Source organism: Quercus robur, chromosome 12 (assembly GCF_932294415.1).
Source record: "Quercus robur chromosome 12, dhQueRobu3.1, whole genome shotgun sequence".
Lineage (NCBI taxonomy): Eukaryota > Viridiplantae > Streptophyta > Magnoliopsida > Fagales > Fagaceae > Quercus > Quercus robur.
The window spans coordinates 5,234,272-5,378,450 of record NC_065545.1 but is presented as its reverse complement, the minus strand read 5'-3'; the positions used below and the strand labels follow the sequence as shown (position 1 = coordinate 5,378,450).

Here is a 144,179-nt window from a genome sequence, read left to right as displayed (position 1 = left end):
TAACGAGAGCAAACAAAAAAAAGCTCATCATTAAAGAGACGTGGTCCATTGAAGAAGAGAGTCCTCAATTCCAACTGATACGATGGACACCCATTTTCACACACACACATTCACACAAATAGAAGAGAGAGAGAGAGACAGATAGGCCATGAATAATGATCATTGAAGATACTAAGGCCCAAGGCCAGCCAATGCCTCACTTTTTCCTACTTCAGCTATTGCCAGCTTAGCTAACAACAAACTTTGGGTGGGTAAAATTTGCAAAAATGAAACTATGTAAAGCTCATTATAGACTCGAAAACAGACAATTTGTTTGATGGAAGAAACCAAAAGCTTGAGTTTCATTTTCCACCTAAAGGGACCGAAAGCAGTGCCCACCACCCTTGATAGCTACCCACTAAGAATTTGATCCATACATGTAAAAAACACTGGTGAAATAATTGAATTTCTTTTGGCGGTTTTTCCTTTGAAAATCTATAATTCTAAATAGAAGAGGTTGCCACCCTCAGAATTAGCACCCATATCTTGGAAAAGGACTTTGGATTTCAAGAAACGGACAAGACCTCAACCTCCGTGTCCTGTCAACTTCCTTTTGGGTACATTTTTAACTTTTGAAAATTAAATAACAGCGATTCCTAAAGTAGAATTCGAAGTGAATATGATATTTATATGAATTGAAGACGCATAACCATGATGATTGGTACACATGGCAAATAGTACAGAGGAAGAAGATATGAGAACGATATTTAGGACCATGTTCCACGCAACTTTGCACCAGTTTACCCTTCCTATACCAATAATTCTAGATAATCAGCCTGATCTAATTTGTACCATATTATGTCCAAAAAAACGAAAGGTTTAAAATCAAGACCACAACTAGCAATTTACACTGATTTGTGTTTTTTCATTTAGCTCATGATATACTTCATTCCTGCTTGTTTGGTGCTCTGCCATGCAGTCAATACCTCATTCCACCATTACGAGATATTGGCATGGCAATCTCTTCCATAGACGACAAACAACTACAGCATTTGCAGTGACTAAATTGAGGAAAAAGATGAAATGTTGAAAACGGAAAACCCCAAAACTCCATCATTGGATATACGAAAAGTTTTCCAGTGAAAACTCGCAGGCAATGTAAGAAAACAATGCGCAACCAGAAATTTGATTGTTCTCTTTGTAAATTATAACGTCAAGTGGCCCTTACAGGTCCACAACTGCAGGTTTGGATGCCAAAAAAAGACAAAAAAACACAGCTTCCCAAGCAGGGATCACAAATAAATACTTGCGGAGAACACCTCCAAAAAAATACAAAGGAGATGGTGGGGGCTGCAAAAACAGAGCCTCGTTGGCAAACGCGCTGCTCACAGGTACTAAAGTGCATAATTCTTATCCATAACAAGCTCAGGTGGAAATAAACATTGCATCGTGGTGAAATGAACATTCAAAGATCTTTACAAGGGTTAACTTACAATCAACTATGAACCACAAAAGAGAAAAAGTTTTTTTTTTTTTTTTGGTATCAATGTAAGTCAGAATAACAGACTTCAATGCTGAAAATAAACATACAAATCAACAAATCAATGACAAGAAGAATCTTGTAAATGAAAATGAATTACTGAGACTAAAAATTACTATTTTAACAGGTTAATAAGAATTATTCAAGGCATACAATACAAAACCTGCTTTAGACCCCCAACACCAAGGAGAAAAGCAGCGGTTGCCACATTTGAATCCCCCCTCAAAGGACGTAAACAAAACTCTTTTGAAAAGCAAATTATGTCCCAAATACATGTCTGTGAACAGGCGCAGCATCCAATGTTTTAACCACTTCCATCCATGGTTTGTCTAGGATCAACAGGGAGTTTTTCGAAAGGTGTCCAATAAATAAAACAGGATTTCTGAAAGAAAAAAACTCAAAATTTTTTCTACTGTTGAGTTTGGTCTCTGTCTGACCATCTCTGAATATACGTTTCAGTCTCCCTTTGATAGGAGTATTCTGTAAATTCCTCAATGCTGTATCCTGACCATTTACCAACTCAATTTCATCTTCTCGCTCTACTGGCTTCCCAAAGTCAATCAAGCACATAGCCCTAAAGCATAAACAAAACTACAATGTAAGGCATATCACTAAAAATTAGAGCATCAAAATTATGGACTGTTGAATTAAGTGTCCTACACAATGCCAGTTACATGGAAAAATGGGTCCTTTCCAAGGTATGATGATGATCTCAAAATCCAAAACAAACTGCTTTTACCAGAAAGAACTAAAAACAGGTGCGGCCAATTCTCAAAAGTAACATCAGGAAGGAAAATTTCCTTGCCTAACCACCAAATTTCAGCAGCAATGTGCTGAAGCTAGTTTGCACAATCTCCTAAGAATCTTAACAAAAGCCTTCTATATATCTAAAATAAAACAATACAATAGCTTCCATCAGAATAATTATGCTGTCCCTGCCTAGCACAATCTCCTATAAAGTGAAAATTGAACCTACCAGTAAAAGACCTATGATTATAAAGTCTGCCTGTTAAATAAATGCTAGCATGTTCTAATGATTTTGAGGCGTAGTATTCCAACCAAGTAGAAAATCAAGACATCCATCATTGCATGATCTTATCAGGTAACCAGTTTACAGATGCAACCAACAAATTGCATGTTTTTTCAAGCAATTCCATAAACATATAATTGCAATATCAATAAAAACCTCATAGAATAAATTATTTTAAATTATTTGCCACACAACGAAGGGTAACTTAAATTTTCTCACTCCTAAGTATAGGGTGTCCCTTATCAACTTTAAATTTGAGTGATCAACCCCTAAACTATGTGATCAGTAGCAATTACCCCAATGTTATTATCCAAAAAAAGAAAAGAAAAACAAAGACCCCAATGTTAAATTTCCCTAATTTCCATTACATTTAAACAAAATTTTTAAATGCTAGTCACATGATTACAAATAACAATAATAATATAAGAATGATTTTTTATAAGTAATAATAAAAATAATAATATACGTGCGTGATCAAGTGATAATGTGAGAAGAGCATGAATTATATAATGGTAATTAAAATAACTCTTATGATAGGGAGACATTAAAAGTGACACCATATTTTCATCCAGTAATTCCCTAAATTAAAAGTATTGGAGGGAGATTGCAATTGAACTTTTAGTACAAGGGTGGGAAAACATATGGTAAATATAGGCTTTGCCAATTTGTGAAAAGCACAGTATGTGTAAAACTTATCAAAAAATAGTTTCTAATGTATTGACGCACGCTATAAATGTGCAGTCAAAACATTCATTCTCAAGGAAGATTAGATAAGCAAATGCACATTTGTCAATACACAAATCCTATTGCATATTTTAGGACAATTTGGGAATATTGAACCAAATGAGGTGTCATTCTCAATGCACACAGCAAACATCTGACCTTAAAGCAGTATCTTACTATATTCTGGAGTCTCCCGGAAAAATCAGAAAGAGTATTGCAGCTTCTTAGGAGAATCAACCATAATTATATTTCTGGGTATTACTTTTGGAAATGCAAAAGAAGTGCTATTTTGTATACCATTATAGGAAATAAATATAGCATAAAGTTTTTTTTTTTTTTTGACAACATAGGGAACCTTTCCAAAGAGCTAGGCAGTTTACACCCATGCCCAGGAGCACCATAATTTTTTTTTTAATCAGGACATAAGTCAATATTTAATATTTACCGATATATATTAAAGTGTTTAGTTACTTTAATTTTTGCCAAGTAGAGTTCTCGTATCTTCTTTGGTCATTTTAGCATTTTTGCATGTTTTAAGCCCCTAATAAAACCACATCTCAGGCAAATATACAAGAAGAGAGGAGCACCTGGCACTGTAAACGATAACAGATGTTGAATTCGATGAGGGCAAGAAAGAAAGCCCTATGACTTCCCCAGGAAATTCTTGATATCTCTTTGGCAGAACAAATGTATGTTGTATTGACCATTCTCCTAATTGCCTGGCCTCTACGTCAAAGGCATAGACCTGATTTGAAGAGGTTGTAAGTATAAGCACATTGTTGCTCCTTGGAGGAAAACCACCAGCTGTAACAGCAGCACCATCCAATCTTGAAATGAACCAGTGCTGCCTGTTCCACAGAACCAAAAGGAGTTCATAACAAAGAAAGGTCAAGGCATAAAGGTGACCTAGAGGACCATAGTCTGATTAAATAATAATTAATTTGTGATTCAGCAAAATGAGAACTTCAATACTACACTGCCTTAGGCCCAATTAAACAGGATCCTCCCCACAAGCATTCAGCCATGGCCATAACCATCAAGATAATGACCGATTCATAATACCAATTAGAGTCCCACCATTAACATATGAAGCAAAAGTAATCTTTACTTGCACTCAGCAAACAAAATCATAATCAGTACATTCTCAAACAATTTAGCGATTGATCTGAGGATCTCCCTAGGTGCCTATTGTGCTAAAGCATGAATAATGATGTCTGAATCTCATGAATAGGTAACAAGAAAAAGTAAAATAAGTAAATGCTTGACATTGTGTGGTTCCAAACCTTAAAATCTCCAGATTAAATATATACACATCTCCAAAGCAGTTAACAGCAGCTAGCCACTGTCCATCAGAACTTGTAAACATTCTTGTGATAGGAGGCTCACTAGGTGGTAATTGCTCATCACGCAATTCACGGCATGGTGTGAAGGTATGGACTAATTGTGAGCTGCCAACATCCACAACCTGTAGTATCCAGAAGGAAAAAGGTCAAGAAACATAAACTAAATAGTGGTAGATAAATCAAACTAAATTTTCCATCCATCTGCACTAATGCGTGGCTAATAAAGACTTAACAGAAACTACATGCACATGCTAAGGTTTGGCCAGATGTTCCCACAATCCAATTAGTGCAGTTCATTGCAACCATGTCTCAGAGCCATATGCATCTTAGTCATTCTTATGAGGTTTAAAACTTCCCACCGGTTTATTCACATGGGGATCAAATGCATTGAAAAGTTAATCCTAGGGGATTTGTGTCAGACTACATGTAAGAGCTTACTCTTAAGTAGTCTTAGGGTGTACCTTTTTTCTCATTAGATAAAGAACTGGGTCTTAAGGTATATCTCATAAAACCATTAAAAAAATAGTGATAGTGTGACAAAAGCCATGTATACATCACATGATTAAATCTGTTAGCCTTAACAGAAAATACTGACAGAAGGTTTGCGTGTCACATACCCAATGTCTAGAGACTTAATCGTTCAAATTGAAAGTCCAAGTACCAATTTGACTTTCACATCACAGTCCAGGGGGAATATTTGTAAAAACCCCTAAATTAACAATGGAAAGTTCTGTTCAAAAGTTAGTACATTATAAAAGACAGCTGACACATAAACCCTCAGAAATTATGAATGATAATTTTACCATAAACGTCCATATTGAAAGCTTAAAACCTAAATTCAGTACAAGTGCTTGACATAGGTGTAAGACAAGCCACAAGCCATGAGGTACACTCTCGGTGAACCTCACACAAGTCACTGAAAATATTTCAGCCTAGTTTAAACTTAAACCCTAAGGAGTCCAACCACAAGGAGCATTCCTTCTGAAATACAAACTAGGAAAATACGACACCAAAAAAAAAAAGTGAAAATATTAAAATCAAAACAAAATAGATGGACAGCTTACATATATCCTTCTATCATGACCAGCTATCATCAAACGAGAGGAATCAAAACTAAAAACCATTGAATGGCCAAACGGTATTCCTGGAGGAAGTTGCTTTTTTTTAACAGTCCATGTACTTTTTCCAACTTCATGCATCTTCAATTCAAATAGGCTGGGTCTCACATGATCAGAATATGCAAAAAAAGCCCCTGAATTAGAAATAGAACTGCAAATAATCTTCCGAGATGCCTTTGTTTTAACTCGAGCTAGCAGATCTGTCATTGCAAGGCCCCCAGAAGGTCCACAAGCCATGTCAGGAAAGGCAACACATTTTGTGCGTACACAGGAAATATCTAACCAATGGGAATTCTGGACCAGAAGCAGTGGTTTTTTATTGAAAACCGTATCATGCACCAGTTGAATGGGTACCCTCTGAGGTGCAGGGCAGATATCATGAGGAGAGAAGTTGGTGAACTCATTCACAGAGTATGCAAAAAGCTTTGTGTCATCACCCGCTGAGATAAGCATAGGAACTCCCAAGTGGGCCCACTTATGGTAACTAAATTCAATTGGCTTCTCACTATGACGAATTCTTTTTATCTTTTCATCCGGCAATGGATCTGCCAATTAAAATAATGTAATTAAAAAATGAGAAACAGCCCAAAAGTATGACAAGAACTATAAATAACTAAAGGCTATATTCATCCATGCACATACATGCACCTAGAATGTGTATGTATGCATGAGAAAAGTAAATATATAACAATAAAAAGAATATCAATGTTAAATCCCCCATAGACAGACCTTCCCTGCTGATTGGAACAGCTACAGTCATAGCCCTGACATCATGTGTATGAGCTCTTACATAACCAATGTAGTTCCATTTCTTCATCACTATAGAGGAAGCCTTGTCATCACTAGGTCCAACTTTCTGGCTGGAGAGCTTATACAGAATAACCTACAAACAAACAAACAAACAACATTAGTAAAGGGCAGCTTTTTTTTTATTTTATAATTCAACTGTTACAATAAGTGGGGAGGGGGGATTTGAACCTTGGTTCTCCATATAAAAGAGAAGAAGCAATGCCACTGAGAAGGCAGCACATATAAAGAAAATAAAAATCATTAATACAAATTTTCTAGGGAATAATAAGATGATGAAACTGGTTCAGAAACCAGCACAGAATCTGTCACATGCTCATAAACAAAAATAGGAATAATAAGAGAACACAAACAATATATATATATATATATATAATTCAATAGTTCCAACGGGGAGGGGGGGAACTGAACCCTAGATGTCATAAACACACTAGGAGGTGCCAACTAGTTGCACTCAAAGGCTCTTGATGAGAACACAATTTTTTTTTAAAATATAATAGGGAAACAATTAGGGATGTCTCATTATGTTTGAAATTTGCAGAATTCCTATTACATAAACAGAAGATTGTCAAAGGGTAGACCTCCACTTTGATTAATTTCTATGGATATCTTAATCCCCAAAAGCTTCCAACATAATCAAGGAAGAGAAGCAATGTGGGAGCAAGGAAGATAGAGGATTTAAAAAAACCAAAACAGCATTTTTTTAATACATCTAAAATTGGGATTTGAACCCTAGATGTAAACACTAGGAGATGCTAACCAGTTGAACAACAAGGCTCTTGGCATTTTTACCATTAATAAGCTGGGAAAATATTTCTTTATTTGTTCATAATTGGGAAGAAGGTTAACAGCTTTCTTATTTCCCACTGAAGAAACAATACATGGAATGGAGCTAACCGAGCTAGTTTACCAATCCGTTATTCAAGTTCTGGGTTAAAGTACTCCTAGAGAGCTAGCAAGAAGTTCTGGATCATGAACATCCCAGCACATTCAACTTCCCACCATAACCTAAAATCACCATAGAGCTTAGGCTGACCAGAAACCGAGCCCCTATTACTACTCTTTCATCTATATAATCTAACAATAGGTAATAGAACTAAAGTTTTAGACTACCAGACTAGAGTACCAATATTGTTGGGTCAGCAAGGCTTAGCAAAGCTTGAGCCTTTCTAACAAACCAGATAAATGTAAGCCAAGCTCAATATAGCCAAATAGAAATAATGAAGCACAAAAAGTAAAATTTGAAAGCTCCTAACTGTCTCATAAAATTTTCTTTAAATGTTTCCCGGTCTAGCTTTTTCCTAACCATCTTCACTTTTTCATATTCTAGCAACAATTATATAACTCGCATGAATATTCGGCGCAACATCACTGTCAGTGTCAGTGTAAGACAACCTTGCCAACAGGCCTCTCTCATCATTCAAATCAGTCACTGAAATGCTTTCATTTTTATTTTCTTGCAGTCACACAATCCAGTCCCTATTAACATCAAAAAAACTAAAATATTTGGTCTGAATTTTCAAAAATTGACATTTATGTGAAACTAGCCACAACAATTTGTAGAGAAATATCACATAACAATACAATGCTGAATACTGTTTGCTACCTGAAAAACGATTTTATTCACTAATACCTTCAAATAGAAGATGATGATTTAGAAAGTAAGTGTTAATACCACATGTCAAGTTGATTGCAGATGAATAAACCAGAAAATTTATAATTGACATCTTTAAATTGGACCAGCATCCTGTTGTATACCTGACCATCGGAACCCGCTGAGAACACCCTGTTATGGCTGGGAGCCGCTGCCAGAGCATTCACATCACCTTTGTGAAGTGAATGCGCCTGCAAAAGCGTCCCATGCTGACTGTCCCAAAACTGGACACTACCAGTACTATCTGCACTAACAAGGGTCCCACACCTAAAATGAACAATCGCTCAATATCAGCAATGTATGGCAGTGCCTTAGCAACAAACAAAATGAAGCATACAACCATAAACTAATGAAAAAAAAAATATGCATCTGTGCTATACCTCAATGATAGTAATGACCATACACACAGTTCTGGTCCACTACCTGAACCTCCAAGTCCAACTGTAATCCTGTAGATCTCACGACCATAGTTGGCATCCCAGCATCTTATAAACCTGAGAAAGGGAGGAAGAAACTTTGTTGCATGATTTATTATTTTAATCACAATAACTGCAGTAATCAAAGATTTATCCAAGTTCAGTGAAATTGCAAGCATGATAGGTGAAGCATGTGCTGGAACTTTAGTAGTCAGACATACAAAAGCTCACATACATACCCATCACTACTCCCTGAATATATCATTTTTGCATCAGGACTCCACGTCACGCTTAAAACACGTCCTGGAGAATAATAATACAACATTATGATCTCTACTATTAGAACTCAAAACTAAAGGAATCTATGAGATAGCAAGCATATACAGTGAGGAGAAGGTATCTCACCACTGACCCTGGGCAATGATTTAGTGTATACCAATTCATCCGAATCAGAGATACTGTATATTCGCACAGAACCATCATCACAAGCAATTGCTAGACGAGGAAGCTCAATGACAGGTTGCTCTTGAAGCTCATCCGAGTCAGAATCATCTTCACTATCACTGGTTTCATCATCATCATCATCATCCCCCTTGTCCTTTAAAAACCCATTTACCAAATGCTCAGGCTTGAGCTTTGTATCAACTACACCCTCAATATAGGGCGCCACGGCCATCTGCCAAATCGAGACCCCAATTGAACCTAATACAGTCTGCAAACAAACACGAGTTTAGAAACACTTTCTAAACAAAAATGAACCACAGAATTTCTTTCCAAACCAAAAAAAACGCATATTCAATGTGCCAAATATTGCAAAACTAAGCAAATGTGAGTTTATAATGATAACAAAACCGCGTGCAATGACTATCTATATTTCACAACCACTGTAGAGTATGTCACTACATTTCCATGGATAAAAGGTATAGTTCAAAAATGTAATTTACAAATTAAGCCAATGCATACCTTCTGCTTTAAGTCGAAAAGATCCCACTCGGAAACCGAACCATCGATACTAGACGAGAACAACCGACCACAAGGCAAGCCTTTAGAACCAGCTCGACACCACACAAGCGAAGAAATCCTCGAGTTAGGGTCTCCATGAATCGTCTGAGCAATAAATCACATAAAAAAAAAACCACAATTTTATGAATATGATATGAACCAGAGAGGAAAATCAAAGAGAAGCGAGAGATTTGAAGGTACCAGCTGACAGTGCCAACCGACGGAGCCGGGAGAGACGAGCCAAATCTCGAGGGAGCCGTCTTCGCGAGCTGCGGCGACTTGGGAGTCGTCGGCGCTGGTGGCTAGGGCTACTACAGGAGATGGCTTCCAATCGATTGAGCTGTTCTTGTAGGCTTCGAGCATTTTTTTCGTTTTTGTGGATTTTTTCAAACCCAAACACTTCGAAGAAATCGACGCTATATAGGCTGTTGTTGTTGTTTATGCGTCTGTGAGTGAAGTGTGGGGAAAGAGAGACAAACGAAAGAGAACATGACAGAGAATTTAGGTTTTGAGCTTGAGGGTTTAAGGTCATACTCATATGTATTATATGACCCGGATGTTTGTGGGCCGGGTTTGGAAGATCCATTTTATTCATGTGGGCCTAACTTTGAATTTTGAATAGATATGAAGTCTGAACGATCCATTTTATTCATGTGGGCCTAACTTTGAATTTTGAATAGATATTAAGTCCGGTTAATAGTGGTTCCTATATTTGGTTTTTACTACGTTTTAGGGTAGGTAATGATGAAACTCTAGGGCCTGTTTAGATTGAGAGGGAAATTGAGTAAAGATTCTAAAGAAGAGTAGACCATAAATCCAAATAGACTATAAATCTCTTATTCGACGACAATAAACTTTACTAATTGAGTTAATTAAAATCCACAACTATCGAACATACCTGGTTGTATAATAGTCTTATCAAATTTTCTCTCTCTTATTATGTATTATACTATCACACAACACTCTTAACACACTTTTTCACTTCATCCACTATGCTTCTATCCCATGATTCACATCATCTTAAATCTCTTAATTTTTATGAAATATTGATCAAATATATCGAAAACTTTCGCTTCGTAGTATTTCATAACTATCGAGTCTTACCGCCCCTTAGTCTTTGTATCTATTTTTATTAAGTTTATATTCTACGTACTGTGTTTTAGTCCTACTTAATCAAAAGTTTTTAGATTTTAGAGCATCTCGCCAACTTTCTAATTTGTCATTAACCCGTTTATAACTTCATTCACTATAATTATATAATCTTCAAAAAGTATACTTCCAAGTATCTCGTCACAATTATTAGGTTTTTGAGCTAAGGGTTTAAGGTGTATGTGTTACATGACCCAAATGTTCACAGGCCGGGTTTGGACTTGTCTTTAACAGTAGCAATTTGGGATAATCCATTTTATTCATGTGGACCTATACTTTGAATTTTGAATATATATATATATATATATATATTGGGTTTAGTTAAAGGTGGTCTTACCGTATTTGTTAACTATTCATTTTATAAAAGTATTGATACAATTTTTATAAGAAATAAATTTAAAAATTTGTCAAAAAATTAGTTCTTTTTTTATATTTTACCATAACAAATTTCTAAAAACATTTCCTAAATCAATACCTTTATGACATTCATTAATTTTTTTTCCATATATTTTCATACTAATTCATCATGATCAAACAAATTTAAGTGACTCCTTCTCATTTTTCATTAAAAAAATATCTCTATTTTAAAGCGAATTTTCACATTTCAAATCTTATATTTCTGTTTATTTTCACTTATATATCTTAACATTATGTGTATATATATATATATATATATTTTGTTTATACAAAGTTAGTAATGGACTCTACATATTCATTGTATTACATAAATGACTTATAAATTTGAATTATTTATAGTTACACAAAAAATGGCTTATAAAAATAAAATCATTCAAACTCTATCTTATTTTAATTTAATATATAGAGTTAGATATATGATTAGGTTTTTGATGTTTTGTTTATATTGAACTTCTCATTTTTTATACTGAATTAACTCATTTAGTACAAAAATTTAAAATTTTAGATAAAATATGTGGCACAAAATTATACTATAATTAAAGACTAAACTCTAAGTTAATAGTTTTTTTTTTTTTTTCCTTTTTGAGAAGGTCCTAAGTTAATAGTTGATTGTCACATTTAATTTGCAATGAATGAAAATTTGACAAAGAAATAAAGGAAAGAGAGCATGACAAAGAACTTTGAAGAGGTTGGAAAGGTTTTTGAGCTAACGGTTTAAGTTGTACATGTTATATGACCTGGATGTTCACAAGCGGGGTTTGGACTTGTCTTTAATAGTAGTGATTCAGGATGATCCATTTTATTTGTGTGGGACTATAGTTTGAATTTTGAATATATATAGGGTCTGGTTAAAAGTAGTCTTACAGTATTTGTTAATTGATATTTTTATAAAAAAATTTATATCATTTTTATAAGAAATAAATATAAAAAGCTGTCAAAAAAATTAGTTATTTTTTTATTTTCCCATCAAAAGTTTCTTAAAATATTTCATAAATCAATACTCTTATGGCATTCATTAATTTTTTTGAATATATACTTTCATACTAATGCATCATGATCAAACAATTTTAAGGGACAATTTTAAGGGACGACTCCTTCTGATATTTTCATTAATAAAAAGCTATCTCCATTTTAAAGCAAATTTTTACATTTCGAATCCTATCTTGTATATTTCCACTTATACACCTTAGCATTCTCATTTCAGTTATACTAGTTTTATGAAAAAATGTTAAATTCTATAAAGATGTGGTGTAAAACCCAAGTTTTACATTTTCCAATCCTAACATGCTACATCATCTTATTACATATTAAATAATAAGCACAATCACACTTCATCATTATAATACCCATTTGTAAAATTTACTAAATTGGAAATTTATTAAGATGTTATTTGATGTGGTAGGATATATTGGATTTCAAGTAAAAAAACTAATATGACAGTCTTTTATTGGATGGTGTAAAACATGAGTTTTAACACTCAATTCTTACCAAATTTGGACTCTTTTATGAATATGTTTATTCATAACATCCCGACATTTGGAACCTTCAAGCATACCTTATTTTGTTTTTTAGAGGGAGAGTTTCAACCTATGGCATATGTTCATGATAATTGTCATTTATCATCAAACCAAAACACTAGTTGGTTTTTTTGTATAGGCAGAAATAGAACCCTAAATCTTTTATTCAACGATAATAAACTTTACCGGTTGAGTTAAATTGGAACCCACAACCATCGAGCATACCTAATTGTATAATAGGCTTGGCACCAAAATTTAAAATTTTAGATAGGGTATGTGGCATAGAATTATAATCTAATTTGAAATCTAATTGAATTTTCTCAACTTTGGATGTATATATAGACTAACATGTAACTCATACAAACACATGAATGCATTTAAAATTAAATGCAATTTTTATAATAAAAATATAAATAATTAGTCAAATTATTAAAAAACAAATAGCATGCAACACGTGCATACATATAGATACATTTAAAATTAAACACAAATTTTATCATAAAAAATATAAATAATTAGTCAATTTTTTTTTAAATAAACGTAATTAGTCACATATTAAAATTCTTACCTAAATTTGATATTAACTATGATCATTTTTTCTTCTTCTAATTTTTAATAAGATAGAACATGTGGTAATCTTTGTTGTACGGTGATTTTTATTGAGTATATGTGATTGAGTTTTTTTTTTTTTTTTAATTAATATAATTTATTAATTTTAGATTCTTAGTGTAGGAGGACAAATTGATCTGCAGCTCAAAAGATTTGAACAATGGCCCAACAAGCCCACAACAACAAACTTGTTAGAGAATGGGTTAATATTGAACGTTTAACAAGTCAAATGTGAATCACAACAGGTTAGTTTGGTGTAGGAATGATTGAGAAGAACAACTTGAAAAAAAAAAAAAAAAAAAAAAAAAAAAAACACTTCTCTGTCAAATCCAAGGATGGTAGGTTCTTGTATATATCTCCCACAATTCTACAAATGTTCAAGTTCTTGGTTATATAGTGCCTTTTTTTCTTTTTCTTGATCCCCCCCTCTCTTGTAATGGAACCCTTTCCCTTTTATACTCCTTCACCTTCCCCCATCTCAGCCTTTCACTTGTTGATCAAGCAACTAGTCTTTTTGATACTTGTCCCATTAGAACCTTCTTGAAGTCCTTATGTGTAGCTGTAAAACTAGAAGTCACTGTTCATGTATCACCTCCACATTAATGCGGTCAGTTGGTTAGGTGCAGAGCATTCAATGCGGTGATAGCAGCTTTCTTCCTAGATATTTCTCAACTCTTTATTGACTCACCCCTCTAAAGCTTATCCTTTCAAGCATGGTTGCCTACTACCCAATACTCGCTGGGTTGTCGGACATCAGACTTCCATTCTGTTTGTCCGAGGAAGTTTGGCTCCTTGGACAACATCACCTACTTGCTATTATAAGCCCTCAACCTCGACCCAGTAACCCACTTGCCCTTATTAATATTTGATTGTCCTCGAGCTCTTTGGCATCCTTGGGCGTGGCCTACAACCCAATACCCCTATCTGAATCTCTTATCCCCACACTTAGTATTTTGCACCCATTGACTCACTTGACCAAAAAATAAAGTTAAGTGGACACATGACACAAATTTAAGTGGATAATTCTAATGTGATCCTCACATAAATTTAGACATATAGCGCAAAATTGGATTCTATTTACAAATTACAATTGAATTTTCTTTAAACTTTATCTATATGTGTGTGTGTTGTGGGCGGGGGGGGGGGGGGGGGTCAAGAACTAACTAAAGACAAAACACTAAGTTTATAGTTTATCGTCACATTTAATTTGTAATGAATGGGAATTGGACAATTCATGATGGGAGACTTGAACAAGAGTATAAACTAAACTAGCCTCTAGGCACGTGCTCATGCATGTGTTCAGAGGCTCTTCTATTTTTTGGGTAAAAAGTTAAATAATTTGCATCTATTATAATTTGAGATTATTACATTTTCTAATCACAAAAAAACCTAGGGATGTAATGAAAAATTATTTCACCTGCTAACACATAATACTCATCACACCCCTAGGTTTTTTTTATGATTGAAAGATGTAGTAATTCCAAATTATAATAGATGCAAATTATTAATTTTTTTCAAAAATAAAATAAAAGAGCTTCTGAGCATGCGCTCAAGCAATCCTATGGTAGTCCCAAAAAAAAAAAAAAAAAAAAAAAAAAAAAAACAACAACAACAACACTGTCCTAAGACTCCTAATAGAGAATAAATATAGAGCAAAAGTAACATACCAATATTCCCTTGGATAACTTTGAAATTTGACATCACAGTGAATTAAAGTTAAAAAACTACTGTTCTTGGAAAACTCGGTTGGAAATCTTCTCCTAACATCGTTGGAGCAAAACCATAGAAAAACACATGAAAGAAAAACTTAAAGGCAAACCTTTGGGTATTGCAGTTTTGCTGAAGGAAGTGTACTGGTTGAAAGAGAGGTAGAAAGAACCTTTGCCCATGATAAGTTTATAACTCATGGGTTTGTTTAATTTGGCCAAAATGGCCAACTGGCCCTAAAATCGTAACTATCTAGTTAGTAGGCTCTCTTTAGAAACATATTCCGTTTATAGTATCTCGAGCCTTTAAGCCTCGGTTTGCTATTGTGATGTGGCCTGTACGGGGTGGAATTGTCCAGATGGAAATCGAGTCTTTAAGACTCAATTTTTTAGTACAGTTACTCTCTTGTTTTAATCGTGTCTGGTCATGTCTGGTCATGTCTTGGTCCCACAATTCAGCTGGTTTTGTCTGGTCTGGGGTTTCTCAGGAGTCAGCCTTTGCAGTTTGCACATGCTCTCACTCATTGTAGGTATACATTCAGTTGTCTGGCTTATAGGTACACACATGCTAGCACCCACATCTCACTCATTTTCATTTCAGCATAAAATTCATTATCTGGCTGTGCTCTTTTACTCTCATACAAAACTCACCCCATTACAAACTTCAAATCAAACTCACCCCACATCCTCATGTCAAGTAAGGTTTCTCAATCTCTTTAGTTGTTAGTTACATATATAAATATAATACAAATATATATATATATATATATATTTATATGTGTATTGTTAGGTTTTTTTATGGGTATGTGTATCATGACTAATTTTTTTGTTTGGTTTGATATTGTTTTTTATATTTTTGATAGAATGATTTGAAGGTTTGTAATGGGGTGAGTTGTGTGTTTAGTTTTTTTTTTTTTGTTAGTATAATTAATGATTTTTTTTATTTTGAAAACAAATGATAATGATTGGGTGTGTTTGTATGTGAATATGCAAATGTGGGGTTTGTAAGAAGTTATATTTGGTAGTGTATATATTTGCTAGGATTTTATACAAAGTAAAAAATATATTTAGGTATATATTTGTATTGTTAGGCTTTTATCATGACTATTTTTGCAAGTTAGTGTATATAATTTGCTAGGATTTTATACAAAGTAAAAAATATTGTAGATATATATTTGTATTGTTAGGCTTTTATCATGACTATTTTTGCAAGTTAGTGTATATATATTTGCTAGGATTTTATAACAAGTAAAAAATATTGTAGATATATATTTGTATTGCTAGGCTTTTATCATGGCTATTTTTCTTGTTGTTTGGTTTGATATTTTTATTTATATTAGTTAGAGCTGAGTTGAAATTTTGTAGTGGGGGTAAGTTTTGTTTTTAGTTTTTTTATTTGTTTGAGTACGAAATGATAATGATTGAGTGTGTTTGTATGTGATGTAGGGTGAGTATATGCAATTGTGGGGTGAGAATTTGTGATTTTTGTACTTTGAGTAGATAGAAAAGGTTTTGTAATTGATGTTAAATGAAAGAAAAAAATATGTCGCTAACATATTATACTTGACTCTCTAATAGGTTCACAACATCTGAAGAATATTGATATAAATGTATACTACGGTGGACCCCTTAACAATCCTGGGGGGATTGAGGGATTTCCATTTACAGGGCCGGGTATCCAATGCTACCCCATGATGATACGTCGTAAGTTGAAGACGTTGAATGATTTGAAGTTGAAAATAATGGACGAATTGAATTTGAACTCTGCTTGGTATGACATCAAGATTATTTATCATTGCCTACAAGAAGTCCTACATGAACGGATAAATTACGAGTATATGGCGATTAAAGAAGACAAACATGTGAAGATGATGTTTAATAGGATCCAGAAAATGCCCCAAGTAAATGCTGTTGAGTTGTACATAAGTTCAGAGCCGCTTGCGGAAGTTGATACTGAGATGGTGCAACAAACAACTACGTCTTTACAATTTACAGCCCTTGATGATGGATGCACTGCAATGGGAGGGTATACAATGGGAGATTATATGCTCCCATCTCAAGATCATGTTGTAAATACTGGTGAAACCCTCCATTGTCAAGAGACACATTTAGAGGAGGATGACGAAGACGAAGACTATGTTGAAGACGAAGACGAAGACGAAGACGAAGATCATGCTACGAATGATGGTGAAAGTATTGATGGTGTGGATGAGTACGAAGAGAGGATTGAACGAGGCGACCTTGAGAACGATGTGGATGACCATGAAGTCGTTCCCCATTTTGAAGAGGAAAATATGGAGTTCCATGATGAAGGTGATGCAGACGATGATATTGGCATCCAGCGTGATACAAATACGACCACTGGCTACAAACCTCCTGCCGACTCATTCTACGCAAATACTTGGGAAAATATGTTTGATCCTTCACGTCTATTAGAACCATTTGTTTGTACTTGGCAAGATGGGATGCATTTTTGTAAAGGGTTGATTTTTGCAAATAAATCGGCGGTGAAACGTGCATTGACAATATACGCAGCAAATGATAATAGAAATTTTATAACCCGGAGGTCGAGCACCACAAAATTATGCGTCGCATGCGTTGATGACAACTGCAAGTGGTACATTGGGGCATTCATGAAGAATAAACTTAATGGTCTGTGGGTGGTCACGTCTTATGTGGGTCCACACACTTGTATACCCTTTGGCCTGCAAAGAGATGGTAGAATGATGAATTCTAATTTTGTTGCATCAGAAATTGTGGAAAAATTGCGACAAAATCACACTGCTCGTATTGATGAGCTCTGAGAGATCATACGTACTAAGTATAATCATGAGCTTTCTTACTGTAAAGTATGGGACGCAAAACAAAAGGCAATTCCTAAGATATTTGGGAATTGGGAGGAGTCTTACCAAAGGTTGCGGAAATTGTTGTTGGCATACTTGGATCAGGACTCAAGTACCAAGTACAGCTATCACACCATACCTAGGCCATACGAAGGTATTGCGGTACTTCGCTATGTATATTGGGCATTCACTCCATGCATTGCTGCATTCAAATATTGCAGGCCAGTGATCAGTATTGATAGGACTCATTTGTATGGTAAATACAAAGGGGTGTTGATGATTGCAATGACAACTAATGCTAACCAAAAGGTTTTGCCTCTCGCCTTTGCTGTTGTAGACAGGGAGTCAGGGCCTAGTTGGGGTTGGTTTTTAGAGTGTCTTAGGACTTCCATAAAGCATGTCATACCTAAGGATGACATTTGCATTATTTCTGACCGACATAAAAGTATCAGATGCGCCATTCGAGAGTGGCCTAGAGGTGAGGACGGAAGAGAACAGGTATATCATCGATATTGCCTTCGACATGTTGCTAGCAACTTCAACACAAAATTTAAGGACCCGACTTTAAAGGCATTGGCCTTGAAAGCTGGATATGCGACTCATGAAGCAAAATTCACGTCCATAATGCAAACCATTAAGGAGGCCGAGATTAATTTACTGAGGGGTGTAGACCCTACTGATCGCCACATCCTACGCTATATGTCATACACATATCTAATGAGTGAGGATGTTGACAAATGGACCCAGTCACAGGATGGTGAAAGACGTTACGGGGTAATGACAACTAATATCTCTGAGTGTTTTAATGGGATACTTAAAGGTGCCCGCGGTTTGCCCATTGCTGCAATGGTTGAGTTCACATGGTCCAAACTTGTTGCATATTTCTACGATCGACATGAAAAAATTCTTTCTGATCTCTCTCAAGATAAGGTGTGGAGTGATTATGCAATGGAGATCTATAACAAAAATGAGCAAAAAACTGCTGGACATACTCTGAGGAATTTTAATCATGAAATTGGTGTATATCAAGTGGTTACCCCGTATAATGACCATAGAGGTGGAGGGGGAAACCACAGTCATGAAGTGCACGTAATTGAGCAAACATGTGGTTGTGGAAAGTGGCAAAACTTGAAGATCCCTTGTTCACATGCAATTAAAGTTCTTAAAGGTCTGCACCTCGATGCGACCAGCTATATTGACCCATGTTACAGTTTGAACAACGCTATTCAGACATATTCACATCATTTTGTGATGCCAAAATCAGAGTCATTGTGGAGGGATATTTGCGGACCACGGTAGGTGCCTGACCCACAGCTGTTGCGGGGCAAAGGTCGTCCTGTGAAGTCAAGATTAAGGAATGAAATGGATGGGATACAACGAGAACGGGGAAGCCGGAGGGAAGATCTGGACTTGAGGGAGATTCAACCAAGGCAACGATGTAGAGTGTGTCATCAAGAGGGGCATAACCGCAGATGCTGTCCCAATTCCAATGGGGCTTCGACAAGTGGTAGTGCTGCAAACTAGGCAAGTGTTGTCACTGTTTTTATATAATATGCTCAAAATGTCATTTAGTTGTTGTTCTTCACATTTGGAAACTAACAACTGTACCTTCATGGTTGTCAGGTGAGCGGAGACTGGATTTTTGAATGGCATTGTACGTGGGACTTGTGGTTACGTTCGGTATGGACAAGTGCAGCAAATTCTATGTAGACTATGTTGTATCAGTATGGAAAAGTTATAGGTGACTATGTAGAGTATGTTGTATCAGTATGGACAAGTGTTAGACGACTATGTAGACTATGTTGTATTGACTTAGTTTTTATTTTGTTTATTGCTAAATATTGTGCTAATTGAACATTTGCTATCCATCGTACTCGTTACATTAATTGCGTTGTGCAGCTTTTGCCTGTAATGCAATGATATGGCATTGGCAATGTAGCTACTACTTTGCCAACTTCAACCACAGCGGCCTTGTTTGAACCGATGATAATGTATTGACTGTTTTTGTGTGCTAAGGGCAACTAAAATGCCCATGAATAGTAACTATTTGAATCCGATTGTTTGCATCTGATGTACTCTCTCCTTGATTGGTGATTATGTTTGTATCTACTTCTTTACCGCTGACCATGTGATGTGTTCTGGATCTCTTTTACTATTGTAGGGGAAGGGACAAAAGTAATTCTGGTTTACACCTACCCAAAACTCGATTTCCACTGGGAAGTTTTTTTTTTTTTTTTTTTTTTTTTTTTTTTTTTTTCGTTTGTTTTGCATTCCTGTAGGTGTAAACCAGAAACTCGATTCAAGGGTTGTATTTGGTAATCACCTATCTAGACTAGTTCTAAGAGCATCAAATTTCAAAGGCACGTGAATGTAGTACATTAAAAACAAAATGTATTGCATTTTGAAATTATTAATATAACATTATTATAAAATACACCAAGAGCATTACTGTCCAACTTTGTAAATGTAGATCCCGCAATCTCATAATATAAATCTTGTAATACAAATTTCTACAGAGCAAACCTTTCCAGTAATACAAATCTCATAATATAAACCTTGTCATACAATCTCGCTCCTTGCCAGTAAATTTCCTTGCAATTGGAATAATTACCCTATCATACATGGGGACCCAAAAAATAAAACTGATGACATCAAAGGATGAGAGAGAGGCTGCGGGAATGGTGAAAGAACCAATGCTTGTGTCCATCATCATTCCTTACTCCACAAACATTGTACACATCTGGGGCATAAACAGCAGAAAAGACAATTCCAGTAGCCCAGATTGGAAACATGCGGATCAAAATCTTCAATTCTTCCACCTGTGTTACAGTGCAAAGCCTCCATGGATTGGAGAATTCCTCACTTTTGCTCTCAGCATCTGACACTACAGCGGCTTTATCAAGGCACCTGTGCAACAAAAATAAATTAACAGTGAATTTTTTTCCTGGGGCAGAATTTGTTATGCAGTTGACAAAGTTGGGAAAAATGTCAAACTTTCATGCAGGTACATACAGTGAAATGATCTCATGTCATCAGTACAATTCTACACAAAGATAAGTAATTTGTGTTGAACAAAGCAAGTTCTTTATAGTGAACAAAGCATGAATATGACTAGATCTATCATTATAGTGACAATACTTCAATAACAACTACTATGTAGTGTCATTGCACATTAAATACTAAACAAAATTACCAAGACTTGTCTACATGAGTTCCATCCAGATCAGCACCACTAACACAACTTTCATTTCAGCTAAAAAATTAAGCAAATAGATTTCATGTCTAACACCACCAAATTCTCACATGGTGGTTTAATGATGTCTTCACAAAAGAATCACAACAACCTTACAACATTTCTTTCCATTTGGTCTCACCAGAGTGTACCAAACTCAGTTGACACAAATAATCAGATCACATTAATTTTGATGAACTGCAGATTGGAAAAACTGGATGCAACATGTCTTTGGTCTTCCTTTTACAGCAGGCAACATCCATGTATATAAGGCTTGATAAAGGCTTCCATTTACCTTATTGTGTATCCTTTAGATTCATGGCCACAACACAATTGCATAACCCATATATATTCAATTGCAAGATGCTTCCATCAGATTTCACAGTGAAATTGCCTCTTAGAGTAAGATATTTTCATAATATGTAAATTTCTAAATTAATAAAGCCTGCACTTGCTTGTACCAGCACAAGCTGCACACTCGTCAGCATCTCCTACTACATGGTTTAAACAGTGTTTGATCCTATCATTAACAACATCCTGCAATATTTGACCATCAGATTTAAGAAGGATACATATGCCTCTCCATCTAAATATTAGTAAAATCTTAAAGCAGGGGTTACTCGGTTACTCCAGATTGGCCCCAAATGGGGTCTAGTTTTAATTTAATAAATCAAGAGTATTATATAATAGTACCACTTGTGAAGAAAGGGAAAAGCATTTTTCGGCTGGAGTGGCCAATAGACCTGTAGTTCAATGGCATTTCCTAGATCTCTCCATGGAGAGAACTTGAGTTCAAATTAATAAGTTCCCCACAAAGAGCAATAATGAGGAACATTTTGCAAAATATAAATGGTGTGAAGATTAAAAAACTAGCAAGCACTATAAAATTAGAGCACATAGCCCAATCAGAAAGTTAAGCATAATTTAAACTTTTGGCAAAGCTTTAGAGACATTCATTCGGATGTTGGCCCAATAGAAGGAAAAGGATAAAATTTTATACCACAAGTAGATCATGCAGACCAAGAGGTGCAGTAACGATATATGACACATCAGGGTGTTCTTTTGCAGCTTCAGCAGCTAACGAAGGAATATCCTGTAAAGTGACACAAAGCATTTTTATTAAAAAAAAAAAAAAAATCAATCTAGTCACCAATTCTGTACAGTATATCTATAATCAATGCACCAGAGGAAAGTAAGCCGAGCTACCTGATGCCAGTGTCATCCAGGGAAGAGAAAAAATGGGCTTACAATCACACGATCTGCACCTTGTTGAATGCAAGAAACAAATGCATCTCTTATTGATGGTTCTGCCAGCTCCTACCCATATCAAAGATATTTCAATAAATGAGAAGCCGTTTGCGCAGAAATAAAACCATGACAAAAGCAACATAGTATAATGTCCACCCAAAAAGGCAAGAAAACCAAGCAGCAACGCTACATGCACTAAAAACTAACCTAAATCATCAAGGCAATACTGATCAACACAAGGTTTGATCCCACCAGTCCCCAAAGCAACCAGATAGAGCCCGAAGAAGAAGACCATGTACTGAGCTGGAGTAGTTGACGGGCATACAGTCCCCATTTGGTCCACTTATCGATTGAATACACCTACCCGACTTCTTATGATACACCTCCATTTTCGTGGACCTCAGAGGTAGGGTCCAAGGAAACTGATGAAAAGGCTGACGAGGTTCTAAAGTTGGATATCTTGGACTGTTGGACTCCAGAAAATCATTATAGATGGTCTAAATCTAGAAGTGTTTAACACTTAGATTCAGTCCATCCATAGTGATTTTCTGGCGTCCAACAGTCCAAGATATCCAACTTTAGAACCTCGTAGCCTTTTCATCAGTTTCCTTGGACCCTACGTACAGAGCAAAGTTCAAAAATAGATACGGTCTTGATAAACAACATAATCATACAACACATTTTCAAACTCCCCAACTTCATGAGGCTTAGCCCCTCTAAATGTTGTTAAGAAGCAATATGTTTATAAAATAAGTGTAATTGAAATGAGAATGTTAAGATGAATAAATGAAAAAAAATAAGATAGAATATGAAATGAGGAAATTCGCTTAAAAATTGGATGGCCTTTATTAATAAAAAGATGGGAGGGAGTCATGTGAAATGGTTTGGTCATATGCCAAGTAGAGCAATTAATGCACCAATAAAAAAGAGAGTTTGATTCTAGTCAATGGAACGAAAAAGGTAGAGGAAGTCCTAAAATAATACTAATAAAATTAGCAAAACAGCACTTGTCAATTAAAGATGTAACAAAAACTATGATTTCGGATATAATAGAATGAAAGAATACGTTTTGAACTTGATTAATATGTCGAGTTTCCATAACCAACCCCAAATATTTGGAGCTAAGTGTTGGTTCTTATTGCTGTCATCGTCCAATAATATTTGAATAACCCGCATGTGCACTAGCCAGAAAACATAACATGCAAGACTATTACACTCTTATCAGAAAACATAACATGCAAGACTATTACACTCTTATCTGCTATACCTGTCTTGCTTTCTGACTTATGGCATTTCACTTCAGTTTCCTCCTGGAATGAGAATTCTTCTACTTTGCTGGCAGAATTTGTGGAGGGTTATTGTTGATAGATGCAACTATTGGACCTTCATGTGAAAAACTAAAATCTTGGAGACCAAGTCTCGCTCTTCCAAATAATGTCACTTTTTTGCTTGGAGGGGACAATTTTATAAGTCCTTTTAGGCCAGTAGATACTTTTACTGGTTCAAATTGAGGTTGAGCATAAGTTTGGGTGTGCTCTTCAACCATAGGAGAACCACTAACACCTTTGATGGATACATCCAAATCTGGAGAACCTTCTGTGGAAATATCAAGAAGCTTCCAGATAGGGTCATTTGGAGCTACTTGATTGCCAAAGCAGTGTTTCTTAACAAAATCTAGCTTCATGGCCCTGCAACTGGGGGTTGTTGAAACAACCCATTTCGGCACAAGAAGTTGCAGGGCCCATTCTAATTCTTCCTTGGATGAGTGAATGGAGTAACAAACATGCCAAACACCAAATTGGTCCCTTACTACCTCATTCATTCTCAGTTTTCTTTGACTTTCATTCTCCAAGAACTCTTCCTCACATGCATACCACTGTGCTGATGGGCGGATTATGAGAGGGGCAGGCTGGCAGTGAGCTTAGGCCTCCAAAAGCTTTGCTTTTGCTCTTTCATATAGTTTAGGAAATCCATCTAATACCTGGAAGTGGGACGAGGAATCTTCAGAGATAATGTCAGGAAATGTTAGGGTTAGAGCTTGGAAACACTCTGGATTAGAGGCTTTATCAACATAGATCTTGGACCCAAATGTTTGGGACACATTTGCCAGAATTTCTTCCTGGCCGAGAAGGTCACAGGTCAGATAAACCACAGGGGCATCAGGATGCTTCCATATACAATTAATAACCTATTTCATGGAAACGTAGTTTGAAATGTAAGAAGCAGATTGAGGTTATATTGATACAATGACATAAGAAATGTGCTTAACATTTAAGATAGAACTGTAGAGAAAAACAATCACATGCCCACACACGCACTCACTCCAACGAGAGAGAGAGAGAGAGAGAGAGAGAGAGAGAGAGAGAGAGTCATAAACTGCTAAGAAATATAATAATAAAACATAAACATGAAACTTTTTTATTACGCAAACAATTGTCAAGATTATGACAAGGAGAATAAAAGGTCATCTATTTTAAAATAATTTGAATGGAATTTCTTTCACAATTGGATGCCCTTATTGATTACTATTACTGATATATAATAATGCTAGTAAAAATTCCCAAAGCCTGCTTAAGTGCCTTACTTATGGACACTAAGATAATGATACGCATAACAAGAATGAACTGTGAATTAACAGTATCCATTTATGATATATACCTAAACCAGAACTCATATTAACCTTGAGGTTAGATGCAGCAATAAAAAAAATGTGTAGAGGAAAATAAAGTATCCTAGTTTAAAATTAGGCCTACATAAGGGCTCATTTATAATTACACATCAAATATGAATGCCTGCTAAATGAATTAACCATTGATGAGGTTTGAAATCAGGTTTCTAAGGATATGCTATCTACAGAAAAATTTTCATGATCCATAAATTAAAGATGCAGAATATTGTTTCCACAAATTTTCAAAAGATTACCTTAATGTAAAACAAACTAAAACTACAAAGGAGCAAGCAAGATAGATACTATCAATGGTAATAGCCATGAAAATAGATTTTGATTAAACCAAATACAAGTATATAAAGACAGCTGTATTATATTTGCAAGTTCTGCACATTTCAATCTAACATGAGGAAAAAAAAAAAAAAGTATGTAGGGCTTACAGTAAGGTCATAATATACACATCGCAGCATGTTTGAGACCACCGATCACTTCATAAATTATAAAAGAAACATGAATAGAATGAAGACCGTGGGTACCTGTTGGATTGCTTTTTTTTTTTCCTTCCAATCACACCTTGTCTCATCATAGTTGTGATAAATAAATTGTGAAATAGATTGTCATGCTAACTTTTTTTTCAACTGAAATCCAAAAAGATATGAAAAAGAACCACATAAAAAGATATGAGATTCGGCATTTTGAGCCTGTGAGGTTAGGTTTTTTTAAAAAAAAATATTTTTTATTATTATTATTTTAATGGGAAATGAAAATTACTTCATTCAATATTGAAATTATTGAAGTACAATAGAGGATTAGAAACAATTAGCTACAATCTACTTGGATAAGCTCTGACAACATACAAATAGTAAACAAGAACAACTAGTTTTCATTCTAAAAACAATTTTTTTCCATTTCAGTTAATATTTTATACACTAACAGATGCGTAGTGAAAGTCCTAAAGGAATTTTTTATTTTGCTTCACCAATGGAGTACCCAAATCCAAACGGTCTTTTTTCTTTTTTTTTTTTTTTGCTAGAGTAATATGTGGTGTCGGTGATGATCTCTCTCTCTCTCTCTTTTATATCTCATTTAAACCTATTTTCAATTGACGTAGAGTCAACACAAAAACCTTTACACTCATGGCACTGGATAAGGGGTTTCTCTTATATGCCATGCATGATATGCTCAAAAGAAAAAAATATGCAAAGAAAATTAAAAGAAAAAAAAAATAAAATATTTTTAAATATGGTTGCAAACGTATTTCTAGGAGATGTGGGAGTTATAAGATGTACCTCGAAGGTGATAGTCCCCATCAAACAGTTATGATTGTATGTGAGTTAAATTGATTTTCTCATATCTCAAATCATCATAATATGAGACACTTATGCACTCTTGCGATGTTTTCACACAACACGCAAATTCTTTGCTACTTTGATACATGTGCAGATAAAATGTGATTTGGCCATCACAAGGGATATATGTGTTAATGTATGCTCACTAAACTGTCTTAACTTATTTTTGAAATATAAGATTGGTTAGATTTGTTTAATGCGTGTGTGTGTTTTGGATCTATGAATGCTTTGCTTTTTCTTGTTGAGAGATGTTTTTGAAAACTTAAAATGTTGATTGGATCTATGATTGAGTAACTTATTTGTTGCATTCATTTCTATATGTTTTTCCTCTCTTTGAAAAACTGCTTTTCTTCAAGTTAGACAGCTTCTCGATAGATCCTCGACAGCTTTCTATCTATCGAGCCTTTTAAACTTCTTTTCTCAACAAAAGTTAATGCAATTTCGATCCATTGAGATTTTTGGAGTTCTTCTCAACAGAATCTCGACAGCTTCTTCGATCCATCGAGAAACTTTCTGTCTGGCCGATAGATCCTCGACAGATTCTCGATCCATCAAGGTTGGCTTCTACTTGATAGCAGCTCGATAGATTCTCGATCTGTTGGGAACCTCTTGCATGCATTTTTTTTTTCCACATGTTTTGCATCTTTCTATTATCTTGTCATCCATAGCATCTTGTTTCATTACATTCATGCATTTATTTGGATTCCTTGTGCCCCTTGATCATCTTTATGTTTCTCAGGTGAAGCTTTATAGCTTTTTGTACCCTTTGTCAATCATGACAAAAGGGGGAGAAAATGTAGTTTCTTTTTAAGATTCTACATATTAAGTGGAGAAATACATGCCTTTGTAAGGGGGATTTGTGTTTCATCTTATTTGGATTCCTTGTGCCCCTTGATCATCTTTATGTTTCTCAGGTGAAGCTTTATAGCTTTTTGTACCCTTTGTCAATCATGACAAAAGGGGGAGAAAATGTAGTTTCTTTTTAAGATTCTACATATTAAGTGGAGAAATACATGCCTTTGTAAGGGGGATTTGTGTTTCATCTTGTTAGGGGAAGTGTTTACCTCCTTGTTGTTTTTGGAGCTCCTTTTAGCTTCATATATACCGGTCTTGTGAACTTTTTTACATACATTGTATTTATTTTCACACACACACACACACATATATATTTATGATGATGTATGTTGTTCTTCACCTATCTCTCCATGTGTTGTTTCTTTTCTATCTTTATACACATTTTTCTTTATGTATGCAATCTTTATTTCTATTTCACATTAAGATGCCTAGATGAGTTTTGTTTAAGTGTTTCAAAAAGACAAGTTGTGAAAATCTATTATGCCATGAACTCTCTTCTTACAAAGTTTTTCAAAAGTTTGTGTTAGGGTTAGATTTGTTTGTAATTCAACAAGTGTTATGAGTTTAGTGATTTAAAACTTCTCTCATGATTCATTTGTTTGTTGTGGTTTTGTCACGGATTGTCAAAGAGGGAGGTTGTTAGGACATGTGTGAGATTGTTAGAGACATATGTTATGTAAATTGGCAAATCCTTTGAAAAAACGCACTTTATTGTAATTGGGTAGATCTAGTATGGGTTTAGTACTTCAAGAAACATGTTGTTCAAGCCAAGTATTAAAGCCATGAAGATTGGACCAAGAAACAAGTGAAGAAAAGTTGTTCATTAAAACTGGACAGAAGTTGGATAGAAGTTGGACGAAATTCTCGACAGAAGCTCGACAGAAAATCTATTGAGATCTATTAAAGTTCGACAAAAATTGGACAGAAGCTGGATAGAATCTCGATAGAAGCTCGATAAAAAATCTATCGAGATCTACGAAATCAGAATTTCCAGATCTGATTTTCGACTCATGCTGATATGTATGTGTAAGGTTTCTTTTCTCACAACCCTAGACATATATAAGGCTTATTTTAGAGACCATCACATAAGAGAATACAAGGAGAACACATGCAAAAAGTGACCGAGTGCCTTATTCTCTTTGAAAGAAGTTACAACATCTTTTGCGCCTTAGGGTTTGTAACCAAGTGCTTCTTGATCTTCATTGTTGATGAAGTGAAGAACTTTGCAACCAACAACATCTTCAGGTTGCTGGAGTTAGTCACATACTAGGAATTGTGCATCATTGATTAGTCACATACTGGGATTCGTGCAAAATGGTGACATTCATATATTGAAGAGCTCAGAGGTTCTGAAGCAGTAGAAGGTTTTTACTATAAGTTCACCTACATGGATTGTAGAGTCTAGGAACAAAGGTTTTTTAATAGATCTGAAACTTCTCTTTATTGTAGTGAATTGCTTTTTCGGGAAGGTTTCCTCCTAGGTTTTTTACTATGAAACTAGTTTGTTTCATTAATTTTCCTAGATCATCATATCTTGTCTTATTTACTTTTCCGCTGTGCATGATATTGATGTTAGTTTGTTTTAACAAGGTTTATTCGTAATAAATCTAATTAACAACTTAGGTCTAAAAATTGTTAATTCTATTAACCGGGATCTAAATTTCCCAACAAATTTTTCTTTAAAATAAAAAATAAAAAATTACGCGCAGTTTTTTTTCCCTTTTTTTTTTTTAACCTATCTACTCATGTATTCACAACTGCCTAATACACGTTCTCAAATTACTTGCCACTTGCCTTTCAGTTTTTTCCCCCCTATCAGAAACATCTTCAGTTTGGGTTATTTCACAAAAACTTTTCCTTCTTTATTCATCACTCCCCTATTCTGCAATCTTTATTCCTTCTTTTCCTCATTCGATGGCCACTGAGAGTCTTAACTACGTGCGCTATTGACTGAGGAAATTTGAAGATATGCTTAAATTTTAAGTTATTACCTGACCTCTATTATTACCACATATTTTGTGATTGTTTTGATCGAACCAAATCAAAACAAAACCCAAGAAATGGAGCAAATATTGTTGATTGGAATGAAAGCCCAGTACTAAGTGTAGCAATAAAAAGTTATTCAAGAATGGATACATCAAAGGCTGAAATACCTGTATTTAATGCCAATTTCTCTTGAAGGATTGATGACATTTTTTTTTTTTTGTCTTTCAATCCACATTTACTCTTCTTCTTTTCTTTTTTTTTTGGTTTGATTGAGTGGATAGATATTGCTATAAAAATCAAACTATTCATGCTTAAAACATTTGACTAGATTAATCAACGGTAGGCATCTATTAGTTCGTCTTCAATAGGTGAGCATCCATCTTTCTTTCTTCTTCTTTGTTTATTTACATATATTTTATTTTAATTGGTGAGCATTAAATCAGACATAGAAAGTTGTACTTTGTTATTAGTAGTTAGTATTATTAGTGTACCACTGCCAATTGAATGTAATTTTAGATTTGGAAGTATTTATTATAAAATGTTTTTTTCTTTTTCTTTTTCTTTTTCAAAAATAAAATGAAATAAATGGTGTTGAAACCATCTTCATCTATAGACCTGACAATAATCTATTTTGAAACTAAAGTCTAAGACATTAAATATTTTCGTATATATTAAATTTTGATTGTGACTTGATGTAATTTTCATTTATATTACCAATTATTTTGGGACTTCAATGGCTGAAGGCATATACCCAAACTGTGTTGAATTGATACTTGGCACAAAGTTTGTGTCTTGAGAAAACATTTTAAAATTTTTTATGTTATTACTACTTCACTGTAGTCATATTAATTTGTGGTGTAAGGATCCTTCACCTAAGGCTATATATGATTTGTAGGAATTGACTTACCTATGATGGGCGTCCACAAAGGAATTTACCATGTGTGTAAGTTTTAATGAATTTATTTATTTCAATAAATTCACTAGCCTATCCTATATCTGATTTATTTTTCCACTTAAGTAATGTTTTATTATATATTCTTTTATTTAATAACACTACTGTGGTTCTTTTTCCCCAGTATTATGGTGGTGAGGGAGATTCGATGTAGATGGAGGTGGTAGTGCCAGCAAATATAAAATTTGATGCAGGTTCGGCTATAAAGATTTTGAGGCATGGAATGCTAATGTTTTAATTTAGGTAGAGAGTGTGTTGCTCTAGAAGATAGATATGTCAAGTTTAAAATGGGAAAAAAAAAAAAAAATCAAACACAAAGAACATTATGACTGGTAGATTATAAAGTGGAACACAAGATATTGTACAAAAGATTGTATCCATTCATGTAATCCGTATATTGTAGTTGTAGTTTTTTCTCTTTTGTAGTGTTTGGCCCTTTTTAGATGGGTAAGCTTTACAGGAGAAACTTATGCTTTCAATTGGGGTTGATGGGTCTTTTCATGGAATAATTTATGAAAAATTTTTAGGTTGTTACTTTGACAGAAATGTTTTTACTTTAAAATGTACAATACCCAATTTCAAATAAGTGAAATGGGATATGATAAGATTTATATAAGAAAAAATTATTTAACTCACATAAATCTTATCACATATCTACGTATTTTTGTGATTTGAAAAATGTAATAGCCTTGAATTATGATTAATGGAAGGTGTTGAACTTAAAAAAAACAAAATGCTATGTTCATAACATTTTCACAACATTTTAAATTATTATCCTTATCTCATCATAAAAAAAAAAAAAAAATATATATATATATATATATATATAAATATATCTTTTGCAACATTTCCTTTTTTTTTTTTCTCCCTATCCTTCACGTTAAGTTGTTGTTTTTTTTTTTTTTTTAAACCTTACTTTTTTTTTAATCGGAAAAAACCCTTATCCTTATCCCCTTTTTTTATAATTATTATCTTTATCCCATCATCTCATGTAATTTTTATTTTTTATTTTAATGAGATTATTCAATGTAGTTGAAAGAATATTCAATCATCCACCAACATATCTCACTTATCTAAGTATAAAAAATAAAAATAAAATTTATATCAAATCCCTCGTTCATCCATTTTTCTAAAATTTAGCATACCTCTTCAAAATTTAAAATTTAAAATACTCACAACTTTTAAAATCTTTTCTTTTTACAATTTGTTTACTAGAGGATTCTAAACCACAACTTCTTCTAAACTCAAATTACGGTTTTTATTTGAGTTTGTACTTAGCTGTAAAGGTTGTAATTATCTTTTAGTTGTAACTCATGTATATTTTCATCAAGTGTATATTTTGAATATAAAACATTGCCTAAAAATATGGGTCACTCTCCTGTTGATTTTCGAATTTATTTATTTATTTATAAATTAGATTCTCAAAATAAAAATTATATGTATAAAATAAAAAAACATAGATTTTTTTTTCTACTACCACTAAAAAAAAAAATCTCATTGCACACGTGAAGCGCATGTGATGAGGCTAGTTTGAATAAAATCATCACAAACTTATTTATGGAAGTAATTTGTTAAGGTGATGAGACTAGTTTGAATAAAAGAGAAATGATGTGTTCATAATATTTTCACAACATTTTTACAACAAATCCTAAGTGGCAGATTATTACTAGTTGTTATTATTGGGGCAAAAAGTAATCTTAGTGTTAAGTTCAAATTTAAACCTATAACAGCTAACCACCTATGATTTGTTATGAAAATATTGTGGACAGAGCCTCTCTCTGGAATAAAATCATCGGAAACTTATTTATGGAATTAATTTGTTGAGTCAAGGATTTATTGTCTAACAGGTAGCTAGTCTTTTGCATATGCCGTTCCTAAAATGGATATGCAGTTTTTTTTTTTTGATGAATAAATGGATATGCAGTTCCTAATATTTAGGACTTTTCTTGTATAAATGGAGGAGTAGTTTTATGCAGAGCAATCTGTCGGGGTCCCATACCCAGATCCAGACCCAGACTTCGTTTCTTACTTCACTTCATCAAAGCCCAAAAAAAGCAAAGGTAGCTTGTTCATCACGTACACTCGGCGCCTCAACCCGATTTCTGAAATGGAAACATCATCAAGAAAGATGTGGTACCAGGAGAAAGTGATGTCTTACTGGAAAAATCAAAACGATTGCATGGAAAAGGCTCGCGGTGCAATAATGGTGCTTGCCGTTTATACATTAATCATTTTCCCACGAATGGCTGAAAATTTCAAGAGGAAGGTTGAAGATAGAACGTTGGATTCTTCGGAAGAACTGGCATACTTCTACTTCAACATGTCCACTTCTTTCACTTTCATTGCATCTCTCCTTATGACCCTCTTGCTTCTTACTGGATTCCTGGTCAAGAGTAGGTTTTGTACGGGTCTGTTGAGTATAGTTTATCTTGTTACTCTTTTATCCATGATTCCTGGATACTCTTCCTCTCTGTACTTGGTGACCCCGTCCCAACTGCACGAGCGGTTGTATTTGTCACACTGTGCTCTGCTCATTACGGCTGCTGCGGGTGCTTTGCTCTGTGTGTTTCAGACGATCTGTTTTCTCACTTGGCTGAGTGTACGCGAAAAAATGGAGTGAACCAGTCACTGACGTTTGAGCCACTCTCCACCCCTTTTACTGTTTTACCAATCGTTTAATTAAACATTTCGCCATTACTATGTGCAAAATGTTTAATTTTATGGTACTATGTAATTTGTTTTCTGTTCCTTAGTAACGTGTTCTGAGTGCAAAAAAAAAAAAAGGTGACAAAAGATATATATATATATGTCTCCAGTCACCTACAACTGTAAGATATGAACTAAATCATATGATGGGTTTCAGTCTACATTTGCAAGACATCTAACTTGTTAAATAAGCCAATAAGTTACTGCTCAAATGGCACACCTAGTAAGGGCAATGTGATGGGAGAGATCATAGATTCAAAACCAACCGACATGTGTGCTATTTCCAATTAAAAAAACTTTGTAAAAACAAGTAAGCCTCCATTTGGGAAGTGCGTTTTGTGTTTCCCAGCAGTGTTTTTTTTTAGTGAATTTCGTGTACTGTTCACAGGACCCGCAAATTACTTTTTTTTTTAAAAAAAAACTTTAAAATTATGTCTCATAGCACTATTCATACATTTAAAAATTATTTTGCTACAGTATTTTTAATTTTCAGTAATAAGTAATATCCAAACAAATCCTAAGTCATCTTTGAAAAGATAATTTGAATTTGCATACCTCCATTTAAAACTTTTCCTTTAAGGCTGTGTTTGAATTGGGTGAAAACCGTTTCCAGAAATCATTTTCCGTAAAACCCACGTGTTTGGCTGTCACGGAAAATGATATTTTTCGGAAAATGACTTTCGGTTGACCAATATTTTCACCTTTGACCCGGAAATGATTTTCTCCCCTCATTTTCACTTCAAAGTATTTCCGGAAAAAGAGAGAGAGAGAGAGAGAGAGAGAGAGAGAGAGCGCACGCGCGCGAGAGGAGAAGACCGAGCATCAGTCCGACGATCGCCGGCGTACTCCGAGCTCCAGTCCGCGCCGATCTCGCGAGCTCCAGTCCGACGACCGCGATCGACGCTTCGCAAGATCGCGCCGGATCGAGATCGCGATCGACGGCGCGATCTCACGAACACAAGATCGCGCCGTTGCGAGATCGCGACGTTGATCGCGATCTCGATTCACGATCGTTGATGATTTTTTTCTGGGTTGTGGCTTGTGTTTTCTGGATTTGTGTTTTCCTTCTTCTTTTCCAAACACCAGAAAATTTTTTCCGGAAAATTTTTTGAAATGCAACCAAACACTTGGAAACATTTTCCTTTTCCGGAAAATAAGTATTTTCCGAAAAACGTTTTACAGCAACCAAACACAGTCTAAAACTTTTCCACAACAGTATGTCATAATCACATTGGCAGCATTCAACTAAAACAACTCATTCATTGAACTGAAAGGCCGAAATTGATGAGAATAAAAAATCTAAAATTTGATCATACAAAATCTGAAACGGTGTAACGGAGAGGTGCAAGGTTCAAATTCCCTCTCCCCTATTGCAACTATTGAAATCTCAAAAATAAAATAAATACATTATCATCACATCTCAAAACTATCCAACAAAGTACACGCAATAATTCCATTTCATGCATTATTGAAGATCTTGAATAGCTTCCAATTCCATGCTTAAGTCTTGAAAATCTATTATTGGTAGAGTAGTCGGCTGGGAATCTGGGATGCACGGACGCGGCGCCAGAGGAGCCGCACCCGCGTCCGACGCGGCACGACGCGGCGACGCGCGAGGGACGCCGCTGACCGCGTGTCGGTGCCGCGTCCTGCCGAAACGCCGAAATTCAAAAAAAAAAGTGCAAAATCTTCTTCTCTTTCTCTCTCTGTCTTGTTTTCCTGCCTCTACTCAGTCTAGATGTTGCGTAAACTAGTTTAAGAAAACTAAAGAAGGGTTAAAAAAAGAAAAGGTATGAACTAGGAAGGGGAGTGACGGAAGAAACAAAGGTTAAGGTAGAAGACGAAAGAGGAAAAAATATGTAGAAGTGATAGGCTGACTTGGTGTAGAGATTTTTTTTTTAAAATGTGTGGTGTAGATTAAGCTTTGGAAAATGGAAGCCTTGGAGAAATAAAAAAAAAAATAAAAAAAAAAGGTAAAGTTGATATTCTGATGAGACCGTGACTTGGTGGCACTGGAGTGGCAGGTGAATGGAGAGAATAAAAAAAAAAAGATTAATCTTGTGGGTTTTATTTAATTTATGAAAATCATGTTTTAGTTATTATCTATTATTACTCTTAAATTTGGTATATGTGTAAATAATGTGAAAAAATATGCCTAGTAATATATTAAAAATATAAATAGAAATATTTTTATTAATTTTTTAATCGCCGAGTCCTGCCGCACCCGCACCCATCTTTTCCAAAAATTGCCGAGTCTCGCACCCGCACCCGCATCCGCACCCGAGTCCCGAAACGCACCCGTGCTTCATAGGTAGTCGGTGCCCTTGTGCCAGTCTAAGCTTCACATACTTGGGCTGGAATTTGGGAAAACTGAGATACTAATATCGTAATATCTCTTCACCTGAACTCCAGATGTCTAAAATTTCCTTCAAGGAGCTGAGAAACCAATACACCTGGGGTGATGATCTGCTGAGTAACAGATATTCCTCTAGCACTATAAAAATTATAGAGCAAAAACATCAGCATCATCCTTCACAACTGTTGTGACAGCAAAGAGCCTCAAAACTGCTAGTTAATCAAGTATATAATTCTAACAAAGTAAGTAATTTAACTGTCCATGAAATGTGTTACCATGTATCTGAGAACCTAAGAATACATGATTTTTTATTAGATTTCTCTGATTTTATGCACAAGAAAAAAATAGCTTAAATCTGAAATTGCATTTGAGAAATCAAACTTACCAAAACTATAATAATTTTCATGGTCTAGTACAACTTCAAGAGGCAAGTTCATATGCCTGAGCCTCATTTGTTTGTTTTTCAGACTCCAATCCTGGAAATTGTCCAATATCATGTCCTCCAAGTGGTTGAAACTCATTCATTAAACCAACAGCAAACTCTTCAGGACGGGCTCCACCACCTTGGAAATAATCTGCCATCTGCATGGAAAAGACCAACTCTGGTGTGAATATTAAATATTTTGTTGATATTGTGTTTTACTTTAAACTATTTAGACCTTCAATGAAAACAAAACCACAACTTTTACAGTTTTATAGACTTTTTAGTTCAGCTACAGAAAGATAGTGTTTACTGGATTAGGAGAATATGGGCTGACACCATGATCAACTTTTTCGAGTTTGTAGTTATATAAGCAACTACAAACCAATAACCAATATAAAACAAATCCCATAAAAAATTAGTAAAATAAAATAAAAACAAATAGAGAACTAAAGTGGCGCTTACATGATTGGCAAGAGCCATTCCACTCAAGGCTGCTGATTCTAAACTTGAACCAAGTAACCAATCACCACATATACCGGCTCTTCCCTGAGGATCAAAGATGCAGGGGATGCCAGGTATATTAGTTGGAAGAGCTGCACCCCTGTGATACTCCAGAAGATAGGACAAACTCCCAGTCATTACAGAAAACTTTATCCCACTTTTAGTTTTTAAATAAAAGAAAACAAAATTTTCTTCAAGCATTCATTATAAAGAACCAAAATGAAAATTTCCAATGGATAAATCCCAAAGGCAAACCATTCCTGAAAAACAAGTTGGTTGTGATGATTCCAATGAAAAAATATAATGTACTCACTAGTGATAATGCAGAGAGGTTCCTTACCATAACTGAACACGGGTATAGAATGGTTTCTGAAGTGATTCTTTTGGTAACCCAAGTGCAGCTTCAACACCCCCAAGCATGCCTGCCTTCACCTTCTCTGCTGTTGCATTTGGGATGTTTTCCTGGTAATAAAAATTGTTCAATAAAGTGACCCAAAAAAAATCCGCATATACCTAAAAATATGAACAGTTGCATACATGATTCAACAAGATACACAAGCATAGAAAATTTTTTACTACCATCATTTTACACAATTTCTTGCTTCTAAAATTTTAGAAATATGGTAAACACCATTTAGGCATTTACTGTTTTATTATGCATGGCAGAATTTATAAGACTTGCAAGTGATGTGAAGCAATATATTATAAAATTAATAGTATGAAGCCATTTTATACATATTATGGGAATTTAACTGACAACAGAACTATGGGGTTATACGTAAAAATTGGGTCTCCATAAGCATCAATCTCTAAAATTTACTTTAAAAGGGGATAATTACAATCACCACTCGCATAGGTACCCTGTGGAGTCTCCGATTTTATTTTCGAAGTTTGAATTTCTGATTTTCTAGATTTCACTTTGAAAATCTAGAATTTCATATTGTTGATAATATTATGGTAATTGTGGCTTGATGTCCTGCTTGGTGGTGATTCCAAGCACCCTTAGGTGGTGAAGCTTAAGATTTCAAGAAAATTCTAAAAGCAATTTTTAAGTGCCAAAGCATAGGATTTGTCCTGTTCTTCATTCCTTTTCTCTTATTTCTATTTTCCACCCTTTGTCCTGCATCAGGATAAAAGCTTGTCCAATTAACAAAGTCTACATGTACAAATGCACATAACTCATGATTGCCGTGTTTAAACAAGTTGGTGTTGGCCAAATGAACTCTTTTCTACCAGTACTCCCTATCTATTGTCACGTTTGCTAAAGCCCTAGTCAAAAACCAGAATCTTCAAGACTTTTATCCCTATAAGTTCTGTTAATGATCCAAAACCATCAAATGGGTGTGTGTTTGCCCACACATGTTCAACTTAGTACTGACCTGTGGAACCTTGTTCCGCTTTCCATAAGCTGCGGTACTAAGAAAGGTCCAACAGTGAGGGCCACTGTTTTGGTAATGCAGAAGTTTCTTGGTATTGTTTGCCATCCATGAGACAGAATCAACCCCTTTGACAAAAGCTCCTTCAAAAGGAGATGAAGCTGCACCACCTGGGATAGGAAGAGGGTCCTCAAATGCTGCAAGGAGGGCCCATATAGAACTTAATTCCAGCCTCTAGCAACATAGACAGCATTAAATGAGCAACAATCTGAGATAAGCAAATAAAGTGGAGAATATAGCAGATTGCATCAAATAAACTGAACTGAGAAGTTCTGGGTATACCTTCATCTGTCTTGCAATTAGTGGCAAGCCTGACGATGCAAGCAAGCGATTTGCACACTTTCCTGTTGTTGACACAAAGTAATATTAAAACAAACTCAAGTCATTGATCAAACAAAATATCAAACTCCACTGACATTATTTTAGAATGTTCCATTTTCTTTTATAGGTAAGTAAGAAATTTTATAACTACGCACAAAAAAAAGGGACAGAACCCAAGTACGCAGTAAGTATACATGAGATACACCCAAAAAATCATCAAAAAAATACAAAAATCACGAAACCCAGGCAAATTAGAAAAATGACTACTCAAAGCAGCCATCCAAATCTACATAGCAAGTAAAAATATCATTTGCAGCTCCAATGCAGATTGTTCAATTCCTTCAAATAGTCCACATTATACAAAAATGAATTGTATTCCAAATATCTGGACTTCGATGTCTTCCAAATCACCCCTTCAAGTTATCCAACAAATCAACTACCCTCTTAGGCATAACCCTATCCCAAATAAACACAAGACCAATGACCAAAATTCTTGAGCGATATCACAATGGAGAAGCAAGTGATCTATGGACTCCCCATTATTTTGCACATGCAGCACCACTCCTCTACAATTAAATTTCTCCTTTGTAACTTATCTATTGTGAGAATCTTTTGCAGTGCAGCTGACCATGTGAAGAATGCCACTTTGGTGGGGACCTTAACCCTCCAAATACTTTTCCAAGGAAAAGTTTGAGCATTTCCAGCATGCAACGCTCTGTAAAAGGACTTTACCTCAAACATACGGCTTCTTGTTGGAATCCAGCAGATCTGGTCTCCTTCTTCTCTTCTTATCTTTATAGAGTAGATGAAATTAAGGAAACTTGTTAGAACTTCTAACTCCAAATCATTTTAAGCTCTAATAAAGGAATATACCAATGAATAATGCCATCAGTCCACCACGTAAGCCACTTTAAATTGTGAAATTCTATACAAATCTGGAAATGCCCCCTTTAGAACCACATCTCTGCACCACAATTCATGCCAAAAGAAAATATTAATGCCATTACCAACCTCAAATCTGACTGATCCGGAGAAATTTTCCCAACCACTTCTAATATGCTTTGAAAGGTTTATACCATATGTTCCACTTCTACCCCCAAGCAGCAACCACTCCACTCACTTCCATATTTTTGATCCATTATTTTCCTCCATAAAACACTGTTATGCCAAAATCTTCTCATTAGTTTGCTGATTTTGTCTTTTGTCTTTTCCTTCTTATTCCTTTTTGTCCTTTTTATTTTCTTGAACTGCCTGGTCTTCACTCTTCTGCCCGTATACGAGGGCACCTTTGTATTTTTCTACTTTTGCATTTTATTGAATTTATTTACCAATCAAAAAAGAAAAAGAAAAAATAACATACTCCTTATGCCTAATATTCCATATTTAATTGGTTCACAAATTTTTCCAATTAACAATATGGAACATAAACTTGTCACCTATACCACACCTAAGAAAATCCCATTATAATCCTCAATACTATTAGCAATGCTAATGGGAATAACAAATAAAGAGAAAAAAAAAAATGTTTGCAAAGTCAACAACTTTCTCTTTATCAATATAAGTTTTGCTGGGAAGGTTCTGACGAAATCTCCCAAATGTGCAGTCTAGGAAAACATAATCAAGTTGACACCTTGGTACTTTTCCTTTCTTGTCAACAAACTTCTTTGGTAAACTTTGTACACACTCAACCGTGAGTCTGCAATCTCCTGTGTGCAAGATATTACCAAAATTGCCTTCAAACAAGAACATTACAGCTCCTGAGTTTTACAAAACCCATACCAGAAAAGGGACAATCTGTCAATAGAGCTTCTCAAAATCATTTTAGGTTTTGAACACAAATGAAAGAAAGAGATAAATGCATAATCAAATGGGGGATCTATTTGACAAGTAATTTATCAAAGGAGTATTGAACTGTATGAGTCTGCTGACATTTTATCTTTCGCAAATTTTAATGATTTTCCCTTGGAAACATGGCTCCTGAGATATCTACTAAGTTGATTGTGCTTCTTTGCTTTTGTAGAATAGTCTCTACTGACACACAAGCTCCCAAGTAGAAATTTCACTTACGTGATGCATTAGAAACCATTTTCTTTTGTCAGTAAAACTTAAATATAGTCCTTTAGGTCTATTACATTAGGTTCCCCAATTGAATTCAAACAACTAGACCTAGTTGCATTGAATTTAATTGTGTTTTAATGGTCAATGCAATCAGGCGTTTAAATTTAATTGCGGAACATAATATACTGCTCCTAAGTTTCACCATTTTTTTTGCTAAGAGCTGATGAGATTTAGAAATAATTGCCTACACATTCTGCAAATTAAATGATCCAAGAATTTTTTATTATTTTTAAGAACTTTCTGAACAAGTTTTACTAGCATTGTTGTTTTCCTTTAGTTGATTTTCTCCCATAATTCCTAAATCCAAGACATTCCTAGCCTAATTATGTCAATATGATGCAGGCACTTGAAAATAAACAATATAATAGAAAATGTTTATTGTGTATAGTTTTGGAATTTGCTTGTGGGAGATATATTGTTGTGATATGGCACCATATCCTAATCTTATATTCTCTGCTCTGACTTCGTCTTTTGTTTATTAGGTATATAATTTTCTTCTGTGACACGTTATTGCACATCATTTTAAGTGTGACAAATTATTTACTTAAAAATGCAGAATATTAGGCCAGAGATACCCAACTGTTGCCCATGCTCTCTAGGGGAAATTCTGAACCACGTTAAAAGCCCCAACAAAAGACCAGCGATGGTTGAAGTAGTAACCATGTTAAAAGCCACTGACACTTAAAGGGCAAAGGGATGACACCTATTTACAAACAACAGGGCTGTTTATTCCTTAAGGGCCTGTTTGGATTGAGGGGGGGGGGGGGGAAGGGGGAGCAAAAAGGAGTAGAGTAGAGTTAGCCAAAAATTAGGCTAATTTTCAATCAACTCTATTCTACTCCCCCTCCCTCCCCTTCAGTCCAAACGGACCACAAATCTGTATTTAGCTAGACCAAGGAGAAGAAATTTTATTCATCATGCCTGAACTCATAAAATAGAGTAACATCCTCCCCTCCCCAGTACTTATTTTTGTTGAAGTTATAGACTTTTTATTAAACTTGGCTTCATGCCATTCACTTAAATTTCTCTCCAAAATAACTTGGAACTACATATCGCTTTGCCTGCTAATTCATCCCTCTCTATTTCTAAGGGTAACATCCACTCCAATCTCTATTCAATCGTAGCCATAAAAAATACAACATATCATTATAAGATCAAATTTAAACAAATCTTATCCCTGAAATATGCATATATAATATGAAATATCCAACAATAAGAACAAAATTATACGATTTCCACAAAACCCACATGAGCAAACCAATTAAACAACAAAATACGAAACAAAGCCAACCAAAAACTATAAAAGAAGAACAATAAATTACCAGGGCAGTGGTTGGCATCAAAAGCCGTGACAGTGAAAGCCACATCAGGATCGTCCACAACCACCGATTGCCCAGTTTCAATTTCCACAAACAATGAATCATCAAGCTACACAAACCCCACAAAATTAAGCTCAACCCAATTAAAAAAAAAAAAAAAAAACCCTGAAAGCAGAGACAAACCTATCTTTAAGTGGATTTCCTCATTTCAGATCCTATCATTCCATTTATTTTCACTTATCCACATTAACATTCTCTTTAAGTGCTGTCCAATTCAATGTAGTGTCCTATATTGAAAAAGAAGTTTTGAAAATGTTGTCGAGAGGAATTGAACCTGAAGTCCCCAACTCCAACAATTTTTTTCACGCATTGCAACCACTGAGGCAGTTGCCTTGGTTCTACAACCATTTATAATGCAATTAAAAGGGCAAACAACAATATGAGAAAAGTAATTTCACAGCAATTAAGTATAAATTCCATGGTTTTAAAAACTAAAACAGTCAAAGAACCGAAAATAGGTCTGGTTCCCAGTTGAAACATCCAGTCTGGTTTTTAAAACCATGATAAGTTCTGATAAATGTTCCTTATCAACTATCATGTTTGTTTTGTCCAAAGAAGGAAAAAATAGACTCTATTAAACTTTTAAGAAATAAGCAATGTTAAGATAAGAATAGGGAAATATGTATTAGACCAGGCTATGTAAAACATTGCCCACTGTTAAGGAATTGACCTCCCACACAAATGCAATCATTCTACAGATAACTTTTAATTTGACAATGATAATTGTTTTTTCTTTTGTTAGGTAAAAGAAGCACCGAAAAAGCATATGTAGTTATGCTACCCATGCACATGATAGGTATACAAATGATACATCAGTTGATCAAACTAGTACTAAAAGCATGGGAAGACAACAATATGAAGGAAATGCAGTTGCTTACCCTCTCTTTGCACTGGACATTATCCTTTAGTACATGAGAAAGAACACCAGCAGCTCTGCAACAAGTCTGTGTTTCAAAAAAAAAAAAAAAAAAAAAAAACCATTGGCACACACAGAGAGATTGTAATCTATGTTTGTAAAGATGATACAATCCAACAAATTCAGCTGGTACTACTGTTGTCTTTAGAATTTAAATTACCAAAGAACCACATTACCTCAAGATCACCATCATTTTCACTCAAGGTAAGACCATGCAATAGCATGCTGCAGGAGAAAAAGGTTATTCATCAGAAGAAGCTTTTAGAAGAAGAAGAAAAGAATTTGATGCCTTTTATTTTTAATTCATGTAACATAATTTAATATATGGACCCAGCTCAAACAGATTAATCAGTAAAATGCAGTCCTTAATGCACAGAGAATAGACAAACCTTCCAAACGACATGTTCACATCCTCCTCAAGGGGAGCATGAGTCATTAAATGCGGTTGAGGAATTAATGTAGATGCTAACATTGTTTGACCATCAGAATTTTTCTGGTACAAGGGGTAGAGCAAACAAAAACAAGCAAAAATAAAAGGTCAAGAAGCAATGATGTATACAAGCAAAAGATTTAGATTATTAACTATGCATTGAACATGCTTAGGAACCAAAGAAAATGACAAAATAGAGCAGATACATGTTATCAACCTCGCAGAAGCTCTTAAAAACGTAATCAGCTGCAATAAACTCTTGCATACTAGATGTCCGCAAAAAGGATTCGAAGAATAGAGTTCAAAGCAGGTTCCGTTTGTGGCTCATCTCCAAGAACTTTGGTTGCAAGGATATCAAGATTCTTGGGTTGTCCAACAATCAGATCACCGATGCATTGTAATGCCTGACAAAGTGAATAGGTATACCTCAAACACCCTCTTAATCTACCAATAACAAATGAAAGTTACTGCATTTAAAAGGCAGGAGAAAATTTTTCCTGAAACATGGTGGTGTATACATAGTACCAGAAATTTGAAATAGAATTCCTAAATGCTTATTTGTGTAATATCTAAACTTTTATCTATCTCTCTCTCTCTCTCTGTGTGCAAATTATGTGCACAAAAAGGGTGTGTGTGTGTGTGTGAGAGAGAGAGAGAGAGAGAGACAGAGACAGAGAGGCAAAAAGACAGTGAACAATGTTCAGAAAAGTCATCTTACCGCGCAACGGACAGCTACTGGTGCCCACTGGCTTTCAACACCCAACAAAAGAAGATGATCCAATACTTTTTTCTGCAACCAATATACACATTACAGGATAAGATACCACCAAGTTAATGATTCTAAAAGAAGTAATTATAGCAGATATGAAGTTAGTAAGAAACCTGAACCAGTGTTGCTTTATTTGTTAGCTTATTTGCATCTTTTCCAGGATCAGCCTCTGTACCTCCCATCATTAACAAATTAATGGTTTCTAATGCACTGAGTAGATTAATTGTCTACTGGCATGGCGTTTGTTTCAAGGAAAAGAAGAAATACCAGTAAGGCTTCTGTGACAAAAAATTCAAAGATCTATGGTAAAATCTTATATACATTTGAGTATCTAACCTTTTGTTGGGTGAAACTGTAAGTACTTCCCCGTAGCTTCAGAATTGATATTACGGGGTCAAATCCCATAGTCTCTCTCAGTAGTATCTGAACCACACTTGGAAGCATTAGGAGCATGAGAGAATCTCAAGCATAAAATATAACACAACAGAGGCTGCAGACCTGATTAGATGCATTAGTTCAGAGAAGGTTGTTCAACAATTGAAGACAGTCCTGCACCATTACATGCATAATAGTTTTATAACCAAGATATTCGCAGAATTCTCAAATGCTTGTAAAGAAAAATAGAAATGAATAAATTGAGGAATAGCTAAACAGTCAACGACCATAAGTTGTTCTGTGATTCTGAGAAAAACAAAAAGTTTTGAAAATGGGACTCAGAATCAAGGCCAAGGCACATAACTCTGTTTATTGTAACAAATTTTCTACAAAGAATATCCCCCCCCCCCCCCCTTCTCTCTCTCTCTCTCTTCTATGTTAGGTGTTTGTCTGGGCAAGTAGAACCATAAAGAGAAAATCATAATGATGGATCAACAAAGCCTTTGTACATGCTTTCTTGTCACCTAAAATGTTCAACTAGAATGTGTCAAATCAGCAACATAACCCATACAGGAGAGGACAGCCAAAGGATAATATAAAGCATGTGGGTTTCAAACTCAAAAAAATGGTCAAAACTACAAGAGTCCTTAATTTAGGCTACAAGTAGAATCATAACCGTAAATAAACAATGACAAAATAGAACATTCAGACCAAAACCCACAAATGGTGCTGAATCTCAATGTAATTATAGCATATAAACAGCTCATTTAGCTAGCGAATTAGTGATATGCAATAGAGTCACTTAAACACTATCATAACTTAATTGTTGAAGCTGTCTTAGTAATCCATGACAAACTACTCGATTGATTGATATAATTGAGAAAGTGTCACATTCAAAAGACCATAAAGGAAACAAGTTTTAAATTGTAGACACCCAAACAATAAGAAGCCATTTGCAAGACAAATAATTTATCAGTAAACAAGCTAGAAAAGTTGATTAAACTACCATGATAAATTGAGTAACAGTAAATCACCTGCACAACAACACCACCTTCTGAAACTCCTTCCTCTTTAATGATGCTGAAAATCTTCTCAAATGCACCTTCAAAGACCACAATTTTTTGAATCTCCTAAAATTCACAAAACTGTATTAATTAGTAGGGAAATCAAACACATTTTCAAGCACAGGTTCAGCAGAACCATTAGATGACAAAGTGGCAGGAATATCTTACCTCAGCTTCACGGGTCAAATAAGTAAGCAACAATAAGGCCTCGTTTCGAATAACCTAAGAACCACAATTGTTTTTAATACAAGTACAAGAAGAAAACCAAACTGATAAATTACCAAGTCCCAAGAAGCTTAAGCTTTTAGGAAATGGTGACTTCAATCTAACCATTATTTTAACACAAACAATTAAAGTTGTTCTCCTTCTCATAAAGTATTACAAGAGCCAAAATTTCAACTAACAGACAGGAGGAATTGTAAGCAGAAAAACTCTGGGAGACAATAAAAAATGTTGAATCTTCCTCCCAAACAAGATCACTGCTAAAAGCTTATATTTTGGAGAAATATGCCTATGATAAAGATAAATTATAGCATTGAGAAAAAGTAGCAGAAGCAAGATTCCATGAACACATTTTGTACCTCACGATCCATTAGCATATCCATCAGCCGAGTTATACCACGAGGAATGGTAAGAATGGCTTCCTGTAACATGAAGACGAACTCAGCAAAAATTCTTCCTGCTAAAACTTAAAAGAATCCACAAATTTGCACAAAAGCAAGATAGTAGTTGAGAAACAAATACCTATTTGGAGAATTTGTGAGAAGTGCTGTCAAAAGTTGAAGGGTATAATATCGTACATAGAAATCCTCCTCTGACTGCCAAAGCATCCAGCAAAAATAACAATGAAAAAGGCCATGATGCTATGCATAAACCAAGCAAATATAGTAAACCAAGCAAATGCAATTAATGTGTGTGTCTAGTATTAATGCGTGTGTCTAGTATTAATGTAAGAGAGGTGAAAACTTCTGTAAGGCTCATAGAGCTCTTATATAATAATGTAAGATAAGCTACTTCCCCTGCATAGGAGGAGACGTGTTGACCCGTTTTATATAAAGTACTAGAGCCAAAATCATCTTTGCCCCAGTTACTTGAATACTTCAACCAAATTATTTGGCCAAAATGGCCAATTGGCCCTAAAATCGTAACTATCTAGTTAGTAGGCTCTGTAGAGAAAGATAATTGGCCGCAGTTAAATACATCACAAATTAATAAGTTAGAATCATTACCAGCCACTTCAAAATCGACCTAAAAGCTGCCTCCTCCAAGCTTATTGGCATTAGAAAAGTTATTTGTTGCTACTTTTATTGTGCTAAACTTGAATTTTAGTGCTTCCGGCCTTTTCATAGCATCATCATCTTCATGAACATAATTAATGAACAAATCATAATGATTAAGTAATTATTATATGATAAATAATGCTTTTTAGCTGCTCATATATTGTAAAATAAACTTTGAAAATGTATCATTTCAGTTACCTTTTTTGGACCTTATGCCATCTCGTATAATAAGGAGGAGGTCTTGCATGTCCTTCGTCAGATGCCTTGGGCCCAGCATTGTGTCCATGTTTGTGCCCTCCTGTCCCACAAGGAGGTGCCTTTGATATGCGTTTCGGCCAACCTTCTTGTTGAACATGTAACCCACCAGCTTCCTCAACATGAACATGGGGTGGGTTGATGGCTGATGAAGGGCCAATAGACATACTGTCAGAGGGTGGCTCCTGTTGTATGTCAGGTGGGGTTAGATGAATAGCCAAGTCAAAGGATGGAATGGGTGACACATCGGGAAATGACCGTGGGGTGGGTGGACGAATATCAGGCCCAACACAAGGATGTGGAGTCAATGGGGGGATGGTGGGACTACGGGATGGATGTAGGGTGGGTGAAGGGATTGTGGGGCTAAGGGATGGATGTGGGGTGGGTGGAGGGGGATCAGAGGTAGGGACAACTCGAGGGGTACGAACACGCAGACGTCTAGTAGGAGCTATGCTCGTGCTTGGGCTCTCAGTAGTTCTTGGCCTCTGAGTAGCTGCTGCGGCAGGAGTAGCTACCTCCTCATTCGGGACCTCAGGGTCCTGAGGTTGTACACGGCCAATCGCCTGCACTGCAGTCAGCACATCAATAATGTCCTGGTGGTCCTCCGTGCCCACCGGGTGACGGCTCAACAAACGGAGGTATCCTTTAATCTGCACATGGAAAAACCGAGTATATTAGTAATGCAATACAGTTTATGTATGTACGAATGAACAATCAATGTTTTATGGGCCCTCTGCTTGTAGGGCAATTCAAGTTATTCCATAAAAAATTGGGAAGAAGAATGTATACTATAACTCTAAAGGCTGAAATAAGAAATATGACCTTCGATTTTGAAATTAGATTTTGAAATCAACAAAGTTCTCTATAAGGTAAACGAAGAAAGTTCTCTATAAGAAATCTTAAGTAGAAAACAAATTTAACCTACTTCTTTGATACTAAGCATACATTGGACCACATATATCATGTTTTATAAATAGTGGTTTCATGCTAAGAAGTAAGGGAATATGTACAAGATGTGGAGAAGTTACCAGTATAGTCAATGTAGCACCAGGAACATCAATGAACCTCCGAGTCACCCTTTTGAACCAATCGAAGTACTCATGTTGTGGAGGCATATCACCAAGCACTGCTTCACAACACCGTTGAAGGCGGTTACCCCAATTTAGTAAATGCAGAGCATGTTTCCGCATCCAATCAACGCCCACCTTCCCCCTCAAATCAATGGCATGAAGCACGGTGTCAGTGTCAACATCTTTGGGAATTTTTTGGATCATCCCAAATTGATGAACGACACGATCCGGTGTATGTATCTCTACTAGGTGGAAACATACAAGCGGCATCGTTGCCGTCCACACAGCCCTCCCTGCAACGCACCATGGCGGAAGGTCCTCAAAATCGGCTTCATACGGTTGCCACACCACCTACAGTAACCCAAAAACAAGTACGCAACACATTAGGCAACTATGTTTATATTTCAAAATTCACCAAACATATATCTTGTTCCTAAACATGTTAACATGTTAAACAAGGCATTTTTATACCTGACTTGGCAACATTGAAGCTATTTGCTGGCGATACCTGTCCCTGAAGATGTGGGCAGGCCTGTTTTTCTTGTTTGGGACCCACGCCCACCTACAAGTGTTGTCAAGAACAAAAGATCAATATTTATAACTTTCCTACTAAGATAATGTCATGACTAAAACTATAATGTTATCACATATAACTACTAAGATAATGTTATAGATATTTACTCAACTAATAATATCACTACAATAAGAAATAATCCTTATAAGATAGAGACTTACTTCAGGTACAGAGGACCATGCGCTGGAGGACCATAAGCGCCCACTGGTGGGCCACGCTCAATTGCCGGGCACAAATAGGGGAACCTGGCCCATACCCAATACTGCACCAACAGTAAGCATCCACCGATTTGACTGGTTTCCTTATGGCTTGCCCTGCATAGCTCTCAGTACAACCATACAAGGCAAGCACTCCCCCAACTGTACCTTCATGGGTTGCGAAGGTCTTCCAACTGCTGCACCCACATTAGATGCACCATATCGCCAGATTTGTCCATGAATATTGTGTCCCCCAGTAGCGCTAGGATATAGCATCGTGCGTAATTATGCAGCTCATCCTCTTCGGCATTAGGCGGCAATGGATTAGCAACTTGCTCCAAAAGCCGTTTGATGAGAATCCTTTAGCCATGAAGTTCCTTATGCTGGTCTTGAGTTATAGGTCGAAAGCCAGGGAACTCCTCGCACATAGTCGTCCAAGTTTTCTGTGTGCTCCCTGTTACAACGTCACCATCAACAGGAAGCCCGAGAATCACCTCCACATCCTGCAATGTAATGGTCATCTCACCATGTGGCATGTGGAAGGTGTGAGTCTCGGGCCGCCATCGCTCCACTAAGGCTGTAATTAGGCCGTGGTCAAGTTCTCTACCCGGCTGCCTCAGCAGTCCCTCCAAGCCCAATGCCTTAATGATGTCAACGACTCGATCGTCCACCATTGGCTCTCGGTTGGAGAACTCTTCGGTACGGCCACGGCAAATAAGGGCCCCTGGATCCTGCACAAAACGGATCCTTGGATTAACATATGACAAACGTCTGCATGTACATTGTATGAATTAAATGCGTGTACATTTTACATAAATATTTACTGCTGTATTGTACCTGCCCATTCCAAATAGCTTCTGACCGATGGGTGGGCTGCAACTTTAACACCGAATCGTCAATAGGGTCAGGCTGTGTATGGTCAATCCGTCCAACATTTGCAGCATCCATACTGCACAAGAATGATAAGCAATTAGCACGTAATATTGACATTGCAAGCAAACATAGATATGATGGTGCAAAAGTTATTTCTGAGCTAAATAAAACAAAAATATGATAATTTAATATTTTACTAGCTATATAAACTTGCTGATTAGAATCTCAATGAGATCACTTAGGTCTAACTAGAATTACTATACTCCAATGAAAACACTTAGGTGTTTATAACCTTCCCATTTTTTTCCTATATTGAATAATGGTCCAAAGCCACACGTAAGTGGATTGGATCCATATAATATTGTAGCAGATTGAACTAATCCTTTTACAAGTACACTACAATTATGTGACCTTAAATGTTTAAAAGTTCTATTAGTCGTGATTTATGAGGATCATTGTATAATCTCTACTTATTTGTGTTTTTCTTTAGTAAATTCTCTTGGTGAATGATTAAAAGTTATTTTTACCTTGTGAAATTTTTTTTGAATAGCCATTGTTGGGGACATTACACCTTCAGATGGGATTTCAAAGGAAGAGAAGAGTCGACAAGAACGAGAAGCATTAGACCACATGTGCAAATTACTTGGTGGAGGGTCAAGAGGTACTTTATTCACTAACTCTATGTGTGTGCACGTGTTGTTGTCAATGTTAGGAAAATGAATTTGTTATTCCTCTACCTGAAAGTGATTAGTTGTTTGACAATTTTTGACTTCCTATTTATAAATTGCAGCCCAGGAAATAGGTGAGTTGTGGTTGGAATATGAGGAGAATTCTTCACCAGAGGCTAAAATTGTTAAGGACCTTGACAAGGTATATTGCGTCTGTAGTAATGCATTTTATTTAATAATAATTTAACTTTGATTCACTACTTTTGCCAAGAAGCCTTATAGTTCAATGGCATTGCTTGGTGTTTCCAACAGAGACATCTAGGGTTTAAATTCTCACTCCCAACTTAAAATGTATCAAAAAAACATTGACACAGTACCTTTGTAGCAACTTTTAGTTTGAAGTTCAATTATTCCTTTTTAAAAGATCTTATGGTTTCAGTAACTGATGTTCTTTATTTAACTGCTTGTCTGAGAGGGAGCCAACCTGGCAGTTACCATCAAATAGAAAACCAATTCCTTAGACAAGCAGTTATTATCTACTCAACAAAGACTAGTTGCTTTCTTGATACAGCATTATTGCATAATAAATTGCCCACTGTTCTTTGTACTTTTTCTTAAAATCTGTTGGAAACCCATCAATTGGGTTATTTTTAATGATAATTTAAGTTTTAATAGTGGTAAAGCAGTAAGACATAATCTTAAATGGAGGATATTTTGACTTTTCTCTATTTTATTTTATTTTATCCTTTCGGAATGAGAAATCTTATGCAAAAGTTTGGTAAAAGAGGAATGCCGATGTAGACAAATTGTAAAGTAGCTAATGACTGATCAAAAACAAAAAAAAATAAGAAGGGGGAGAAAAAAATAAAAAAAGAAACAAAAAAGAAGTGGCTAATAAGCCAAATTCTAATGACAAGTTGACAACGCTAGTAAAGATAACATTTAAAGTGGTGTTGATACAACTTTGGTGATAATTAACAAATCATGCTTATACTTGAAAAATAATATGATGTGACACATTATTTGTGTTTTATACTAATATTAATGACCAAGAAAAAAATTTGTTGACTTTTCCATAGCCAACTTAGAACCCAGTTCTAAATCAGACTAAATTGGATGAGATATGCTTGTTTGAACATCTAAACTTTCTAGAGATATTGTTGTCCAATTCTGCTTTAGAATTAGTTTAAATGGGCCTAGAATCTTGTAATTTAGTGACATTTCCTGATCTCTTTTATAAGAAAAACCAGCGTTTAAATCCCCCTCCTCAATAATTGAATAGGGTTTAGGTTTTGTTTTCAAAGAGGCATTTGGTTCCTAGAGTTCAAAAGCACCCGTAGCTTAAAGCCGTAAGTTCTATGTGCTTTGTTCATCGAATCAAAGCCACCCAAATATGCAAAATCGATTCTAGATACCTAAAACCAATTTATGCCAAGCCAGCGAACCTAAACAAAACTTCTAACCAAAATCCCTTAATCAAAACTAAATCTAATCCATCTATTTAAACTAATTAAACAAAACTATTCCTAACCGAAAAACCTAAATCATAACCAATCAACCAAAATACATAACTGAAAAAAGACTATGTAATTTGTTTCTTCAATAGCAAACTACTAAGTGCTTTTTTATATGCATATAATTTAGTAATTTGTAATGGTACTACAACATTTAAATATATGAGATAACTATTTCATATAAACTTGTAAGTTCTAAGCTCCTAATAGACAAGCAAATGGGCCTAATGAGATATACAATTCTCTCCTAAAAGCTATAATCCTAATTAGCAATAACAATTTAACCTGAAGCCAGAAATTTGGAAAGTCTTAAGGATGGCAGCAACAACATGCACTATCCAGGCAAGAATGTCATCTGCACTCACCAAATCCAAACCCAAATTTCATAAAAATCTTAAAATAAAAATTAAATAAAGTATCTACATATTACACCACAAAATCCAAACCCAAATTTCACAAAAATCAAAACTGAAAATTAAATAAATAACCTAAATGTTAAGTATCCAAATCCAAACCCAAAATTTCACAATAATCAAAACAAAAAATCAAATAAATAACTTACCAAGCAAAATCGGAATGGGTAACCAAGCAAGTTTGACTTCAGCCAAAGAGAGTTGAATGTCATCTGCACTCACCAAATCCAAACCCAAATTTCATAAAAATCATAAAATAAAAATTAAATAAAGTATCTACCACAAAATCCAAACCCAAATTTCACAAAAATCAAAACTGAAAATTAAATAAATAACCTAGATGTTAAGTATCCAAATCCAAACCCAAAATTTCACAATAATCAAAACAAAAAAATCATATAAATAACTTACCAACCAAAATCGGAATGGGTATGGGTATGGGTATGGTGAGGAAAAATGAATGGGTATGGGGGTGGTAATGAGAGAGAGGGAGAAAAGGAGAAAGGATCTCCTAGTGAGGGAGAGAGAGATCGACGAGGAGAGGAGCCGATGGCTGGGCTCAGCCTCGTCGGCGTCGTCGCTGGGTTGGGCTAGGCTCTGCTCGTCGACGCCGGCGGGGTTCTGTGTGTGTGTGAGCGTGTGTGAATGTGAGAGGCCGTGTGAGAGATAGAGAGAAAATGAGAGAGTTTTGTGAGTGTGGGAAATGAAAATGTAAGAGTGAGGGTGAGAGAGTGAGAGTGCTCTGGTTTGTGTGAGAGTGAGAGGGTGTGAGTGTGAGTGTGAGTGTGAGTGTGAGTGAGAGTGAGAGAATAGAGACGAAGACGTTAATTTTGAAAAACCCCAATTGGAAACCGAGTCTCTAAGACTCGATTTCCAGGGGCTTCCACGTCGCTCAGCCAGGTTGGCATACACGTGGAAATCGAGTCTAAGAGACTCGATTTCCATGTCAATTCCAGATGGCAACTCTGCCACATCAGACGTGGTCGAAGAATACAAACCGAGCCTCAAAGACTCGATTTTGAAGCCCAAAATCGAGTCTTTAAGACTCGAGATGCTATAAATCCAATAACTTTCTAAAGAGAGCCTACTAACTAGATAGTTACGATTTTATGGCCAATTGGCCATTTTGGCCGTTTAATTTGAATATTATTTGTGGGGTGAGGAAGGTGGGAGATGTGAATAATGTGTGGGTTCCTTTTTCTCAAACTCTCTGGCAGTGAGTTTTTTTTTTTTTGGCTTGCAGTGGGATTTTTTTTTTTCTCGATAATGGTGTGTAATGGGAGTTAAGATAGCAGTTGGGTTTTTTGAAGTAGTAATTAACTTTGTAGAGTGATCCTATTTTGAAGGCATGAGAGTTAGAAGTGTATTTTTACAATGTTATCCTCAAGTTTTGTACATACTTAAATGTAGGGTGTAGGGTATTTTGGAACAAAAAAAATCCAGTCAAACCAAGGGAAGCCCCTTAAATAGTAGTATAGATAATACATAGGTTATATTGAAAAAAAAAAAAAAAAAAAAAAAAAAAAAAAAAAAAAAAAAAAAAAAAAAACTACATAAGTATGTTCTTGCCTAGGATACATACACCTATAGACAAATTCAAAAACTCTTAACTTTCTTCTCTCTATAATTTTTGATCCACCTTAGTGTGGGCATGAGGGCTCTATATATAGGTTGAGGCCTTCTTCTCAGTTAGGAGCTATCTAGATGAGGGTTAGAAGATACTTATCCTATTAGGTGTCTCCTTCCTCATTTTCATAATGAAAATGGACTTCTAGGGTATGAAGCACTGTTTAGGTTGGTCATACAGCGATAGATGCAGCCAAAGATAGAGGGGAGCACTTAATTAATGTGGAGGTGACTATTTACCGATTCAAGAGCCATCTTCTCAAGTTGCTCGAATGCTCCCCACGGGATCGTGGTAATCATTGGCTACTTTGTTAGTATTGGTTCCTTGGCCATGTTTGTCCAAGGAGCAATGTATAATTATGTAGTTAATTTGAGGATGTGGACCGTTTCTTGCAAATGGAACTCAGTTTATTTATTGGGCCCAGGCTTTCTCTTCCACTGGGTATGGTTCGAGTCCCTTTCCTCAATTGGGTCTATTCTTCAATGGGCTTTGGGTGAATGGCCCACTAATTGCAATTTGAGAACCACCCCCTACAATTTATAATCTATAATCCATAATATATATATATATATATATATGTAGGGGCACAATTTAGTAACCAAGTTCTTGCTGTCACAAGCCTTGGTCCAAAAAGTCCAACACAATGAATTCTTGTAGAGTATGGACTAAATAACTCGGTTTAAGTAAGTTTAACGGGTTGTTGCATGGGTTAAGGGAACACATGAACAAGAACAAATGCTTTTGTGTTGAAGGGTCACCCGGTCATGACAGAGTTAAAAACTTGATTTAATAGATATAGATCAATACAGTAAGACTTCTCTACAGTATTCTCTCCTTTTTTCCCGTCCCTTCTCTTGGGGGACTTTTACATATTATATAGACCCTTTCCAATCATCTAGGCTTTACACTTGTTGATCATCCAAACCCCCACTCAAGCACCTGTCCCATCAGACACCCCTCTCAGTTCTTTGTGAGTTGCGGTAGCCAAGGTAACACTGTTCAGGAGTCTTCTCCTCATTAATGCGGCCAGGAGAGTAGTTGTGATGCATTTAATGTGGTGGTGGCAGCCTTTGCTGAGATATTTCAGGTTTCCTTCCTTTTTACGTATTTGGAAGATGGACTATAGTAGCATGGATGTACCTTTACTTCGGATTTTGCAGTATTCGAGAAGAAATCACTCCTCGGACATGTTCTCTTTGCCCCAACGGGTCTGAATAAGGATTGCTTGGGCCACGCTGACTCCTCGGATGAGTTGCGTCCTCGGACGAGTTGCGTCCTTGGACGGGCCTAGGGCCCAGTCAACCTGTTATTTTGGGCTGGTCCCCACAATATATATTATACACACGCGTTGATAATTATTGGTGGAGGGATTTGAACTCCAAATGTATCCTATTGTCCACAAGGCTTTTAATAAAAATGTTTAGTTAATTGCACAGTAAATAGATGGAAACAACTGAAATGGAAGATCTTCATTATGTTAGTTAATTGCATTTTTTTTTTCAATTTAAAAATGTATAGAATACAATTAAATCGTATTTTTTGGCAGAAATTAAACGTGTCTTTGTGTTCAACACCTCAAGTCTTCAACAATTCCATTTGTTTTGAATATTTTAGAAAGTGTTTGGTAACGTATTTTAAACAACGGTTTTCAATGTTTAAACAATATTACACATATTTTCACACACTTTTTTACTCACATGTATTTTTAAAAAATACAAATAATGTTACTAAAACAACATTACCAAACGCCCCTTTAGTCTTTTTCTTTCACGAATATAACAACAATTCCATTTTTTTTTAAATTTTTTTCCAATTTATTTAATGGCTTTATTTATTGCTGTCTCTTTTATTTTAATTGAATATTAATTAATTTAGGGGTTGTTTGGTAGAAAAACTCTAACTTATGTTTTCAGTTTTTAAACAATATTACACGCATTTTCACATACATTTTCACTCACACGTATTTCCACACGTATTTTCAAACACGTTCTAAAAACAACCCAGCCCAATTTCGCAAGTCTCTTTGAGTCTCAGCTTCATTATCACGCTTCCCACGGGGCGCAAATACAAAATTGGGCCTCTCCGAACCCCAGGCCCAGCGTCACTTTGCTTGAATGTAACGTCCGAACTCTCTCAAACCCAGGCATGCGAAACTGATCGGTTTTCCTTTTCTAGATCTTTGACACATCAACAGTGCACTGAAAACTGGGCACAACAAACTGATAGAATAATCTGACGAAGCCACAAGGCACAGGTTTCTGTGGCCTTGAAGTCTGAACAAAAGCTTTTCTTTTCCGATCCAAAAGCTCTCCATTTCTCAATGGAAGACGCCTACGCCAGATCTGTCACTGAGGTAATTCAATGGAGTCCTTAAGTTGGATTTGAAATTCCATTACTCAATTGTTTGAATGTTGAATTGTGACTTAACATTTGATAGCTTGCTTGCCGCAATTCCAGTCCAGTAGTTCTCAGAGACTGTTGTTCTAATGCTTCTGTTTTTTGTTTTGTTGAGTCAGGTATTGGATTTCTTCAGGGTGGACCCACGTAGAGGTCTCAGTGATGATCAGGTACGCTTATATTTGATTCTTTTTGACAATTACTTAATGTTCGTTTATTTCAATTTGAAGTTTAAGATCAGTGATTGTAGCTTGGGCTATAGTTTGAATTTGACTAAAACTATTTCTGTTGTTTGTAGGTTGTGCGGCATGCTAGAATTTTTGGTAAAAACGGTACGTGTTCTGTTCCTAACATACATTCTGACATTAGTGTGATGTGTTATAGAATTGGATTAATATTCAATGTATTAGGTTCTATGTGTTATGTATAATATTCACAAATTTATTGGTTCTCCAGTTGTTATAAAATAGAAAAGGGTTAATTTATTTTTATAATTCAGTGTAGTAGTTTCTTCTGATTTAATGTGTACTAATTCTGCTTGTAGTTGTTTTATCAACCAGGTTGAGTGTAAATTTTTTTTTCTAATGTATATAATTTTTTCTTTGGTTGCATGATTCGCATATGGTCTGCAGAGCTGCCTGAAGAGAAAAGTAAGTGCACTATGAATGCCCTTCTTACACACTCCCAGTTCCCACTTATATTTTGATTTACGCGAAGCAAGTCTGTTTGTTGTTGTTGTTGTTGTTTTTACCGCCGAGCCTCTTGGCTTTGAGTGGTACCTTTGTCTCTCCTCATGGAGAGAATGTGGGTTTGAATCCTGGGTGTTGTAGTGTAGCAAACAAAGAAAGAAAAAAAAGGAAGTCAATTGTTTCTCTATTGCTGTACTATTTCTTTCATGCATAGAATTTCTTGAATTGTCAGTTGCTATAGATACAAAACATTTGATATGCATTCTACTTCCCTAACTCTTGTTATCCTCCTTTATTTTTGTCAAAGTTATCATTATCGATCTGTTTGCTTTTAAAAACAATTGAAACTCTGCAAATTTAAAATATTGTAAGTGTGTTGAAGAGGGAGCAATGAGCAAAAGTAAGATCATTGATAACCTAACTCGATTTCGTCAATGGTCAAACAGAACCAAGTAGGAGATACCCCTTGCATTACCAAACATTGAAAGCCAATATTACTAAGAGAGGGGATGTGTCTCCCCTTCCATTTTAACTGTTATTATTTGAACGTGGAAATTCTTGTACTGAGCTAGAATATTATGTGTTTCGCACATGCAGGGACTCCCTTCTGGAAGTTGGTTTTGAAACAGTTTGATGACTTGCTCGTTAAGATACTGATTGCTGCTGCGATTGTTTCATTCATTTTGGCTCTGATTAATGGAGAGACAGGCTTAACGGCATTCTTGGAGCCTTCTGTAAGATGCATTATCCTTCTACTTTGGTTAACTGTTTTCTTATATAGTTTAACAGTGCTCATTTAGCTTATAAAATGAAAAGAAAAGAAAAGTTTAACAGTGCTCACTTAATTAATTAAGGATTGTTTGAGTTAAAAAATATTTTATATGAAATCTTTCAATATCCATTGTCTATATTTTAAGTGAAAGTTTATTTTGCTTGACAAAAATATCTTATTGATGTTAAAGGTGAGACTTTGTTTGTACCTTGTGCTATATCACAAGGTATGAATATGATTTTGTTTATTCACCAGATTCTTTACATGTAAAATTAGATTACATATATTCACCAGACTTTGTTGCATGAGCAGGTTATCCTGATGATATTGGCTGCGAATGCTGTGGTGGGAGTGATAACAGAAACAAATGCTGAAAAGGCCCTTGAGGTTAGTCATGGAGTAGTGAATTTACAACACTCACATTAATGCTTGGAAACATCTTGACAAGGCTACCTACTCTTCTCTACTTGTACTAAACATAAATTGAAGCTTAGTCTTATAAGTTGCCAAATTAAGCTATAGAGATTTCTTGCCACTTTTTGATCAGGACTTGAATAAGCTGTCTTAACTTTTGGTGAAGTTCAGGAGTATATTGGAAATTTATATTTAAGTCATCACCTTTGTTTATTGTCACCCCGTTTTGGTCACTTTCACAGATCTGCCTCTACTGTTTAATGCAGAAGTGTTAGAGGTGGCATGATTGTTGTCTATTGGCCTCAAGTTTTCTAATAGCTAGCTTATACTGGATCACTAGGTGATGGTGTGGTGAATGGCTGCAGGTTGTATTTTATGAGTAAAATAAACAACCTGAATTTGATAACCTAAGGTTGTGTTTGGCATTGGCTTAAAAAGCCAGCTTTTTTTACTATATAACTTATTTTTGCTACTATTCAGCTTATTTTTATTACTATTTATGGGTTCCATTGCAATTTTTGGTACTATTCATGGGTTTCACTATATTATTTCAGCTATTTTTTAGTTTTATCTACAGTATTTTCAGTAAAAAAGTTTTCAGTTTAGCTAAATAAGCTATTCTCAAATAGACTCTAAGTGTTCGTTTGGCATGATTAATTTTGTTAACTTATTTTACTATTTAGCTTATTTTTGGTATTATTCATGGGTTCTACTACACTTTTTGGTATTATTCATGGGTCCTATTATACTATTTCAGCTAATTTTACCTTTATCTTTACAGTACTTTTAGTAAAAAGTTTTCAGTTTTAGCAAAATAAGTGGATCACAAACAGACTCTAAGTGTGCATTTGGCATTAAAGTTTTACTCAGCTTATTTTTGCTACTATTCATGGGTCTCATTGCACTTTTTAGTACTATGGGTCCCACTGTACTATTTCAGCTAATTTTTACCTTTATTTATAGTACTTTCAGTAAGAAGTTTTCAATTTCAGCTAAATAAGCTGTTTTCAAATGGATCTTAAATGTCTTAAATTATATATATATATATATATATATATTTTTTTTAAAGTGTGGGTGTGCCTGTGAGTGTGAGTCAAGAGGTTTTTTTACCAAAAACATGGCTCCCAATTCCATCAAATCTTAGTCCTGTTTCTACTATATACTAATCAAGAAAAGGCATTAAATATACTGAAAGTGTATAATGTAACGTCCTAATCATGTTAGCAAACAATCTTTGTTGAGATATTTGCATGAATGCATGTCGACCTTGGGTGGCATACCTCATACCCTCATGTCTCTTCTTGATTTTTTTTTTATACATGTTGAATATGAGATTGTAATTCTTTAGTAGCAGTTTGCTACACTTTCTGTGTAAGCGAACTATCTTCTCTTATTTTGTTTTTAACAGGGAGCACTTAAGAGTCTTTGACAAGGTAAATTCCCAGCCCACTAAAAAGTCATGATTTTGTGGGTTTTTATGCATATCTACTGAGTTGCTGAATGTGGGGGGCTGAAGGATTGATGGGAAATGTCTTGTTGTTAAATTTTTTTTAAGGATGATGGGGGTGATGTAGGATGTTTAATGTGATTTTGTCTTTATATAGTTTTTTTTTTTTTGGGTGAAAAAATAAAAGAAATTGAACTTTAAATAGTGTTTATCTCACTAGTTACAAATTCTCTCCTTTAGCACTCTTGTTCTAGATATTTTATTGCATGCAGCTTAAGCTCAATTTGATACCTCTGATTATTTCTTTTATTGTAGGAGCTACGTGCCTACCAAGCTGATGTTGCAACTGTACTACGAAATGGTAAAGCAAACAGATGAAGAAACAACACTGTTAATGTTAATGCTTGTAATTCTACAAATTGACTTGCTTGATGAATATGATATATAGGATTTTTTGGTATCTTTGACTTTTTCTATTAGGACGTAAACTTCATATCACAGAAGCATGTTGTAGTAGACCTTTTTCTATTGTGATTCATTGGAAATTTTACAGTGTGGTTATATGGTTGTGATATTGATATCTTTCTTTTTTTGATTTTGTTTTTGTTTTTGGATTGGCTTTGCGTTTGGGAGGGTTATACGGAGTTTTATTTTTGGGGTGTGTGTGACAAATCTATTGGAAGCGTTGTTTGGCAACTGGTGTAGTAGAGCCTTTAGGGACCCTAAACATTATTTATTTTTTGGATAGGTAATATTAATTTTATTAAAAAAGAGACTACTTCATACAAAAAAGGCATGAGGTAGCCTAAAGAATTCAAAAAATACCAAAGACCATGTACAACCCCTAAACATTCTTTATAAAGGATTTTGGAAAATCTCAGTTTTGAAGGTTTTTCCTAAACAATTCTCTTGCAACTTTTTTCATGAAATTAGGAAATGATGGAAATGCCTACGGGAATTTTTGGGACACCTGATGCCCCCTTCTCTCTTACCTCTGTCTTTAGAGCGCCACTTTCGTAAAGTTATTCTGATGATAGAAGGATGGCAGGGGTTTACTAACATTGTGGGCCTTTTAGTTTTGGGGATGGGAGAACTTGGATAATGGGCTTTGGCTGATGGTAGTTTGGGTTGGGCTGGTGGTGGTGTTGAATGGCTTATGGGGCCTTTTTTTTTTAATTTTTTTAATGGTGTGATGGCACTGTGAAATTGATGTGACTTTAGGTCACAACTGAAGTCAATACAGTAAAACATAAAGCCTGTATTTTTACACTATTATAATTGTTTTTGATTACTGAGTTGTTTAAAAACTCTCTGTTGCAGGTTGTTTCTCCATACTTCCAGCAACGGAGCTTGTTCCAGGGGACATTGTAGAAGTTAGCGGTAAGTCAGCCATATGCTGTAAACACACAAAAAAGTTTTATATGTGTGGCATAATTTAGCAATACCTTAAAGGAATTCACTTTTATTTTGTCTTTTGTAAATGGATTAGTGGGATGCAAAATTCCAGCCGATATGAGAATGATTGAGATGCTAAGCAATCAATTGCGTGTTGATCAGGCAATTCTTACAGGTATTTATACTTTATATATCCAATTTTGTTTATTGATCAATTATCATTACGAATGTATCATTATATTATGTTCATCTGCAAAGCAAAGGATCAAATGAAGCCAATACGCTTCTATACTGCAATATGAAAAATATACCTTTTGAAGTAGTACTTAGAATCAAGGTTACTTTGTTGAATCGTTAATAGGAAATTGTAGCTTATTCACTTACCCCTCCCCCTCCCCCTCCCCTTCCCCTTGGCATGCATGTTTAGAACATAGAGAACATAAATTCCAACCGTGGGATTTTCAATATATGAATAAAATCGAGGAAGAGTTACACCAAGTATTGTTGTTGTATTACATATTTTCCACTCTTCTGTAGTAATTTGTAACCACCATGAAAGACACTCGTGTTGCTTTCTAATAAATATTTTGAAAATTTGTAGCCTCATCCTGTTAATTACTTCGTTTTTTTTAATAAAATATTGAGATTTTCTGGAATGAATCAAAGAGTTGAATAAAATAAAAGTTCTTTCTATTTTGGAGGCTCTTTAAAAGGTTTGCAGTATCTGTAACATAAAGTGATCTCTTTTTGAGTATGTAATATATATTTGGGTACATGAATGTTGCTTTTAGATTCAGTTATTACTTCCTGTCATAAATAAATTAACTTTCCCAGTTTTGCTCATCCCATCTCCCAGGATTTGTCCAGGTCAAAAAATTAGAAGTTAAAAACGTTTTACTTTCACTTTTGTTCTCATTTTGAAGTTTGTGTTGCGTCTAAAAGATTCAAAACACTAATAATACAATTGCAATTTGGGGAGAACATACAAAATTTTGAATTGTCAAGGCATTCAATCACAAAATTCCTAAATGAAAATTAGGATAGTTTATTCAGTTCCAATGATTCTCATAGCAAGATAAATCCTAATGGGAATTTGCAGTCCTTATGACATAGCTGACATCCTTGTAGATTTCTCTTTTTGAGTAAGAAATATTTGTCATTGTAGGTCTTACTAGTGGGTGGGGTTAGTTGGCCATAGGTTTTACTAGCTAGAGGTGAGTCCAAAGGGCTCTTTTTTAGAAAGGTTCCCTATGTTATAAAAAAAAGGTTCTCACAATTTTCAATCTGGGGAGTTATGTTGTGTTTACATGCATGGCAATATTTAGAGTAGCTTTCGATGATAGATACCTAGCAAGTTGGAAATTATTTGGGTCCATTGTAGGTGAAAAGCCTACCTCTATGACTTTATGCTACTTGGACGCAGTTGATGAGATTATCAATAAAGCTGGGCATTCTTCATTTTGTTTGTAAGAATTTGTTCCCATGCTTAAATCACCTTCACGTTCTATTGATGGTGTTTTCAAGATATAATTGTTCATATTAAGAAGGCACATGGTTCATTTGTGCTTGCAAGAGGGTAGAACTCTCACTTCATTGCATGCAGGGCCGGCTCTATGGTGGAGCAAAAAATGCAACCGCCTAAGACCCCAAGTAAAAAAAAGGCCCCTAAATTTTAACCAATAAGATTATTTATAATCAATAAATAAAATAATTTTTTTTATTAGATGAAAAACAAATAAAAAAATAGAGAAAAATGCAACGTCGTCCACAATATTTTTCACAACACTTTTACAACTAATGCTAAGTAGCAAGTTATTATAGCCTATTGTTGATGGCAAAAAAATAATTATAGTGATATTTTCAAATAAAAAACAAAAAGCAGTTTAAAATCTAGGATTTGTTGTAAAAAATATTGTGAATGTTGCACTTCTAAAAAAAAAAGAATAATAATAAGAGTTTAATTAGCAAACTTTTACTAGTTTTCATCTAAATCTACCACTAACACCACTGTTTTACTTACCACTATCAATCTACCACACCAACAAGTATGAAAAATTTTGTCAAATTTTTTTTGTCTTAAAAATTCAAAAAAAAAAAAAATTCTATGTAATTTATGTTAATTAGTAATAATTTTGCATCTAAATAAGATGATCAATTTTCGCTTTAGGCCCCCAAATGCATCAAGCCGCCCCTGATTGCATGTAAAACTTAGTTTCGTGTTTGGAATATGAGTTAATCCTGTATTTTTGTGCTATCTTACCTATATCATATTTCTGGTGTGAACTTACATATATATGAGCATATAAATGAAGAAATTATTCATTCATTTCATTGTTAAAAAAAAAAAGTGTTTGTGCTTATTGCACTAGGCTCCCGCTTCTGCAGGATTTGCGTACATGCATTTTCTTGTAAAAAAGGCTTTATGTTAGGCTCAAAAGATTGGCATATGTTTAATTGTCTCCTTATTTAGGAGATTGATATTGGATGCCAAATTGGGTTTGATATAAAATATTTTATGATTCCATACTCATTACTGCACTGCACATGTTTCAGGACACAGGCACAGATTGACTTTGTTAATCTCTCTCTTGGTGCTCATAACCAGATATTAGTAAGTTGCATCTAGGTGGGGTGTGGTTGGACAAGATCTAGGTTTTACAAGAGTTGCACTGCATAGTGTTGTTCTGATGACCTTTAAAGTGCTGGAAACTTATTCTTGTGTGGCAAAAGTTTATGAGGTTGACTTGAATGTTCATTAATACTATACATAGTATTACTAGTCAGTTTCACATGGACTTTGATTTTTTATGCTCTGCATGTACTTGAGGCTAGTTACACTATGCTTTGGAAGTTTAGAAATTATGTTTTAAATGGCCATATGTTTTAAGTTGCAATTATAAAGGGTCAGCATGTGCTTACTAAGACTAACAATGCGTGCTAGGCTTTGCCTCTTGTTATATATATATAATGTATGTACATGTGACCAAAATAATGCTATATAATCCAATTTGTCTGAAATGTTTGTTTAATGGTGACAGGTGAGAGCTGCTCTGTGGAAAAAGAGCTCAAGTCCACGAGAGCAACAAATGCTGTATACCAAGACAAGACAAATATTCTTTTCTCGGTAATGTTATAAAGCATCGTTTCACTCTGAAACCGATATCAATTGACTTGTCATAGATTCACAGTTATTTGTTTGATGTTTACTGTGGTATCAATGTAAATTTCAGGCGTATGATGGAATGAGATATTGTCACTTTATCAGTTGGCATTAAAGCACACTGCATAAAAGTTTTAGAATTTAAGGTTTCATCACTGTACTTGGGTTTCTGGTTGATTTGAGATATAGTCATATCTTATATAAAAGAAAGTGAACAGATTGGAGATTGATCCACTCAGGGGAGAGGCAAGTGGTTCATTAGTTGAGTACTTAGGTTCAACTGATTGACATTTCAAAGCATTCATTGTCAAATCAAAGATTGGCTTGGGCTGGAGGTTAGATTTTGGGTGTTCTGGTTTATTTGGCCAGTATATTGTATATAAAATGGTGGTCTGACGTCTTGTATTGCTTCCATATATTAATTATATCCATAATGCTAGGGACATAACCAAAATTCACAACATTCCTAAATTAGCCTACCACCCACACATGGGCTCACCACAATCTGCAAATTAAATATTGCTTTTACCATCCATGTGTGTGAGGTGGTAGGTTAATCTGGGAATGTTGTGAAATAGTTTTAAATTTTTTTTGTGTCCCTAGATGGACTTTAATTATATATAAATAAAACCAGTGCCTGTGAACCTTCAGTGGAAGAGTAAAAATAGTGTCTCTTCTAAAAGTGGACAAATAGAATCAAACCGAATGCTTAGTAGGGGACTTCTAGGTAGCCTGATAAACTGTTCCCCATAATTTTTCTGTAAGCTATTGTTTCCTTACCCCAGCAGGCAGTGTCATTTGTTAGAGCATTATAAATGTAGGTGTTCTACTTTCTTAATAAAGTACCATTATTTATAAATTTTTTTTATAAGTATTTTAACAAGACACATTATGGATAAAACATATAATTAATAGGTTTTTTATTTGATTTTTTTTTTTATAATGAGAATTGATAAATACACATGTAGATCCTTTCTTATATTATTTAATACTTAGTTCTTGTTCAGCATGATAAAGGGTTGAAAAAGATTACAAATAATGTGTTCACGGGTCTGTTACCAAAATATATGTAAAGGGCAAGTTTGGCATTCACCATTTATAGTTTGTTATTTCTTAATTTTTGGTTTGGAACCCCAAGGAATAGCATAATTGGCTAGGGCTCCTGGAGGTCACTAGTTCGAATCTTCACCTCCCTCTCTCTTTGGGGCAAAACTTATTTATCAAATATCTGGAGTTTGTAGTCTGCCTGATTTGGTTGCATGAATTGAGCAAATTTTATCCAGGTTTCGTTGGTCCCGCATACATCTGGATAAACACACAGTTAGAGGTTTTTTTGTCACCTTAGAGCTTTGAGGGTTTAAACTTTAAAGTGGTTATATGCTTGATTTTCCAGCTGTATATGTGGTTTCATGTGATCCTTAATCTGTGTGTGTCAACGAGGTGGTGCACTTCTCTTACTGTTGACAACTTAAAGACGGAAGTTCTTCAAGTTTATCACTTGGTGCTTATTATATAAACTTGCTTCAGTTTAAAATTTCAATTCTGCACTCCTTTATGGCTTTTGCTTTGAAGCATTCAATGATTTTGTACTATATTTCCTCCTGTTGTGGTTTGTGCAAGTCTTTACATTTAATTTTTTTTTCCTAATTATTGCCTTCATTGGCACTTGATTATATGCCCAAAGTTGAGGACATGATTGTGCAAAATATTCAATTGGTTTGCTTAAATCTAATAACATAGAGAGAATTCAAGGATTTTCTTTTCCTTTTCCTGGAGTTCTCTCAACTGACACTTATGTTGTTTCCAATAACATGTCCAGGGTTCAAATCCCCCCTCCCCTGCTGTTATAATTATTGGAATTTTTTTTTTTTTCTGCTGTTGCACTCTCTTCAAAGCTTTGTATGACTGTAAAAATTTATTAGCAATAAACAAGTTCCAGCATATTTTGATTGCCAGGGTACAGTAGTTGTTGCTGGTAGAACAAGAGCTGTTGTGGTGGGAGTTGGTTCCAACACTGCGATGGGCAGCATTCGTGATTCGATGTTGCAAACAGAAGATGTAAGCATTGTGTATCTTCAGCTTTGGACTGTAATTTGTATCTGGAGAGATGTCTGTTGCCCATGTCTTTTGTTTGCACATTGATTAATTATTCTTTTTAGTTCTTATGTAATGTTGTATGCAGAGAAATGTCAATTGTCAATAGCAATCTATTTGCCATTTATTTATTGCCGATTTACCTCAGAGGCGTGAAGTTGTGACCCTTATAGATATGGCTGTCAGCTATTTTCTTGTCAGTAAATTGGTACTGTACAAATTAAGGCCAATAACTGAAAAATTCTGCTGTCTGGCCAATGAGCTTTGGCTCAAATAACACTTCTTCCTCCCGTAAGAATGGGTGGAGGGTGAGAATGTGAGTTCAATACCTACTGGTGTGTGCAACTATCAATCGAAAAAGAAAAAGAAAAAAAGAAGCATCTGTCTTGGGATAGATATGAGCTATCTCAATTTGTGGCTTTTTGGAAATGTGAATTGTGACCCGACCTCTAGTCAGGATGGTAGCTCCCCCCACATGGGTCCGTTTGGGTTCTACTCCCTGTGGGCACTAGTCCTACCTTTGTTATATATTTAAAACAAAAACAAAATAAAAAAGGAAATGTGAATTGTGAAGTAGCCATTGACATTTGAATGGTACCTCGATCAGTTGGGAGACCTTGTCATATAGGCCTTAGGTTGATAAGTAATTTTTGTGCATTACATTTGATTAATGATATTACTGCACTCTAACCAGGAAGATAATATAATTGTACTTTCTACATGTTAATGTGCAGTATTTACATTTTTTTTTTGATAGGTATGTAGTTGTTGATATCTATAATTTTTTGCATTATGTAGTTGTTGATAGGTATGTATTTACCAAATTCGCAGTATTTACATTCTAGTTGTTGATATCTATAATTGTTTGCAGGAAGCAACGCCACTGAAAAAGAAGCTGGACGAATTTGGTACCTTTTTGGCCAAGGTGATTGCAAATCGTCTTCAGTCTTCATTTTCTTGGGCATAGATATGTAGTTGTCTTATGTTTGTGAATAGGGCTTTGTTGTTGATTAATCACTGGTAATTGGTAAACTTAATTTCTTGGAGAAATGAAAATGATTTTTGCTAATTTTTTACACTGTCAGAGTTCCTTTAAAAAAGAAAAAAGACTTTTCTGTCAGAGAGGATGAGCTGGTTGTGGAAAGAATGGTTCTGTTTAAAAGCTGGGTCCTGTTTGAGTCCGGATTTAATGAACTGTAAAATGCTTCTCACATCTTTCATCTGAAACTGTTTTAATCAGTTACGCCTTCTTGGACCTACATCAGGTTTTTACTCTATTTATGTTTCTAAGTGGCCATGTTTGTTGGTGGTCCCTGAGGATAGAATTTCTTCTGTGATTAATGAATCATGCTGTTTTTACAATGGGATTGTTTCCTTTCTTACCACTATCATGTGTTTCGCATTTTTAAATATATGAAAAGAAGTTTTGTCCTGACTTTCTAACAATTTTCAATCTCACATATCTTCGGGTCTCATAGAAAGATTAAGGTTTAATTTAATCATTAGTTTCTATTTGATGAAATCTTAACAATGGTTATGTTATTAGGTTATTGCAGGGATTTGTGTTCTAGTATGGATTGTAAATATTGGTCACTTTCGTGACCCTGCTCATGGTGGGTTCTTGCGTGGTGCAATTCATTACTTTAAGGTAATTCTTTTCATAACATTTCAGCTTGGTGTGAAAGGTTCTGTTCATAAAATATATATAGGTGTTTTGATGGCTGTCAAATATCCTTCATTTTTCTTAGGATTGCCCAAAAAAGAGTCTAAGGATTTGGACTGTTTCTCTGCAATTTCAATAAGAAACTGAGTATCTTATTGGAATGGGCGAATATGTTGGAAGGATCCACAACTAAATAAAATATCTGACACTGTAAAAATCTCTTGCAGACTAAAATCTTGGTTTTTTTTTAATTGAGCAAGGTTGATGAAAATAGGGTCCCAAGGATCTATTGCATGTTGTTCCTTGTTCACTTGAGTGAAATCAGTGCATGTTAAAGAAAATCCTGTCTTTGATATGAGAATGCATGGACAGTTCCAAGATCTTAATTTGGATATTCAGGAGCTAGAGAAATAATTGTAATAGATTTCTCTTTTGAGTGATGAATCACATGGTGAAAATTATACTTGTGTGATGAGAATTAGATATTGTGATCTGGTTACTTCATGCAATGTCATTTTATGAAACTAAGGGATCTGGTTATTGCAAGCAAGTTGATTTTGCTAGATGGGTTCTTGAGCTGATGGGATAATGGTTCCACATAGTCATACCATTCTACTGTTTGGTTTATATTTCTTATATTTTTATTTATTTAGTTAGTAGAAAAGTGTTGCGGTGAAACAGCTAATAAAAAGAGTTTAGTTGATGTGAATGTTCAGGTAAGGAGATTAATATAAAAAAGAAGAAGAATAATGTTTAGGTAAGTAGATGGATAGGTTAAAATACAGGAAAAAAATATAATAAAACAATGAAGATATTTATAGAATGATGTGGGTGGTGTTCATGGAGGATAAGATATGAGGGAAGTCCTTATGATGGTTTGCTCATCTGTAATGAAGGCTAAAAATCAGTATGGTCAATAAATGATTTGATTCGAGTTGGGGGAGCAAAAAATATAAAGGAAACCAAAATTAAGATATGAGCCAAGTAGTTGGAAACCAAAATGAACATTCAATTCATGTATCCAACCCCTACAAATTGGGGTTAGAGCTTCATTGAGTTGAGTTGCAGGCAAACTTTTACAGCTATATATAATAGTTGCGTTAAAGCAAGACTACAGTCCATTAAATTTTTGTGTAAATGTGTTCCAATCCTGTGGAATCATGTGATAATAATGTCTCTTATATTCCTTATACACATTTTCAGGAACCCTTTTACTGGGGCTTCTGTGATTTTGTTTATGCAATGGATGCTGACTTTCATATGTTTGTGGTTTGGTGTTTAAGAACCTGGTTATCGTAATCAAATCATCTTTGTTATGTTTGTCTACTGTTCTGTTGTTTTATTTTGTAATTTGGTTGTGCTGAGTTTCTTTTAAATGGCAATGTTGATTTCTTTTTTCTTTTCCATGTTTTTCTCCATAAAAAATGGATGCCTGCCTAGATTGCAGTTGCGCTTGCAGTTGCAGCGATTCCCGAAGGGCTTCCTGCTGTTGTTACAACGTGAGTGCTTTCCCTTTTACTTGGTTTGCTTAATAAGTCATTAAATAGTTGTCGATTTTGGTGAGTTTAATTCTATGTTAAAAAGACACTCATATTTCCCTCTTCCCTCTCTGGTGTTGATTCTACTCTTACATTTTACATTTTTTAAAATATGAGTAAGTCTCCATTTAGTTATAGACATACCTTGATTTGAAGAATGAGATATGATATTATTTTTGAATGTGTTTTCTTGTGGCTGTTTGAGTTTATTTTGTTGATTGACTTAGCTGGCATCTTATCTATTAAGATGATTTTGTATTTCCATTTCTGCTTCATGGTCTTTTTTTCAACTCTTCTTGTAGATGTTTGGCTCTTGGAACAAAGCGAATGGCTCGATTGAATGCTATTGTACGGTCTTTGCCATCTGTTGAGACCTTAGGCTGCACTACAGTAATTTGCAGTGACAAGACTGGAACTCTGACTACCAATATGATGTCTGTCTCAAAGGTAATTTTCCCCAGACTTTTTTTTTAATAAAATTTTTTCTTCCCTAATCCATGCACCTTCCAAGCTTGCTATAAGGCCAAGCGATTTCTCAATCCTTCAAGGGCTTGTCTCTGCCCCTAGCACCTTGTTCTTGTTTTTTTTTTTTTTTTTTTTTTGATGTTTGAATAATTTAATCATCAAATGTAATAGACTTAAGTTGTTTTCATTGCTGCAATTTAGAAAAAATATCCGCTATGTTTTACTCTTTTTTTTTTTTTTTTTTGGAGTTTTATTTTGATAAGTAGTAGAAATTATTTATTATCTAACAAAAAAGTAATATGTTTTACAAAAGTTATTTTCCCACCATTTTGTTTGCTAGACATACAAAACCTTTAATTCATGATTTGTTATTGGTATGTGTATCTTTGGTGTAATTATACTGTTTTATCAAATGAAAATTTTGCTCTGCTATTCCGTCTGGCCAGGTATGTGTGGTTCATTCTGTAGAGCGTGGTTCTGTGATTTCTGAATACAGTGTCAGTGGGACAACATTTGCACCTGAAGGCATTATCTTTGATGGCACTGGGATGCTGGTAACTTTTTTTTGTATATTATTTTCTCTGGAGACTTTACTGCATTCTTGTTGGAATTACATGTTATTTATTTATTTTAAAGATGAATATGATTCAGGGGAAGTGGAAAATTTTTGAATGATCATTTATGTGAATTCTTTTTCCGATCATTTTATGTCAGAAATTTGGTTCACCAAATGGCTCCTGTTGGACTCTCTTTATTTTTTTATATTTTATTTCCTACATGAGAAAATCTTAGGTTTTACTTGGAGTGTATAGTGAAGATTCAATTAAAGTGACCAACCCTGTGTAGGACTTGTAAATCTGATGCCACCTATACTTATCAAAAAAATCTGATGCCACCCACTAGATATGCAAATGGTTTTGACTCCCAAGTTCCCTCAATTCTGCTTATATTGCTGTCAGTTGAATTCCATCATAATAGGATATGATTGTAACCTGGTAGACGAGATACTTGGGCATTTGAGTGAAATTTTAGGGTTGTTAAAATGCTTCAAAGTATGTTTCATTAAGAAAAGTAAAGAATGTGCAAATAGGATGCCTAGGTTCATCGACTTGTGCCTTTCTCTCTCTCTCTCTCTCTCTAAATATATATATATGGTCGTTATTATGATATTATCATTATCATCATTATTATCATCTTCATCAAACTTGAACTTAGAATTGAAACCTAACAAACTGTACAAGGTTTACACTTTGCTTAAGTCCAGCAGCTTTAGCTCTTTGAATGCACAAGCTTTATGCCTTGGAAATACCTAGAATCCGTTAGATAATTATCTTTCATTTTGTTATGAAGCAGGGTTTTGACAATGTTCATGTCTAAAAATGCTTGTCATAATTGCAATAGAAACTAGAATAGTAGATAGAGGTACAACCATCTTATAAAGGAAATGTTGTGAACCATTCTATTAAGTCATATGTATTATCATTATAGATAAAATTTTTCTTACTAAAATTGCCAAGTAAAAAAAAAAAAAACGACCACACAAACAAAAAATAAAAAAAAAAAAAAAAAAAAAAGCATCCAAACAATCCTTAAGGTGCAGCTAGACAACACAACATCACTCAAAACCTGAAGTCTTAAATTGTTATCTTTGGATTTCAAACATCTAACAAGCAAACTTTAATGCCAAACACGTATGGGACAACCGGTCAAGTGACCATTTTATCATTTAGATTCTTTAGGCCAATTTTCAATTAGAATTGCTAGTTTCTCAAATTTTGAGGCCCAAATATAAATTTTTTGAATCCAAAATTTCAAATATACATATACACACAAACTTATAGAATATATATATATATATATATATATATTTGTGGGGAGGGGGGGGGGGGGGGGAGGATAGCCCACTTGTTCTAAAAGTGCCTCTGTCCCTGCACATTACCAATTTTAACAGTCCTGTACACAAAGTTATCAATACCGTACTGTACTAGCCTGTATTTTTTGTATAGATCATTAAATTGGTACAGATGTAGCTTAAACATGCCGATTCAAATGTCAGTCCATTCTGGTTTATATCAGACATTTTCAGCTGTTATTGGTTGATGGTGGGTGATTTTACTTGGTTTCGGGGTTTCAACAACCCTTCTTCAATGTCTAGAATAGACAGAGTTTTGATTTCAACAGAGTGGGAGGACCACTTCTTGGATGTGACCCAAAGGCTTCTTCCTCGTGTGTTGTCAGATCATTGCCCTCTTCTTTAAACATCATGCCATTTTTTAACCCATCTTAGGAGAAAGTAATACATATAATATTTGCAATGACTTTTTAGAACTGAGTCTAGAGATAGGTAGTTTATGTCTTCATTCAGAATCTCCCATTCAGGACTACATTGATATGATGTTGGGCTGTTTTGCAGCTTGAATTTCCAGCCGAATTACCTTGTCTTCTGCACATAGCAATATGTTCAGCCCTTTGCAACGAGTCTGTTTTACAATATAATCCTGACAAGGGGAACTACGAAAAAATTGGCGAGTCAACTGAAGTAGCCCTCAGAGTCCTGGCAGAAAAGGTTTGATCCTATCCCTGCTTTAATAAAAGTATCCAGCTTACCTAATTACTGTTGTTGTTGCCTATTCTTATTTTTCACCCACTCCCTCTGATACCTTTTTGTCATGCACTTGCTTATTTTACGTTGCAAACTTGCTTTTGTTGCTTTCTGTTATCAGGTTGGACTTCCTGGTTATGACTCTATGCCTTCTGCTCTGAATATGCTGAGCAGTCATGAGCGTGCATCCTACTGTAATCACTATTGGGAGAGCCAATTTAAAAAGGTTTGTTTTGTAATTGGTTCCTACATTTTGTATGAATATATGCATATACCTGTATATACATGTATATGTATACAAAATTGACCAAGTTGAACTTAAATATTTGTGGATATGGTTGAATTTCATGTTGATTCATGTTGCTGGACTGCCAAATATGGTTCAGTTTTGGGAAGGAAAAAACCCAAAAATTTCCCTCATAAACAATGGGAAAAATGTACATAGTTATAAATATTTTGGAATTTCTGAAGTTATGATATTCAGAATTTAATTCTCATGTAGGAAAGGTGTGAACATAGGATCTGATTTAGCCTTTCTTCAGCAACTCATTTTTGGATATCTATATGGGAAGAGCAGTCAGCAGTGATAAAATATTATTATTACTGATAAAGTAAAGAGGAATGATAGGTTTTTAGGATCAAAAACTTTTTCTTTGGATCATAATATTTTATCTTTTATTATCTTCCCTTGATTCTCTTGTGAGTTAGATGTTCCTCTTTCCTTTTGGGTGGAAGAGGGGGAGAGGGCATGGTCATGCTTGGCCAGCAAAGAGACAGACCTTGTACATGTTAATTCTAAGTGTTTATTGCCCATAGTTTCATTCATGGTACTTCTAGTTTGTGTAAGACTGCTGTTAGTATAAAGCTTGATGTTGTAAGTAGAATGAAATTCCTCAAATATGAGAAATAATCTAAACAAAAAAAAAAGCTTTTGCAATATAGAATATTTTGTAACAAAAAATTTCTGTTTATTTTGATATTTTGCTATTTTCTTGTTGATGTAAGCTTAAGGTTATGGTATTTGCAGATTTCTGTTTTGGATTTTTCTCGTGATCGTAAAATGATGAGTGTCCTTTGTAGCCGAAAGCAGAATCAGATTATGTTTTCTAAAGGTGCTCCAGAAAGTATCATTACTAGGTGCACAAATATTCTGTGTAATGGTGATGGTTCCACTGTTCCCCTGACAGCTGATATTCGAGCCGAGCTGGAATCGAGGTTTCACAGGTTTGATTCATTTTGTGCTCCACCCTTTCACTACCTTTCTCTTTTCCCTGATTGTTCTTGTTGTAATTATTTATATATTTTGTGTGAACACGTGTCTTTCTTATATACCTAATTTAATAATGCACAAAGTTTTTTTTTTGGGGGGTGGGGGGGGGGGGGGGTTTGGGGATGACTACAATCATCTCATGAACTTATTCTCCTTAAAATGATGAAATGTCTTTAAATATATCTGTGGATATTACGTATACCTAATCTTGTCAATTTTGTTTCAATACTTTCCGTAAGGAAACATAATGAAGGTTCAAATACTTTTGTTGATTCCTGCAATCCAAATGGGATTTAGAGAAACCTTTTGCTACATTGCAAGGAGGCCCATCAGTTGTGGAGCTTTGTTTTTAGATCTTTTGGGATCTACTGGGTTTTGCTAGAGAGAGTGATTGATCTTTTGTTTGGGTGGAGGAATTGGCTGGGAAAACATTCCTTGGATATTTGAAATTTGTTTCTGTCATGTTTGATGTGGATTATTTGGAGGTAGCACAATAGGTGTATGTTTGAGGATATGGAGAGTCTAGGGGATCAGCTCTTAGCCTCATGTTTAGGCACTTTCTTTGATTGGTCTTGTGCAAGGGGATTTACAACTAGTGAATAGTGAATACATCCCAGCATTTATAGAGTCCTTATCTTTCTGTACATAATTCTTTTATGACGTGTTGTAATTATTATGGCTACTTTGTGCCCTTTTTGTATGAAGTAGTCTTCTTTCAATAAAATTATTCTTAATTAAAAAAATAAAAAGGATTTAGAGAATAAAACAATTTAGTAAGGGAAATAAGAGAGCTAGCTCAAGCTATCAAATTAATGAGAACACCCACACTCAATACTCAAGAGAAAGGGGGAGAAAACGCCACAAACCTTGTCTAAAATTCAGCCAATCATTCTCCAAAAAAGCAATTGTTATAACTCTGGCAAATCCATAAATTAGATAGAGGATATTTCCCTAGCAAAAACATGATCACAACTACTAATCCAGATGTAATCTAATGATTCTAAATCTGACCTTGAATGGTCACATGACTTATTACATAAAAAATTTAAAGGACTGACTTAGTAAACATATTAATTTTTAAGACACCCCAAAAAAAAAACAAAATGGATTCCACAATCTATCTTGCATGTATCAGGCTTCCTTTTAGTGTGATGCTCAACTCTTTGTTAGTCCCATTCAACATGCGATTGATGCTGAAAGTTGATGTTCATGTTTATTATTTCCATAGTTTCTACAACTATGGCTAATATTTTGAAGATCAAGTGTAAATTAATTTCTGCATAATCTTTACTACTATAATTTTTGGTAGTTGGTAGTATGAACACAAATTTATCGGTCAGTTTTGCAGGAAAAGAGACATTGAGATGCCTGGCTCTTGCCTTGAAATCAATGCCCACGGGTCAGCATACTCTTTCTTTTGATGATGAGAAGGATCTTACATTTATTGGGTTGGTATGCTTTCTTTTCCAAACAAAATGTTATGTTTATTTGGTGTTTATATCACATTCTTGCACTAAGCTATGTAGAACACAGATTGTAGTATTATGCAGAAATGGAATGTAAATGTCATATGCCATTTGACATAGAATGTCTCTTGATAGGGGTGAGCTTACATACAACTTACATAGACTGTTTCATTATAAGTTAGAATGTGATATGATAGTTTAAGTTAAAATATTTATCATTTTAGCCTGGTTTTGCCCCAAAACCTTGTATAAATGGAGAAAACGTAAATCTTTTGGTTTGGACACCAGATGCAAGCCATCAAATACATGGTTGGACAATAGAGGTCCACTACCCTTTGAACTCAAGTGTGATTAAATTATTAGATCCTATTGGAATTTTTCATAGTTAATGTGATTGATTGGATTTGATTTTGATTGAGGATTTTGTGGGATTTATATATCTCATAATTACGGTCTTATTTTTTCTTCCTTATGGATGTAACCCTGGAAGTCCTTCTAAAAGAAGGCTGCCATAACGTTGATGTTATGATGAATTTGATGAATAATATTGAATTGATATTTTCCTCTCTAGCTTGGTAGTGATTCTAAGCAGCCTTAGGTGGTGAAGCCTAGGGTTTGGGCAAGCTCTAGGTGGTGAAGCCTAGTGTTGTTTTGTTCTTTCAAAATACCTACGAACATTTCTTGACAAACCTCATACTGCATCATTTTTAAATAGTAAAAAATAGTGTATTGGAATTAAAGTGAACCACGTTTGGATCAAGTCATCTCAGAAACTCAGTTTTCTAGGATAATAGTGAATTATAGTAACTCTGTAATGGATATATGCTGAATGAAGTCTTGTTTGCGTACTTTTTTGATTCGCTAGTTGGGGCTTTATTCTAGCTGATTGTCTGTATTGCTGGTAGGCATAGTCTCCACCTCTTTTGTAAAGCTTTAGTGATAATTTATCAATCACTAGTTGAAATAGAATTGGTCCCATTTTTTATAAAAAATTTGCAAGTAAATATTGCAGTTATTATAGACCTTTGTATTGTTCAATAAATCCACGCACAATATTGTCACATGTTTCATGTCAACCACACCCCCCCCCCCCCCCCCCCCCCCTCTTTCTCTCCTTTTTCCCTTCTCACTTGTATCAATGTTTGATGAATGAATAATAGTTGGACTATCTGGGTATTTGAATGCAGGAGGCTTTACCCAGATCCTAGATCAATATAGTATATGATTATTTACCCTTTGGAACAGTAGTTGATACACAATTACTACACAATAGAATATGAAAATTAATGTAAAAGAAGGAATAGTTTTGGATTAGCAATGTGTTGATTTTTCATTTTTATTCTTTTTGTTGTAGTTATTATTATTATTATTATTATTTTGACACGAAAGTTAGAAATTTTATTAATATCAAAGCCAAATATATGTTTGTAGAACATTGTACATTCCAGCGCATCACCATTTGCATGGAATTCCCACATTTCTCATTGAATGACACAGATTGAATACTAATGGCCCCTATACAATTTGTGTATTGTGGGATGCTGGGATAGAACAAATGGAGTTCTCCTGACAAAACAGAGTTGTCTGGTAGTATCTGTTTTTGCTTGCTTGTTGGTGTGGGATGGGGATCTAACAATTAGCCCTATTATTTGGGAACCATCTCATATGGGATGATGGTGAAAGGTGGATGGGCTGTAGACATTTTCAGTTCGACTATCTAATTTGGGTGCTATGTTTTTCCAGAGATGGATGTTTAGGGCATTATCAGAAAAATTATTGTCCTTTCACAGAAGTTAGGTATTCAATCTTTGTATAGACTAATGTGCTCGCCATTTTCATCAACTGTTTTATGATTCATGAGGAGCAGAAAAATCTTTATGCTTCTGTGGAGAGGAACTTTTTTCTGTGTGGCAGAGAATTAAGTAATGAGTCTATGTATGTTTGATAAGTTAACTTTCTGGTAAACTTGTAGGCATAGTCACTTTGGGATGTTGGAATTTTTGTTGAATCCTTTCTAGAAACAGAAAAAGAATTTGTGAAATACTCTAATTGTTGCCATTCTTCTTCTACTTCTTCCTGAGGTTTATTTTTATTTTTTAGTTTTTACATGCGCACTCGATGGGTCTTGAATCCTTGACCTCACCCTCCACCTAGTACTTATAAGCAGAAGAGGTGCTGGTTGGGCTAGAGCTTATTGGCACTTCTTGAGGTTTATAGACAGTTTATTTCTATATTTACTTTAGTTTATCACATCTTTTAGTAGCAGTTTGTTTCCTGTTGAACTGTCTGATTAAGATTTGGGTTCTCCTTCAAAACCTTGACTTGGAAAATATATAAGCATACGTTTTTTTTGTTGGTCTTGCTTGATTTTATCTCTATGTCTCCCTTTTGAAGGTTGGAATGCAAGATCCACCCAGAGAGGAAGTGAGAAATGCTATGCTTTCATGCATGACTGCTGGCATACGTGTTATAGTTGTCACTGGGGATAACAAGGTAACTTAAAATTGGTGAAACTCCCTCCCCCTTTCTTTTGTTTTTTCTTTGGCAAATAGGGTATTTGTTTTCATATTTATGCTGCCCTCATTAATTTGAGACACAATTTCAGTCTACTGCTGAATCACTTTGCCACAAGATAGGTGCTTTTGATCATCTGGTAGATTTTGCTGGACACTCTTTCACTGCTACAGAGTTTGAAGAACTTCCAGCGTTGCAGCGAACGCTGGCATTGCAACGTATGGCGCTTTTCACCAGGTAAACCATGTCTTGTCTATGTTTAGTGAGTTCCAATGGGAGATATGATAGATCATATTAAATATGTATCTTCCTTCTGATCTTTCAGGGTTGAACCTTCTCATAAAAGGATGCTGGTTGAGGCCCTACAGCACCAAAATGAAGTGGTATGTCCATCACAGAATGCTTGTGTGATTAGGAACATGTGATATCTTGTTCATCGTTAGGTTTGGGATGCAGTTTGTTGCTTGCTGTCAGTATCTGAGTATTTTGTTTACTTGAAAGTGTCGAAAGAAAAGGAAGGCAGACCATGTTTATCAGACTTTTAAAAATTGACTAAACTAACAATAGTTAGAAGTTATATATATATATATATATTTCTTTCTTTCTTTCTTTCTTTATTTATCCTTTATCCTTGAAGATAGGTGTTATTGTGGAGTGTTTAAGTTGAGAAGACAATTTGCAAGAGAGATCTAAGGGAGGGAGGGAAAGATATAGTAGATTACTTACACATATTTGGCATTGGCTTTGATATGTTAAAATATCTTTAAGAAGATGAATATGACTGGTTGAATTGGATTCTTCTAAACAACACCAAATTGTTTGGATAAGGTTTTCTTGAAGTTAATTGTTATATCTCTTAGCTCTTTGTATCAATATTTATTAATTTATGTTGCATTGTATTTGATCCTATTTGTTGGACTTTCACTTCCCCTAAAATTTTGAACACAATTCCTTGAATCTGTTAGGTTGCAATGACTGGTGATGGCGTCAATGATGCACCTGCACTGAAAAAAGCAGATATAGGAATTGCAATGGGTTCAGGAACAGCTGTTGCCAAGGTATTAATAGGAAGTCTGTGTGTGTGTGTTTGTGTTCAAAGCAACAGAAAAACCCCAACCATTCACTGGATGAGCACCACCCAGCCGCTGGGATTAATTTTCTCTAGTTTGAAGTTTTTCAAACTTTAGTCTCTCATGAGCTATTCTATTCCTTCTGGCCAAAGGGCAGTTAGTTGGTGGGCTTTTATCTAAGACCCCTTTACAAAAGTGCATATCAAGGACGATGAACAAGTTGAGTGCCATAATAAGTGTGTGACTTATAATACCTACATATTTATATAAAGGAAACATTACATAATTTTGATATTGACCTAATGTTTGCTTGATCCTTGTTATATTGAGGGGCAATCTAAACTAAGATTCACTGTCTTCAGTCATGTTATGCAAAATTCAATCCACATAATTTTGATCCTAAATTTATTAACAGTTATAGTACTATTATGTTGTACTAGTTTTTCAAAATCTCACTTGATGTGCAAAGTACTCCTAAGCTTGGTATCCCTGCCTGGTTTACCAAAGTTAGTTCTATTTTCATTTTCCTCATTATCTTTATTGTTGGCCTTTTCAGAGTGCAGCAGATATGGTTTTGGCTGATGACAATTTTGCTACAATTGTTGCGGTATGCCAGTCTCTCAATCTTTATCAGTAGGGTTTCCATAGTCTTCTCTTCACCTGTTTTCTTCCCATGTTTTTTTTTTCTCTTGTGAAAATTTATTCTCTTGATCTTGTTTATTGACAAAAGAGAAATCTTTTTCAATATTTTCATCGTTTTATTATGGGCAGGCTATTGCAGAGGGAAGGGCCATATACAATAACACAAAGCAGTTCATCAGATACATGATCTCTTCAAATATTGGTGAAGTAGTTTGCATATTTGTGGCAGCTGTACTTGGAATTCCTGATACCCTTGCCCCTGTAAGTTTATAAGTGTACAGATTTTGATCTTTCAGTCAACTCAGTTTATGTAAAAAAAATAAAGAGCTACTTTATTTTAACAATGATTTTGTCATTGTAATGGCTTCTATTAAAAAACACATTTAGATGTTATTATTGTAGGATCCATGCATGGTATCTTCATTACTACCTGTTATTGAGAAACAGTTTGTTATTTACATTAAGATTGTAAAATAATGTTAATTACCTTGTTGGTAGCAATCACTTGAAATTATGAGTCCCTTTGCATTTTTCCTGTTTCTATCTTTTGCTCAAAAGCAAAGAGTTAAGGTTTAAAAATATGACTAACCCCCCCGCTCCTTCTTCTTTTCCCTGGGCTCGAAATTCAGGTCCAGCTGCTCTGGGTCAATCTGGTTACTGATGGACTGCCTGCCACTGCTATTGGTTTTAATAAGCAAGACTCTGATGTGATGAAGGCTAAACCTCGTAAGGTATTTCTTTCTTAATGTATTAAATTGTGTGTGGGGCCAATGAGCTATGGCTCAACTGTTCCTTCTCCCATAACAATGGGATGGAGGGTAAGGTCGTGGGTTAAAGACCCACTGGGTGCGTAACACATTTGGGCCTGTTCCTTCTCCCATAATAATGGGGTGGAGGGTAAGGTCGAGTTCAAGATCCACTGGGGTGCATAACACATTTGGGCGGTGTTACACATAAATAAAGTGTGTGGGGTTTTCTTTGGGGGGTGTTGGTAAAGTATTTGTTCTTGCAAATAGATTATACAACACATTTGGGTAATAATTTTCTAAACAGACCTTTTCCTCTGACCATGTTATTTAATTATGAATCTTAAAATATATCAAGCTGTTTTCTAATATGATCAGAAATAGCGTTTCTTCTCATGTTATGACACTTTTCTTCTCAAGATATATCACTGCCCATTCAAAATGGATGTGCAGGTGAATGAAGCTGTTGTCACTGGATGGTTGTTTTTCCGCTATTTGGTAATTGGAGGTATCCACAATCGCCATACTTTGTTTTGTTTATATGAAACACCCTCCCACATTGCGGTATAATGTTGGATTCAGCATGTTCTACCTCGGGTTGGGTAGTTGGGTATTATATCACACACACACACAAATGAATTTAATATTATTGATCTTGCTCTTTATGGTCAAGTTTCTTTTATTTATTATTATTTTTACCCTCTTCCAGTTAACTTGATACAGGAGAAAACCAAAACTGATGCAATACTAGAACTAAAGAACAGAAAAATTAAATAAACTAGGAATCAACATTTAGGTGTGCTTGGAATTGGCACCTAGCATGGAGGTAAACCTAGGAATAACCTAGGGTTGGTTGCAATCAGCATTGAACCATCACGAAAATTTCAAATGAAAATTTATAATCATGTAAAATGTAAAAATATTGAACTTGGGTTCCCTAATTGAGTTCCGAAATTATTATCCTAGTGGGAAGATAAAATAATTCTACTCACTTATAAAATAAAATACATAAATAATTCTACTTACCTGTTATGAAAATGAATTAAATTCCTAAACCATATTGACAAAGAAAATAACCAATTACATAAATAAAGTGAATCCTAGATATTAATTAATTAGGCCTTAGGCCCAACAAATAGCTGGCTTCATCCCTAAGGCCATTGGTTGGGTCGTCTTCTTCCTGCGTTTGCATCCATAAGTCAGCGTAATGGGGGGGTTCTATATCTTTTGTCCACACAAAGACTTGATTTTCCCCCTATATCTATTTTTGGGCTGACTGAGCTGCATTACGACTATAAATTGCTTGGTTAAATTTATCTATTTTTCTGATCTTATTCATTTCTTGGATAAATTGCTCCCTATAAAAATTGTCATGGTTCACTGTCTTAGTTCACATTATTGTTTGTTTCAGCCTATAACAAATGCCCAAAATTAGGTAAGGAATAAACGTTTATAATTTATTGAATATTTTCTCCATGGAAATTTTCAAAATTAATCCTGTAATCACTGCCTTTGGGCCCAAAAACGATTGGTGTATTGTGTAACAATTGTGAGGTAGAGGTTAGTGATTAGTATGGATTTAGAAAAACTAATTCTGTTGGATATATGATTTAGTGTTTGCGCATTCTTAATACTTGGTTTCTTCAGACAACTGTGTTGCTTGATTCAGGGGTACGGTATATTTATCTGTTGTTTATTTTGCTTATGTGAGTCCTATTGAAGGCGTTAAAGTGTAATTTGGTTGATGCAGCTTATGTTGGTCTTGCCACTATTGCGGGGTTCATATGGTGGTTTGTTTATGCTGATAGCGGTCCCAGACTTCCATACAGTGAATTGGTAAGAATTCATTATATGTTAGGATTATTGTTGTTGGTTAGCTTATTGGAATGGGAATATTTCTTTGATTTGTGGCTTCCTTTATTTAGTTGGTGTAAGCCATATTGAAAATTTTGGGTTTTTAAATCTCTTTAATTTTGTGTTTAACTGTAATATTTTGGATGGAGCCTGAGTAAATGCATCCTCCAAATCCATATTGGAGCCAAAGTAACAAAAATAAATAAATAAAAGATTATGTGGTATTTGATAAATGTTGGTTCAGTATGGGGATGATAGGCTACGGGTACGGGGATACAACATTTCTTGAAAAATTTAGGAGACGATACGCTGGGGATACATGTATTAATTACTTATAAAATATTTTATTTATAGTTTTTAAATATTGTTAAGCATTTTTTTTTTATATATTTTTTAGCATATATCAATTTAAGAGCAATAATGAATGATAATATGAATCTGTGACCATTAAATGATATTTAGATTACAAACCAAAATCCAAAAGAATAAATAGAAGATAACTAGATAAGTGTTCAACATTGAAACCAAAATATAAAATTCTTACAAGTTTGGGCTATTTCTCACTATTGGAGGTTGGATTACAAGGGTATCCAAGTCATATCATGGGTGTATCCTAGATGTATTGATACTTAAAAAATGACTGGGTATGTATCTTTTAGAGGTATCCAATATGATACCGGTACGATACTTATTGGATACTGGTATATTAGCAAAAACGGAGTATCTGTGCATCCTACTAGTAGTCAATGGAGGGCTTTGGACTCCTTTGTGTTCATTTGTACATGAAGTAGTCTTATTCCAATAAAATACTTATTTACTTAGAAAAAAATAGTAGTAAATGGAGGATTTTCTTAATATTTTGTTGACTCATGCTTCCTATGATACACTGTAACTTATGTAAATAATTAAAAATTTGCTCTTTTCAGAGAATTGCTTCCAGTATTAAGTACCATTCGCATTGCCCTTTTGAAACTCTGATATCTGTGATTGCAGATGAATTTTGACACTTGTGCAACAAGGGAGACTACTTATCCTTGCAGTATATTTAATGATCGACATCCCTCGACTGTGTCCATGACTGTGCTCGTTGTTGTTGAGATGTTCAATGCTTTGAATAATCTCAGTGAAAATCAATCTCTTCTGTGAGTATTTGATTTGTTTTATAATCTTCATTTCTTTTGTGTTTTCCCCCCTTTCACCCCAGGACATTTATTTTGAACGCTGAAAAGAACTTTCCAACCTTTTATGTAATTTAGTTCTTTCCTATAAGGTAGCATTTGAAGTCAAAGGAAAATTTATGAACAATTGAAAATCACCATGTTTTTGTCCTTTCTATCTGGTTGGTCTGGAATTGTGCATGTTTTTTAGATTTGATTCTGTGATATAACATACACTACAAATCAGCTTGCTGCATCTTTGAAGTGGGGAGTGCCATACTGTTCTTACAGATTTTATTTTACTGGATGGATCAAATCGGAGAAGCCATGTTGATTAATATCTTTATGTTCTTCTTAACCATAGTATCGCATGTTTTTTAATTTCTGTCTGTCCTTATTCTATGCGATTGGAGACAGTATTGAGAAGGAACCAAATTTTATTTTATTTTTTAATTTTTATAATTCAGTTTCTTTTTCTGTAGTTTCATCCAAAACTGACTTAGGTAGAAGTTCTGAGAATATGATCATCAAAGTTGTATTACTGGTAAGGTTGGGACTAGTACTATGTTGGGGGTCTGTTTGAGCACCCAGGTCCAATCAACTTTGACCAGTTTTTACTAAATCCAGATTTTAAAATCTTAATTATGTTGGAGTGTTCAAAATGGAAAGAAAATATGGTTTTATTGAGTCTCTATAATGAGAGTTGGCAACCAAAACTAAGATATTAGTGAAGAAATCTCTCTCTCTCTCTCTCTCTCTCTCTTCATGGCCATCTTATACAGTTTTAAGGTACTAGTCACTTGTGTTAAGTTGCTTTTATGCTTGCAAACAAAAAGTGACCTGTTTATCTCTCGCTTGCATGAATAGATAGATTTTGTGCTCTTCTTTTGATGTTCTCTACGAAGGGAAAAAAGTACTAGAACTGACTCTTTTTTTTAACTGTGCTTAATCTCAGTGTTATCCCTCCCTGGAGTAATTTATGGCTTGTTGCTTCAATCATCCTAACTATGATCTTTCACGTACTAATTTTGTATGTGCATCCACTTTCAGTTCTCTTCTCTGTAAGTTGTCCTTTATCTGTGATACACTTATGTTTTTCCTAAAGTGATTGCCTTTCACAAATGAATTTAACGAGCTGCAATATATTTTGTTGCAGGTAACACCGTTATCTTGGGCTGAGTGGAGGCTTGTCCTATATCTTTCATTTCCTGTATGTTATGTATTTTCTTGTTCTCTGTTTGTTAGCTATTTTACTTAAATGATTGGCTTAGCACCTATCCTTCAACTATTATTCTAGTGCACTAGCTGCTTTCAAACTGTATAGATATAATATTTTCAGCTAAAAATACTGTCTACTTAAGTGGTTTGGGTTCCCTTTGATGGTCAAAACAATTGGCTGCTGCAAGGTTACTTTTTTTTTGGTTCCTAAGCGTTGGAGGTCTTAGAGGTGCAGAAATAACCTTATTTGACATTTAAATTTGTGTGGATGGGCCTTCCTGATTAAATATGTCAAACCGACAATTCTTTGCTACTTAATCCAAAAAGGAAAAAAAAATCTTTGAGAGAACCCAAAAATGAATATATTATGCTCCATCGAGCAAGTTAGTTCAAGCCTGTATTCAATTGATTTATTGGGTTATCCTGAGAATATTAATATAAATTGCTTGATTTTTTTATATATTATATTTTTGACCCAAAGATTTTGGGATTAAGGCTTGGTTGTTGTTCTAATGAGAATTTTGTGCTGAATATGAATTTAAGATTTTGAAAGGTCAAAATTCATTAGACATTATATGTAATGGGGTTTATCGTGAAAGCTTCTAGACTGGTGGGACATAAAATCATATTTTTCATTTGCTGTAGGTAATAGTTATTCATAAAAAGTGAAAAAGTGCACAAACTTCATTAGATCCAATTTTAATGTTCAAAATACCGTTTAATCTAACATTTAGATAGGATAATTAAAGGATGAGGACTACTATAAGATTTAAAAAAATAGAAAATATAATTTATGATAGGTTAAGGCAAAAGTAATTTGGCTTGCTCCATAATAGGCTTTATTAAATTAAAGCTTACTTAAATGATCAAATATTTGTGTGTATTCATAAAATAAAATACATTTAGGTTGCTAAAACAAATTATTAGTTGATTTATTAATTGTTTTATTTAAAATAAATAGTAAATTATCATTCAAATGCTTTACTGTGTGAAGCATGCACTCTGTAACTGGCACTTCTAAATGCATCTGTTATTTTGTCAAAATGCATTTTTGCCACTTATTTCAAAGCTTCACTATCAATGTTGTGTAGGTTATTATCATTGATGAGGTGCTGAAATTCTTCTCAAGAAATACCAACGGTAATATTTCTTCTTTTGTCTGGCATTTACTATTTTATCTTGACCAATGCACTAGTTTCTGTGTCTTTCTTAGTTGTAGTCTTATGGTTAATGCTAGGAACATTATTTGCATTGTCCACTTGGATTTTACTGTCTTTTGATGTATTTATAATCAGCTTTAAACAAGATGGATTAGTGGTTATTAATGAAGGATTGTAGGAATATTTGGTGACAAAATTGATGATGAAATTCTCTCTCTTATTAGTAGTAGAGGTTAGATGTGGGTTCCAGTTAATTCGACTAGAGAAGTCTCTTGATGTCAAATAAAGGACCTATGATCAAACCCCACCTACACAAAAAGGAAATTCGTTGGTGTCTTGGTCTGATGGTAAAGGACAATTATTATGAAGTGAATGCCATAGGTTCAAATCCTATTGTACTATCAAAAAAAGTAGAGGTCAGCTTATAAAAGCATCAGCAATTGTAGTCTGGATCAAAGCTTTTCAAAGTAGCATTCATGTCATGCATTGTATATTGCATGCACATACACAAAGATATGTATTTTCTTCATGGCTGTCCCTCTTGTTGTAGGTATAAGGTTCAAGTTCAGATTTAGAAGGCCTGATATGCTTCCAAAAAGGGAATCTCGTGATAAGTAAGATGTATCTTCTGACCCAAATTTTGCTCACATTCCTGGTTACGAAGTAAATGAATCCTTTTCACGCCTATACTGCATCATCCTTGAAATGGACATGGAGCATTCTTCATTCATTATGATCTTTATTCACACTTCAAAGATAAAGTCACAAGATGAGAGGTACCCCACACATTTCCTGAATATCCTTGTCTTTCTGTAATTTGTGAGCAATCTTATCCACAAGATGCCATAATATGTTGTACCATATGACAAATAGGAGGGCCATCGATCTTGGGCCTCTTACACAAATTATTTACTAGTTTACATGCAATATTTAATATAGGTTTCACAGTCCAGGGTTTTAGGAGCTACTCAATGAAGTATTATGTTGTTATCCATATTGCCTGATTTGATCTACCAAAATTTAAGTTATTTTCTTTTCCTTAGTTCTTAGAGGTTTATTACTAAATCAGAAGTTCCACTGGTTGCGCCATGTATGCCTCATCATTCAAGGCATGATTCTGTAACTGCCTTTTTGGTGAAGAAAGGGCTGTGTTTTTAAGAAACTAATATGTTAGCACAATTAAGAATATCAACTTGTCATGGTCCACACCGTTTGGTCATTATGATAAACAAAATATAAGGATCGTCTTCTTTCTTTTCTTTTCTTATTTTTTTCCCTCTCCCACTAAGACACTCAACATGCAATTAAGAGAGAGAGAGACATTTGAGTACATATGTAAACTTTATCCCAAATAGAAAATTCAAATATAAAAATTTAAAGCATGAATAATTAAATAATTACGCCGGTGAAGAGCCAAGAAAGAATTTAGTAACCAACTCATTATTTATTGACAGTGTCATGGAGATGTGAGATGTCTAAGTTGAATTGTTTTTCTTAAAACCAATGAATATAACATGGTTTAAGTAATGAACCAAATTTCTTTTACATTTACAATGGTTCATGTGATGTCCACCTTTTGAACATTATGAAACATTCTTTAGGCTTGTACTCAGGTGCAGTGTGCCCTCCACCCTGCATATAAAACCGAACAACAAGACACAAGGAAAGAAATCATAATTAAATTAGATTACCAAATACCAAGAAAGCCTAATGGCAATAGAAATGATCGAGTTTTTCTTGCCTTCACGGTAGCAAATGTCATCTTGTTCGAATAAGTCCTTGTGTAACTGAAACGTGATCATTCAAAACTTGTTAACCCTTTTTTAGATATAACTTCAAGATCAAAATAGAGAACAAAATATTTAAAGTCAAGGGTTCACCCTGCAACTTGGCCCTGGACGTTCCATGATCTCCATTCATCGACAATGGAATAGTTTAAAGATCTAATCCATGCTTGAGTCCCCAGGAATGGCACAGTAATATCATGATCTCCACTGTAATTTTTTTTTTTTTTTTTTAAGGAAAAAAATAATTAACCACTATTAATGGAAAAGTGAAAGAAAATTGTGTAAATATGTTTTACATTCAATAGAACAATACTATTTACTCAAAAAAAGAAAAGAAAAAAAGAACAATACTATAATAATTTCAAGGGTAAAATATTATTTTGGTCTCTAAACTTTACTAATAGTTATTTTTAGGCCTTCAATTTTAAAAAAGTTTTTTTTTTTTTTGACAAATAAGGGTATCTTAATCTAGGAGCATTTGATTATTCTCTTTGGTGTATGCAATCATTCCGTCCAATACACACCATATTATTAAAGGGAGGAATTCCTTGCGGGTGGTTCCAAAATACTGATAAGAAGTTTTGAACTCAGGATCTCATAAATATTATGAGGCTTTAAGAACCACTAAGCCAACCAATTGGGGTTGTAAAAAGTTTTTTTTTTTTAAATTCTTTAAAGACAAAAATAAGGATGAAAAAAGATCTTTTATAAAGTTTAGGGACAAAAACAAACTTTTACCCTAATTTCAATAATGAATCAATTACCTGTATATTAAAGAACGGTAGCCTTTAGTACTGATGTTAACGTGATACACAAAACTGCTTGCAGCATCTGGTATGTAATACAATTCAGATTTGCAACGCTGCCATTCCCCTATGCTTCCCTATGAAACCGAGATCTTTATTATTATATTAATTCGTTGTCCGTTTCTCCAAAAAAGAAAAAAGAAAAAATCGTTGTCCTATAGGTACCTCAATTTATTTTGAGTCAAGGTTTGTACCTGTCGTATGTGAAGAGCTTTGCGGACATCATCATCATTAGCCCAATAACGTGAAAGCAAATATCCGTAACTCTACAAGCACAGAAAATGAGTCATTTAATTGAAAAGTATGAAAAGATTAATTTAGTGACATTATTCGTGACATTATTCATTTCTTCTATGGAAGAGAGTTTGGGTTTGAATCATCGTTCTCCACTTATCAACGAAGAAAAAAAAGAGAGTTTGTTTTGGATGATACATTCAAGGTCATTGGATTCATGATTTTTAGTTTTATGAGCTAACATTAATATGGTAGAATAAAATAACTATGTTATATTATTTTATTTTTAAATGTCGAATTTCTCTAGTCTTTCTTGGTCACAAAAGATTAAGAATATCATATCTTATCCTATCCCTATGGTATATTTCAAAATTTAAAAGGGCAGTGTTTATTGCACACACTAGTGTGTGTATTCACAGCTCAAGATAACTGAAATCGTGATTTAAAATGTCTAGATATAATGCTCAAGTGATTAGTAAAAAGAGGATGTGAAGTTACACGACAGCCTAATTGAGGATCTGACGAGTCCGAGTTGAGGAATGCTTTCAGGTTTTCATAAAGAGACCTTCTCTTATCAAACATAGCATGTGGCTTAGGAGAAGCAAAACTGCATATAGGTTCCAAAATTTGTGCAGTATTAATTCCTGAAAGACACTGAGAATCAAATTTATAATACAAATATTAGTTTCACATAGATATATACTGAATGATAATAGTAGACGTGTTCACAAATATAATGTAATGTTTTCTTACCTCATAGAATTCCTGAACATGTTGCATACACTCTGCATTTTCTAGATTTATAATTATATATTCTCCTCCACAACTTCTCTTCAATGACTAAAAAAAAAGGTGGCCTTATTAGATACGTTATCATTGTGCCTAATGACTTGGAATATTGGAGAATTATGAGCTTTGAGAGATTGAATCACCTCATAGAGTTCATCAGAAATGAGTCCCAGTCCATGAGCGTAAGGGATTGCTGAATTTCCATCTGAACCTAGGTCTGTAATAGGATTTCCTAGTAAGTATCCCTGAAAGCATTGAAATACAACTTGATTAGCAACTTTGAGGAAGCTCTAGACTTTTTCATCAATTTATAATTTGTACACTGTTTGGTAGCATTTGGCAAGTGGAACTAAGGGTGGCAATATTTGATTCAATAAATGTTATCACATGCTCATTAATGTACACTCTGTACATATTACCTCCACAAATAAGAGAGAGAGAGAGAGAGTTTTTAAAGCCTAAACAAATAATGAATTTAATCAGTTAATCAATATTGTAACAATAATGACCAACAACTTAGCTAGTTTTTCTTCTTCTTCCCTAAGAGAGAGAGAGAGAGATAACCTGGAGATTTATCAATGGTTCAATACCTCCTTCATTTCCTGCATGGCCATTGTATTTTAGAATGAACCAAACCAAAGAGGACAAATAATGAAGAGATAAAGTGCTGTACAAGTATAAAGGTTATGGATTACTGTAAGTAAAGCAAATGCTTAACATGTTTGCTCCTCATATACTAGTAACACTGCTGTACAAGAATTAGTGCTTAAAATACTAGTAACACTGCTTCTATGTATGCGCTTGCAGATGAATCTTTCGCATAAATAAATCCACTTCATCATGGTTCACCCTTTATTCTCATACCAGTTGAGATTTGTTGAACAAGGATTGGAACGGGAATGCCAGAGTATGAATCCCCAGCAATATAGACCGGATTCGAGACAAATTCTGGATGGTCAATCAGCCACTACAAAATGCATCTCAATTACTAACAATAATAATAATTAAAAATAACTAGTCACATGCGAGCGAAAAAAATTTAAGGATTAAAAAAAAAAATGAAAAATGAAAATAGTAAATGAGACTTATAAATAAGTCCTAAACCCTTCTTGAAATGATATGATTATTTTCTAACAAAATAGAGTTCAAACAACATATTAGATTATCTAAATTAAACTATCTATATTTGTTATTTGAAAGTGTTTTAAATTTAGTAAGTTTTTTTTTTAATTTTTTTTATTTCCTTTTTTTCAAGGAAGCATAATGCATTTACATTCAATTACAGTATTATATAAGGTGAGAAATTTTGTAAATAATATAATGTGTGGTTAGAATTTGTTTTAATACTCATCACAAATGATTTATTCTCTATATGTCTTGAATGACCTAAATAGGAAGCAAATATAGGAAAAAAAAACTTTAATAATATAAGAAAAATGTAATTTTATCAATAGCTTACCAACATTACACTGTGAATGTCAATGAAACAACTTCTTTTTTTTTTTTTTTCCCTATACAAACCTCTTTTCCTAAAACATCATAAAAGTGGATTTGCTGGACTAATTGCACTGAGGACCAAACTATTACACTAATGTGGCTTAATAGAAGTGTGGCAATAATAAATGTTACGCTTTCACTTTTAGATATTATATATATAAGAATAAGAATAAGAATAAGATTTACATAAATAAAGTTAGGCTGAAAACATGTTAAATATTATAATAATAATATTATTATTATTATTGATTCCAATTAGAGAGGAATAAGGACAAGTGACTTAAGCTTCATGAAATATTCCCCCTAGAACTAGAGAACTTGTACTCAGGGATGACAATTTTATCCCGTCCTGCCCCTCCCTACTTCGCCCCATGAGGGTTTTTCTCAACCCGCATAAGTGGTAGGGCGGGGATGAGGCGAGATTTTAGCCCTCGCTATGGGGTGATGATATATGGGTTTAGACATTTTAGCTCCGTCCTACGTTGATAAAGGCTATAATTTTAAAATTTTCATACGCTAAATCCCTATTATTTAAACAAACAAATCAATACTAGTTTATTTAAATGCATGAATATGAAGATTTTTTTAATTGTGATATTGTCTTATTAAACACTTAGATAATATTATTCACTTAGATAATCAACACTTAGATAAATTTAGTTGCAATTTCAAGTATATTTATATTAATGAAACATGTTTTATTAAAAGAAATTGTAATAGTTGTGGTACAAATTAATACGAAGTAGATTTTACAGGGTGGGGTGGGCCCCATGGGGTGTGGATGGGATAAGGAAGTTTTTCCCGTCATGCAGGTTGAGGTGGTGATGGAGTAAGACAAAATCATGCAGAGCGGGGGTGAAGATCCCATTATTCGGCCCCACCCCTCCCTATTGCCATCCCTACTTGTACCCCCACCTTTGCAATGGAAAATTATTCAATACTTTAAAGGAAAATCTTCTTTTTCTCAAATAAATGGTGAGTTTCGCTATGAAATTAATAAACAGAACTCGTTATAACGTGAGAGAGAAATATTACTTCCAAAGTAGTTGTTAATCATTACTTTTTCTTTAATTACCAAAGTAGTGAATAATTACTCGCCAAATTCACCAATCACCATATACACCTTGATATGGCATATTATGTTTGGCAATCATTATATATACTATAATAGGGGACACTCCTAAGCAGGAATTTGAAGCTGCATACTCTAATCAGAAATTGGTGGAGCTGGTGTGCTTGTTTGAAGTCGTCTGACCGATCAGCAATCGAATTTTTTGCATAGGAAAATCCAGTGCCAACGGGCGAGTCTACAAATATTATGCTAGATACCTGTCGTTTCAATCATCACCGTCCAAATGTACATCATAATTCTCACCGAAAACTGTGGGAAATTTGGAAAGAAAGAAAGAAAATTAGAACTACAAGAAAAATATTTTCACCTTTGTCCAAGAGTACGGATTTAAGACCAACTTTGGCAGGCTCCCATTGTATTCCTCTACCTTAAAATTCAATGGACCTACAAAATTCATATATCAACAACTTTTAGCTCTATTCATGGTGCTTATAATCTGTGTAACTGTTTTATTTATTTTTATTTAGTTGCTCTATTCAATTACTCTTTTATTGTGCAAGTTTCCTTTTCTTCTTACATGAATGTGGGTTTTATATGCGAGACCTACATGTATGGCCCATTTATATATGAAAGGAAGTGTGATACACCTGGTGCAACAAATAATTATTCACCTAGCTAGGTGAAAGTTACCAACTACCAACTTTCTTTTATTTAATCAAAACAGGGGGTTTTTCCCCTCTCAATCAGTCAATCTTTCTTTTGCTCACCAACCGCCTTTTAGGAAAAAAAAGAAAAAGAAAAAAGAAGTTAAAATGAACTTTAAGGGGGTGTTTGGTTTGTGTTTTTAAATAACTATTTTCAGTTTTTAAACAATATTTCACGCATTTCAACGCACTTTTTCACCCACATGTATTTCCACAAATGTTTTCAATCAACAATTTTCAGTTTTTAAACACATATACCAAACGAGCCCTAAACCTTTCAAATTTGGGGTTGTTTCTAAAAACGATGTCATCTTTTCAATTATGCTAGTTTAGAATCTAGATTGGCTTTTCTGCTAGTTTAGATTTGAGTATATAATAAGAACTAAGAAGTTGTAGCAACTAGCAACAACAATAATTAATAACATGTCTAAACAATTAAAAATTAATATCTTTCGTTTGTATGATTTTTTTTTTAAGAAAAAAGAAACAAAATAGAAAGTACATATTTACACACATGGTATATAGATGACAATTACATATATATATATGGTATTATAACTTCGTTATTGACATTTTAAAAAATAAAATAAAATTTGAATATACGTAGCCCTCATTAAAAAGTAGTGTTGCATGTAGCTCTCAAGTTTGGATCTAAATCCTGTGCAAACTCATGAATGGTCAAGATGAAAAGTTAAAAAAATTTCATCTCAACCATAAAATCAGAGAAAAAAAAAGTTTTAATTTTTTTAAAACTTTTTTTTTTTTTATCTTGTCCAATCAAACGATTGAGATGATAAGATATTACATTCAGTGCAATAACCTAGATATTTCACGGGACCTCGGTCCCTCAAGTCTCACCTATTTCAAAGACAAGCCCGGACAAGGCAGAGCAACCGGGGCCACCGGTTAGCCACAGCACGAGGGGGTCCTTTTTAGGATTGCTTTCGGACTTGACAAAGTAGTAGAAGAGTTGCACTTCCTCTGATTCACCAACTCCCACATACCTATAACATTATTACGTAGTAGTATAACGTTACTCAACATTATATATATTTTGCTTCAAAGAAAATTAAGAACATTTAAACATATGACATTATTGAAATTCAGAAACTACCTAAAGTAACTCCAAACAATTTGGAACTAAGGTTTTGTTGTTATTTTTGTAGTAGACTATCCTAAAGGATGTGTACTAACCCAGTTTCGAGCTCAAAAGGAAGAGGGCCCTGGAACCCAGGAAGAAACTTAACCATTGAGTGAGAAAATGCAATCTGCGGGCAAGCTTGTAAAAGAAGAAGAAGAGCCAACATGTGTAATAAGTAAAGAGAATCATGACTGAAAATTGAGCCTAGTCTTGTCATTATTGCATTTGGTCTTGGTATTTCTTTTCTCAAGGTTGGGTTTTTCTTTGATTAATTTGTGGAGATATATAGGAAGAAGCTGGGATAAGAGTTGAAAATATGGGGGTTAAATGGGTGGTTCATTGTGGAGACGTACATTGTAGAATTTCTACGTAGAGAAAGCCAAGGATGGAAGCTAGGGCTCCCATTTCATATACTTTTGTTTGGTTCTGTGGGCCATCATGGCAATATTCTTGTTGTGAGGTTGATTGACACTGGTGCTTGCATATAATGAATTAGAGTACAAAACAGGCCTGGATTAGTTGTGCAAGTTGTTTGAGAATCTGAAATTAATGATGTGTGTTAGCTGAGCTCCCGTGAAAGCTGCTGCTCTCCTTATTCAAGGACATCCATTCAAATTCACACCGTATATAATAGATTAGGCACGTGAGAGAATTCCATTTTGCAAAACAAAACAAAATAAAAATGTTGCAATATGTGTTGTTGAAAATACGTGTGGGTGAAAAAGTGTTATAAAGATATGTGTTGTGTTATTTAAATAACGAAAACTGTTATTCAAACAACGTTACCAAACAGACTCTAATCACATATAAGAAAAGAACATACTTGCTAAAGAACATTGTAACTCAACTAATTTGCACTTTTTATTTTCCAACAGAGATATCGAGTGTTCAAATCTCCACCGCAGATATCAAATTATCAAAAAATAGAATATACTTATACAACACGAATTAGTAAAGACTAGAGAGACATTTATTGGTTATGAGATGTGCAAATCTTGTCATAACCTTGTTTATACAAATTTATTTTAGTTTGATTCAAATTCTTATTTGTTAATCTTGTTAGATCTATAATGCTTTTATCTTCAATTTGATTTGACGTTTAGTATGCGTTTGGTTTGCGCGTCCACGTTGGGCGTTTGCGTTTTCATTTTTTTTTTCTTTTTCTTTTTAGCCGCACAATTTGACTTTTCAACTACTTTTCAGCCACACAAGTGGGTCCTGTGTATTGTTCACGAGACCCACAAACCTCACTTTTCAACAACATTTTCATTAAAAATGGGTCACACAGTATTATTTACACATTTAAAAATTATTTTACTACAGTAATTTTAGTTTTCAATGTTTAGCTGTATCCAAACGGACCCTTAGTATGTTTACTTAGGCTTCCATATGTCTTTTGTGCACCATTGATATGTTGTGTTTGCAATCAAATTTAGTGTGAACAGGGATAATTTAACTTCTTGGAACTCAATGGCAGTTGATCTTGCTTAGAGATTAGTCCCAGTACTTGATAACTTAAAATTTAATTTACTTGCTCTCCATACTTTATTGTTACTTGCATTTCCTCCATTGAGCATAAAAGTCCTCTTAATTAAGGCAATACTGAACCACATTTACTTAAATGCGAAGTCAAATTCTTTTTTTTTTTTTTTAAATGAAGTCAAATAATCCATTCAAGTCTAAACCCAGATCGAAACTTGAAATAAGGTATCGAACCACCTGTAATCAATTCAAGTAAATTAAAATTAAAATCCACTCAAACAAAAACATTAAAGTTTGAGGACTAAAATAACAAAAATAAACTTTTTAAGTACAAAAATTACATTTTTTTTTTTATCAATACAATTAGAGCAATTTATCATGATGCAAACGTCATAAATTTCAAATTCTATCAAGAATTTTTATGTATTATTAGTTTTATCATCTCTTGTAAAGTTTGAAACTTTTCACTCACATTTTCTAGCAAAATAACAAATACATATATAACTATGTTTAAGCGTGTGTGTGTGTGAGAGAGAGAGAGAGAGAGAGAGAGAGAGAATTTCATACAATTACATTTTAGTACTAGATGTGGGGCCTCCACAAATAAATTTTCTAGTTATGCCTTCTTCTTGGAAAAAGTATATTGTGAAATGGTATCATAAGACACCCCTCTCACATCATATGTAGGTCATCATATGCTGTAAATGAGTGGTATGATGAGACAATCTCATAAGATATCTTCTCCTTAAACTTCATAATATCTACTCTAATTGAGATTTTATATTGCTAATCATGTACCAGTAGGTGAAGAACTTGCATTTGAGCCCTTGTTGCTAGATATCAAATTTGATATTATGGATCAAGATCACATCCAAAAGCTAGGCCCATGCTTAATAATATGGCATTACGTGCTAAATTTTATTTGAAATTTTTAGGGTGGACGAGATCTTTAAGTTTAATAATCAACTGCTCGAAAACTCTAGACACTCATGTTAACAAAAAGTAATAATAATAACTAAATAGTGCTAGTTACTGCTTAAATGATTAGACATGTCAATCAATATTATTTATTAATAAGGAGTTTGAATTCAAATCTCACCTATATAACAAAAAAATTACCCATTAGTGTTTTGACCTAATGGTAAAAGGCAAATATCATAGACGCGGAATATATATATAATCTAGTAGCTTCTCTTTTTGGTGCCAATTAGTGGCGGTTTTCCGTCCAAAGAAAAAGATGATAATAACTTCTTGTAGGTCAAAAGTTTCACAGTACAATAATGGCCGGCAACAAATATTGGTCCTTTTTTTTTTCCTCTTATAATAAGTAGAGGATGATGATTTTAACTCAGGTTCTCTTTCATAGTTACAAGACTTTAACAAGAAAACTGATCCCTCAACAATACATCTCATTTTACTAAAAAAAAATCAATCAAAACAACAAATTATAGTCACAATGGAACAATTGCACTAGTATCACACTCATCTGAAGACAAGAACTACATACATTGTATCATATGCTGAAAAGAATGAAAGATTAGCATCAACAGGGAGTAGGAAGCAGTGGAAGCTACAACACTAATGGAGTCATTTAGCCCCTCAACAACTACATCTTCAGTGGCTGCAGACACCAATATGCAGCTAAACCTGCAAAAACAGTGTTTATATACGAAAACAGGATTTTAGATTCTGCAGAGGAAGCCGGCAATGACCCCGATGGCAGAAAGGCAGAATCAGGGCCAGGTGCACCCAACTCCTCTGGATTTGGAGGGCTTGGACTTGAAGTAATGGTGGCTATGGATGATCCAGTTGGAGCAGGCACTGCACCACCAGGATAAGGCAAAAGTGGAGCAATGTCTGGGGATATTTCTTGGAAAGAAGATAGAGATAGGGGAGAGTTTGTCAAGAATGATGGTATAGCTGAGATAGTGGAAGCATCAGAATTAAGTTGAGGAGATAAACAAAACAAAGGTGAGGCCATGAAAGCCATGATGATGAGTGTTCCTAAGTGAAACCAAAAGGAGGCCATTATAATCATGAAGAAATCAGTTTCACCTTATTGAAGAGTGTAATATACTTAAGTAATGAATATTTTACTAAGGAAAAGAAGAGGGAGTTGGGTATGTATGTGGGCTTTGGTGGAAGTTATGATTTGGGTCCTTCAAAAGGTATGACTGGAAGCTCTAGGTGGGGTCAAGTTCCAAATGGCTAGTGCTTAAGGGATGGCAATGAGAAAAAACAGGTTGGCATGTACGAGAAATAGTCAAAGATTGCTAGACTTTTGTTGTGATTTTGTTTGGTAGCAGAGGATTTCCCTTTTGCCTTTCAGCCCGTGATGTTGGAACTCCCTGAATTTATGATAATTGGAACCCCTAGCCCTAATCCATCTAGTTGATTACGAAAATGACAAAATCCAAAACCAAAATAAAGTAAATGTCAACCACCCTTCTTCTATTGCAGTTCATTGGAGATACTAACAAAGCATTACTGTTAGGAACAACTCGGTGGAATTCACAGTAAAATTACAAATAGAAGTCAACAAGCAATATTTTAAGCTGTATTAGATTTTCCACAATAAATGTTGGAATTGAGCTACAAACTCAGAAGTGTTCAGAATGTATTTGGAGTTGTTCACGTTCGATCTCAGATGTAATTAGTTAATTCCTTGGTAAGAAACAACAGACAAACTAAAATATTTTTTGCAATTATGCACAAAACATTAACTAATTGGAGGTTGAAAGTTTATATGAGGTAAATGACGACTTTATTTACACCAAACTGTAATCATCAGTAGTGCTACTGAAAATATTTGCAGACACATGGGACCTTCAAACACCTATAAATCTGAAAAAATTAAACCCTCCCCTGGCCCCAAAATCACAGGGTTTCACCAAATTGGTCATCGTTTAGCAGCTATAGCTGCCAAAGGATGTCTCTCCTCAAGTTCATAAAATGAAATTGAAACCAGCTATAGCTGCCAAAGGATGTCTCTCTTCAATTTCATAAAATGAAATTGAAACCAACGATATGTGCCAATGCTGAAACATGTAGTGGGTGCTGATGGTATGCATGGACAGCGACTTGAGCCTCTTACAGGTTATACCTACAACAGGAAAAGAAAATACTTGAGGATAAATGTTCTTGAAAAAAAAAAAACAAAAACAAAACAAAAATCTAACTGCATTAAGATAAATGTTTCCATTGCCTTCTTATCCAATGGAACTGAGCATATTTAATTCCAAAAAATAATTATTTGTGTTCAGGCACTAGCAAACAAGAAGCAATCAACAAATTGAGAAACCTTTAATCTTATGCAACAAATATACTACCTTGAGGTCATCAAACACACCGAGGCAGCCGCTGCAGCTCCAATGCCACAAGCAAAGCAGCATTGGCTAAAGCAGATACACCTGAACTTTTCAATTCAGACACAAAAGCTTCAATCCTTGAAATCTCGGGTATAGATATTGATAATATCATTGCTTGTGACAGATATTGCCTACAAGAATAGCCAAGAGCATGCAGCACCCGCAGCACAATTAAGTGTGAGACACCCCTGCTTGAAGACTCAAGAATTGCACTAACCTTTGGGAGATTAGTTAGAAGACCAGTTGTGGCTTCCCTTGGAGCTGCCTTAAGCAACAATACCACAGATTCAGAAGCTATATCTGCAACATTTGCTTCATGGGACCCACATAACTCCAACAGTACACCTACATTGCTACCAAAGTCCATTATGTCTCTTATGCATAGCTGCTGATCAACCGCACTGCTTGCTTCAGCAGAACCATCACTTAAGAGAGCTGGTTCTTTTGTGTAGATAAATCCTTTTCTGCTGCTGATTGATCGTAGAAGAAAAGCCCTACACAGGCCAAGAGTTGGTTCAAGAAAATCCTCCATATCCTTTGCATAAACAAATTCCAAGAGGTTTCCAATCCTCCTGACTACTTTTAGTTGGGAAAGTAATTTGGGTTCCATTTCAGGAGCAGATGCGAGAGCCAGACACAAGTTGACATTGTTTACAGTTGCACTGGAGAGATCACCGAGCAAAAACTCAAAGCATTGTGAGATTGTCTTCAGATGCAGAATGTCTGAAATTCTAATGTATTTAAACTCAATGAACATCACAAGAAGCTTCTGTGCATACATTGGAATAGGATCTTCATCTTCAATCAAGGTGGGGTAGAGAGGGAGGAAATGAGTATTAGCTATGGACTTCAAGTCTTTTGATCTTTGCTCATCATCAAATGGTTCGTTAAAAAAAATGACCATTACATCAAACAAAATTTTCAGACACAAAAATCTGGCATCACCATCCTTGTTTCCCTTATACAGAACAGCCAAGCTGGGGAGAATTTCTTTAATGAAAATAACGGGGTTTTCAAGAATTACAGGGGACTCTTCTGTCACAGATTCTAGAACTCGAAGAAGGGTTATTTGGAAGTCGTCCCTGCCCTGCAAATCAAATAATAAAGATAATTTGCATATTAACAGATCAATGTCACCCACATCATCTTGTTTCTTTCACACAAAAGGATTCAAAACCACTAGTCAAGGTTAGAAGTTCACCACATAGCCAAGATAATTGTGTGAAACTCATTTTCCAAATAATTTAGTCAAAGATATCTACCTAAGGAACTTATTTCACGTTTTATTAGCAATTAATTTTGCAAAGAGTTGTTCACTAAATATGGCAGACTTGCGCAGGCATTTTACCAACCACATCCACCATTATTTCATCCTACAAAGACAAGTATTCAACATGATTACAAGTTTCACATTTTCCAAGTTTTCAGACATTGACCGTTGGAAGATCTAGCCAACTATACAGATTTTAGCAAAAGTACTCCTTTAAACCTTAACAGAAATGCAACTCAACTCAATTGAGAAAAATGAAGCTATCTTGTCAAAATGCAAAAACTAGACATAATTAAAAATGAACAATGCTCAGATGCAGCCACCTACCTGAAATGGGGTCTCAACAAGTTTGATTAAATTTGCCAACTGCTGCAGGACATGATGGCTGACCACCTTGCGCTTAAAAGATGAGCTCCCGAGTAGATGAAGAACAACAGGAAACATATGAACATTAGTCTTTGAAGCAGTTCGACTGCTAAGGGCGGAAATATGACCATGGCGCCTTCCTCCCATCATTTGCTGAATATCTCCAGCTATGGTATCCAGTAAACCTGGTATAGTGGATGCCACAACATTCACAAATGCATCTAAACACTGTTTCACAAAGTTGTCCTTATCTTTTGCTAGCCTGTCCACAGCAGAAAGTAATTTAGCATTGCACAAAAAGTGTGGCAGCCATCTCCTACCATTCTTACAAAGGAGAGCCACAAATATGAGTGCCTTTCCCTTCAAAACTTCACTTCCCTGCTCAATGAGAGTCACAAGACTTGGGATAAGATTTTTATCCTCTGCCAGAGGTAGAAGATACCGACCAGTACTGGTGAACATATGGCTTCCAAGCATGGCCATGTTTAAAAGGTTCAAGCTAATTTGCTGCTCACGTGGACTGCCCTTGACAAGGGCAGATGCTATTTCCTTGAAGGAAAGTTTATCTAAAACTGACTGAGTGCTGGGAGGATTGAAACGAACCAGGCGGACCAAACATGATCCTGCTGTGAGTCTCATGCTCTCCTGTTTCCCTGCGGCCCTATATATATAGCTCACATTACTAATCACATCCTGGCTGGTGAAACGAGCTGCCCAGTGCCCTCCTTGACTGCAGATATTCTCAATTGTCCTCAATGCATAAAGTTGAGTCATATCATCCTCACCTTTTCGTAAAATTGATGACACCAATGAAAGCAACGAATTTGAAACCTGCCCCAAGGAATGTGAAGTGTCTATAAAGAAAAATGATGTAGAAGAACAGGAAGAGTGCATACAGGACTCAATGACATTCTATAAAGTAAAAGTTCTCTCAATAAATCATTCATGAGACTTCAATTGATAGGTAGATATGTTACGATTTTTATAAGTAACAAATTAGTTGAATAATGGAGGCATGAAGGATATGTTAAATTTTTTACTTATGGAAAAATCATATTTAGATCAACTGATCTTCAAAAAAATTGCACACAAACACTACAGTTATGACAATAAAGTAGGAAGCTAACCTGCCAGCCAGATGTGGACTTATTGTCCTTCGATGGAGATTCAGGTGGATTGTTATCTCTAGTATTATCATTTTGAGTTGATATATAGAATAGCAACTCACCTAAAGCAGCCATTGAAAACCTCCTCACTTTATCCTGCTTGTCCCTAAGGCCATCAGAAAGTGAACCTAAAATTCCAGAATTCGCCAAATCATCTTCAATAAAAGTCGAATGCCGTATCAGCAAGCCAATCAGTGATGCAAGTTGAACACGCAAAGCAGATGCTTTGGATTGTCGGAGCATTTTAACAAGCATGAGCATTATTGGCCCATTGGTCAAGATATTGGCTGCTTCAACATTAGTGCTCAACATCTCAAGGTATTTGATCACATTCTGCTTCTCCCCAATGCTAGTGTTCCCACTAAAAATGGCTGTAATCCTATTGTTCAGGGAATCCAACTGGTCTTTAGGCAGCTTCACATATTCAGATGCTTGCAGGGCCTCAAAGGGAAGTGACGGAATCACCTCCAATAGTTTATCAGCTTTTCTGCTAGGCATTACAGGTCTGACTGAGAGATCAGATGGATGCCAAAAAACCTGGGAAATGTTATTAGATGATTTTGAAGAATCAGAGTCAACGACTGATCCTGAACCATCTTTAATTCTCTGATTTTTAAGCTGAGGACTGACACTGGGAGGGGTAGCAGCCACTTCAATATGCTCTGAAGATGAATCCTGGTCCATTGGTTTTGATTCATCTGAGGCAGGCGTATCAAACTGATGTGTATTATTTTCAATATCTTCTACTTTCCCCTGTTGCTGATCTTGACATGACATCTTGTCTTCAGAAGTACAAGTTGCATTATCAGATTCATCCTGTGCCTCATCTTCAGTGTTCTCATTAAAATCAAGTTCCATATCAGTGTTCTCAATTTTGACTTCGGCATCATTCTCAGAGCCATTAGGCAAGGGCCTCCTGTAGTTTTCCTTCTCATTCTCCCTTTGTAAGTTTGTCTTTGCTATTCTTGAAAGTCTTAAAAGATTCAAGCCTCTAGTGGCACTTGGACGGTCTTTATTCTTCTCCTCAACCACTCTACCAGAAGCCTTGGTTTGAGTTTTGCGGCCACTTGGTGTACCCTTGACTGGTGTCTCATAGCCTCTCAATCCTAAAATAGAATTATCATCCTGCTTCAGAGCCCCTTTTACATCTTTTTCACGATACTTAGGAGGGGTCTTGTTTTGGAGAGATTTATCACCTTTACATTCTGAAAGACATGGTTTAGCATATTGTTCTATCATATTAGTGAAAGCAGGCTGAGGAGGTAAAGGCACTGGAGTGAATTTAGTTCTCCAAAAAGCATGTCCACAAAGCTCAGGCCATTGAATTCTTTCAGCTGGATCTTTTACCAATAAAGAATCGATTAGGTTGACAAAAGTGCGGCTTGGATTACCCGGGAGAGGTGGAGTTGGATCTGAAAGGATGGATTTTACTAGTTGAGTAAATTCTCCCCCCATGAAGGGAGGCCTCCCTGCATAACACTCATATAGCACACAACCAAGGGCCCAGAAATCAGATGCATAAGAATGGACACCCCCATCCTCAAACAGCTCGGGAGCCATGTAAAATGGTGTTCCACGTTTAGCTTGCGGCAACTAAACAAGATCATAAGAATCAATCTACATTAGCAACTAGTTTATTAAGAGGGAAAATGGGTAAAATGTTTACCAAGTCAATTATAAACTCTGTATATAACATCAATTGTTGCAAAAGTTGGTAAAAACATACCAAGGAAGAAGGAGTTTTTGATATATCACTCAATTTTCTAGCCAACCCAAAATCACATAGCTGCATGGCATAAATGGCACAATAATAATTATTCATTTATAGATCATAACCACTGGCAATAGCCTGAGCATACAAGAAAAATGAAATGCAGAGGCACCTTTGTACGTCCATTTTCATCCAATAGAATGTTCGAGGGCTTCAAATCACAATAAATAATTCCCTTGGAATGCAAATACCTGACAATAGTGATCATTTCCTGAACATAACTCAAGAATAAAACATGTACTAACTATACAAAGAAAAAGGAAAATCAAGGTGATGAGCATACTGCAAAGCTTTGACAAGGTTGCATGCAAGATCATGAATTGAATCTTCTGGTAGTTTTTTATCCTGCATCTCAGCCACAAAAATGTCAGTTATGTGAATCATGTCATTCTAAGCACGCTTTACATTCAGATTTTACATACGCAGATCGCATGTCCTCATTTCTATGTTAACCAAACAAACCAAGTATAATGAAACTGTCAAAAAAATAGTATGACAAGGTCTAAAAAGTATGCAAATCAAAGTCTTTTGCCACAACATTAGTATAATTTCCCCATGCTTACAACCAAAGATTAATGATATATCTGACCTCTGAATAAACTCAAAGGGGATAAATTCAAAGAAGGATGAAACGATGAAGCCAGGGAAATGGTGCAACAGTTAAATCACTTCAAAATGACAAGCTTAAAAATAATAATTATAATAAGGGAAAGGATTTGCTGCAAACTAAGTTTCAGTAACTCATGCAAAATGCATACGTGTCAAGTGGTTATTTGGTGAAAAATTCAATCTTGACATGAAATTTTTCATTTAAATATAAGCTTGGACAGGTGTCTATTTGAGGCATTAACAGATGTGCATTTTTGCAAGAGTTGCTGCAACGTAGTTTGCAGCGAATCCCTGCCCTTATAATAAAGCAATATTGCATTTTGCAAGAAATATGTTACACATCCATTTCTTTTCCCTTTCAAATGTTCTATTGATTAATAAACCACAGAAAACACTAATCAGCTTTGTTTGCAATCAATCTGATATGTATCTATTAAATCTTTAAAAATAATAAGTTGATAACCATTATTGTCTAATCGAAAAGGAGTTTGATATAACAAGGGTCATGATCCAAAAGGACTAGACACAAATCTAGGACACAATAATTTTCCTTTTATACACAAACATGTAACAAGGACACTCATAATTTCACTGAATAAGCTTGTTAACAGCACCTACATCCACAGTCCACACCCATAGTTAAATCACAATTTGAGGATGTTGCATTCAATAACTCATATCTGCATTTGGTTGACACCAAGGGTGTATCCTTGTACAAACTCCCCATACAAGCAGTTGGATTACCCATAGCAGTATCGATAAAATTAAAATACCAAAAAGCCTTTCAAAGAAATGCATTACCTCCTTCAACAAGGTCATCAAATCTCCACCAACACAGTACTCCAAAACTAACCACAAGTGAGCGGATGTTTCATACCTGATAGAACAAATTAATTCAAATATTAAAGAACAAAACTGAAATTTCAGAAGCAGTCATCAAGTCAAGTGGCTAATCAGCAAGCAACTGTACTAACAACAGTAGATTCTGTGTTTCTGTATTCAAATAAGGCCTTACCAGGAACAAAATTTGAGTACATTTGTGTGATCTAGAGAGTGGAGAACCCTAACCTGCACACAAATGCACCGCAAAAGAACAAGGCAATTTAAAAAAAAAAAAAAAAAAACAACTCATAACATATAAACACAAACACAACACTCTGCATATATAAAAAAATGTGAAACTGGTTGTGTTTAAATGAGCTTATTTTCAACAGTTTCTTTTGTTTATTGTGTAAAAATTTAAGTATCGTCGTACATTCTCTTATGATGTGAAAATAAACTCATTGAAACCAGGCTTAGACCATTATTGAACTAGTTATACCACAAAAGTACTTACTAAAAAAAAAAAACCAGCAGCTCATTCAACATACTTGTTTGGCATCAAATTAAAACTAATACTATATGTGATTCAAAGAAATCCACAATTAGTAACAGACACTATTTGAGATTCAAATTAATTTTAAAAAATCCAGATTTGTGATTCAACTTGTTTTGAAATTTAAAACAGTGCTTGCATTTTCAGATTTGCCTTAGATCAACAATTTTACACAAATTTGAATCAAAGTAACCAGAAAGGAAAACACAAATCGGTTCAGGAAAAATAAAATAAAGACTATAGCTTACTTCTTGAAGAAGCTTGTTCTTCTGCGATTTATCGACGCTCTTAATCGCGAAGTACTCGATTGTCTTCTTCTTCCTGCCTTTATACACAGTCTACGAATCCAAAATTGGAAACAAACAAACCAAAAGAAAAGCAATTAATTAATAAAGTAAAGAAAATCAAACTTGGACAAGTTAACCATATTTAGAAATTTGAAAATCGGAGCTAGTTTTGAGCAAAATGGAAGTGTTACCGAGTATTTGCCTCTGCCAATGGCTTGGTAGATGTGGTAGTGGTTCATTGAGCTTCGCTAGGGTTTCGATTTGGGAGAATCAGAGAGATCACCAAAGAGAACACAGAGAGAGAGAGACTGAAAATGTGAGAGATGGAGAGAGGAACTGTGTGAATAAGCGGGAACATAGAAATGAATGAAAAAATCAAATCTTAGAATTGGACAGGAACGTAACGGTGATAAGGTAGGCCGTGTATCCAAACGGGAAGGATAGTAATTAGTCCGTTGAAATTTGAAAATGCGGGGAGGATGGAATTTTTTTTTCATTTAACATTATTTTTGAAATATTTTAGTTAGTTGTTATGTTTACAAACTATGCAACAAACTAGTATCTCGAGACACTTAAACTTGAGTTCAAATGTGAAATTCGATTTTCTAAAACTTGATTTGCATGTGAAAAAAAACCTACATGGAAATTAAGTATTTAAAACTCGATTTCCTGTGTGGAATTCGAGTTTTAAAAACTCAAGTTCCATAAAGAGGTTTCAAAATGCATGAACACTATAATAGAAACACGAAGAAGACCAGAACAGAAACATGAAGGAATAACCAACAAATCAGAAGAAACACGAAGGAACAACAAATCAAAAATAAATATACGAACAACAAATCAAAAAACCCAAATTAGAAACACCTACACAAATCCCAATGGAATCCTTTCTTCTACGTGCTTGGTTCTTCATCGTGTTCTTTCTTCAATTTCTTCAGATCTTCATTGTGTTTTTCAAATTCATCTTCTTCTTCTATGAAACTCGAGTCTTTAAGACTCGAGTTCCATGTGGCAAACTTCTTTTCGATTCCTGCTAACTAACAATATATTGTAGCAATCTCATGCTACTCTACAAATTCCCTCGGGGAGGATGGGAGATTATGTTGTGCACGTCGGTGCACAATATGGGTAAACTCAAGAGCCAATAAAAGTAAAACTCACGATGGAATACAAATCTCTTTTGTACCATTTTTTATGTTTTACTTTATGTTCCATCAATAACAAATTACAATTTATTTTTTTAACTTTCTTTATAAAATAGCCAAAGTTTAAAATGGAAAAAAATAACCACATAACAAGTTGTGATTGATGGAATATAAAGTGGAACATAAAATATGGTACATAGGATTTGTATTCCTCGTAATGAGAGTTTTATGGCCGGAACTCAACCTCAATTCAATTGTCGACCAAATTGAGTATTAAAAGTTTAAAATTATTTATTTTATTTTGATTAAGTTGAGCTTGAGCTTTTTACAAAATTAGATATTTAGTTTCTATTTAGTTAAAAGGTAATTGAAATAATACAGTGAAACCCATGAATAATACCAAAAAGTGCAATAGGACTCATGAATGGTAGTAAAAATAACTTGAATAAAAAAAAAAAATGACTTTTTAAGCAATCCCAAACACACACTTAAGATTAGCAATTTTTTTGTCAAACAAATTCGAGCTTAACTTATAGTTGAGATTATATAATTTGATTTAATAAAATGAAATGATTTTCATATATGAACTTATAAAAATTAAATTCACTAACATTGTATTGTTAAAGTAAATATGATTTTCACAAACTAACTATTTACATTATTAAATAAATTATTAATAATAATTTGGTATCTAATAAATTTATTTACACAAAGTTACACAATCAATGAATAATAGAGTATAAAATTTGAGATCCAATAATTTATAAAGTTACACCATACAAAATTTAAAAGAAAAGGCATTACACCAATGCAATTTTTATTTAGTTAAAATTTATTTTACCCGAATTTAATATCTATTTACAATTTTTTTTTTTAATGCTTGGGATCCATAACTTCTACCAAATGAAGTAACAGTGGCATCAAACAAAAGCGTGAAGTTCTTCTCTGCGGAATAATTTTGTCATTCTATATATATGGTTTTATATATTCTCTTCTCCAATCTCTCACATTTCTCACGCTTCCTATCCTACTATCCTCGTTCTTGTTTTTGAATACGTAAACAAATTCCCTAGCCCATGTATTTCACAATCAAGGGTATGTTTGGATAGAACTTATTTTGCTGAAACTGAAAACTGAAAACATTGTGGCAAAATAATTTTTAAATGTGTGAATAGTGCTGTGGGACCCATTTTTAATAAAAAAAATTGATAAAAATTGGAGTTTGTGAGACCCATGAACAGTGCACAAGTGTACTATTCACAGAAGAGCGGGTCAACCATTGCGGCTGAAAAGGAAAAAAAACAAAAAAAAAAAAACTGAGGAAACGCAGACGCAGCACTAATAAGTGCTATCCAAACTAGCACCAAGTGTATATGTGTGTGAAATTCCTTTTTAGAGACTTGAACTCCAATTCTTACCTCTCACACCCTACAAATACTTATACTTATAGAATAACCTTGGTGCGATGGTATTTTCTTCAAGTTCTTATGGGTAATTATATATTGCGCCAAAAAACATTATTGTTGTTATTTGTTAGTTGATACGTGGCAGCTTATAGATACAATGTGTAGCCATCCTAGCTCACAGGCTCACAGCCTCTCTCTCTCTCTCTCTCTCTCCATGCAGTCTGCGGAGTTGGGAACTGTACACTTCGTCTTGTACCAACTATATATCTCCTCATTTTGAGGGAAATTTCTGTTACTTCAGCTACTACTTACCACAATTCGCCACGTGTCACTATAAATGGTTCTGCATCCAAAAACTAAATATTATTCCTTTCTATTCTCTTTTTTTTTTTTTTTCCTCATGCCAGCCAAGACGCATATTTTGGTCACCGAGATCGATCCTCCTATATTTACTCATAATAATTCTAATCCATTAAAACCTCTATTCATTTCTTCTACGTACCTTCTTTGTTTTTGCATAAGAGTTAAAGAGCCACTTGAAGGCTTAAATGAAATCAGAATCCCAATTTACATTATATCTGATCATTTTGATACAAGCCCCTCAAGGGTAAGATTGTAAGAGAGTAACCGTACGTGCATATCGTACGTGCATATTTTATTATCTTCCATGAACGCCCCTAGTTTGTTTGGCAACAAACTTGCAATGGAAGCGTTGGAAGTGCCTGAGCCAAGCCCATTCTTTTTCACCATGCAAAGGGGCATTTTGGCACTAGAAAATTATCCAAACGTTTATAAATATCACGTTTCCGTTAATTTCATTCCTTTTGCTTTTGCCTAGCTACTGTTCAGCTTTCTTTTCCTTTCCATTAACATTATCATTTTTTCTCACATTGCTTAGACATTTGAATCTTCAACTTCAAGGACTAATTAAGGTGCGACTCATTTTCCCATTTTGTTCTCTCTGTTGTGCGTCCTTCTTGTCATACTCAGGATCCATATATATGGTAAAACAGTCTGTGTTTTCATCTTAGTGCGTAGTTTTATGGTAATGTAGTATTCAACTATTGGAATTTTTACTACTAAAATTAGCATTTACATGTGCGTTTCATCTTTGATGTTAACTTGTGTTTAAGTAATTGAATGACCTGCATGTACTACTTGTTTCTCCTTTGTATTATTTTATATACCCTGCTGCATTCTATATAAACAACCATTTATCAGGATTTGTGCTTGGAAAGCAGTAGTAGTAGTAGTAGTTATATTTAATTGTGCATTTTTATCTATTCCCACACAATGGTTTATCTCGGAGAGGTAGAGAGTGAGAGAGAGAAAATGTTTTGGAAACTTTTTTTCATTTTTCCTTCATGCATGCTCTTCTTTCCTTGTATAAAAATTTTATTTTATATATACATGCAAAAAGACGTGAGTTCAAATTATATGTGGTGTTAAATTACTCAATAATATCATTGGATTAATATTTTGAAATTTTCATCATTAGATTATATGATCTCTATGCTCTTAGCAGAAATAATTTTTCAATTGAATGTTTTTTATTATTCAATCTATAAACTTATGTTTTATGTGTAGTTTTAAAATTTAAATTCAATAGATGAGATTATCTTGAAATTTTACTATATATGAAGGCTATAAGAAAGAAAAAATAAATAATAAAAAATTGGCTCATGCATGAAGGGTAACGTTTGAGATTATCCTCATTCTGATTGTACTGAAATTTCACTATATTGAATGCCAAACAGTTTTTTACAGCTATCAGAAATGAATTTTGACCCAGTGTTGGAGGCCAAGTTGCCAGATCTATTCTCTGAAGACTCTGGTGTAAGGAACCGTGCTTTTGGTACCGTAGTGCGACAGATTTATTTCGCGAGACAAAACGTTCAATCCATGATGCCTCTGCTCGAATTTGTTTGGGGAATCAAAAGACAAAACGCTCCACTTGACACTGCCAAAAAAGTTATCGAAATCCTCAAATTGCTTGCGGTATATAGCATAGACACATCGTTTTTCACTTACACTTCGGCATCGAAAATTGTCTTGGACATCCTTGATCAACATGGGATTCACGAGCTACACGATGCGATTGAGGACTTGTTCCTCAAATTCTCACAAGCCATCAACTTGTACAAGCAATTGGGTGACAACAGGATCAAGTGTTTCATGGAAGAGAACTTGATATGGGTTTCTACAGCAACTCTAAAGAAGTTCATTCCTGTTGATGACAAAAGCTTATTTAGTGAAGGTCAAGCACTTTGCTTTAAGGCTATTGTGGGAACTTTTTTGTGGAGCTTTAGCTCTGAGAGCATTAAGGAAAGTGTGGTGTACTGGGTTGGTCAAGTTCTCGAACAAGGTCAAGGTGAATTGATTCATGTCAATTTGTTATACAGGGTACTTGACTGTACCAACTCTCAGACCAATACAATAATTTATGTCAGAATTCTTACGGGTATTGTGAAGGTTTTAGAAAAGACTAAAAATACAAAGGATGTTCCACTCTGCATGCGTGCTTGTGCATTGCTGTCTAACCTTTTGACGAACCCATTTCTCATGGAATACCATGACAATCTTCTTATTCAACGCCCATTTCGTGTTATTCGACTTTTCAGCACCCCAGATTCTGAGCTTTCTGTTCCTGATGATAAAATGATGAAAGAAAATGTGAAGGTGTACATGTCAGCTCTTCAGAAGCTTCGGTCAATTCTTGAAGAGTGCAACTTCGACCGCAGCCCAGAATTTTTCAATAGTGTCTCTGAGGCCTTATTAGCACTCGAGTTCACTCACTGTCATGGACTTGTGAAGTCTGTATTCGATATATTTACTCTTAAGTCTTAATTTATGTCCATGAAAACCTCTATTCATTTCTTCTACCTTCTTTGTTTTTGTGTTTTGGGCAAATTACAAAGTGCATTGTTTTTGCAAAAAGAGTTAAAGAACCACTTGAACCATAGCTTAAATCAAAATCCCGATTAACATTATATTTGATACAAGCCCCTCAAGGGTAAAGATTGTAATTAAGAGAGTAACCGTGCATGGTGATACCACCTTAATTTCTATCTTCCATGAATGCCCCTAGACCCTAGTTTGTTTGGCAACAAATTTGCAATGGAAGTGCTTGAGCCAAGCCATTCTTACCGAGGCCGCCCAAGATAATTTGAGGCATAATGTGAAAAATGTAAAGGGGCATTTTTACATTTAAATATCACTTAATAATATTTAGTTTTTTTTTATTATATATATTTTTATTTCAAATCAATTATTAATTCTTACTTATTAATGTGACTAATTCACCCAAAGTTTTTACAAACTAGCATATCACCAATAATAAAAAAATTTATTTACACATTCATTTATTATATTGTTTAAGTTATACCGATCATATTCCTGTCACATCAGTTTGTAAGTTTTTTTTGTTATAAAATTTGTATTAAGTTATACCGAGCATTTTTCATTCATTTAATGGTGAATAGGTTGTATATCTATTAATTCTTTTTTTTTTCTTTTTTGTGCGGAGAAAATGCTAAACTCACTACACATTTTACTATAAAAAACTTACAAATTGATGTGGCAATGATGTGACCCTTTAATAAAAAAATCAATGAGTATTTAATTACAAGTACATCAATTTATAAGACCTATATAATAAAACTTGTAATATACTAATATAACTCTAATACTTTAAGCCTTCTTAAGAGTGAGAAAAAAATGTACACCTAACTCACATTTTTTCTTATAAATAAAACAAAAACCTTACCGCCTTCATATTTGGGGCCTTTCTATGTTAAGGGGCCTTAGGCCACGGCCTAGGCCTAAGGCCGGCCCTTATTCTTACTCACCCATGCAAAGGGGCATTTTGGTACTAGAAAATTATCCAAACGTTTATAAATATCAAGTTTCGAGGCAGGTTTGGTGTTTGGTGTTTAGACTTACAGAGTTTATAGTCTACTACTACGTACTGGGATGGACTTATGGTTATATCGTTTTGTTATTTATTTTTTTTAGAAGAAATATATCGTTTTGTTATTATTGAAAAACAAAGGAGAAACTAAATGATGTTAAAGAGTGTTGCATAATGATTATTATTGATGATTAAGTTTATATACATAAACCCAACAGCTGGTACCAGCTATAACAAACTTAACTAACTAATTAACAGTAATGTTAACATAAAACAGATTAGCCTACTAACACAAGAAGCACGTGCAGCACGTGACAACTACTTAAGTAGATTATAACAAAAACTACTTGTAGCTTGGCTTCTTAATACATAAGACAAAACGACTTGTAGCTTTAGCAGCTTTAATTCTGCGGTAACTAGCATCTCAGCAGCAACTTGTAATTCTTCTTTCTTCTCAACAGTTATGTTATGTTTTTAGCTGCTTATATTTTATTTGTTTCAATTTCTTGAAATTTTGTAGAAATTTTTATGCGTAGATCTAGAAATTATAAAAAAAACGTAGAAACTGTGAAAAGTTTTAAAGAAATTGGAAAATTGTTGATATAAGTGTAAAATTATCTAATTAGGAAAAAAAAAAAAAAGCAAAAAGCTTCTTTTTTTTTGTTTGAACATAAATCTTATTATATCAACAAAGCACTTGAAATTTTACGACAGTACATTATTATTTAATGGGAAAAAAAAAGATCCTTCTCCAGTATATATAATTTCATTAATAATTACATTATTATTATTATTTTTTTATTTAAGCCTTATATTAAACCCTATATCAAAAAAGGAAATGTATTACACCAATTTTTATTTAGTTATAATTTCTTTTACCCGAAGATGATAGCTAGATACAGTGTGCTGTAACTGCTGTTGCACTAGCCATCCTAGCTCACAGCCTCTCTCTCTCTCTCTCTCTCTCTGTACTTCGACTTGTACCAACTATCTCCTCATTTTTAGGGAAGTTTCTGTTACCAACTCACTTCAGCTAAATGGTTCTGCAACACCTTAAGGGTAAGATTGTAAGAGAGTTATTACCGCGCGTGCATGGTGACACCACCTTAATTTCTATCTTCCATGAATGCCCCTAGTTTGTTTGGGCAACAAATTTGCAATGGAACTATGGAAGTGCATTAGCCAAGCCCATTCTTGCTCGCCATGCAACGGGGCATTTTGGTACTAGAAAATTATCCAAACGTTTATAAATATCACGTTTCCATTCCTTTTGCCTCATTCTCATTTTTCTCACACCGTTTCCATTAGCATCATTTTTTTTTTTTTCTCACATTGCTTATTAGACTCTTGAATCTTCAAGGACTAAGGTGCGACTCATTTTCCCATTTTTGCTCTCTGCTGTGTTAATAGTACGTAATTTTATATGGTAATAGTACGTATTTAACTATTGGAATTATTCCTGGTAAAATTAATATTTATGTGTTTCATCTTTGATGTTAAGTGCTTGTATGGCCTGTATTACTTACCATTTTTCAGGATTTGTGCTTGGAAAGTAGTAGTAGTAGTATTTAATTGTACAGTTATATCTCGGAGAGGTAGAGAGTGAGAGAGAGAGAGAAAATGTTTTGGAAACTTCTTTTCATTTTTCCTTCATGCATGCTCTTCTTTCCTTGTATAAAATTTTTATTGAGAGAGAGAGAGTTGGGTTGAAATTATATGTAGTGTTACATGACTCATACTAATTCTTCATTGGATTAATATTTTAGAAATCTCAACATTACTTCTCTATGTTCTTAATAAGTATTCTAAATTTAATGTTTATCATTATTTAATTCATAAACTCATTTTATATGAACAGTTTTAAAACTTACATTTGATAAATTATTGTGAAATTTTACTATACGCAGAGGGTATAAGTAGAAAAAAATGATTCATGCATGGAGGGTTTGAGATTATCCTTATTCTCATTGCCCAAATTTCACTCTATTGTATTCCCAACGGTTTTTTACAGCTATCAGAAATGAATTTCGACCCGTTGTTGGAGGCCAAGTTCCCAGAACTATTCTCTGAAGACTTTGGTATAAGGGACTCTGCTTTCGGTACCATAGTGCGACAAATTCATTTCGCAAGACGAAATGCTCCATCAATGATGCTTCTGCTCGAATTCGTTTGGAGAAACAAAGGACAAAACATTCCACTTGACTCTACCAAAAAAGTTATCGAAATCCTCAAATTGCTTGCGGTATATAGCATAGACCCATCGTTTTTCGCTAAAACTTCAGCATCGAAAATTGTCTTGGACATCCTTGCTCAACATGGGATTCATTTGCTACATGATGCTATTGAGGACTTGTTTCTCAAATTCTCACAAGCCATCTACTTGTACATGCAATTGGGTGGCAATAGGATCAAATGTTTCATGGAAGAGAACATGAAATGTGTTTCTATAGCAACTCTAAACATGTTCATTCCTGCTGATGACAAGAGCTTATTGAGTGAAGGTCAAGCACTTTGCTTTAATGCTATTGTGGGAACTTTATTGTGGAGCTTTAGCTCTGAGAGCATTAAGGAAAATGTGGTGCACTGGGTTGGTCAAGTTCTCGAACAAGGACAAGGTGAATTGATTCATGTCAATTTGTTATACAAGGTACTTAACTGTACCAACTCTCAGACCCCTACAAGAATTTATGTGATGATTCTTACGGGTCTTGTGAAGGTTTTAGAAAAGGCTAAAAATACAAGGGATGTTTTACTCTGCATGGGTGCTTGTGAATTGCTGTCTAACCTTTTGACTAACCCATTTCTCATGGAATACCATCACAGTCTTCTTGTTGAGAGCCCATATCGTGTTATTCGGATTTTTGGCACCGCAGATTCTGAGCTTTCTGTTCCTGATGATAAAATGATGAAAGAAAACGTGAAGGCGTCCATGTCAGCTCTTCAGAAGCTTCGGAAGATTCTTCAACAGTGCGACTTCGACCCCAGCCTAGAATTTTTCAATAGTGTCTCCGAGGCCTTATTAGCACTCGATTTCACTCAAGTTGATGAACTTGTGAAGACTGTATATGATATATTTACTCTTAATTTATTACCTTAAAAACCTCTATTTTTACTCACCCATGCAAAGGGGCATTTTGGTACTACAAAATTATCCAAACGTTTATAAATATCACGTTTCCATTCCATTCCTTTGGCCTTCTGAAGTGTGCATTTGATAATCAGGGATAGATGGGTTGCGAGTTGGGTTTAGTGTTTAGACTATGGAGTATAGAGTCTATAGACTAGCACTATACAACGTGCTGTTTTGGTTTTTTTTTTTTTATTGTTTATTAGAAAGAAAGTGAGGTGGAAAAATAAGAGTTGGATGGACTTAGAGCCTTCTCATGAGTATGTCAAATGTTAAATATTAGACATTTGGTACACTAAATATCAAAAATAGACCATTATAAGATGTGTTAAATGCCAAAAAAATTTGAGACATATTACAGTACAATCTCATCTTTGATATGGTAGGGATGAAAATGGCATTTAGTTTTTATTATTTTTTATATGGTTAGTTTTTTAATGTTATTTTAATATTTGTATATATTATTTTAATGTATAGAATTGAAGAATAGAAGATGTGATGTACATTGAATTGTAAAATTGTGTGTTAAAATAATAAAATAACATTTTTAGTGTGTTAAAATGGCATATTTATAGAACATTTGATGATAATGCTGGTTATATCATTTTGTTATTGTTGAAAAACAAAGGAGAAACTAATTGATGTTGAAGAATGCATCATGATTATTATTGATGAGACTAATTAGTTTATATACATAAACCCAAAAGCTGGTACCAGTTATAACAGACTTAAACTAACTAGTAAATTACTAGTAGTAACTAATAGTAATGCTAACAGAAAACGAATTAGCCTACTAACACAAGAAGCACGTGCATGCAGCAGGTGACAATTGCTTAAGTAGACTATAACAAAAACTACTAGTAGCTTGTGAGCCACTTATTACATAAAGACAAAACGACATGTAACTTTAGCAGCTTTAATTCTGCAGTAACTAGCATCTCTGCAACAACTTGTAATTCTTCTTTCTTCTCAACGGTTATGTTATGTTTTTAGCTGCATATATTTTATTTGGTTCAATCTCTTGAAATTTTGTAGAAATTTTTTATGCGTAGATCTAGAAATTATAAAGATAACGTAGAAACTGTGGAAAGTTTTAAAGAAATTGAAAAATTGTTGATATAAGTATAAAATTATCTAATTAGGAAAAAAAAAGCCTTTTTTTTTTTTTTTTTTGGTTTGAACATAAATCTTATTATATCAACACAGCGCTTGAAATTTTATGATAGTATATTATTATTTGATGGAAAAAAAAATGCCTTCTCCAGTATAATTTCATTTAACATAATTATTCTTTAGTAAAAAAACTAATGATTATATGTAAAAGAAATATTTTGGTTGGGCTATATGCATAAAGGGTAAATCTACTATTTAAGTTGGACTATCAATATGTGAGTAATGTCAAAAACTTGTTACGCTGTCAAATTTAACGACACTCCCAATGTTGGCCATGCCAGGTTAAGCCACATAGCAAGATCCACTATACCAAGCCCACATAGGGAGCCTCACGCTATCAGCACACAACATTGGACATGTGTGATGTAGACCATTTGCTACTGACTTGGGCAATGTGCTTACATGTGTGCATATATTCTTTATGTCAAAACTCTTTTAAGTTTAAGACCTTACCTTAGCAGTTAATTAGTACCGTGAGTCTAATTATTATAGTATGAATTTTTATGATTAAATATTAACAAAATCAACATAATCTTAAATTTTAGTTGCTAGTTATCTAACTAATAAAAATCTTTAATTTTCATTCGTAAATGAAAATCCAATTTTGAAAAAACAAATCACAATTCAACTTATTCATGTGAAAGAAAAGTCCTTAATAGATAAATACAATTGTGGGGACGTGGATCCCACATCTAATTTAAATGGGCAGTTAAGGTTATTTCCGAGAACCCACCTTGGACCTCAGGGATGAGTACTAGTTATGTGAGGCGCATAAAGTTAAAACATCAAAAAGGAAAGAAAGCAAACTTGGCACAGAATATGAGAAGGATGAAGAAAGAAGGGTATAGAAGCCATCCCCTCCACATTAAATATAAGACAACCACTTCTTTGACCACATTAATGAGGAAATGACCATAAATAGTGGTGGCACAGTTAAGATCATAGGGTAAAACTTGCTAGTATGTTCTGAATGGGACAAGAGTTCTAGGAGTGCAATCTCGGCCCTCTAAGTGTAAGATTCAGATAAGTTGTAGCTGGATATAAAAGCAAGAGGAAGATCCAAATGCCCGAGAGGCGAGAAAAAGAAAGAAAAGAATCTATCCATCTGTAACCCCAACCTCAGATTAGACCCGAGAACCAACACTGTATTTTTTCTTAACCAGTTCTTAAACTGTGAATTAATAGAAGAAGCATAATTTCTTATTCAATTCTATGACACAAACCTTCTTAGTTCGCGCATTGGATATCATAATCGAATTTGACTTCCCATCTCTTAACAAATTTATTGTGATAGCAAATAGTAAAACCTTCATTTATTTCCACAAGTTGATTAACTGCTTTTTTGTTGTTACAGCAATATTCTATTTTTGGTGGGCTTTCTTACTCTAAACTATTACTTAGTTGTTAGCATTTCAAATAAATAATTTTTAAAAAAAAATTTAAATCAGTCTCAACTATTATATATAAATGTGCTTAAATGTGTGTATCATACATATTAATTTTTGCCCTCCCTCAAGTCAAATCTTGGCTCCGCCACTACTTATATTAAACCCTAATTCAAAAAGGAAAAGTATTACACCAATTTTTATTTTGTTATAATTTATTTTACCCGAATTTAATATCTATTTACAATTATTTTTTAAAGCTTGGGATCCATAACAGTGGAATCACACGAAGCTTGAAGTTCTTTTGGAGAATAATTTTGTCAATCCATGATTTTAATTTAATATATCACATTTCTTACGCTCCCTACCATCCTCGTTATCTACGCAAGTAAATTCCCTAGCTCATGTACGTCCACACTCATTTTCTTGAAGTTCTTATGGGTTGCACCTAAAAATATAATAGCCATCCTGAATCAGGGCCGGCTCAAGGCCTAGGCAAGTTAGGCCTAGGCCTAAGGCCCCACCAAAAAAAAAAAATTCCTTAGGAAAAAAAGGCCCCACTTTTTATAGTTAAAGGCCCAAATTTTTATAAAATCATATATATTTTCTAAAGGTTGTACATTTTATTTATTTGTTAGTGATATACAAATTTTACAAATTGTCATTTTATTAATCACAAAAAAATGTGATATAAACATTCATTAGTTAAATTGACGAAATTTATCAATGAGAGACAATATCACATTATATTTTGAACATTTTATAGTGCTTTTAATTAGCGCATTTTTCTTTTTCATTTATATTAAGACTCTCAAAGTACGAGACCAATAGAACCTTAACTCAATTGAAACCCTAAAATATTTCAAAAAAATGTTGCAAATGTGTTAAATCATCAATTATAGATTAATCTTCCCTAATAGTTTAAGACTTTGATTTTTGTAAATTAATATCCTACAAAACCATACACCAAATAATATCTATCTCTCTCTCTCTTAAAATCAAAATATAAAATTAAAAATTAGATTACAACTTTATTTAATTATGCATCGTCTTATATCCAAAATAAAGTATCTTTTTCAATCATAATATATTTTTATTTCTTTTTATTAATATTTATAATTCAACTATGATATTCAATTCTCTATATGAAATTAACATTAGTCTAGTTGGTATTATTTATGTATTTAATGTATCAAATTAACTTTAATTTGATTAGTATTAAATAATTTTGTTTAATTAATATTTACATATTAAAGGCCCCGCATAAATTTTTCGCCTTAGGTCCCAAATTATGTTGGGCCGCCCCTGTCCTGAATGACAGTATTGTTGCTACTTGCTACTTGTTACTTGTTACCCATCTTAACTACAGATCGCAACAGAACGTTGAACCGTGGCAGATGATAGCTAGATACAGAGTGCTGTTGCACTAGCAGTCCTAGCTCACAACCTCTCTCTCTCTCTCTCTCTCTCTCTCTCTCTCTCTCTGTACTTCGACTTGTACTAACTATCTCCTCATTTTCAGGGAAATTTCTGTTACCAACTCACTTCAGCTAAATTGTTCTGCACCCAATAACTAAATATTCCTTTCTAGTCCTTTTTTTTTTTCTTACATGCAAAGACATATATTTTGGTCACTCACTCGCATATAATCCATGATAACCTCTCTATGCATTTCTTCTACGTACCTTCTTTGTTTTTGGTTTTTGGGCAAATTATAAAGTGCCTGGTTTTTGCAAATGTTTAAAAGAGCCACACTTGAACCATGGCTTAAATCGAAATCCCGATTAACATTATATTTGATCATTTTGATACAAGTCCCTCAAGGGTAAGATTGTAAGAGAGTTATTACCGTACATGGTGACACCACCTTAATTTCTTTCTTCCATGTATGCCCCTAGTTTGTTTGGGCAACAAATTTGCAATGGAACTATGGAAGTGCATGAGCCAAGCTCATTCTTGCTCACCATGCAAAGGGGCATTTTGGTACTAGAAAATTATCCAAACGTTTATAAATATCACGTTTCCATTCCTTTTGCCTCATGCATTCTCATTTTTCTCATATATACCGTTTCCATTAGCATCATTTTTTTCTCACATTGCTTATTAGACTCTTGAATCTTCAAGAACTAAGGTGCGACTCATTTTCCCATTTTTGCTCTCTGCTGTGTTAATTCCCTTCTTGTCATACTCTAAATACCCAATATGGTAAATCAGTATGTGTTTCATCTTAGTACGTAATTTTATATGGTAATAGTATACGTATTTAATTAACTGTTGGAATTTTGGAATTTTTCCTGGTAAAATTAATAGTTATATGTGTTTCATCTTTGATGTTAAGTACTTGCATGGCCTGTACTACTTAATTGTTTCCTCTGTGTTATTCTATATGTGCTGCATTCTATATAAACAATGATTTATCAGGATTTGTGCTTTGAAAGTAGTAGTAGTACGTAGTATTTAATTGTACAGTTATATCTGTTTCCCACAATGGTTTATCTCGGAGAGGTAGCTAGAGAGTTAGAGAGAGAAAATGTTTTGGAAACTTCTTTTCATTTTTCCTTCATGCATGCTCTTCTTTCCTTGTATGAAATTTTATTATTATTATTATTATTATTATTATACAGAGAGAGAGTTGGGTTCCAGTTATATGTGTGGTGTTGCACTACTTAATACTAATTTTTATTAAATTAATATTTTGAAAATCTCATCATTAGATTATGTGTTCTTTATTCAATTCATAAACTTATTTTTTATGCATAGTTTATATATTCACATTTGATAAGATAATCTTGAAATTTTACTATGCATGGATGGTTTGAGATTATCCCTATTCTTATTGTCTTGAAAATTTTCACCATATTATTGTATTCCCAACAGTTTTTTTTTTTTTTTTTTTTTTTTTTTTTTTAAGCTATTGGAAATGAATTTCGACCCAGTATTGGAGGCCAAGTTCCCAGATTTATTCTCTGAAGACTCTGGTGTAAGGGATCGTGCTTTCGGTACCATAATGCGACAGATTCATTTCGCGAGACGGAATACTTCATCCATGATGCCTCTGCTCGAATTAGTTTGGAGAAACAGAGGACAAAACGTTCCACTTGACACTGCCAAAAAAGTTATCGAAATCCTCAAATTGCTTGCGGTGTATAGCATAGACCCATCATTTTTCGCTCACACTTGGGCATCGAAAATTGTCTTGGACATCCTTGCTCAACATGGGATTCATGAGCTACATGATGCTATTGAGGACTTGTTCATCAAATTCTCACAGGCCATCTGCCTGAACATGCAATTGGGTGACAACAGGATCAAGTGTTTCATGGAAGAGAACTTGATATGTGTTTCTATAGCAACTCTAAACAAGTTCATTCCTGTTGATGACAAGAGCTTATTGAGTGAAGGTCAAGCAGTTTGCTTTAAGGCTATAGTGGGAACTTTGTTGTGGAGCTTTAGCTCTGAGAGCATTAAGGAAAGTGTTGTGTATTGGGTTGGTCAAGTTCTCGAACAAGGTCAAGGTGAATTGATTCATGTCAATTTGTTAAACAAGGTACTTGAACGTACCAACTCTCAGACCCATACAAGAATTTTTGTCATAATGCTTACGGGTATTGTGAAGGTTTTAGAAAAGGCTAAAAATACAAGGGATGTACCACTCTGCATGCGTGCTTGTGCATTTTTGACTGACCTTTTGACCAACTCATATCTCATGGATTACCATCACAATCTTCTTGTTCAAAACCCATTTCGTGTTGCTCGACTTTTCATCACCCCAGATTCTGAACTTGTTGTTCCTGGTGATAAAATGATGAAAGAAAATGTGAAGGTGTCCTTGTCTGCTCTTCAGAAGCTTCGGGAAATTCTTGAAGAGTGCCACTTCGGATCCAGCCCTGAATTTATCGATAGTGTCTCTGATGCCTTGTTAGTACTCGAGTCAACTCAATGTGATGAACTTGTGAAGTGTGCATTTAATAATCAAGGATAGATGAGTTGCGAGGCAGGTTTGGTGTTTAGACTATGGAGTATAGGGTTTATAGACTAGTACTACTACGTACTGTCTTGGTTTTTTTCTTGTTTATTAGAAAGAAAGTGAGGTGGAAAAATAAGAGTTGGGAGTGATGGACTTATGGTTATATCGTTTTGTTATGTTATGTTTTCAGCTGCTTTATATATGTTATGTTGAAAAACGAAGTGTATGTAGTATGCACTATTTTCACTCTCTCTCTCTCTCTCTCTCTCTCTCTCTCTCTCTCTCTCATGCTCTCATGTCAGAAACGTGAAATTAGTATTTGCTCCACAAAAGAGAACATGAAGTGGAACCTCAAGCATAAAATTGAAAGCCAAATCTCATTTCTGTAGGCTGGGATTGTTTATGTATTTAGCTAATATTTCATAAATTACATATGCAGCCAAGATTATAAAATTTAATGACACATCCAACTAAAACTATTGTTAAAACAAGATTAAGATTCTTTCACGGGGCCAATAAGAAATGGAATACAATTGCAAACTTGAGAAGATGACTTTCAATATGAATTATCAATTCCCAAAAACGAAGAGATTATAGTTTTTTAAGGAAAAAAAAAAAAAAGGATTCCCATGGAACTAAGGATGTCAAAGAAATTAAGTCGAATCATTAGTTTCTCATCCTCTCTTCAGAACAAGAGCTGAGTAAACTGAGACCCGACAAGGTGGGGCATATGCATTTTGCAATCCTCCTGATGTAATTTGACTCGACTTATCCGACTTTTTACTGAAAATTAGTTAAAATATAATTGTATCGAAAGAAGTGAGATTTTAAAAAATTATAAACAAGCAAATAAGTTTAAAAACCTAAACATAAAAAGCCAATGGGAAACAAAAACTAACTTTTAGATGTTAGTTATATGTGAAAACGGATGTTCGCTCCCTGCTCCCAAATGAACATTGACCACCCCTCCAGCGATTGTTGCCCAATTTCAGGGTGAACAAGGCTGGACATGCACTAACATGGATTCTTCATTGGAATCCATGCTTTCAACCAAAAAATGCAAAAACAAGAAAAGAGAAGAGGATAACGATTTGGCTCAAACTAAAACTACAAAGTTTATGTCAGAGGAGGATCATATTGACAATGATTTTAAAGTCTTAAGGACAAAATTTTCCAAATTAACAACAGATCTAAACCTGGATTAACTCATTTGTATTGTTGCTTAATGATTTTTGAATATTTTCTTTCCTGTGTCTGTAATTACAGTTGCGGCTTTATAGTTTCTCGTACATTAAACATCACACGCTTCATGAACCAAGTCTTTCCAAAAGAATCAACAGCCATTCCACCACCATCAGGAGTGGGCAGAACTATCAGAAACTTTTTCCATTTTCATTCCCACGACCTCTTCATCTGTTTTATCATCCTCTCCTTTCTCAACCTTCAATTTCTGCCAGAATAAACAAGAAACAGTCACAACAGATATTGTGAATAATCCATAACACTAACTTCAGTGATCATAACCAGCATATTCCGTGAAAGTAACATATAGAGAAAAATTTTCAAAATGAAAAATTCATAACCATTTTTGAAATTAATTAATTCTCCAGCACCAAAGATACTCTGTTCTTTATGCAACCCATAACATACAAATGGAAAGGTAGATAGATAAGTTAAATCCAAATGGCCCAGGGTTTGTGACCCCTTGTTTGCATGGGTAACTTTACTAAGCCAAAAACAAAAAGGGGAAAAATGTTCTAGGGTTTTATCAATAGCAATTTTTCAACTAAGAGAATTGTAATCTACAATGGTGCATACTAAGACATCCCTATAAAATTATGATTGGCTTCCATTCATGTTGGTATATGAGGCAACCCTTTTTTCCCCTTTTAATACACAAAATCATTTGTGAGGTTTCTAGGATATATATCATTTCAAGGTCACATATTACGTTGAGAGACAGATGCCTGGTGACCAGATTGAAAGTTGATTGATTCCAGTGATCCAGATTGTTGCTAAATTGATGCTAAGCTATTATGGGATTCAATTGCTATTCTAATTATAAATTTATAAGTTAATTTTACTTTCTTATTTGATGCAGTTTAGAACTCTATTTATAGGTCCTAGAGGAAACATTACCGGTATGTTTATTTTGATAAATAGATTTCTATTGGAGATATAAGATATTACAAAGTTTGGTGGTGTGCTAAGAAACTCTAGCTCTAGGGTTCAGGCTGCTCTTGGTGCTGAAATCTACGGTTGTTCTGTTTTCTTTATAATGCACACAAGCTCTTTTTGCAACTTCGTCCTGCATCAATATCTTTTAGATGATTCCTTTAGAGAGGACAGATACATGCCTCAAGTTCTACCAGGAACATATATATAGACATTATTTTCACTAAATTCCCATCACACCTATGGTCATCTCACAAAAGTGTGATTCAAGAGGTAATATGCATCATGTGGTTCAACTTTCACCATCTAAAAAGCACTTTAACTGCAGATTTCTTTCCTAAGTATTTTTACTTTATCAGTGTACCATCATGCCAAAGTATTTAAACTTGTAAAAAATGCAAAACATGAATGTCTGATGATTCTTAAAAAGATAAATCATGGGAAAAAATACATATAATTCTTGGCATGATATTTACGGTAGCAATTAAGGCGGAGGTGGTAGCAAAGATGACTGAAATTTATGGTACCTGAAAATATGGCAGTAACGAAGGAAGATAGGTAAGGATGGTAGTGCATGGGAGGGGAAGGTGGTGGTGCTTGCATTGTAATGATGTTGACATGGTTTACAGTAGCAATCACTATGATGAAGATTTTTATGGTAGTTAAGTAACAATCCCAATGTGGATATGCTTTAAAAGTGCCCTAAACAGTGAATCTGCTGATGTGAGTGTAGTGGTTATGGTAATGCGTTGGTGACTGTTAAGAATCATGCACAGCCAATTACGACTGTTAAAAACAAGTTCCATCATCAAATGTATCTATTTGCCAAATTTTGCCACCTAAATTTCTTGCTTCCAGAAGAAAGGTACTTCCAGACGCAAGCCAAAACTTGCATAATATTTTCCAACTTCATGATCATTATAAGCTAATTAGATAAGAGAAACATCACTCACCTTTGTAGCCACAGGTGTGTCCCTTGTCTTATGTGCAAACATGTTCATGTAGAGCTTTGACTCTCTCTTGTCGCTCTCAGCTTGAAGTTGCTTCAAATTCTTCTGAATCAACTTCACCTCCCTGGGGATAGAACCATACCATGTTCAACAGAGTGCCATAATATTAAGACTTTTAATCGCACATTGAGCAGATTAAAACACCTTCAGTTACCTGTTATGAGGATCAGCCTCAAGAGCTTTCTTGATGTCTAATTCAGCAGAGACCAGATCTGTAGTTTCCATATAGGCTTGCGCCCGCCTGTACAAAGCTTTCACATTGTGGAACTCAATGTCTAGCACCTGATGGAGATCAGAATTTATAAAATGAGATTACATCTTTCCTGAAATTCCACCTCTCTATACAAAGAAACTGCTTATACTGTTGAAAGCTCCACTATATTCATTTTTTATGGTTGCTGTATTTGCCAATCTGTCACCAGTGGTAATGTCCACATCTAGGTACTGATATATACTGCCATCATATTATATTTTTTTTGGGGGGTGGGGGAGGGTGGGGGGTAGGGAGGGAAAAGAGCATTAATAATTTCAATTAATCCCTTCTCCATAAAATTATTGAATTGCTGTGAAATCATGTGGCATGCCATGAAAGAGTTGTGATAGCAATAATTTCAGAAGAGCTAGACCCAACTTCCAAGCCCCATAATAGAGCCCACAAGGTGAAAAAGTAGTCAGATTAGCAAACTTTTGATCACCACCATATTGTTTGAGATGAAAATTAGTTGGAATTTCCTGAATTCAGAGAGCTCATCATTGGATCCTAATGGCTGCGTTTTGACACAAACAGCAATGGCAGGGACCAGACTGTGTTGCTTTGCTCAATTTTTATGTTATGCATAATCTCTATTATAAATTTGCTTTTATTGTTAATCCTTCCACTAGTAAATATGCATAGTTTTCTCTATCTGGAAAAAAATTTTCAAGTGACACAATGCTCTACTCCTCCAGATAAATATCGGTTGCTTTTCTCTTTTTCTTTTTTTAAGAATCTACCTCTGAACATAACTTGATTGCTCCCTGAAAGTCATGTAGTTTGAGGCTACATGCTGCACCATTCAACCAGCAAGATACTCTTAATTGTTCAGCAAGCTTTTGCTCATCATCCTCAAAGGATCCATCTTCATTAACAAAGTCTGCAGCCTGGGAGAATACAATAAAGCAACTCTCAAATTTGAAGCTAATCAAATGAATAATTAATTTAGGCATCACACATGCAAAAATTGAGTTACCTTGTCATATTTTTTCCTTGCTCGTTGATATTTCCCAGTTTTAAATAGTAGATTGCCTTCTTCTTTCTTCATTCTAGCTGCCTCAATCTTCTCATTGTTACTCATTTCCCATGGTGCTTTTACCTTTTTACCATAGAGAAATAAAAACTAATAAGTAGGCAACGACATAAATTAGACAAATATATTATAGAAAGGATCCAGACATTCAGTCTAGCAGCATATACTGGGGTTAATACATGAGGAGATTACAATGAAAAACATCCTCAAAATCTTGTTTTTAGGAAAAAAAAGTGTCCAAAACTGTATATGTACAAAAAAAAAATGTTCAAATTGGAACACCTCATCTGTAATGTGATGAGATTTCTCTAATAAATAAAATTAAATTATCCCACAATGTAATGAGAATTTTATGAAAATTTCAGAAAGCAAAGAACATCTTATCTGTATGTCTACAATTTGATCAAAACAATTATTACCTTAGTAAAATCTATCATTTCAACTTCATAAAATACATTTGAAGATGGTGGAATTACAGCAAGATCCTGCCTTACTTCACTGCTTCCAAATCCAAAATCAGGATGTATGGTCAATATTGCCCGTTCTCCCTTCTTCATTGTTGCCACTGCTTGGTCTAGACCCGCAATCACTTGCTCTACAGACAGCAAAAGGCAAAGTCCAGTCAAAGCTGATTTTAAGTTTTCTTCATGATAATTTGACAAAACACAAAGTATAACATAGTCCAGATATCAAGAAGAGTTTTAGGAATAAAACTGACCTTCATCAGTGATAAATTCCAAAGGCTGCTCTCCATCAATTCCTTTTTTCTCAAATATGGTGCCATCTTCTAGCCGTGCCATATAGCTAACTGAAAAAGTTCAAAGTAAGAATAACAGTTTCATATATAAAATCACATGACCTTTCCTTACAGGCCCATAATGTATTACAAAACATATGAACCCACTTAAATTTGCTTTTACCAAATACAGGATTTTGTTTTTCCCCTGAAAATTTTTATTGATGCTATTCATTGTGCATCATACCATAATTTTTTTACCTTCTTTTTTTTTTTTTTTTTTATCCACGGTTGCCCACTCTGGATTATACTAGAACCTTATTTCATATATTCTTCTTCTTGTTCTTACTTTCTAATTAAGAGAGTTCCACATGAAAATAAAGAGATATATCAGATTCATAATTTTTTTTTTTTTAAAAAAACTTATTTTTTTGATATGATTGGAAGATTCATAAACAATACACATTCAAGACTTTTCCAAGTTTAATACTAAGCTTTGAGTACCAGCCTTAATTATAAGGGAAAAGTATGAAGCTTTCTGCACACCAGGTGCATATGAAATGACTTTAAGAAGTTATCTACGTGTTAGATATTTCATTACTTCTTTGCATGAACAAAAGAACAATTTGTATAAAGAACATCGAATTATCTGAGTATGACTGCATATGTTAAAATTTACCAAATAACATTTCATATCTTATTTATAGACCCTTGAAATTCTAATTCTAGTTGAGATTGAAGTAAATTCCATCATTCATAACTTTCCAGTCCAAGTCAATTTTGACGATATTGCTTAAGTTAATGGCATATGCATCACTATACTTACTAGTAACAGTTGCACCTTCATTGGGAATGACAGCCCCTTCACCTTCTTTTAAAATTTTCTTAAGTACCTTGGAATCACCAGTAATATCAATAACAGGCTTGAAAGACACCAACTCCACATCAATGTTGAGTATAGAACCCGGGGGGATTGAATGAACCCCATTATTTGCATCCCTCCCCTCGCTCTCCAAAGGCATCTACAATCATTTTTAAGAATTAGAGTTAAAAAGTTTAACCTCGGACAAGATCTTGAAATCTTCGAAGTTATGAACAAGAAAAGTTGAAATTATTTTATCAAAATATCTGGCTTCCATGTAAATCAAAAGAGAATTAAAAACAACTGATTAGCTAATACCTAGCCCAAATATATCAATCAGAAAGGATCGTTGATAGTATGGATCACATAACTCAATCTCACAAAAAGTGCACATATGTTTCTCACTCCACCTAATATAATATGAACTATGAAGCACTTGTCATGACCTACAAGACTACACTCAAACATACTAGTCATAATTTCTGAATATTTTGTTACATTGAGGTGGTGGGATTGTGATGGACAATTTGGGTTCACACTCCAACTATTGAAGTGAAGATTGGGTAACAGGTCGGTCTCAACACACCTCGAAACTCAACCCTAAGAACAGCAGAAAATTTAAATCCACACAGCAACAAAAGTCTAGGCACTCATTAGTTATCTATCTCACCATTGTTATTTCAATCTCTCTCGCATCTCAGTACAATTACTACACTCGAGAACACCCCTTGTCTCCGTCTATCTTAAAGAGAATTTCATAAGTTCTAACATAGCTTGTTAATAACAAGGAACAAAGACATACACTGAGGCTGAACAACTAATTTGGCCTTCTCTCCCCTTTTCATGGTCATTATTGCTTTTTGCAATGCTGGACAAAGATGACCTGAAAAAATAAAACCAAAAGGTTAATTCCAATCACCATGAATTGGCATACAATTTATTATCCGAAAAGTATTACCATCTTTCACATAAAATTCAACTCCTTCTTCCAAAGTTTCTGCAACAATAGTACCATCATCCAGCGCAACGCGATACTTCACTGCAGTGCATTACCAACAAAAACCACTTTAGCATCACCAAACAAAGCAAACAAAGCTTTGACATTGACACAATCCACACATTTCTAACAAAATTATACCACAAAATAACTAAGCAGTTAAAGAGTACCAAGAACTTGGTCCAAATCGCCGGGTTGTTCATTGCTCTCTCCCTTGTCCATTATTTTCTTGATAATTCCACCATCTCTGCTAACATCCACCACAGTTATCCACGAGACGAGTTCCACTTCAAACTGAACAACCGAATTAGGCTGAACAACGTCGCGGCAGCCCGCAACACCGTAGCCTAACTCAGGAGGCAATGTGAACAAAGCAATCTCCCCTTTCTTCATTGTAACTATAGCATGTTCCAATCCACTAACCACTTCACCTATCATTATCAACCCCTATTAATTTTAGTAATAAGCAAAATTAAGCTAAAAGCTAAATCAAACAGCAATCAAATTCAAAATTATCAGGAAATAATCACCGTGACCAAGCTTTATAGTCAATGGCTCATCATCTCTATCTCTTGTGGAATCGAACTTTGTTCCGTCAAGCAAAGTACCAACATAATGAACTGCGTTTTGATTCAAAAAGTTTCAATATCAATCATTTCTAAACAAGAGAAACTACGAGAGTGATTGGCGAGTTGTACAGCACCGTACCAGTGGCTTCGTCACCGAGCTCAGGGGTTTCCCAGCCATGGCCGAGCTTGAGGAGCTTTTTCTTGAGGCCGGAGATGCTGAGCTCGCGCTCTTCGCCGACCTTGAGAGGAGGAGCTGATTCGATCACCTCCCCGGGTTCTTCGTCATCCTCGTCGTCCTCGATTTCCGAAACGTTCGTCGCTTTTTCTGTCACCATGCTGGGCCTGCTAGTACAGAGCGTTGTGGGTTTTTTCTCCGGTGAGGTTAGTAGATAATTACTATGGGAGTTTGGGAATTTTACCAGGATGTCTGAGAATCACGGTGCTGGGCATGTATGTTATTTCGAAGTCGTACAAGGGTATCTTGGTAATTTCAACGTTTTTGAATGACCGAGAAACTGTATACTCAATGGTGATTAGTGAAAGCTTATCTAGTTGGATTAAAATTGGGTTTGGATCGAGTCCAGTGTCCAAGACTCAAATAAATTTTATTAACAGCCTAAAAAATGAGAGTAAAATTGGACTCAAATACAATTTTGTATTTTTTTAAGTGAAATTTTAAGTAATATTACATCATTTAACAATTTGTTATTAAATTAATATTTTTATTTTTTTAGTGTAATTTTAAGTAATATTACATCACTTAACAATTTATTATTAAATTAATATTTTGAAAATCCCACTCTTTTATTACCTGTGCTGTATAACTTGAACTTACATATATACAATTCATATAATTAATACCATGTCATATGTAAATAATTAAATTTTCGTGTCATTTTATTTTTCATTAATGTTTGAGAAAGAAGAAAACACTATGGTGGCTTTGCCAAACCCAACTGTCAATAACCTGCTGAACAAACATGCATATCAATTGGTGTAGTCTGTGACCAACAATTCACAGCTACTTCATCTGAAAGTGAATTGTGCATGGCATTGTCACCAATTGTATTTTGAAAAAGAAGAAAACACTATGGTGGCTTTGTCAAACCCAACTGTCAATTACCTGTTGAACAAACATGCATATCAATTGGTGTAGTCTGTGACCAACAATTAACAGCTACTTCATCCGAAAGTGAATTGTGCATGGCATTGTCACCAATTGTATTTTAAGTACCCGTTCGGATATTGAGTCTATGTTTGGCGTTTGCGTTTCTAGTGAGTCTCGTGCATTGTTCACGAGATCTGCAAGTACTTTATTTTAATGATACTATTCACACATTTAAAAATTATTTTGTTATAATGTTTTCAATTTTTAGTGGTATCTAAACGGACCCTAAAAAGGTCATGCCATTTAGTTGTTAAATTGCTAATGTGAAAGAGAATGTACAATTTTTTAAAATATCATATTTATTAAAGCACAATTATATTTTTACCTAATAAACAGAATAAGCAGTGAGAAAATAAACTCATCCAAACTTACATGCATACATTTGTTTGTAAAGTTATTATAATAAAATTAGTGGCCTAGTATTAGTATAGTAGCACTAGATGATTATAAGATTGAAACAATTTGAGAAAGAATTCCCTTTTAGTAAATCTTTCAATTTCCTCGTATTCTTACTTAAATACGGTTTTAAAATCCGAACAGTTAAAGAATTGAAAAACAATTTAGCTCTTAGTTTTTAGTGTTTTATCCATGTTGACCGGTTTTACGGGATTAGTTTCCACTTTATCCAATTTTTTAAACAGTATATAAGATGGGTGGTATTTAAAAATTCAATAGTCTTAAAATCTCGGGATAAACCACAAAAAATCAAATAAACACCACTTGTTTTACATCAAACTAAAAACTGGAGAGAATAGGACATCAAACTAAAAATCCTATAGAATAGGAGAATGTGAGGTAATATTATCTCAAACCATTTGAACTTTAAAGTTTTCGACACTATCAAAAGCTATTATAAGTGTTGGTTTGGATAGTACTTAAACATGCTGCGTCAACAGTACATTTATATACTGTTTACGGATATTACAAACTTCATTTTTTATCAACTTTTTTATTAAAAATGAGACTCACGATATTATTTATATATTTAAAAATTATTTTGTTACAGTATTTTTAATTTTTAATTTTTAATTTTAACAAAATAAATTCTATCTAAAAAGATCTTAAGTGTGGGTGCTACCAGATGAAACTTTCTTAAAATATATATATATATATATATATATATATTTGAACACTTAAAAACCAAAATGATTACCTATTGGGCGGCCATCGGTGGGTAGGGATTGAAGGTTACAACTGGTAAGACTTCCCTTTATTTGTCGGTCAGTCGGTGCAGTAGATATTTGAATAGATATGTGAACGCACAAAGTCCTAGTCCTTTCTTTTCATTACCTAACGCTGAGGATAACATTGTTGCTTAAAACTTAAAAGTTGTGCCAATCTTGGTTTCTCTTAAGGGAATGGCTTCAAATTCAGAGTGCACCATCCATCCTCCATCAATGTTTTTGCTTTTAGGACACAAGAAGATAAATGGGGGCAGGGTTTGAATTACCTTAATTGATCACGAATTGTCCAAAAAACAACAAAACAAACAATACTAAATTAAATTATACTTGAATTAAATCACCTTATATATGTACAGACTTCTCAAACAGCATATATGGTTAAGAATTAACCAAAACACAGAGAGATAGAGAGAGTAAAATTATCACATCTCTCATAAAAAAACAAGATTGAAAATTATTATAGGCTTTTAATCAATTGGCAATCAATCTTCAGATCATAACACTTCTCTTTGTGACAGCATAGCTCCTGCTTCTTGGATACAACAAATCAGACTTCACACTAACACCAACACCAACATCTTTACCAAAATCATCACAAGGCCCATCTTCATCAATCCTGCCCATCCCAACGCTTGCACTCTTGGGCAAATCCTTGGATGAAGAAGAATTCATCACCTTTTGCTGCTGCCGCTTTAGGATCATATCCATGTCAATCATATCAGTCATAGTCCTAGCCGAGGCAGCTCTAATCAGCTCCCTGTAATCATCATTATCATTTGACCTCGCCGAGCTGCCACTGAAGCTCTTAGGCAAAATCACAGGGTACCCAGTTGGGTTGCTGTGACCAACTCTCGGGGCACATCCAGTCATGCTGCGTACGTAGAAGTCTCTTGCTTTTGATAAAGCCCTTATGGGTATTGACATGATCCTCACGAACTTGTTGTGCTGTGCCTTGTTCCTCATGTTTTGTTGTGGTTTGTTTAAGGTAAAGAAAGAACACAATTTAAGGATTTAGGCTCAGCAATAAATGATAGAAGAATGTTGCAAAATAAGCATTTGGGAAGTGACCCCAAAGAGTCCCATATAAAGGTCTGGTTTGGGAGTAATGGCTTTAATGGGTTACCATAGAAAATTTGAGATTAAGGGAGGCAGAGGTGGTTAATGGACATGCGGTGAATTGGTGATGATGGAACATAGTTTTGTAGAGATAAACCATGAGCGAAAAGTAGTGTGATGGAAAAAAAAAAGTTAGGTATGAACAGAAGATGGGGCGAATGGACTTGAAATCCAAGCACGCCTGAGTGGAAAATAAAAGATAAGAACGAACTGACCAATGACTAGGCAAAGGCCATGTGGTGACAGATAATGATAATAAAAAGGTGGGCTATAATTGAAAAGCGGGAATTAGTTGACAGATGGGACTTCAGGCTTTTCAGCATTCGACCCCTTTTTTTATTTTTTCTTTTTTTTTTTTTAACGAGAAATGCTAAGGAGTGTGCTAATAACTTTCTTAAGTAAAATTTTTTAGAAAAAAAAAAGGAAAAAATAAAAAAAAAATTAATGTTTTGATAGTTTTATCATTTCTTATAAAAGTGGTATTAAAATTTTTTTTAAAATAAATTATTGATTAATACTCTAAGGACACTTGTTAACATAACTTTTTTTATATAAAAAAAAAAATGGATTTTACTAATGTTCCAGGGGCACACATTAGTAAACCAATTTTGAAAAAAGTTTATTAAGGAATGAAAAAGTTTTAACAACTTTTTTAATTCCCAATAAAAACTTTTAAAAAAATAAATTTGTTAATGTGCACATTAAACCGGACAAAAAAAAAAAAAAAGAACTACTTTTAGAAACTCTTTTGTGGATAAAGGACAAAAAATAGCTTATATTTTTTTTACCATTTTTGTATTTATAGTAAAAATTGGTGTCAATCTCATAAAAATTATGTCTAAACTTTCTTAAAGTAATCCTTTTCTTTTCCTTTTTAATGGGATCACCACATCATCATTCTTTTATGAGTCCTTATCTTTGGCTAATCCTCACAACCAAAAAATAAATAAATAAATAGTACCACTAATTATTGTATTGCTTCTTTGTTACAACTGTGGTCAGAATGATGAAAAATAACAGTAATTCTAGATGTAAGTGTGCGTTTAGGTTAAGATTAAAAATTAAAATTATTTCATTATTTAATTTATTTTTGTTACTATTTATGGGTCTCACTGTATTTTTTGGCACTATTTATGGACCCTACTATATAATTTCAACTAATTTTTACTTTTATCTACAGCACTTTCAGCAATAACTTTTCAATTTCAGTAAAATAAACGATATTCAAACACACCCTAAATAATAGATAACTACTCATAAGTTCACTAAGTTCAGAGTTATCATTTGTCTTTGAATAAAAGATATGTGACTTGTTCTCCATCTACACTAAAAACTTTTATTAACTTGTAGTATCTTGGTCTGACAATGAGCACAAGTCACAAATTGAAACTCTATTTTTATTAAATTTATAATACGGAATATTGTGGTACTATACCACTCATCCCCCAATCCCCCTCTCTTCCCGAAAGGGCCTTGTCATTATTTCTTGTGACCAAACAACAGGTGTTCGACTTTTCATAAAATTTACTCAATCGGAAAGTAACAACAGATTAATTGGTTCTTATTAAATAAAATAAAAACAGTTTTTTTTTTTTAAGAATTAAAAAAAAAAAAAAAAAAACAGATTAATTGGTTGTTTGGTCCCGACCTCTTAGTCCTGAGTCTAACTCAATGAGATATATAAAGGGCAAAAATATAGAGACTTTACTAATTATGTGGGCCATTTTTAACAAAGTATGTTTTTTTTTTATTTTTTGAGAAATAATTACGCTGCTAATCTCGCAACTCGAACTATTTTTTCCTTAGATCCCAAACACTTTATGCATGGAGAGATGTCAATTCAGTTACAAGACCATTGACTAACAAAGTGTATTTGAATTAGTTTCGTCAAACCAAAGTACCAACTAATTAATAATTGTTGATATCTACTTATTACACGTCCATTTCTGTATGTGCTTGTGTCAAGCAGATTAATAAATCGATGAACAAAATAAGGCATTTGTGTCATCATTTAATTAAAAAGGTCACCTTCTGTGATCGAGTTGAAGCCTTAGCTCAGTTAGCTGTCCTGTTTTTTTTACCATTTAATGCTTATCCAAACTTAATATTGTGAATGCCATTTTAGAAGGGGACACAACCAATGTTTTACTACCCTTGATGACCTTTTCTAACTTGCCGATATGGACCATGCACTATCATTGATTATGTTTACCCGTTGCTATCTAGTTTAAAATGTTGCTCCATCTCCATTTTTTATTATTATAGAGTTACAACCTATAATATCCGTTTTTATGATTTTATTCTTTATTATCAAACTAATATATCAATCAGTTTTTAGTGTAGGTAGAGATTTAACTCTAAATATTTTATTCAACCATAAAAAATTTTACCAGTTAAACTAACTAAAACCCACACCCATCTCCATTGTTAAGACTTGGGGAGGGATGCTAATTTTGTTGTCCACAAAATTTAGTTAAGTCGACTCTTTACTGTAACAAATATGGTTCTCTTAACTTCTCATACCTCTCTTTGGGATTCAAATGATAGTTTAGTAATAATGATCAATGGTGTCATTTATGGTGTTATTTATATGGTTCAAACTTTAAACTCTACTTTCCCATTTTCCACTATCTACTTATCTAAAAAATAAAAATAAAAAAACACAAAATTTTCCAACACTATTTTATTGGCGTAAGCTAAAGAAGTTTAAGGCTCATACTTCTTTTGGTTTAAGTGAAAAAAACACAATAGACTTTGATGCTAGTATGAATTCTATTGAACAATACGATAACTCAACAAATTAGGCAAATAATTAGACTCTAAGCATTAACAGGTTTTACCAAAAGAATTAAAGAATGTAGATATGATTCCTTTCTTTAGAATTTTGTTTTATTTTATTTTGGCTTGCAATAATTAGAAAACACAAGAGATGCATAATTTATACTATTTATAAGAAGATTCTCCTCTTTGGATTGGACTTATATGTGGTTCAGAAATACTACTAAATCTTATGTTTGGCCAAAAAAAAAAAAAAAAACTTAAGAACAACCCGATAAAAATATATCTCAAACTCACTTAAAATACCTACAAAATAGGACACTATCCTACTAATTCACGTCATCAAAACAAACATCCAAAAAAAATTTTAAAGGAAAATTATGATACTAAACCAAAAAAAAAATTCATTGCACGCGCAAAGCACGTATGATGAGGCTAGTACTCAGGAGTAGAACTACCTTTGGACCAGGGGGAAATGGCCCCCCCTAAATTGTTTATAAAAAAATATTATTATTATTATTATTATATGTGTATTAATTTTAGCAATTTTGTTCTATAAAATTACAAATTATTTCCCTTTAACAATATCATTGATTCTTTTAAGAGTAATGTTATACTCACAAACTTTTTTATAGAATTTTTACAAATCTTTTTGGTAGTAAATTTTTATTGATTTGCATAAGGGCACACCACTCACATAATTTTTTACTTACTAGTAACCACTTATTACATAAGTAATTTTTTAAAAAAAAACTTGCAGCCGTAGCATTTTCCTCATTTTAGTGAACATTAAAAAATTTATAGATCTAAAATTTAAACAAAATATACAAACCAAAAAAAAAAAAAAAAAAATAGCGCAACAACAAAAATTACGAGTAAAACTAAAAACAAAATTAAGCTCAATTAACTAATTTTATCCAAAATAAATAACCCTGCCCTTTAAAAAAAATTCTAAACAAAAATAATTTTTTTCTTACCTAAAAAAAAAAAAAAAAATCTCAACAGCTAAGTAGCAAAATCATAGGTTGAAATTACTGCACACAACTAACAGTAAAACCACCATTCCTAACTTAAAGTTCTGGCTCCGTCCGTATTAGTACCATATATTTATCTAAGAGCAAGACTTTTTTCTTAAGTTATTCTCTTAAGATTTTGTTAGATAAATTTTTTTCTCAAAGGATAAAAATGTATTTTTAACTAAATAGGCACGTGACGAAATCTTTAAAAAAATATCTAAAGAGTAGCATCAAAATTATTGTACTTAAATTTTTGTCCGTTATCTAAATAATAGCCAAGAAGCTTCTAGTCTATTGGTACCTATCACCCTGTTGTCTTCTCGTTCTCTGTGTCGTGGATTCCTCCTCTCTTACTTTGCCTCCCCAAAATCTTAAAGAAAAGAAAAATAATAGTCAAATTTATTTTAAAAACTTCTTTTTAAATTGGTTCAAATGAATAACACTACGACAGTGATTTTCTTCGATAATTATTAATTTAATTGTAATGAAGGGCCCATGGTGATGGGCTTGAGACATCACGGACACGTTACCAACTTTAATTGATATCTTCTATCGGACGCCCACACCTGATTGGCTGATTCTATTCACAAAGTCACCATGGATAAAGTAAAAAAAAATTTAAAAAAAAAATGTTAAAGCTGTTGTGAAACTGAAACATATCTCAATCAAAATAAATAAGGTTTGGTTAAATGCTCGAATGCATTAATCATTAATTTTAGAAATTTTTTTATGAAAAATTAAAAATTTTAACAAAAAATTTAGTTACTTTTTCATTTTATTCATAAATAATTATCTAAAAAAGTGTTTACTAATATATTTAAGCATACATTAAGTGTATACATTAGTCATCCATTTAAAAAAAATATATGAAAAATTAAAAATATTGTCAAAAAAAGTTAGTCACTTTTAATATTTTTCATAAAAAAATTTCCTAATTTTTTTTTACCTAATATATGCCTTTAGTAAAACCCAAACAATAATATGCTGCTACTATTACACAAACCATTTCACAATAAATTTCATAACAAGCTTTTTTTAACAACAAATCTTACAATATTTTCACAACAAGTTTAGGTGTCAATCTACTACATATCAAAATAAAATTTTATCCAAGTTCACCACAACTAAAAATAAGAGTGTTGTGAAAATATAAGATTTTGTTGTGTCTCTAAAGTTTCTCTTTCACAATTGTTGAAGCATTTAACTATGAGTAGTGAAAAAAAGTGATGGATTCATGAGTATCAGTTGTGTTCACTATTACTTACAATCAACTACTTTAACAATTGTAAAATTAGTTGGGAACAAAATTGGATTTGTAATATTATAACAAAAATAATAATAATAATGCATAATGTAGTTGATATATATATGCATAATTGATTAAAATCAAATAATAACTGTCTTTCTCTATCTCTACTACTTTTTTTTTTTCTTCTATTTAATCCCTTTTTATTTTAATATAGTATCGTAGCCACTTATTATGTGGCCTTCACTAGATTTCTACCAGCTCACCGCTAATTATTGCTTCGCTTAAATCAATGATCGCCATAAGCTGTCGTAGTTCAACCACTTACGACAATAGTTTTTCTATATAGAATTTGAATTTCCCACTTCATTGTTTGCATGGATTTCAATTTTGGTGTTTGTTTTCAATTTTTGGCTCCCAACTCCCATGTCACATGACATGACATGATCCTCATTATTTTTTTGGTTCAATCTTTGTAAAATCAACGAACTTAGTCGCATGCTTTTATCATGATGTCATTCTTTGCCAATATTTATTTGGCCACCATTGTAGTCGTCCTCCAACCATTACAACTAGTCTTTGGTCCTTGGTGCAGTCAGTCTTAGGCCTTTGTATTGTAGCCATCTTTCAACACTTACCCATTGTCGATGTCCACTGTCTTCTCTAGCATTTTGTACAATTCATTGCACGTTACTTGACTCATTCTACATCCAATCTTGTCATTGGTGGTCATCTTCGAGGTATCTTCATGTGCTAACATTTCAAACTCAAGCATCATTATGTTTCTACCTTCAGTTTAAGGGAAGTATTAATGATATTTGTGGGGCCCAACAATTTATGGGTCAGGCCCACTTATTCATGGGGAGCCCTAAGGCCCAAGCCGAAGAAGGTTATAGTCCAAACTCAATAACATAAAGCACAAATCGGCCCGGAGAAGCAGCCGAGGACAGTGCAGCCCTCGGCTGACCCAAAACTCCACCAAGAAGAGGGGCAAAAACGGTATAGAGACAAACTTGAAAGAAAATCTAAAATATCTAGGAAAGGCTGCTCTTACTACCTTCCCCATGCATATCTCTGCACCTAATAGAGCCGTATTCTTCAGCTTTATCAACCACTCCCAACAACTTTGGTCTTGGACTGACGGGACAAGTATCAGTCTTGGAAAGGTCGACCCTACACGTGAACGAAGGAAAGTGAACGCAGGCTAGTATAAAAGAAAAACTAAGTAATCTGGAGTGGGACTGGCCAAAAAGGAAGGGCTTCCAGTCCACCTCCAGGAGAAAGACTCCAAGGGTGAAGACACTTTAATCACATATGAACACCACAAAAACCCACCGCTGGGTAACCAAGGCCTAGCCTTTCGAACCCACTCTCAAAAAATGATATTGTATGGGCCCATTCATGCGCGAACCCAACACTACTGCGGTTCGTTGCGGGACGTGACCCTACAATTGGCGCCGTCTGTGGGAAAGGCTTGCGCGTTAGCTCGAGCGGCGGTGGAGTTGAGCTTCTGTCGAACGAGGGTCTACGAGGATGCCTTTACAACCGGCGACACGTTGTTGTTGTTCCGACACAAGTTCCCACTAGGGGCTACGCCTCATAGTGCCAGTGGCATAGCAAGTCTAGGGGCTTTAAACATCAAGTTAGCTTCCCCCACCTTATTCGAGGAGCTAACCTTTAGGAAGTAGGTAAATTAAGAAACGGAATACAAGTTTTGGACAGAACCAAGGCCTTGTATGGTCCTCGGACCCAAGCCTCTGGGGAAACCAACTACTTACAAGGAGAATACAAGTTTTGGACAGAACCAAGCCCTTGTATGGTCCTCGGACCCAAGCCTCTGGAGAAACCAACTACTTGCAAGGAGAATACAAGTTTTGGACAGAACCAAGGCCTTGTATGGTCCTCGGACCCAAGCCTATGGGGAAACCAACTACTTACAAAGAGAATACAAGTTTTGGACAGAACTAAGGCCTTGTATGGTCCTCGGATCCAAGCCTCTGGGGAAACCAACTACTTACAAAGAGAATACAAGTTTTGGACAGAACCAAGGCCTTGTATGGTCCTCGGATCCAAGCCTCTGGGGAAACCAACTACTTACAAAGAGAATACAAGTTTTGGACAGAACCAAGGCCTTGTATGGTCCTCGGACCCAAGCCTCTGGGGAAACCAACTACTTACAAGGAGAATACAAGTTTTGGACAGAACCAAGGCCTTGTATGGTCCTCGGACCCAAGCCTCTGGGGAAACCAACTACTTACAAGGAGAATACAAGTTTTGGACAGAACCAAGGCCTTGTATGGTCCTCGGACCCAAGCCTCTGGGGAAACCAACTACTTACAAGGAGAATACAAATTTAGGACAGAACCAAGGCCTTGTATGGTCCTCGGACCCAAGCCTCTGGGGAAACCAACTACTTACAAGGAGAATACAAGTTTTGGACAGAACCAAGGCCTTGTATGGTCCTCGGACCCAAGCCTCTGGGGAAACCAACTACTTACAAGGAGAATACAAGTTTTGGACAGAACCAAGGCCTTGTATGGTCCTCGGACCCAAGCCTCTGGGGAAACCAACTACTTACAAGGAGAATACAAGTTTTGGACAGAACCAAGGCCTTGTATGGTCCTCGGACCCAAGCCTCTGGGGAAACCAACTACTTACAAGGAGAATACAAGTTTTGGACAGAACCAAGGCCTTGTATGGTCCTCGGACCCAAGCCTCTGGGGAAACCAACTACTTACAAAGAGAATACAAGTTTTGGACAGAACCAAGGCCTTGTATGGTCTTCGGACCCAAGCCTCTGAGGAAACCAACTACTTACAAGGAGAATACAAGTTTTGGACAGAACCAAGGCCTTGTATGGTCCTCGGACCCAAGCCTCTGGGGAAACCAACTACTTACAAGGAGAATACAAGTTTTGGATAGAACCAATGCCTTGTATGGTCCTCGGACCCAAGCCTCTGGGGAAACCAACTACTTACAAGGAGAATACAAGTTTTGGACAGAACCAAGGCCTTGTATGGTCCTCGGACCCAAGCCTCTGGGGAAACCAACTACTTACAAGGAGAATACAAGTTTTGGACAGAACCAAGGCCTTGTATGGTCCTCGGACCCAAGCCTCTGGGGAAACCAACTACTTACAAGGAGAATACAAGTTTTGGACAGAACCAAGGCCCAAGCCTCTGGGGAAACCAACTACTTACAAGGAGAATACAAGTTTTGGACAGAACCAAGGCCTTGTATGGTCTTCGGACCCAAGCCTCTGGGGAAACCAACTACTTACAAGGAGAATACAAGTTTTGGACAGAACCAAGGCCTTGTATGGTCCTCGGACCCAAGCCTCTGGGGAAACCAACTACTTACAAGGAGAATACAAGTTTTGGACAGAACCAAGGCCTTGTATGGTCCTCGGACCCAAGCCTCTGGGGAAACCAACTACTTACAAGGAGAATACAAGTTTTGGACAGAACTAAGGCCTTGTATGGTCCTCGGACCCAAGCCTCTGGGGAAACCAACTACTTACAAGGAGAATACAAGTTTTGGACAGAATCAAGGCCTTGTATGGTCCTCGGACCCAAGCCTCTGGGGAAACCAACTACTTACAAGGAGAATACAAGTTTTAGACAGAACCAAGGCCTTGTATGGTCCTCGGACCCAAGCCTCTGGGGAAACCAACTACTTACAAGGAGAATACAAGTTTTGGACAGAACCAAGGCCTTGTATGGTCCTCGGACCCAAGCCTCTGGGGAAACCAACCACTTACAAAGAGAATACAAGTTTTGGACAGAACCAAGGCCTTGTATGGTCCTCGGACCCAAGCCTCTGGGGAAACCAACTACTTACAAAGAGAATACAAGTTTTGGACGGAACCAAGGCCTTGTATGGTTCTCGAACCCAAGCCTCTGGAGAAACCAGCTACTTAAAAGGAAAAACTACGAACCTCCCCGAGGAAAACTCTCCATTAACAACTGGGTTAATTCCTGAACTACATGGATTCTCTAGTTTGCCTTCGGATCCTCGACACCAAAGGGACCAGTACGGAATGGAGCAACATGTTTCCAAAAGCATAATCAAAGTCATTCAATGCTCAGTCACCCCCTCGGATGAATCATTTAGAATTTATCGTTCTCGGACAGTATTCTCGCGCTTATTACAGAACGTTCAACCGTTGTCTCGGGTTCTTGCTCTAAATATCGCTGAGGAGAAACACACACCTGGGGCACACCCATTCACAAAGTGGTGTTGCCAAAAGAACAGTATTCAAAACAAGTAAATAAATTTCCATTTTTACTAAAACAAAGAAATAGTATAGCGTACAATGAAAAGCTGGAATCAGCTTATGTTAAAACTCACTGCATAATTGAAAAAGAAGATACAAGAGAATAAGACAAAGCAGAAGAGGCAGTACAGACGAGAGGTTGGCTTCTAAAGCTAACCACATAACCAAAAAGAAAGAAAGATACAAGAGAATAAGATAAAGCCGAGGAAGTGGATCAGAGGAGAGGTTGGCTACTGCTCAAAGACCTTGTTCTTCCTCAATGCTTTTATATGCCCATAACTCAGGCATCAAAAGAAACCCAACTTGAGCCTCACACCGCTGAAGGAAAGGTGCAGGGAGCCGGAAGTTGAGGAGCCTTCACCAAAAATTTGCCTGGGACAGGGCAGAGGCGATGATGGCGGAGAATTTTTCTTCTGACACACCAAAATTCTGGCATGAACAGAACCTGCTTCGGATTTTGACTAAAAGAGGGGGAAACACCCTTTCCCCTCTGTCAAAGCGGAATATTCTCTTGAATTTATGCTTCCTTTGCCCATACCTCACTATTCTGAGTCCCAGGAGGACACGACGCCTCTGTGGCGGAGATAGTTCCTTCTCCCCGATCCTCGCCTCAAACATGTTATCCTAAAGGGGGGATAGCACTGGATATGGGAGTTGTGATTTGGGAGGAAACTGAAAAATGGATGCGTAGGTGAAGCAACTTTCTCTCCTATTTATTTAAAAAGGTAAGGTGGTGGCATTTAATTCACGCAGCGTCCCAAGGAACGCTACAGACAAAATGGCTCCGGCTCAATCTCCAACGCCACCTGCAACCATGGGATTAAAGGAGTCTCGGGAAGGTGCACCTCGAACATTGGAACGCCAAAAAGTACCGCGTGACCAAAGACTACAGAAATACCTCTTGACTTGTGGGCCTAGTGAATTCGCGGCCCAGGCCCGTTCTGCATGGGGGCCCAGGGGCAATGGCCCACGCCGAGGAATAGCCGTTGTCGAGGACAACCTCTTGCTCGGCACCTCGTGAAATACCTGAGGAAAGGGAGAAACTGAACTCAAAAAGTTTTGGACAGAACCAAGGCCTTGCATGGTCCTCGAACTCAAGCCTATGGGGAAACCAAGAACTCAAAAATTTTGGACGGAACCATGGCCTTGCATGGTCCTCGGACTCAAGCATATGGGGAAGCCAACTACTTGGATGACAAAACTAGGATTGGGACAGAGCCAAGGCGTTGCGAAGTCCTCGGACTCAAGCCTATTGGGGCGCAAACTACTCGGATGGGAAAGTCCTCGGCTCAAATACTGTAAAATATTAATGTCAATAAAAGCGTTAGGGTGATGGCGGGACGCCTCACTATTCGGTAGCCTAAGGGGGCTGTCCATTTTTGCGGGTGATATGTCTTCGGAGGATTACTTCCTACACCGCATGGAGCATCCAATTCTAATCTCGGCATTGTTTTGGGCAAGTATCGTTATTCATAGGTAGGCATTGCTATGTCAAACAATTCTATTAAAATTATGGTGACATCTTTTTATTAGCAAGCATTTTGTCCTTAGTTGTCATTGATTCAAATGCTATACTATTATGCCAAGCAGCGCTTGCAAATTTGTAAAAACATAGAGACAGAGCATGCGAAGTAAGATAACAACAATTTTTATTAATATGATAAATTATTACAATGTACAAAGAGGGGCTTAAACAAGCCTATACAAAAGGTGAACTGCCGAAACAACAATAACATCCGCAATATAGATAAGTAAACAGTCAGGTGTCTTTTAAACTCGTCTTTAAAGTCTCTCCAATCTCTGCCTCAGTACTGCTCATATTGAGAGAAGAATCTTCTTTAGAAAAGATGAAGGAGAAGGAAGAAGAAGATGAAGGAGAAGGAATAAGAGGATGGAGGAGATGAATGATGAAGATGGAGGAGATGAATGAGGAAGATGGAGGACATGAGTAAAAGAAGGAGGAGAAGAAGAGGAAAAAGATGAGAAGGAAGAAAGAGAGGCAAAAGGAGGCGCCAGTGAACGAAGAGAGGAAGAAGCAGGGGCACTTAGTCCTTGCCCCAGTCCTGACTCCTAACACACTGGTGCCATATTAGATATGCTCATGAGAGAGCGGGTAGTACTGATGATGTGTGTCCTCGGCTCAGTCACGCCAAAAGTGTGACGTGACGAGTCCCTGCTTCGGATTTTGGCTGAAAGAAAGGTGAGACAAATCTTGAGTCTCCGCCATCCGTGCCTTGACCGAGTCATTTCGAGCTTCGTTAGAACATGGTGTTTCTGGGAGGGGAATGGTTTTTTCATTGCTTATTACTATGGTGAGTATATTTCAGGTTAAGGAATAACCAGAGAGTGAAAGTAAACTCCGGAAGGAATCTGAGGGTTTCGAATTTTGGGGGGATTAAAGGGATTCATCTGTGGGAGAAACAACTCTTGCTTTTTCTCTTTATATAGGGGACGAAGAAGAGGGTACTTAATGTGTTCAGATCTCCAAGGAAATCTGCAAACAAGAATATGCCCGTTTCATTCCCCCACGCCATCAAAAACCGTTGAATCTGGGAGGTCTCGTAAAGGGAAGATATTAAAGACGCGCTTCGGATAACCGAACGGCATAAACGCATCGTGCGCAAATTAAGGGGGAAATCTTGTAGATCGGTATACTCCCTGGGCAGGTGAAGAGTCGCCAGCGTCAGTCAAAAGCTGAATTAAATGAGCCATAATAAAGGCTCGGTATTACCAAAACCCCCCTCTCTAACCAGGAGGTCGGACAGCAGGATTTTGAGGGGC

General features: G+C 34.9%; 6 protein-coding genes and 2 pseudogenes across 7 annotated transcripts; 1 reads left to right on the top strand and 7 right to left on the bottom strand.

Annotated features, from left to right (window-relative positions):
* Positions 1–1,598: 1,598 nt before the first annotated feature.
* On the bottom strand, positions 1,599–10,130 carry LOC126708038 (WD repeat-containing protein PCN). The gene is made up of 11 exons (XM_050407859.1): positions 9,814–10,130; positions 9,574–9,717; positions 9,016–9,322; positions 8,850–8,913; positions 8,575–8,688; positions 8,299–8,461; positions 6,463–6,616; positions 5,680–6,278; positions 4,556–4,737; positions 3,860–4,120; positions 1,599–2,093 (listed from the first exon to the last, which is right to left on the bottom strand). Exons 1-11 carry the CDS (start codon positions 9,973–9,975, stop codon positions 1,778–1,780), a joined length of 2,466 nt encoding a protein of 821 aa, XP_050263816.1. The 5' UTR covers positions 9,976–10,130; the 3' UTR covers positions 1,599–1,777.
* Positions 10,131–35,161: 25,031 nt separating this feature from the next.
* LOC126708053 (golgin candidate 6-like) lies at positions 35,162–46,640 on the bottom strand (annotated as a pseudogene).
* Positions 46,641–55,486: 8,846 nt separating this feature from the next.
* Positions 55,487–86,184, top strand: LOC126710257 (calcium-transporting ATPase 3, endoplasmic reticulum-type). 2 transcript variants are annotated; one of them, XM_050410639.1, is made up of 34 exons: positions 55,487–55,762; positions 55,926–55,976; positions 56,105–56,138; positions 56,439–56,456; positions 57,093–57,229; positions 57,580–57,654; positions 59,444–59,489; positions 60,449–60,508; positions 60,618–60,698; positions 63,562–63,647; positions 65,640–65,741; positions 66,649–66,702; positions 67,324–67,425; positions 68,881–68,939; positions 69,281–69,425; positions 69,890–69,997; positions 71,857–72,009; positions 72,167–72,271; positions 73,073–73,269; positions 74,656–74,767; positions 77,176–77,274; positions 77,387–77,532; positions 77,621–77,678; positions 78,261–78,353; positions 78,922–78,972; positions 79,137–79,268; positions 79,637–79,738; positions 80,207–80,261; positions 81,504–81,589; positions 82,601–82,749; positions 83,720–83,825; positions 83,921–83,974; positions 85,074–85,122; positions 85,693–86,184. In XM_050410639.1, the coding sequence occupies exons 1-34, from the start codon at positions 55,730–55,732 to the stop codon at positions 85,758–85,760; spliced, it is 3,006 nt and encodes a 1,001-aa protein (XP_050266596.1). In that variant the 5' UTR covers positions 55,487–55,729; the 3' UTR covers positions 85,761–86,184. The 2 variants fall into 2 exon arrangements, with proteins under 2 accessions (XP_050266596.1, XP_050266597.1); XM_050410640.1 differs by lacking the exons at positions 55,487–55,762; positions 55,926–55,976; positions 56,105–56,138; positions 56,439–56,456 and adding an exon at positions 59,090–59,114.
* A 382-nt stretch (positions 86,185–86,566) lies between these two features.
* LOC126710259 (serine carboxypeptidase-like 2) lies at positions 86,567–93,523 on the bottom strand. The gene is made up of 14 exons (XM_050410641.1): positions 93,226–93,523; positions 92,890–93,035; positions 91,695–91,771; positions 91,462–91,584; positions 89,623–89,725; positions 89,323–89,360; positions 88,902–89,003; positions 88,723–88,809; positions 88,468–88,623; positions 87,930–88,001; positions 87,694–87,812; positions 87,023–87,136; positions 86,884–86,929; positions 86,567–86,774 (listed from the first exon to the last, which is right to left on the bottom strand). Exons 1-14 carry the CDS (start codon positions 93,387–93,389, stop codon positions 86,691–86,693), a joined length of 1,431 nt encoding a protein of 476 aa, XP_050266598.1. The 5' UTR covers positions 93,390–93,523; the 3' UTR covers positions 86,567–86,690.
* Positions 93,524–96,043: 2,520 nt separating this feature from the next.
* LOC126709198 (classical arabinogalactan protein 26-like) lies at positions 96,044–96,756 on the bottom strand. Its single transcript, XM_050409323.1, has one exon. It carries the CDS (start codon positions 96,690–96,692, stop codon positions 96,261–96,263), a length of 432 nt encoding a protein of 143 aa, XP_050265280.1. The 5' UTR covers positions 96,693–96,756; the 3' UTR covers positions 96,044–96,260.
* Positions 96,757–97,185: 429 nt separating this feature from the next.
* On the bottom strand, positions 97,186–105,291 carry LOC126709197 (serine/threonine-protein kinase RUNKEL-like). The gene is made up of 11 exons (XM_050409322.1): positions 105,058–105,291; positions 104,828–104,917; positions 104,220–104,272; positions 104,006–104,081; positions 102,879–102,940; positions 102,708–102,786; positions 102,551–102,610; positions 100,786–102,417; positions 99,620–100,489; positions 97,984–99,109; positions 97,186–97,757 (listed from the first exon to the last, which is right to left on the bottom strand). Exons 1-10 carry the CDS (start codon positions 105,103–105,105, stop codon positions 97,994–97,996), a joined length of 4,086 nt encoding a protein of 1,361 aa, XP_050265279.1. The 5' UTR covers positions 105,106–105,291; the 3' UTR covers positions 97,186–97,757; positions 97,984–97,993.
* Positions 105,292–122,049: 16,758 nt separating this feature from the next.
* Positions 122,050–129,087, bottom strand: LOC126709003 (70 kDa peptidyl-prolyl isomerase-like; annotated as a pseudogene).
* Positions 129,088–131,278: 2,191 nt separating this feature from the next.
* On the bottom strand, positions 131,279–132,250 carry LOC126709269 (uncharacterized). Its single transcript, XM_050409426.1, has one exon. It carries the CDS (start codon positions 131,927–131,929, stop codon positions 131,456–131,458), a length of 474 nt encoding a protein of 157 aa, XP_050265383.1. The 5' UTR covers positions 131,930–132,250; the 3' UTR covers positions 131,279–131,455.
* Positions 132,251–144,179: the final 11,929 nt, after the last annotated feature.

Coding starts and splice junctions, on each gene's coding strand:
- LOC126708038 (XM_050407859.1), bottom strand. CDS start 9,975: ATGCTCGAAGCCTACAAGAACAGCTCAATCGATTGGAAGCCATCTCCT. Junction 9,718..9,813: donor TCGGTTGGCACTGTCAGCTG/GTACCTTCAAAT, acceptor TTTATTGCTCAG/ACGATTCATGGAGACCCTAA. Junction 4,121..4,555: donor TTTAATCTGGAGATTTTAAG/GTTTGGAACCAC, acceptor TCTGTGGAACAG/GCAGCACTGGTTCATTTCAA.
- LOC126710257 (XM_050410639.1), top strand. CDS start 55,730: ATGGAAGACGCCTACGCCAGATCTGTCACTGAG. Junction 57,655..59,443: donor ATGCTGAAAAGGCCCTTGAG/GTTAGTCATGGA, acceptor CTTTTATTGTAG/GAGCTACGTGCCTACCAAGC. Junction 80,262..81,503: donor CCGCTATTTGGTAATTGGAG/GTATCCACAATC, acceptor TGGTTGATGCAG/CTTATGTTGGTCTTGCCACT.
- LOC126710259 (XM_050410641.1), bottom strand. CDS start 93,389: ATGACAAGACTAGGCTCAATTTTCAGTCATGATTCTCTTTACTTATTA. Junction 88,002..88,467: donor ATCCTCAATTAGGCTGTCGT/GTAACTTCACAT, acceptor CTGTGCTTGTAG/AGTTACGGATATTTGCTTTC. Junction 86,775..86,883: donor TGACATTTGCTACCGTGAAG/GCAAGAAAAACT, acceptor TTTTATATGCAG/GGTGGAGGGCACACTGCACC.
- LOC126709198 (XM_050409323.1), bottom strand. CDS start 96,692: ATGATTATAATGGCCTCCTTTTGGTTTCACTTAGGAACACTCATCATC.
- LOC126709197 (XM_050409322.1), bottom strand. CDS start 105,105: ATGAACCACTACCACATCTACCAAGCCATTGGCAGAGGCAAATACTCG. Junction 102,418..102,550: donor CAAAAACTCCTTCTTCCTTG/GTATGTTTTTAC, acceptor GATCTTGTTTAG/TTGCCGCAAGCTAAACGTGG. Junction 100,490..100,785: donor AGTCCACATCTGGCTGGCAG/GTTAGCTTCCTA, acceptor TCCTTGGGGCAG/GTTTCAAATTCGTTGCTTTC.
- LOC126709269 (XM_050409426.1), bottom strand. CDS start 131,929: ATGAGGAACAAGGCACAGCACAACAAGTTCGTGAGGATCATGTCAATA.